This window comes from Talpa europaea (assembly GCF_964194135.1).
Source record: "Talpa europaea genome assembly, chromosome: 13".
NCBI lineage: Eukaryota > Metazoa > Chordata > Mammalia > Eulipotyphla > Talpidae > Talpa > Talpa europaea.
In genome coordinates this window covers 42,499,759-42,640,507 of record NC_140080.1, presented here as the reverse complement: position 1 = coordinate 42,640,507, position 140,749 = coordinate 42,499,759, and the positions used below count along the sequence as shown (strand labels likewise).

At 53.4% G+C, this 140,749-nt stretch overlaps 4 protein-coding genes across 4 annotated transcripts; 2 read left to right on the top strand and 2 right to left on the bottom strand.

Moving 5' to 3' along the window:
• Positions 1 to 11,086: 11,086 nt before the first annotated feature.
• On the top strand, positions 11,087 to 16,310 carry ARSI (arylsulfatase family member I; the record flags this gene model as incomplete). Its single annotated transcript, XM_084251796.1, has 2 exons — positions 11,087 to 11,403; positions 14,903 to 16,310. The coding sequence occupies 2 exons, from the start codon at positions 11,087 to 11,089 to the stop codon at positions 16,308 to 16,310; spliced, it is 1,725 nt and encodes a 574-aa protein (XP_084107922.1).
• A 7,446-nt stretch (positions 16,311 to 23,756) lies between these two features.
• Positions 23,757 to 82,621, top strand: CAMK2A (calcium/calmodulin dependent protein kinase II alpha; the record flags this gene model as incomplete). The annotated part of the gene is made up of 17 exons (XM_084252785.1): positions 23,757 to 23,818; positions 38,760 to 38,854; positions 45,669 to 45,728; positions 52,319 to 52,373; positions 53,212 to 53,277; positions 53,387 to 53,459; positions 56,586 to 56,688; positions 57,930 to 58,013; positions 58,133 to 58,227; positions 59,319 to 59,441; positions 59,818 to 59,901; positions 61,350 to 61,392; positions 63,727 to 63,767; positions 69,241 to 69,289; positions 76,237 to 76,312; positions 78,750 to 78,844; positions 82,389 to 82,621. 17 exons carry the CDS (start codon positions 23,757 to 23,759, stop codon positions 82,619 to 82,621), a joined length of 1,437 nt encoding a protein of 478 aa, XP_084108911.1.
• Positions 82,622 to 93,937: 11,316 nt separating this feature from the next.
• On the bottom strand, positions 93,938 to 110,779 carry SLC6A7 (solute carrier family 6 member 7; the record flags this gene model as incomplete). Its single annotated transcript, XM_084252571.1, has 14 exons — positions 110,630 to 110,779; positions 106,047 to 106,230; positions 104,254 to 104,385; positions 103,858 to 104,092; positions 102,250 to 102,388; positions 100,727 to 100,861; positions 99,923 to 100,026; positions 99,476 to 99,600; positions 98,710 to 98,822; positions 98,275 to 98,406; positions 97,765 to 97,864; positions 97,469 to 97,569; positions 96,744 to 96,911; positions 93,938 to 94,147 (listed from the first exon to the last, which is right to left on the bottom strand). The coding sequence occupies exons 1-14, from the start codon at positions 110,660 to 110,662 to the stop codon at positions 93,938 to 93,940; spliced, it is 1,911 nt and encodes a 636-aa protein (XP_084108697.1). The 5' UTR covers positions 110,663 to 110,779.
• Positions 110,780 to 116,620: 5,841 nt separating this feature from the next.
• On the bottom strand, positions 116,621 to 129,438 carry CDX1 (caudal type homeobox 1; the record flags this gene model as incomplete). Its single annotated transcript, XM_084252300.1, has 3 exons — positions 116,621 to 116,830; positions 117,347 to 117,492; positions 129,000 to 129,438. The coding sequence occupies 3 exons, from the start codon at positions 129,436 to 129,438 to the stop codon at positions 116,621 to 116,623; spliced, it is 795 nt and encodes a 264-aa protein (XP_084108426.1).
• Between the last annotated feature and the right edge of the window lie 11,311 nt (positions 129,439 to 140,749).

The following is a 140,749-nucleotide window of genomic DNA, read 5'->3' as shown; positions in this document are numbered from 1 at the left end:
TGTCCCAGACTTTCTTTGGGTCCCATTCACTTGTAGAATTGTTTTCCAACCCTTTACTTGAGTCTGTGTTTATCTTTGGAGCTTAGGTGTATCTCCCAAAGACAGGAGAATTTTGTATTGTTTAGTCAGTTAACATTTAGAGTGATTATTGATATATGTTGCTGACATTGTCTATAGTTTTGTGGTTGTATCAATTTCTTTGTTCAGTTCTTTCTGTATGTTTCTCTACTTGGTTTAAATACTAGAGCTCTTTTCAATATTTCTTGGGAGGATGGTTTAGTTTTTCTTTGCCTGAGAAGACATTTATTTTTTCCTTTTATTTAAAGGAGAGCCTTGTAGGATATCATATTATTGGATGGCAGTTTTTACCTTTGAGATTTTTGATCATATCTTTCCATTCTCTCCTTGCCCGCAGTGTTTCTTCTGAGAAGTCTGATGTTAGCCTAATCTGCAGGTTATCTGATTCTTTCCCTTCAATATTTTTTCTTTGTCTTGATCTCTTGGGAGTTTCACCACTATATGTCTTGGTGTTAGTTTCTTTTTGTTTGGGTACCCCCTCGGTTACTTTAACTTCCTGGATTTGCATTTTCAATTCCATATCCAGGTCTGAGAAATTTTCTTCTGTTATTTCTCTGTTCCTTTTTGTCTCTCTTGCCCTTCTTGGAAACCCACTATTCTTACTTTCCTCATGATGTCAGATAGTTCACGAAGTGCTTCTTCATTTTTTCTTTTTAAATTGCTTCTCATTTTCTTCTTCTGTCTTGCTTCTTTGTAAATTTGAAGCAAAGTCATTCAGGATGAGAAGGTGGGAGGCTACCAGGATGCACCAGAATTGGCAACCCACCTGCCCAGGCTGCAAGATAAGGGAGCTACAAAAAGGCCCCAAAAGGACAGTGGCCAAAAACAGAAACCAAGGGCTACAGCAATATAATACCCATGTATAGGGGCCTATGGGCTAAAGCCAAACAAAGGACAGAGACTTCAGGCACTAGGAACAACAATCATGGGGTTTATTTCACAAACAGGGGAAATAAAGAGCTTACTGTAGCCACAAGTGTCTAGCTACCTCACCTAGTTAGTGTCCACCAGAGTACTGGCCACCTGTCATTGGGAGTGCTAGGAAGCACTGGCCAGTAGTCACTGTGGTCCCCCTGAGACTGTGTCAGACACACCAAGTGTTAATAGCTCTTTCTGATAACAGGCCCGGAGACTTTGGTGCCCCTTTTAGGTGATGTCAGAGATAGGCCTGGAGGCCTAGTCTTTGACAGAGGTCTTTGGCTTCTCTTCCTTCCTCAGAGGTCTGATGCCAGGTTCTTCTTTTCTTCTTTCTTCTTTTTTCTTTCAGCTTCTGGTTCTTCTTCTACCTTCTTTCTTTGGAGGCTGAAACAGTCTTTTTTTTTTTTTTTTTTTAGCTCCCTCAGCTCTGGCTTACAGCCTCTTTCATGGTGTCACACCCACATGTCTGCTTGGACCATTTTTCACTCCTGTGCCTGATTAGACCATTAAACACCAATCAGCTCATAGCTTGCACCTGATTGGTCTACTCCACAATCCAGACAGTAAAAGGGTGGTTGCTAGGCTTTGAGGAGCAACTGCCACAACTGACATAAAGGGCCATTGCTGGGCTCTGAGGAGCATCTGCCCCAACTGACTTGTGGTGGAGCAGCAGGTTGAGAGAACATCACTGCTGCTGCCAGCTCCCGCCACTGACATGGCTCCCGTTGCTGGATTCTGGTAACAAAGTCATATCTTCAAGTTCACTGATTTGCTCTTCCATTTGGTTTAATCTCTTTCTATAGCTTTCTATAGTTTTTGTCATCTCCTCTTTTAATATTTTTTCATCCTGTAATTCCTTTATTTCCTTCTGTAGGGTATAATTTCTATCTTCCATTTGTTGCTTTTGTTTCTGGGGATATTCAGTTGCATTTCCTGAATTTTTTTGTATATACTTGATCTGCTTTTCTGTATCTACTCTGGTTTCTTCTTTGAAGTCTTCAAATTTCTTTATTATATTATGCTTGAATTCTATATCTGATAGGAGAAACAGATCTTTCATGTCTTTGTGGTTGTGTTCTGGAGATATGTTCTTCAAATGTGGTGTTATAATCCCTTCAGACTTCTATTGCTGTTCACTGTGTTATTCTGTTTCATCTTTTTTTTTTTTTTTTTTTACCCCAGAATCTCACTGTTTGGATTTTGCCTCTGCTAGGCATGACTCTACCCCTCCCACACTGGGCCAAGGTATTGAACAGAGAGCAGCTGGGGATTGCTACTGTTGGGTAAGTCCCTGTGTGGCCTGAACTGGGATGTGCATCAGTTTCCAAGGTGGCTGAACTAGAGAGTGCAAGAACTTCCTGAGGGTAGGTGGGAGCTTATAGTGAAGTGTAGGTCTCTGTGAATCCTGGAGTAGGCAGGCTTGTGTCTGTTCCAAGGTGCTGGCAACTTAATGTTTTTAATTTATATTGAACTTAAAGTGCCTTGTCAGTTTAATTTAGGCCAAAACACCCAACCCAGCAAGGAGAGCTGAGGGGAGTAGCAAAGCAGCAGAGTAGGGCAGCTCCTTAGATTAAACTGTATCTCCAACATGCAATCTGTTCCAGCCAAATACTGGATTCACATGGCCACACAAAGGGCAATAACTTTGTATCCTTCCAGTCCTTCCTGTCAGGGCTGACCAGACTCAGCTGGATCTCAATCTCTTTGGGGACCTGATCCTAGAGAGACTAAGGTGAGTCATTAGATGAAGGAAAAAACTGGCTTCAGTTTAGGCTGGAAAATGAGGCCTTTCCCTTTGAGAGATATGGTGAAAGCTCCCTTGGAGAAAAAGCCTCCTCCCGAGATGGTCTTGCTGCTGGAGAACCTTTAACAATCAAAGTTCCAGCCCAAAGGGAGAAGCAAGCCAGATGTGATTCAATAAGTTTGCCATTGACCCTTGAATCCAGCACAAAAATACTGTAAATGTATTTTCTCTTTCTTATGACTTTTAAAATAAATTTTTCTCTTTTCTAGCTGACTTTATTGTAATAATATAGTATGTAATACATATAGCATATAAAATATGTGTTTATTGACTGTTTACATATTGTTAAGGCTTCTGATCAATAGCAGGCTATTAGTAGTTAAGCTTGGAGAGAGTCAAAAGTTATACACAGACTTTCAACTGTGCAGGGGGTTGGCACCCCTGACCCCCACATTGTTCAAGGGTCAGCTACACTTGCAATAGTTGATACTTACCTAGTTGTAAGTGAAGACACCAACACAAACTGGCAGAAGAAAGACTGTATCATTTCATGACACTGGAGTCCAGGGTAGTTCAGGCATTAGGTTAGATGCTTGGCTGCTCTTATTACAAATCTATCTTTCTCACCTCTGCACTTGCTTTCCTCTCTGTTGATATTAGGCAGGTCCAGGCTGAGAGTCCAGCAGAAAAGAGGCTATTTTGTTCTCAAAGATTCAAACAAAAATCTCAGAGTGGAGTCTCATTGGACAGACTTGCATCACCTGCCTAAACTAATCTCCTAAAGTAATCTCTGTGGCCAGGGTCATCTGATGCTTGGACAGCCCAAGGCTACTCCCAAAGCTGCCCTACCAGTAAGTAGATGAGCTGTGCCAAGGAAAACTCAGCTGAAGGCAGAGCACAGGCCCAACCACTATTCTTCTAAAAATCTGAACACATTGCTGAGACTTTCCCTCTCTGGAGTCCAGTCTCTTCAAATGCCACTGATGACAATGACAACACTGATAGAAGTCTGATCCTTCTTCATCCCCTAGAGCTTTTGTGGCATTCAAATGAGTCCCTGAATTATAATACTAGCTGACCTTTGTGGAGGCATCACTAGGCCATCTGGGCCTGCACTGTGTAAACCCTTTACACGTTTATTTTTATATTTACAACAATTCATTTTACTGATGAGAAGCAGGTTGAGAGCGGTTACAGGGCTTGTACACTGTCGCACAGCTAGCAAGGGTGGAGCTGGCCCTAAGTAGTGCCCTCCAGCATGAAGCTATATATAAACTGTAAATAATTTTACAAGTGTAAGGGATTATTAGTAATGGTCTGTATGGTTAATAATAGTAATTTTTAAAAACCCTAAAAGGGAAATCCAAATAAATTCAAACAAATGTTTGTTTAGCACCTACTATGGACTGATCACCCACCAGGGGCTCAGAAGGAGACACATAAATAACTGTGAAACAGGCAGACTGTGATCTAATAGAGCCATAAACAGACCCCAGGGAAGTGTGGGGAGCAAGAGATTGACTTCACATTGGGAAAGGTGGGGAGAGGGGAACTGCGAAGGTCTCTTAGAAGAGGTGGCATTTGAGCTGGATTTTAAAGATGAAAAGCCTTTGACAAAGGGCACAAAGAGAAAACCAACTTTATAAGGGACCTGGATGGATCTAAAGACCCTGAGCAGAGTTCATGGAGAAGAGTTAAGCACTTCTATGCAAAATAACTTTCACAGCAGCAGGAGCTTCAAAAGTGATTGACTAAGTGGAGCGCAGCAGTTGCCATGGAAACAGAAGCAAGCCTCATCTCTGTCATTAGTGAGCATCCCTGGCTCTGAGCTGGCTAGCAGGGGCCAGGAGGTGCAGGGGGCTGGGCTGCGCTGTCCCTTAGAAGAAAAGCTCAGCTAGACTGCCACCCTGGGAGAGTGACTTCTGCTTCACAAGGAGGATGATCTGGCAGGTGACATCTGGTCTGAGAAAATAGATAGCCAGGGGAAGCCTGGATATCTAAGATAGCCTCTGTCTTGAAGGACTTAGGGGCATCCCAAGGGAATATCTGAGCTAGTAGGGTCTTGGGGAGAGGAATTTGAGGGCAGGGAGCACGTGCCCAAGGTGGTTCCATCCCCACTCGGAGACCAGGGGTGGAGCAATGTGGGAAGTGGCTCCATCCAGGTGCACTGGAACTGCTCCCCATGTGTATCTATGCCATCTTCAGGTCCACTCAGACCTGCCAGGCCCCTGGGGACTGCCAGTGTATTCCAGTTGACTCAGAGAGCTGGCATCTAATCATTCAAGTGTAGAGAGGAAATTGTAAGTGAAAACCCTATTGAGAGCTGAGTGTCTCTAAGAGAGGAATGAGCAGTGGGCTATTTCCATACAGCAGGCACTAGATTGGAGACCAAGTTTAAAGCTCTGCTTCTGATACTGGCTGCGTGACTTTGGGCAAATTGCTTATTCTTTCTTTGTTTCTTGATTTGTCCACCTGTCAGATGCACGTGATGCTCATAATTTCACCTGTGTCTTAGGACCATGCGAGAATTAAGTGACAAAAAGGATGAGTTGAACACAGTAGATGCTCAATAAATGCAAGCATTTGTATTTCAATTTGGTATTGATTCAGTGTTTTCTCCCTTATAGTTTGTGTCAAAAGTCTGCTCTCCAAATACAGTAGATGATAACAATGACAGCCATTACAGGGCTGTAGTTCATTTACCTTCTGTGTACCCAGTGACTACTATGAAGGAGGAAGTCGGCACTCTGCCCCTGAGCACCCAGCCAAGGAGCATGAGCTCTTTACTGCAGGCAGATGGTAGGAATTAGAAATTTTGGGAGAAAGAACTTGATCAAGAGAAAGCAGGTTTTTGTCCCTGAGGCTATACACTTATAGGCATTGGCTCTAAGTATAATGACAATAGACACTAAGTATAGTAACAATAATAACAAAAGCTATCATTTCACAGAGCTTATTATGCACCAGGCATTGTGCTAAGCACAGGCTTCACATGCCTGTCTGCTGTAATCCTCACAACAAACTCACAAGGTGGGTCCTATTATTATTCCATTTGAAGAGGAAGAAAACAGCGCTTGGGGAGGGGAACTCAGGTAGTGAAGTCACACAGCTAGGAAGGGCAGAGCTGGCTTGGAACACAGGATTTGGCTCCTAGGGTCTCAGATTTACCCAGGATACTCTTTTGCCTTCATTGAACCAGAAGGAACTTGGAGCACTGAGAGGGGGTGCTGGTGGGCAACCTGCCATCCTTACTTTTAGAAGGCTTTCCTGATTCTCTGAGTCCTAATCTGGGATGTGTGTGTGTGTGTGTGTGTGTGTGTGTGTGTTTGTCTAAGAGAGAGAAACTTCAGCTGACCAGTGAGGCAGTGAGGACGGAAGTTTCTGGACATCAAAGCTGGCGGAGTCCCGGATGGAGGGTTGGAGGCAGACCGGGGTCCTGTTAGGCTAATTCCTCCCAAGGCTGGTAGAGGCAGTGGTGGGAACTTCTGAGAAGGTGGAGAACAGTCCTTTCATATTGCCTCCCTTTGAGCTGGCCTCAAGGTGGGACCTGGGTCGGGTGGGTGGAGGGCGGGGAGTGTGCAGAGAGGCGAGGCCGAAGTTGGGCTGGGCAAACAGATTGGGCAGCAACTGTGAGCACAGAGCATCCATTGTGTACCCCAAGCTCTGCTTTCAATAATCCACTCGGAAGAATGTTTCATTGAGCGCCAGAGAAAGGGGCCATTGAAATGCCCAGGGTTGGGGCCCTGTGAAGGGTTAAGGGCAAGGAGGCCATGGTGCCCAGCTCTTGCTGCTCCTCCCTCAGATGTCTGATATGGGAACTCTGGTCACTAAGACAGAGGGCACTCAGTGAGACCACCAAGAGAGCCAGGAGCCAGAGTCAGGGCACATGTGTCTCCCCTAGAAATGTGAAAAGGCGGGGCCTCCCTGGTGGTGCAAGGGGTTAAGACTCAGCACTAAGAAGCTATCGCAACCACTGCAGCACGAGTTCAATCCCTGGCCAGGGAGCTGCCCACATGGCGCAGCAGACCTCTCCTGACTTGCCCACTGCTCTCCTCAGCAGTGCATCGTGGTACATCTGCCTGTTCTGTTCCCCACTCTGTCCCTGGTGAATCCTTTCACTCCCCGCATCTCTGGCCTGCACCCCAGCTCTTGTATGCATAAGTAAATAAATCTTAAAAAAAAAAGAAATGTGAAAAGGGGGCACCCCTGCATCAAGAAGGAAAATGCTTTTCCTCCCAGAACCATTTCACCCAAGTAATATCCAGCAAGAACTGGTCTCGGATCCCCTTCAGCCTGCCCACAGGAAGGGCAGTGCATGCAGGCAGGCACTTTTCTACCTGAATCGCTCACTTGGGCACATACCCGGGCCCTTGCAATGCCTTCTTTACCATGGCTCTCTTAAACACCTCTGACCTTTCCATTAGTCATTAATTAATTATAATGAATGATGCACTAGTTGGGAGTATGTGGGTGAAAATGAGATCCAGTGAGAACCAGAGAACCAGAAAATGAGTATTACATTAGGTGACAGGGAGCCTGTGGAATTTTCTCTTGCAGAGGTCTTTGCAAATAGAGAAGCTATTCATTAGGAGGAAACAGCTTAACTGTTGGAAAGGGCACCAGAAGTGGCATTCTGTCTCCCACACCGTGTGCTTCTTTCCTGAGTGCCACTTGTCCTTTCAAGCTGCAGAGGCTTCTGGGGTTTGAGCTGGAGGGAACATATGCTGGCATCAGTGGGCCGCAAGAGGAGGAAGGAGGCAGGTGCAGGGACCTGCCGCTGGGGAGCATGCTCTTGAACCTGACCTCCAGCAACATGACTCCCTCCTCAATCCCCAGCCCTCCTCCCTTTTGCTTTCTCATCGTGGACCCCACCCCATACCTACCCACTCCTGAGCATGCATATTCAGGGAGGATGCTCTGCACGAAAGGCTGAGCTTATGCTATGAACTTGTTCTAGTATTTTGCATGGAAATCTCACAAATGCTAACTCAACATTCATAAAAAGGGAATCCTGAATAGGATTTAATGACAGTGACCCATAGTGATGGGCTATGATGTGGCGATGCTCTTGGTCTGTTCAGGTGGATCAAGCTTTCTGCTCCTATAGCAAATGACCCCCAAATCCCAGGCTTTTGATATTCATCAATCTGATTTTTTTGTCTATTCTTTTGTTTCTCGCTAATGTTTTCACAGTGAAACTGTACTACCGTAAAAGAGGTAATTGCATCATGTCACCTTCGTATATATCCCCTCTGAGCGGTTTCCAATATTCTTGGGTTAGAAAACTAACTCATTTGCTTGTTAAGAATTGTGTATAAAGGAAGAATTTAGAGAATTGTTTATAAAGTAGGTTTAGCGTAAGGAAGTCCTGTGGAGCTCTCCTCTGGGTTTAGGACTTGAACTCCGACAGTTTTGATGGCTCAGAGGACTTATATATTCTCTTTCAGGTCTTTGAGTTGGTCCAGACTGTATAAGTCAAACTCCAGAGGGTGGACCACAGCCTGCATAATCTATGCATTACATCTGTGCCAGGGTCAATGTAGTCAGAGGAAATAATATCTGCACTTTGAGAATTTTAGTTCTAAGATGGTTAAATACACACTCCACAGCCACCCCAAGCTATGAAAGACAAAGCCACAAAATATACTTATCCAGTTTTTTACCTTTAAATCTCTACATCCTAAAAGGTCATTGGAAGCAACATTTTTAAGGACTTTGAAAGTCCTTTAGTTTTGCTCCCCAGTTTGGGTTAGGAATATCTCCTGTTATACTCTCTCTGCTTTTTGTTTAATGAGGAGCCCGGTGCTTCTCGGAGTCTGATTTCATCAATGGAAATCTACAGGAAGTAGCAAAACTACACCACTGCCACATCTGATCTGCATTTCATGTGCGGACAGGAGTGTTTTAATGAGGCTGTCATTTGGGGTTATGGAGTGAGCGTGGACCCATGTAGATTAGGGGACCCATCTTTCCAGCATAGGGGGGATATTTCTGCTGTCAATTATTTTGGGAACAGGTAGGTTCTGAGATAGAAACTGCAAAGGCTATATTAGCTGGAGAGCCTGACTTGTGGGGTTTGAACTCGAGTGGTGGTCGCTGATGGCCTTGCAGCCCCATGGAGATCTGCAGCCCTGAATGTGCATCTTGGGAGTTGTTTTCATCCAGGTGGAGTCCCCATCCTGACAACTTGCCACATCTCCCTGTGCTTGGAGCAGGCAGGAGACAGGTCTGCCCAGTTCCTCTGACCAAGGTCTGGGACAATGCAAAGAATGCAAAACCCAAGTTCCTCTGACATCCAGTGACTTGTCCCTCTTTGACCCCAGCACAACCTCAGGCTGAAGCCTCCGGAAGCACCATTTTAGCAGCATTCGCCTCAGGAGGCTGTATTTTTCCTGTCTGTCCTCAACACTTCTGCCAAACAACAGGCTCAGTTTTCCCTTCTGATAAATCTGGTCACCCTAAATATGGGACACAAACAGGAGTGGCTGGCCCCACGCAGCCCTCATTTTGAAATGCAGATTCACTTGGGCTGCTATTTTGGAGGTCTCCTTTCTTTCTCCATACACAGTGGTTTTTAGGAAGATGGAAGAGACCCGGGCAGATCCTGGCAGGGGAAAGATGCTAGGAGCCAACACACACCTGGGCAGTCTTGGTTTCCCAAATCTCTCCAAACACCCTCCCTTCCAGAAGTTCTGTGAAAAAGAGGGTCCTTGGGCCCATAAAATTGGGAATGCAGCTTCACCCTCCTTCCTCCTCGAGTGCCCCATATTAAACATTTGAAATCCTTTAGCAAAGAAGCCTTACTGGTTTTGTTTAACTCAGACCTCCCATTTGAAAGTGTAGCGGGGTGAAAATTTGGAAAACAATTATGCGGAGCCCAAGCCGGGAAGGGCACTACCTAAAATATTTCTCATTTACATCGGATTTGGCCTGCATGGTGCTAAATTTTGTTTTAAATTAGTTACTGGTACTTGACCCTTGAAACATTTCTCATAATGTGGATGGCAGATTGGAAACTCTGCTCTTCATTCTTGCACAATGGTCACTTGGGCAGTGTAGCTCCTGCTGCCCTACCTTCCTCGGCCCATCAGCCCAGTCCCCCAGCCTCCCTGTCCCAGGAGCCCCCCAAGCTTGCCTGTTCTGCTAGGATTTCCTTGTGTGGAGGTGGGCCTGGGGGACTCTGGGCTCATTCATCTGTTCATTCACGAAGCACGTTGGGTTTCTGTAGATACCAGGTGTACCACACAGGCCTGCCCTCTGGACTGCAGCCGTGGATGTCCTGTGATACTTAGCTGTGAATTGCAGAATGAGGAAGAAGAGGGGTGGAGAGGGAAAGAGGCAAGACCTCCACCTGGTTGCCTGGTCTCCAGTCCCTGGTACTAGCCAAAGCGTCCCCACTCTCCATTACTGTCTCTGCTGAATCTGCGACTCAAACCGCCCCTGTGAGGCCAGGAAAGAAGCCGCTAACTTGCTCTGTGGCTGCCCATCTCACGGCCTCGGTTTCTCCAACTGTGGCGTGACCCGGTTGGAACCGAAAATTGTGCGCGTCCCTTCCAGGGCTGGCGCTCGGAGATGCTAAGACTCCAAGTTCCAGGAATGTCTGACCGGGCCGTTTCGGAGCTGTTCTGTCGAATTCCAAGCAGCCTCCCTCCCTCCTTTCCAGGGCGGGGGCTGGAGCCGGAGGGCGAGAGGGTCTGGGCTGCCCGCCCGGGGGAGGAGCCGCCGCTGGGCGGCCCGCCCCTCCACCTGGGGCTCTGCTGCGGCAGATGTTACAACTTTTTCGCATTCTCTCCAGGGGGTCTCCGCGGACCCGCCCAACCCGCGCCTCCCGCCCCTTCCCCGCTGGGGTCCTGCCCGCCTCCCGGCTGGAGTCCGACAGTTCTCCGGACCGCGGGAGGGGCGAGAGGCCGGGCAGGGGGCTGGCGGGTCAGGGGAGGAGAAAGAGAAAGGAGAAGCGAGAGAAATTGGGAGGCGGGGGAAATCGAGGGCTGGAAGGAAGACGACAGTCAGAGGATGGTGCAGAGCACCTTTGGGGAGCCGCCGCGCCGCGTCTCAGGCTGGCCTGGCTGAGCTGCGGGAGCCGGAGCCAGGGCGGCGCAGGGCGGGCGCGCGGGCGGCGGGAAGCAGCTCCGCGCCGGCCCGACCTCTCCAGAGCGCCCCGCTGCGGCCGCACGCGACCGGCCTCGCCGTCCGGTCGTCGGTCTGGGACTGGCCGCTGGGTCACCCCCTGGGGCGCTCAGTACCCTCACAGCGTCCTGATCGGCCGGCCGGCTTGCGGCCGGTGCGCCCTGGGCGCGCGGGGCCGTGAGACCCGGGAACCCTGCGCGGCAGGACGCGCGGGCCGGTATGGCGATGCATGCCCTCACTGGCTTCTCGCTGGTCAGCCTGCTCAGCTTCGGCTACCTGTCCTGGGACTGGGCCAAGCCTAGCCTGGTAGCCGATGGGCCTGGAGAGGCTGGTGAGCAGCCCTCTGCCGCAACGCCCCAGCCGCCCCACATCATCTTCATCCTCACAGACGACCAGGGCTACCACGATGTGGGCTACCATGGCTCCGACATCGAGACCCCTACGCTGGACCGACTGGCGGCGGAGGGTGTCAAGTTGGAGAATTATTATATCCAACCCATCTGCACCCCTTCAAGGAGCCAACTTCTCACTGGCAGGTAGGCATGGCCCAGGCTGCCCTAGAAGCCCCTAAATAAACCCAGTCAGTAGATTTCCCCTACACTTACAAACTAGGTTTTAGGGCAATTTTGGTTTTGGTGGCCTGGGTGATGGTAAGTCCTTTGCTCTCTCTGGGTCTCAGTTTCCCTACTTGCACATTGAATGGGTTGGATCATCTTTGAGGTTTTCTCCCTCAGATGTTTTAGGACACTCACACTTCATACCATGTGAAGGAGACATCTGGTCATCCCTTTGTTAGAGGAACGTGGCAGCCTCTGACACTCAGGTTTGCAAGCTGCTTCTATTTACAGACCTGGAGGCCCTGAGCAAGTCACTTTCAAAGGCTCAGTTTGTTTGTTCTTAACATGGGGAGAAGAACAGTTTTGATCTTGCAAAGAAGCAGTGAGGAAGGCGTGTGTTGCACTTAACCTGTGGGGCTCTCAATAAATAGTAGTTTCTAAGTCACTGGAGGAATTAAGGCCCCCAAACTGTTAAATGACTATATTGGAAGGAAAGCAAGGATTGCTAGGTGAGGAGAAAGACACAGAATGCATACCCTACACGAAGTAGCCGCATCAGGCTAGTTACTTCATTTCTCTGAGCATCTGATTTCTTATCTGTGACTCCTGGGGAAGGGGCCCTTTGTTCGTAGGGAGCAGTGGCAGATGCTCATTCCCCTCCTCCTAGCCAGGAGCAGTACTGGTTTCTCCCATCAAGAGTTGTCCACAGGCAAGGAGGTAGGATTACAGGATTAGAAGAGCAGAGAAACAGGAGGTGGGGTGTGGTAGGCAAACTCCGGCCACTTAAAAGAAAATCCTTTGGCAAGGCTGAAGCTAATCCTCCTTGGACAGGGTCCAAGGCAGGCTTTCTCCCAAGTTCCACCCAAAAGTCTTAGTCTCCCTGTTTCCTGGACTGGAGAAACTGAGGTGTGCAGGTGGGGAGGGTCCAACTTAGCGACTGTGCCCACCTTCGGGGTCTGCAGGAGAGGGGCTGAGAGGCCCCTGGCTTGGGTGTGGGGGTTCCTGGAGGTCACAGTCAACAGTCACCTCTTCTTCCTTCTTCAAGTCAGCACTTAGTGCCTGGACCCAGGAACAGGGAGAGAGGGAGAAAGAGGAAGAGAGGCTGGTGGGAGCAGCAGTGATGGAGGTGAAGACCATGTAACCAGTAGCCTCCAGGAGAGAAGGAATCTGCGTTCCCGGGAGTGATATGCAAGTGGACATTTCTCTCCCAAGAGGTGACTTTTGGTTTAAGCAGGGGAATGAGCAGTCTGCAGGGAGGTGTTCCAGCTCCTAATCTGCGAAAGCAGCTGAGCATGGCTGGGCAACGCCTGTCCTCCGCCCCCTGTAGTGGCTCCCTCCGCTGATGTGCTGATGCGGCTACTCTCACTAGTGTTTGTTAATGCATCCAGTCGTGTTTGGTGAGCCTGGAGAGAGCCAAAGTTTCTCATGTCACTCACTTGCAGAGGGGCCTCTGTGACTCCTAGGGGGCTCACCCACTTTGCCAACCAGTGCCCAGGGCCCCAGTCCCTGCTGAGGGTGCTTTTTGTATCAAGTCCAGTGGCTCATTAGTTGACTGAATTCAACTAAGGGCCAAAGCTCAGCTCCACTGCTTGTCTGCTGTCTGAACTCAGGCCAGTTGTTGCACTTTGGGGGGCCTCAATTTCGTCATCTGTAACTTGGGCTGAAGTTGGCTGAGGATCACTGAGACTACAGAAAGGGAAACTGTGGAGAAGCAGGGCTAATGTGGTAAAAACATTAGCAGTTTTAAGATGAGGAAATCAAAAAGAAAACCTGACCTGGTGCCCATTTAAAGGTGTTAGGGATTCAGGTCTTGGCTTACCTTGGTTGGGAGATGAGAAAAATTGTGGGATTCTAATATACTCCAGGTGTCTCATTTATTCTAAGACTTTTAAGACTTGAGTCAAGACAAGAAAACACAGCAGACCATGTGGGGCCTTGGATGCTGAAGGGGGAGTGGGATACAAATGAATAAATGAGGAAGACAGGATTTTGCTAATCATGTGCTCCTGCCTCAGGCATTAGCCTGTGTAAGTGACCCAAATCCAGAGGCCAAATGAACTTGCAGTCAGGCACCGGAGAACTTGCCCCATAATATTTGGAAACAGGAAGATTTTTAGAGTACTCCCATCTAATCAACTCGTTCCTACAACTGAGGCCTCCAGAGGTGAGAGAAGTGTCATCCCCCTTTGAAGAAAAAGGTCTGGGCATCGACTCTGCTTGAATTTGTGTTCAAATTCCTGGCTTTGCCTCTGATCTTGGGTGACCTTGGGCAAGGTGCTTCCCCTCTTCTTAGTTTCTTTTTAAGATGAAGTAAATAAACTAGAAAATGACTTGGGTCCCTCTGGCTCTAAAATCCTGAGTGTCATTCATTCATTCATTTGTCCCATAAGTAATTGTCTTTTAAACATCACTTGAGTAGTATCAAAAAGAATACTTAGGAATAAATTTAACAAAAGAGATGAAGACATGTTGAACATTACAAAACATTGAGTAAGTGGTTGAGTGAGAGTCTTGTTATGTATCATTGGGCCCAGGAACATGTATAACTGAGTATAATCCCATGACCAAACAGGACAATGATGTGTGTTCTCAATGCTAGGGGAACTCCAGCTCTTCTCTCATTCTTTTCTTTTTTTAATTAATAAGTTTATTTATACAAGCACTGGGTATAGTCAGAAGCGCGGGAGGGGGAGAGCATTCACCAGAGCCAGAGTGGGGAGCAGAGCAGGCAGACTGACGAAGTACACTGCTAAGGGGAGCAGCAGGTGGCAGGAGTCTTCTCTCATTCTTTGATGGAGTTGTGAGAAACTTTACAGTGGAGGTAACTTTTAGGCGAGGCTTTGAAGATTGAATAGAAGTTTGCCTGGGAGAGCAGAACTTGCTCAGTACTCCCTGACCAGATAGTGGCTGAAGGCTCAGGGACTCTGAATTCTGGAACCAGACCCAGACTGCCAGGGACACAGATCCCACCTGCAATTATTGTATGCATAATGGGGCAAATTATTTAATTTATTGAGTTTCTGTTTCCTTATTTGGGAAATCGGATGATATGCAACCCGTAGCTTGTGGTGAGAATGTAGTGAGCTGATTTATATAAGGAGCTTAGCACAATGCTGAGCACACAGTGAGTGCTTGGTGTTAGCTATTGTTATAGTTGTTATGGGTTATGTATGGAGTTCAATTCTTAATTCCCCAACTTCTGAGCTGTGTGAGCCTCAGTGAGTGGCTCAACCATTCTGAGTATCAATCTCCTCATCTGTAAAATGGCAATAACATCTGCTTCATTTGATTTTGAGGATTCAGTGAGACAGTACATTTGAAGTGCTTGGCCCATTAGGTAATAATACCCTGGTCACTTATCACATGTGCTGGGAGGGCCGAGTCCAGAGTCCACCTTAGGGTGAGTTTTGGGGTTTGGGTGGTTAGAGGTCTGGTATCTAGCTCAGCTGTGCCTTCTGTGACCCCCTCTTCCTGCCAGGTACCAGATCCACACGGGACTGCAACACTCCATCATCCGTCCTCGGCAGCCCAACTGCCTGCCCCTGGACCAGGTGACACTGCCCCAGAAATTGCAGGAGGCAGGTTATTCTACACACATGGTGGGCAAGTGGCACCTGGGCTTCTACCGGAAGGAGTGTCTGCCCACCCGCCGGGGCTTCGACACCTTCCTGGGCTCGCTCACGGGCAACGTGGACTACTATACCTACGACAACTGTGATGGGCCTGGGGTGTGTGGCTTCGACCTACACGAGGGTGAGAATGTGGCCTGGGGGCTCAGCGGCCAGTACTCCACCATGCTCTATGCCCAGCGTGTCAGCCATATCCTGGCCAGCCACAGCCCCCGGCGGCCCCTCTTCCTCTACGTGGCCTTCCAGGCGGTGCACACACCGCTGCAGTCCCCTCGTGAGTACCTGTACCGCTATCGCACCATGGGCAATGTGGCCCGGCGCAAGTATGCGGCCATGGTGACCTGCATGGACGAGGCTGTGCGCAACATCACCTGGGCCCTCAAGCGCTATGGCTTCTACAATAACAGCGTCATCATCTTCTCCAGTGACAATGGTGGCCAGACCTTCTCAGGGGGCAGCAACTGGCCCCTGCGAGGACGCAAAGGCACCTACTGGGAAGGTGGTGTGCGTGGCCTGGGCTTCGTTCACAGCCCCCTGCTCAAGAGGAAGAGGCGGACAAGCCGGGCGCTGGTGCACATCACTGACTGGTATCCCACCCTGGTGGGACTGGCAGGTGGCAGTGCCTCGGTGGCTGAAGGGCTGGACGGCTATGATGTGTGGCCGGCCATCAGCGAGGGCCGGGCATCACCGCGCACAGAGATCCTGCACAACATTGACCCGCTCTACAACCACGCGCGGCACGGCTCACTGGAGGGCGGCTTTGGTATTTGGAACACAGCCGTGCAGGCGGCCATCCGGGTGGGTGAGTGGAAGCTGCTGACGGGAGACCCCGGCTATGGAGACTGGATCCCGCCGCAGACACTGGCTGCCTTCCCAGGCAGCTGGTGGAACCTGGAGCGGATGGCCAGCGCCCGCCAGGCCGTGTGGCTCTTCAACATCAGTGCTGACCCCTATGAGCGGGAGGACCTGGCTGACCAGAGGCCCGACGTGGTCCGAGCACTGCTGGCCCGCCTGGTGGACTATAACCGCACGGCCATCCCCGTGCGCTACCCAGCCGAGAATCCCCGGGCCCATCCTGACTTTAATGGGGGTGCTTGGGGGCCCTGGGCCAGTGATGAGGAGGAAGAGGAAGAGGAGGAGGAGGAAGGCAGGTCTCGAAGTTTCTCCCGGGGGCGTCGCAAGAAAAAATGCAAGATTTGCAAGCTGCGATCCTTCTTCCGTAAACTCAATACAAGGCTGATGTCCCACCGTATCTGATTGGGCTGTGGGGGAAGGGGAAGTGAGACTCTGTCCTCCTAGAGGGCTTCCCCACTCAAGCCTGGCCTGCTCCTATGCAGGCAGGAACCTAGCTCCTGCAGGGGAATGGAGGGCAGAGAGCACCTCAATTAAATGGTGGGGAACTTGGCTTGGGGGTTGGGAGAGAACAAACTGGAATGGGATGCCTGAATCCCAATTCTGTCTCATCATGTTCTTGTTCTGTGACCTTGGTGACCTACATAAACTCTCTGAGCCTCAGTTTCCTCACCTGCAAAATGAACTCTAGTGACTTTGTGACTGTGTTTTGGCCTTGGGGCCTGGGACCTGGGTCTTTGTGGAGATCCAGTTGACCTCACCACCTCACAGCTTCTCCAAGGCCTCACCCTTGAACCCTGGACCTCTGTGGTACTACTTAGGTGAGGGCCCACATGGAGGCATCTCCAGGCCTGGATCCCAGCCCAGGCAAGGCCTTCTTGCTCTCTGAAAGGATCCCTTGAGTGCTGAGAGTGGCGGTGAAGGCATGGGAAGGAGACCTTACCAGGATCTCATGTGGACCAGGCCTGGGCACCGGTGGTTGCTATTGTTGGTGGGGCTTTCCTTCCTGGCCCCAGTAGCTGAAGGACCTGGCCCACTGGTTAGCTGCTGCAGGACTAAAAAATGGGGGAGATAGTTGTGTTAAAGGATCCTTAAACCAACAATCAGGACCCTAAGTTCTCTTTTGACCTTGGGCTCTGTCCTTCCCCTCTGGGCCTCGATTTCCCCACTTGCCAATGGAGGTGCTATCCCTGGTTCTGCCAATGATACCCGAACTGTCCCCAATCTGGGGCTCCCAGGACTGTGGGAGACTGGCCAGAGTAATGGTTGTGGAGGAGTCATGAACTTGATTAAAATGCAGTAGCACAGAAGCCAGGGCTGCAGCGCTGTCTGTGAGCACGTTTGGACATGTGCATGTTGGTCCTGAGGCAGGTGTGCCCTCACCATTGGCTGAATGGATGGGAGGGGAGTTGGGCAGCCTGACCTGGTGGCCCAATGTACAGGTTTTGGTCCAGTCCTGCCACAGATCTGCTGTGTGACCTCTGGCAAACCCCAGACCCTCTCTGGGTCTCAGCCTCGCCCTATGTGCAATGGATGATCTAAGAGCCCCTTCTCCTTGGCCATTCTGGGTATCCCTGGGTGTGTGAAGGCAGGGAGGAGAGCTGTGGGGATTTCAGAGCCTGCTTTCTGCATAGCGTGCCTCCATCCGCACACTGCGTTCTGCATGTCTCCCTTCAGGTTCCAGTCAGCGCAGCGTGTGTAGGCGAAAGCCCTGCTGTGAATTTTGAAAATAGTTATTTTTGTCGCTGGCAAAGGAGGCCTGTTAGGACTCATCAGCTTGTGGATGAGCGGGACGGGTGGGGTGGGGTGGGTGCATTTCAGTGTGTGTGTGGGGTTCGGGTATCAGGGACAGAGCTGCATGCCCGCTGCAGAGGCTGAGCCCGGGAGCAGGGATGTGGCCGGGATCTGCAGGGTGTAGGTAACCGTCTGTGTCCTGGGTGCCTCCCTCTGGGCTATCTTTATCATTTCTCACTGCCGTAGTTGGACCTTTTCTTTGTCCTGAGGCTGTTGATACCAGGCTGTTGTGGGGCTCCCAGCATTTCTGCCAGCTCAGAAGGGACTCTGAAGAAGTTGCCCGTTGGTATGGTGTCCTAGGCTCAGCAGACCCGAGCCGTGGGTTGTCTATAGTTTGCCTGCTACCCAGGGTTTCCAGCTCTGCTAGTTCTTAACCCAACTGTGTGGGCTGGGCCCTTCCAGCATGGCTGGAGACAAACTCCCCTGCGATTCTAGATGTGCCCCAGTCGAATAGAGGCCTCTTCCTGCCTGTTCAGTGAGCCCTGCCCCAGGTGGCCAGCCTGGGCAGCTTGGCTACTATTCCTGGGCCCCTGCCTTCTGGAGCCACAAGTGCAGAACTGTGAAGTACCCTTTCTGTTTCCCCTGGTCACCAAGGCTCACCTCTTGTGGCCAACCTGACACCAAATTTGGTGGTCCAGCCACGGCTGTTCTGGTGTTTGAGAAGGCACGATCTCCTCCCAAGTCTAAACTAGAGCTCACCTAGCTCAGTCTTGGCTAACCCAGAACCCAGCGAACAGCCCTGGCCATTCCCCCAGGCTGCCTGACCTGGGTGCCGGCAGCTGGCTCGGGCCTACCCTTGGTGAAGAGTCTCAAGAAGAGGAGAGGCCAGGACTCCAGGCACTGCAGTGAGAGGCTCAGCCCACTGTGGTTTCTGTTCTGCCCGGCCATCAGTGTGCCTCCCACCCAGACCCTCTGCCCTCCCATGGTCTGTGACCCCCGCCCCCACCCCCAGCAGGGCACTCTGCCATTGGCCCTGCTAGACTGGAGATTGTGCCAGTGGGGTGGGAGGTGGTAGGAGGGAAAGCAGGCCAGATCTGGCATGGGTGGTGCCCAGAGATGCCTGGTAAGGCCCTGGCATCCCCCTTGGTGGACCAGAGAACAGCAGATCTGCCAGCCAGGTAGGTTGGAGCTGGGACAGTCCTGAGTAAGCTGGGCCCTTCCATGGCACCCTGGGCTCTGATAGCCAGTCCACCAGGAGAGAGCCAAACCTGGCTGGAGGGCAGGCTCTGAGCCCCACCCTGAGCCTGGACTCTGTTTCCTCCTCTCACTTGGTGCCTATCGGTCACCTTGGGACTCGGACAAAGAGCCCTACAATGCCAGAAAGAGGGAAAACAGAGCAGTTTAAGAGAAGGAACTCTGTTCTGGGAATCAAGGACTCCAGATGGTGACCGAGACTTGGCCTTGACTTATCACTGCAGGAGGATAGCTCAGGCTCTTGGCCTCTGTCCCCCATCTGTAAGGCGCATGGGCCCCCTCAGGGCCCTTCTGGCCCTAGTGGAGGCCAATGAATATGGGGCAGCGGTGCTGAAGTCACCCAGAGCTGCATGGGAGGCCTGGCTGCACACCCCGGCTTGGGGCTTGGGTAAGCCATGTCACATCTGCACAGTTGGCAGTGAAGAAACCTACCTCATGGACATTTGTGGGAGGAGTATAAATAGTGTAATGTGTCAAGTCCTTAGCACAAGGCTCTAAAGTGGAAATAACTGTTTTTCATGTCTTGGAGTCACGAAAGGAACACTTGCTCTCATCTCCCCAGGAGGAAGTGGAGGCCCCAGTGGGAGAAAGCTTTGCCATAATAAGGATTCCCAGACAACAGTAGGACTTGAACTTGGCTCTTCCAACTGCAGGACATGTGCAATCATCTGTCCCCTGACTCCCTCCTTCCCTGTCCCCTGCAAGGAGTGTTTCCTGCGTGGGATACCTCTGAAGACAGCCGGGTCCCCGACCCTGCTGCCTTCCTTTCTGAGCACAGGTCTGTTGTTGCTTGCTGCATGAACTAACCAATCACTCACCACCTAGACCCCCGGCTGAGTCATTTCTCTTAGCCCACTTTCTACCACTTCTACCCCCCACACTCTGACCATAGGGGACAGGCCTCGTGGGGACCCCTCCGATGGCATGTTTTCTGTGGTGCCTGCCCACGCCCTGTGGGATGTGAGACACTGAGGCCTATGAGCGTGAGCATGTGTGTGAGCTTATATTTGGGCTGTGGAAGGTGGGATTTGAGTCAGTTGTCACAAGGCCATTGGGGGTCCGATCCCCTGTGGTGGCCAAGGAACTCGACCCTGGTCCCTGTTTGTCCCTCCCCACACACAGTGGGTACAGCTTGTGTTCATGTTCAGGCCCCTAGCCTGGCCTGTCTGAGGCGGACTCAGTGACCTCCAGGATTCAAACTCCTGGTCGCCAGCCCATGGTGGCACATCAGTCTGCTCTTGAACCACACGTGTGTTGGAGATGGGGGCACACGTGCCAGCTCGCATGCCTGCCATGGCCCTGGGGAGTGGAGAGTCTGGCAGGAACAGTCCCCTGATGCAATCATCGGCTATTCTCTCAGCGCCACAGAGGCAGGGCTGGCTCCTCACAGCCTGCCACCACCAGGCACAGCTGCCAGCCTGGAGGGGACAGGAGAGGCAGCGCATTAGAGGTTGTGCTTCCTCAACAGCGGTCAGTCATGCTCTAGAGGGGGGTGCCCATTCCCTGCACTTGGGTCTGGAAGGTTTGGAGAAGTGTGTGTGTGTGTCTGTGTGTGTGTGTGTGTGTGTGTGTGTGTGTGTGTGTGTGAGAAAGAGAGTTGCCAAGGAGACTTCCTCTACCCCCCGCCCTCTTCCTCTCCCCTCCAGCCATTGCTCCATCAGTACTCTGCAGCTTGGGTCCTGCCCAGCCCCCAGTATCATGCGTACAAAGTCTCGGAGGGAGAAGAGTGATGGAGAATGAGAAGCAGAAAGGAAGGAAGATAGAGACAAAAAAGGAGGTGAAAAGGAATAGGAAAGAGAGGAAGGATGGAAAAGGAAGGGTACAAGCAGGGAAGGCAGAGAACAAGGAAAGGAGAAAGAAAGGAGAGCTGGAAAGAGGTGGAAGAGAGAACAATGGGCAGATGGGAGAGGAATGTAGCTGGGTTGGCCCTGCCCCCCTGAAGCCACATAGGCAACCTCCAGGGTCCCCCTCAGAGGCAGGGAGAGAGCTGGCTTTCTATGCTGCCTCTATTCTTTATGTCCTTCTCTGAGTAATCCTGGCTCTTTCAGTGACATGTTACCAAGTCCCTTCCTCATGTGCTCTGCTCTCTTTTGAATCTACTCCATTTCATCAGAGGGAGAAGGAGAGAAACAGGGACGTCAGGTCAGCTTCAAGCCAAATAGGCTTTATCACCTCCTTTCTTCAGAACATCAGACTTCCATTAATATGTCCTCAGGACACATTTACTTTTTCTTTGTTGTTAATTTTTAAAATTGCATCATGTTGGCAGTGGATGAGTTGGAGACTTTGTGCCCTGCTGTCTCTTGAGCCCCAGTTCTTTGTTCTAAAGGAATTGCCACAAACCAGCAATTGCCCTGAGCAGGGTGATGTTCAAACCAGGAGCTCAACTCTAGTGGGGACTAAGAGAATGGCACCCCAAAGATGATAGTGTGTGCTTCCATGATTCAGAGAACCCTGCAAAGGGGGAGAGACTTTTGAGTCACTCAATAATAATAATTAACACTATTCCCATCTATTCAGCAGTTACAGTGTGTTAGCCACTGTGCCCATCTCATTTAATCCACAGACTAGCCCTGTAAGTAGGGAACGTTGTTAACTATTTTACAGATGAAGAGACCGAGGTACAGAGAAATGAAGCTGCTCATTCCAAATCACACAGTCTGTAAGTCACGGTGTTGCTCTCAGCTTGGAAAGCAGTTGCCCGTCTTCTCCCTGGGCAATGACTGGGAGGCCTTAGTGGTCACCAAGAACTAGTTCTTGTGTGGGAACCACCCCTCCTGAGTGTGGGCAGGGGACCTGGCATGAAGGTGGCAGTATGGCCCTGCCCCCCCACGTCCACATCTCTGGCTGCCTCTCCTCCAGTGGTGCCCCTGCCCTGCCTGCTACCCACCGGCTGTGCAGCCCCCCAGCGAGGGCCTCTCTTCTCTGCCTCTGAATTGCAACGTTGGCGGCACAAGCGGGAAGCATATTGTGCGCAGAAACAAAACTGAGTGGTTTTTCCTTTTTCTGAAGGTGGTAATGGTGCAATTAGTGGCTAAGCCATTACCCCCTCCTCCCTGCTCGCCTCCCCGCCTTCCCCTCTGCCTCCCTCCTGCTTCTCTCCTGGGAAGAAGTGGCTGCATCAGAGAGCCAACCCATCATTCTCTCCCACCCTGACTCCTGGGAAGGGGACAGAATTGGGGGACACTCAGTGGACAGTGAGTCCGGATCCCAGCAGGTTTGGGGATTACCCACAAGCAGACAACATGTCCCACTAGTGAGGTGATCAACAAGGAAGGGGTGGGCTTAGAAATGCAGAGGGTTTGGATCCATCAAGTGCTTGTTTTGGGCAAATGCCTGTGGGCACCTCAGACTAGTGGGCTGTGAAATGAGCTGGAGCGGAGGGGTGGTGTGAAGGGTCAGAGGGTCTATGATGGGAACGGGTCCATGTGCTGCCTTGCATCCTCCTTTTTCTCTTCCAGACACTCTCACGCTTCGGTGTCCCCCAGACCTTCACAGCCCTTCACCTGCTTCATCTTCAGGCACCTCTGCAGTGGCAGTTTTGTCCTTTGTGTGGTAGAAAAGGAGTTGGAGGCTCAAAGAGGGCAGTGACTTTCCCAGGTTCACCCAGTGAACACACGTCAGAGCTCTAATTCAATGCAGATCCTTAAACTCTAGTCCTTTCCTCCTTAACCTCACTGGCTTGGAGGTGGGGTATCTTGGGGTTAGAGATGTGGCTTTGGCCCAGAAGAAGTGAAGTTGCTGGGGGAGTGCCCAGAATTTGGGAGAGGGGTTCAGGGCCATCCATGACCATCCCCCACAGGCCAGGAGGTGCCCCCTCCCCACTGCCACCTCCTCCTTTTTTCACCTTGACTTGAAGCATAAACAGAAACTAGGACATGAGCCTCAGGGGACCAGACTTCCTGGTCCCTCCTGGACGCAGGTTGCGGGAGAGGTTATAGAAGAAGCCTCCGGAGGAACAGCTGTCAGAGCTGTGAGGGGTGCAGGCGAGCAGGCAGCCGGGGCTGCCCTCAGCATCCTGGTGTCTCCCCGCTACTTCTCTCCCAAGCTGAGTGGTCGCGATAAGGTGGCAAAGAGCAGAGAGTGAGAGGAAAGGAGGAAGAGGTGCGCGCGCGTGCACACACACACACACAATGCAGAGGGAACCGACACAGAGACTACAGTGTTTCCCCCAAAGAGATCCCAATGAATTAGCCATGGCTTCCCAGTAAACCTTAGAACCGGCTGTTTCCAGGACAACGGGGCAATACCTGTCTCTCTAGAGGAGATGAAGTTGCCAGGGTAACTGCATCCTGTCTTTCCTGGGGACCATCTCGGAATGTGGCGCTCACTGGCCGTTGCCATAGCAACTGCCTTTTTGCCCCATTTAATCCCATCCTGTAGACTTCAAGGGCCCCACATTTGGAGGTGGGGGAGGTGGGAAGAGAGATCACTTGTAGACTAAGTTTTGTTCTCTTCCCCCTCTCCAAGCCTCGCTCTCGATCCCTCACCTTGGGGGTGCTGGGTGTCCGCCTGCCCCCGGCCCACACAGGCCTGCAGTGCTGTGTGTGGTAGGACCACGGCGTCCGGGAGCAGGTTTTGCAGTGGAAGGCAGGCAGGTGTTGGGGAGGCAGTTACCGGGGCAACGGGAACAGGGCGTTTCGGAGGTGGTTGCCATGGGGACCTGGATGCTGACGAAGGCTCGCGAGGCTGTGAGCAGCCACAGTGCCCTGCTCAGAAGCCCGGGGCTCATCAGTCAAGCCGGTTCTCGGTTTGCACTCGGCAGCTCGGGCAGGCGAGTGGCCCCTAATTCTGGGAGCAGAGCAGCAACACCCCAGTCCTGGTCCTCCAACCCCGAGACTCGTCTGCCCGCCCAGTGCCAGGATGGCTACCATCACCTGCACCCGCTTCACAGAAGAGTATCAGCTCTTCGAGGAACTGGGAAAGTGAGTTGCACCTCAGAGTCCTGGAGGGTGCAGGGATGTGCATCACGGGCGTGTGTTTCTGCGGTGCTCTGTGCACACCCAGGGAGGAAGGCTGCATGTGTTTGGGGGCACTTGCGTTGCAGAGTGCCCGGACGGAGCACAGGCGTGTATGCGGTGCGCAGATGTGCCAGGGCCAGCAGGGCGAGTGTGTGTGTAGGGGTGAAGGGTTGACAGTGGGTGCATGCATGCAAGCACACACACACACACACGCACACACACGACACCGGCGCACAGATTCTTAGAAACTCAGGCTTGAAATGGGATCTTCCCAGGCAGTTGCGTCCAAAGCTAGTCTCCCCTGTGGAGTTTCTTGAGGTGGCCATCTGCTCTCAACTTGTATACCTCTGGGAACGGAGAGTTCATCACCTTCTAGATAGTCTTTTCTGACTTTAGATACCTGCAGCAGCTGAGCAGAGCAGCCAGCTTCTCCCTGTGAGTGCATCCCCGCTCTACCACCCCCTCCTAACTCCTCCAGGAGTGAGGACATTGGTATAGCAGGGGTTAATAACCGAGTGGCTGGAGGCTTCCTGAATGTTGGGAGGAGGGGAGGGCCAATCAGGCTGTTAAAGGGGCTGATGAGGGCAACAGCACACCAGGTCTGCTCCCTATCAAACTTGTCCAGCCCCAGATCTCATTTTCTGCCCCTGACCCCTGGTGTGTTGAAGGAAGGGTGGGTGGGGGTGCTGGGAGAGAGGAGAAGACCTTGGGATAGTCCAGTGGCTGTGGAATGTCAGGGAAACATCCCCATATGCCCCCAGCCAGCTTTGTAGAGAATCCATGGATCAGCCCAGGGTAGGAGTACAGGCCTCTTGTCCCATGGGTAAAGCAGCTCAGTGCCCTTGGGGCTTCCTGCTATGGCAGCAGGGGCACAGGGGTACAAGGGAGGGGACTCTGGAAACAGGAAGGTGTTGCTGTGAGATCTGGATCCATGCACACAGGCATGTGCATTTCAAGCATGTTGTATAAGGACCAACTCTGGAGTACACTGTGCACTGAAAGGGTGTGCAAATGTTTGTGCATGTGCACCAGGAGGAGATGGTGTGGTGTGCTTCATGGGGAAGATCCAAAAAGGCAAATGTGTCCTGCAAGGGTGGATATATGCGGTGGCACAGGGGTGCTGTTGGCTGGTTGGCAAGGGACTAAAGGTGTGAACATGCGTCACCACGCACACGAATGGCTGGTCAGGCAAAGGCCTGGTGTGTGCAAATATGTCTGTGTAAGATGCACATATGAGGTCGGGCACAGTGAGGTCTGGACAAGTACATCTAGGGAAAGCCCGGGGGCATGCACATGAGTGGGTTTCTGTGTGTGCATGGTGAGCTCAAGCTGGTGTCTGCATGTGTGTGGGAGGTAGGTCTGCGACTGTGTGCAAGCAAGTTGGCTGTGCATGCACACACACTCACACTTACACTCACACAGCGAGGTAGCCTGATACCTACAGGCACACGCAGCTCCTCTGAACACACATTCGCCCATGTGCAGACGTGTGCTCATTCTCCTCTGCAGACTTCCTGCCTTTCTATGTTTTTGTACTGGGGAGCAGGGAGGGTGGCTGCAACCAAATGTTTAGGACTTCTCTGGAGGACCAAGGCTGTCTGCTAGACTTGCAAGGCTTCCTTCTCCAGATGGTTCCTGTGCCTGCTGAAACCCCAAGATTCACTGATTAGCTAGAGCTGCCTTCCAGGGTCTGACCAAGGCTCGGTCTGGGGACTGCGTCACAGAGTGCAGTGAAATGGTGTTGGGATGTGACTCAGGCACTCAAAGTGAAAATAAAAGTGATGTTTTGCCCCAAGAGGAGATGGATATCAGGAAGATTGGGTGCTATGGGGGCGACTTGGCAGAGCATGTCTTCATGTGCATTCTCAACTCCCCTCCTTGCCTGCCGCAGGGTGCTTGCAGGGAAGGGGCAGGGGTAGAATTTCGGGGGACAGGGAGACCTGGTGTGGCCACAGCAGGAAAAATCAGGGTGGCAGGTGTGGTGAGGCCTGGTGTAATCAATTTCAGACCTCTCCCTTCCAGAACCATCAGTGCTTTTAACCTTTTTTAGGTCACATATTCCTCCAGGAATCTGAGGAAAGTCTAAGTCTGTAATTCCCCAGAAAAAAAATGCACAAAGCTGTGTGATGTGGGTGAGATGTCAGGAGCTTGCAGGACATCAGGAAGGCTGGGGGTGGGCCTGCAGCTAAGGACTCCTGCGCTGAGGAGAGGGGTGAGGTTGCACACTTCTGATGTCTGGTTAGAAAGGCCATGGAAGAGGCCTTGTCTCCTGTCCTGCCTGATATAGCACCCTGGGGGTAGTTGGGGGCAGGGCCCTGCACAGGGCACAGGTTAGGGACCTAAACACCGCTCTTGGTGGCACTTGCCGGGAGTTGGTCCAGCTTGGGACAGGGGCGCTGACCAAGACCTGGGATATCAGAATGTAACAGCTCCTTTTCTGCTGGGGAAAAACCAAAAATGCCTGCAGGACCCTGCCTCAGTGGGTGACCCACTCTCCCTGCCACCTGAGCACTGCAGTCACCACCCAGAAGCCAGGTCCCCATTCCAGGAGCCCACTTCAGACCTAGCAGGGTGATTGCAAAGGCAGCTGGATCAGCCCTTGGGGGAGGATAGGGCCTTGGACCCCCTCTGCAGCACCCCAGCTGCCCAGCTGGAGAGGAGGGTACTGGCCTCTTGAGGGCCCCTGGCATCTTGCCTAGTAGGGCTGATCCGCATGCAGGCCTCTGAGGAGCCAGGGTAGGCTCCTGTATGTGAGAGAAGCTGCCCCTCTTCCATCTGGCGGGGGGCAGGCAGCTGGGGCAGGTCACAGGCTGGAGGCAGGGCTCTGGGCAGGGGTTTCTGGGGCATCCTGATGCTACTGGACAGATGAAGTTCCCACTGGAGCTTGTGAATTTGCACAAGCTGGGAATTTGGGGCCGGAGGAGCGTCTCCATCCAGTCCTAGAGGGTTGAGGACTCCTGCACTGTCTCGGAACCCAGGCACTAACTAGCTCACTCCATCCTCCCTTGACCCCAATCCTTCTTCCCAGGCCATGTGAGCAAGCCCAGACCCGGGAGCACAGAAGCCTGTTGGGAGGCAGGCTGCAGCGATGTCCGCTTCGGGGTCAGGGTGGGCCTCGGCAGCAGCCACAACCCCTGGCAGACCCAGGGATCTCTGAGGCAGGTGGGAACGCTGCTAGTGGGATCCTGGGGAAGGGGGCAGTATCCAGGAGCTGGAGAAGGAGGACACCTCCTCCTGCCTTTGGCATTTCGGGCTTTGGATCCCATTCCCAGGAGAGCTGGGGAGGCTGAGAATCGCCCTGCAGCCTGTGCAATCACTGGCTGTACAGAGTTTCCAGAGGAGATTTTACTTGAGAGAAGGAGGGAGGAACAGAAGGAGGGAGGGAAAGAGGCTGGAGAGCAAGCAACCCACTCTTTTATCTCTAGAAACAGGGATCTGAAATTGACTCAGGGCAGTACTGGGACTGGGGAAGGGGGGCAGGGGTGCAGCTGGCCGGCAAGGTTGGCAGACAGAGGGCCGAGGGTTGGCTTCCTGGCTCTGTGTCCCTCTTACCCCCATGGCATTGCACCATGCACTGGGCGTGGGCTGGATTGGGGGGCACTGGCCCAGCGGCTGCCCCTGCACTGGGGTTCCCAGGATCCCTACTGCTTGCTTTTCCTCTTGTGGCTCAAGTTCTAACGTCTGCAAAGTGGGTTCATCATTTCGGCCCTTCCAGGCAGAGCTGTTAGGAGAGGGAAGGTGTAATATTAGAGAAAACACCTGGGCATTGATGCACTTCCCCACCCCCACCCCCCAGACAGTGTGCTTTGATCTGCTTCTAATAACCTCTCCCATTTTCAGCACTTTGGGGCTGGAGGAGCTTCTCCATCTATTAGCTCATCTCTGTCTCCAAGGGAGGAGGAGGGCTTACTCATCCCTTTCACAGATGAGGAAACTGAGACTCGAGGAGGCGGAGGGACCTGCACGAGGTGGGGGGGATTGGTGGCACCTAGACCCGCATGAGCACCTCAGCCACCTGCGTGTGGGGGCCACTCCTGGTACTGCCTCTGGGGAAGTCCCCTCCCTTGCCCGCTAGCACAGGAAGAGGAGTGCGGGCCCCGTGGCTATATCCCAATGGTAATTCTGCCTCTAATTTAATTCTGGGCATCTGGGTGGATCCTTTATCCCTGTGGGACTCAACTTTGCCACCTGTAAAATGGCCACCATAATACCTCTGCAGATGCCTGAAACGGCCCAGTTGCAATCCCTTTCAGCCTGTGGTGGCTCATTCGGGACATTGCAGATTCCCAGAACACCCAAGCTGGGACCACGGACACTGTCTACTCAGTGCAAACGGTGGAGCCCACACCTAGAGGGAAGTGATTTGCCCACAGGGAGAGGTGATGGCAAAGTCAGGCAGGGCTAAAAGACCAGCCGATGTGTGGGGGCCAGAGGCCAGGGGATGGGAAGTTGGAGGGCAGGTCCTGAAGGAGGGGGTGGCAGGGATAGGGAAGGGGATAGCCTTTCTACCCTCCCCCTCTAAGCCATCAGAGCGGCAGCACGCACATGTTCTGGTGCATGCCACAGCCCTCCACCCCCATGCAGCCGCCCCCACGCAGGCTGAGCCGCACTGACACTGCCGAGCCTCCTCCTGCCCGCCCGCTCCCTGCACAGCACACGGTGACACGCTGCCAGCACCCCTGCAGGCAGGGGCCCCAGCTCTCCCTGTAGGGAGAGGGCAGAGCAATGTTGGCCTCCTTGGCTAGTGCCTGCATGCTTGCACACACGTGAACACACATGCATACTGCATACTGGCTCCGACTGGGCAGGGAGCACACATCCATAGCCCAGTGCAGGGGTGTGCATGGTGCTGGCTGGGTTGACTCTCTCTGCCCTTCCCTCTCCTCCTTGCTCTGTGTCTTTCCAGGCCTGTCTCTGTGCCTCTCCTTCCTCCTCCCTCTCTTCTACGCATGCCACCCATGGTACCTTCTCTTCTGACCTTCTCTGGGGTGCTATAGGAGGCCTTCAACCCCAGGCCCTCCTGGCACAGTTCCAGACCATGCCCCAACGTGCAGAGTCCCAGCTGGGCGTTGGATCGGCACGGGGCATAGCTCTTTGTCAAGGCGTTGTCGTGGCTGTAAGCCCAGTGGGACTTCCTGTGCTGGAGAAGGTTAGGATCTTGGTATCTTGGGATAAATAAAAGGAGAAACATGGCTGTAATTCCTGCCTCCGTTTGTCAAGGATTCCTGGAACGCATACTCTGTTCCCAGCCCGAGGCTGGACCTGACATATAACATGAGGAAGGCTTGTATGTTTGCCCTCTTGGGGCCTGAGGCCCAATGGGAAGCTGACATTAATTAAATAATTTTAGGAATTACTACTAGAATGCAAGTAGTTAAAGGCTAGGAGCACAAACTTGGAGTTGTGAGAACTAACTTGGAGTTAGTTAGCTCTTTGAAATGAGGAAGTTATCAAGGAAGGCTCCCCTGTGGCGGTGGCATGAGGAGTTGGTGGCTAAGCAAGAGCTGACCAGAGGAGAGAGGGTGGAAGAGTGTTGCTGAGAGTGGGAACAGTGCAGGCAAAATCTCAGTGAAGTGTGTCTTTGATGGGACCTCTCAGCCTTGTGGGGACTGGGCTCCCCCACACTTCTTCCTGCTCAACCTGCCCACACCGGTTGGGGTCTGGGGCCTGGAAGGAATAATTAAAAGCCTATTGATTATCTAGAAGAGGGGACCAGGCAGGGTGGTAAAAGTCTGGAAGCCAAATCAAGTGAGAGAGGGTTGGGAGCCAGGAACACTTAGCAGGAGGAAGACAGGGTGCACCCTCTCCCCCAACGCTTCAGGGATGTCCTGGGGCTCCGGAGCAGAGAAAAGATTGCTTTGCATGGCCCTGAGGGTGGAGCAGAACTGAATAACAGGGAAGTGCATTTCAGCTCCACATAAGGAAGAACTTTCTAATGTCAGAACTGCCCCCGACTCCCAGATGCACTGGCCTCAGGACATGCCAGCACTCAGGCAGGACTTGCACTTCCATAGGTCTGTCTCACCCTGTGCCTTCGTTTCCTTCTGCCGACATCCCTGCCTCCTCCAGTAAGATGCTTTGGCACCAGCATGAAGTAGGAGATGATTTAGGGATCAGAATATCCTCCGTTCACTCAGAATGTCAGCTTGAGAAGAGATCCCTTGTCTTAGGGTGGGGAATTAAGGCTCAGAGAGGGCCAGACCTTGCCTGAGGCCACAGAGCCAAGAATCCTGTGGTCTAGGCTCTTTCCAGTCCATTTCTTGGCTCTCCTAATGTTGGAGCCTCTTTGATTTGAGGTAGCTTAGGGTCTTTGGAGGGGGGTGTGTGCATGGAGGCTGGACAAGAACCCTCGGAGGCTGGGGAGAAAGTGCCCCTCAGCATCTCTCCTGCTTTGCCTGTTCTGGTTCTGCCTCCAAACTGTGAATATTTTTCCTTTTTGCTTTTTGTAACCCATTCAAGAAAACCCATGCACAGCCCAAACAAGGAATATGTTGGAACTTCTGTTGGTTCAATGTTCCCTGCGGCAAACAGAATCTTCCGGTTCCCAGGCCTTCTGTGTCCCCCATGAGGCTTCTGCTGGGTTGGCATGGGGCAGGCCTGTGCAGTGGGGGTGGGGTGGGGGTGGGGTTTGGGACAGCTGGGAGACACTGCGTCCCTGCAGCATCTTCTGGAGCTGGGAAGTGGGCGACTACAGCAGGGACAGGGACGGGGGAAGGGGAAGGCGCAGCTCTGGTAAGAGGTCCTAGGATTTTCTGGCTGCAAAATGCTGTGGTTTGTGGGGTTCTAGCAGAGCTGCGGTGGTGAGCTGGGGGAAGAGAGGGGGAATGGGCAAAGGGAATCCTGAGCCCCAGCCCCTGTTCCTGTCTCTGATCTACTTTCCATTTGGTGACCTGCGAGTTGTTTTGTTATTAAGAAAGGGCTCCAATGCTTTAAAACGAATTAAGTAAAAAGAGAAGAAGAGAGAAGGCTTAAAATGACTGATGAACACTTGATTTCACAGATGGATAAACTGAGGCCCAAAAGGTGAAGGGATTTGCTGAAAGAATGCAGAGGTGGCATTATGGAAACTTGATATTCCTTTTGTTTCTGAATGAAGCAAACCCCAGCTTTTTAACTGTTTGGGGAGCCCTCAGAGACTCTCACAGGAGCTGTAGTCACTCTCTCAACAGGAAGTGATGTGTTATCCCACAGATGTCCTATCTGTGGACCCCAAGCCAGGGCCCCACCAGAGGACTATGGGAAAAAGCAATGCACAGTGAATCAGAACTCCCGGGCTTGAGGTCTTGGCCTTGGTTTCTTCTTCTGTGGAATGCGGAGAGGAGGGACTTTGAGGGTGAAATATGACTGTATCCCGGGTTCTGGTGCCGCCACCTGTGCCCCTCAGGCGGAGCTGCTCCTGCGGCCACCCAGCTCTTCCCATCTCCGACCAGACACCTTAAGTCCCCTGCTCTGGTCCCGGGCCCCTTGCCTTGCTCTATGCCTAGGGACCCACTCAGCTCCCTGGGTCCTCTCACAGATAGCAGGTCTGTCTGCATTTGGCTAGGAACTTTCTGAAATGGCCGGGTCCATCTCAGAGAGGTGGCATGCTTAGGAACCTTGAGGGGGAGTGGGGAGACCGGGGGAAGGGACTGCACTTTGAGTATGAATGTCCTGTCAAGTAGTGTCTAGGCAAGATGGTGGTAGCTTAAAATAGGGGATTGGAAGTCAAGAGCGGAGGGATTATAGACATGGACTTCAATCTTGAGCGATGGCCAGTGGGGCTCACCTTTGGCGAGGGCCTCCCAGAACCCTTTGTGAAGGTAGTGAAAAAGATGCAGCTTCTGCCCAGAACCATGCAGAGAGGAAGAATTTTATTACAGTCTTAAGTGTGTCCACAAATGCCCAGGACCTCCCCAGAGGCCCCGCAAATGGCCCTGACTGGAAGGGATGGAGGGAGAGTGGTAAGTGAAGGAAGAGTGGAGCGAGAAGGGGGAGCAGGTGTGGGGGGGCTAAGAGGAAGTGAAGCTCTGCTAGGAGGGTGCAGCTGCCCTGGAACAAAAGGGTGGTGCACCTTAGAGCTGGGTGCTCGGTGGGGCCATCCCACCCAAGGGGCAAGCCAGGCAGACTGGGCCCGATGAGGGCCTTCGGACTGGGAGGGGCACGGCGTAGGTGGGCCTGGCACCAGCATTTCTTCCATGGAGCCCGGGGGTGGGAGCCAGATTGTGGTGGGTTCATGGAGCGTGGGAGGTGGGAGAGGAGGCAGCGGATGTCGGACACTTGTTCTGGAAGTTTGGCAGCAAGGAAGGGAGGAAGGAAGTGGCCCAAGCTGCTGGGTCGAAAGAAAGGTTGTTGGTGTTTAATTAAAAAATTTCTTTAGGTGATTGTTTATTTTTCCAAGATGAGGGAGAGCTGGACATGCTCGAGGGAGTGGGGATGATGGGAAGATCCTAAAGACTGTCAGGAACCCCAACAAGCAGACCTCCAAGAATGCAGTGTGGAAGGAGAATTGGGGGATTATATTGCCCCCAGAGAGGCCCCCCCAACCAGTTTCTTTCTGCTGAGAACCAAGGGCCCACCTGGGCTCTGGGCTCCGGGTAGCTGGGGGAAGGGGGAGTTTTCTTAAGGGAACATTAGCAGTAACCAGTCTGGGGTAGCAAGAACTTCTTCCTCTCCCTCCATAGCACAGATCCCTCTCAAATAGCCGTAGGAGTGTGTGGGGCTGGGGCTCTTTATAGCCATCATTCAAATGGGGATGTGGAGGCACAAAGGATGAGTGAGCTGGTACCCAAGCTGGGTGAGAAACCAGGTCTTTCAACAACCCGTCTAATGCTCCTGGTGCTCTACCTGCTCCCATGCCAGCCTTGGGGTATTTCAGGTGAGGGTGGGGCACCCCTGTGGGCTGCCAGCCAACAACTCCCAGGACACACGCCTGCCAGGCAGCCGGGAAGCAATTTCCCAGCATGAATCTTGCTTTTCACGGCCCATTAGCACGTTCCCACACTCCCTGCCACCACGGACCCACTAGGCTGCACACTCTCCATCTGTCTGCTGGTGCTCAGGGTGCTTGGGGTACAGCCTCCCAGCCCACTCACACTAGGCCTACCTGGGGCAGGCTGATACGCCCTAAGGAGCAGCTCCCCCTCTCCAGAGCCCCTCTACAGTTTGGGGCCTCTCCAGTTTGCTCCTTCCCAAGCTTGGCAAACAAGGTCCATTTTATGTCTGATGATGCCAGCTGTTCCCATCACTTTCAGATAATGATACCCCAAAAAGGCATTGTTTCTTGAGTATTTACTCTACTCTGGGGACCGTGCTAAGCCCATGCCATACCTTATGATCTCATCCATTCCTTGAAGTGGCTACACAGGCTGGTGCTCCTCTTCCCGACATTTCGCAGGGCAGTATTTAGGTTTACAGAGGTTAACTTGTTAGGAAATAGGTTTACGGAGGTTAACTTGTTAGTGAGCAGCTGGGCCATCAGTCGGAGTTTGGTCGGCCTGGTCGGAGTGTATGCTCTGCCCACACAGAACTCGCTCTCCAACATGGAGTCACCAGCCACCGCAGACACATTGTTTCTCAGAGCAGACCCTGTCCCCTATGGTGGTCTCCAGAGGCTGCACTGGGTGGCCTAGCTGTGTAACAGGCTGACCATCCAGCATCACGCAATCACATGCTAGACATTCTCAGTGAGATTACTAACGATGCATTTCTCAGAATCTCTCCCCATCGTTCAGCAACACACGACTCTACAGCTACTGCAATGAAATAAAATTAAAAATTCTGTTTTTCATTCCCACTAGCCACATTTCAACTGTTCTACAGCCGTAGGAGGCCCATGGCTGGCATAGAATATCTCCATCAGCCCGGAAGTTATTGTTGGCCAGCTCTGTGTGGGATATTAAAGGGGAAAGGCTTCAGTATTCTTTAGCCTCATCCCCACCCCCACACCGCAGAAGAAGGAGCATCCTGAGCAAGACTACCCAGCATGGCTGAGGTCTGAGACTCCATCCCTGCTGTGTCTGTCTGTCCCTCTCTCTCTCTCTTTCACACACACCACTCCCTGCCCACATTCTGTGGCCATCTTGCTAACATGGCAACATACTTCATCCCCTGGGGGATGCACACAGGCTTTGTCACACGCAAATCTTCACAGCACTGCACACACACGGACACTGACCAGGCTGCTAACACACTCCTTTGGGAAGGCTAGTTTCTGTCCCCATTATATCTGGGGACACTACACCCTCTTTGCTTTTGCTCCCAGGACACTTTCATAGGCACCCCCAGGACCTACCCATGGGTATGGCCTACTCCCACAGGGCCCTCACATACAGGCCTCCCCCATTCCCCTTGACCCCCACGCCACCCTCCTATCCTGCCCTCCCCAGTGGGGCCTCCTCCCCGATCCTGGCCTGTCCTCTTTCCAAGCCCCTGCCCACCCACCCGCTGGCCACCTGCTCTGCCAAGGGCGAGGGAGGAGTGGGCTGGCTCCTCTGCTTGCCAAGGCTGCTGGGCTGTGGCCGCTTGCTCATGTAGGACAAGAGAGCAGAAACATGCCTTTTCAAACAAAAGAGAGCAAAACGAGGAAGTTGGTGCCGCAGGCTGACTGTCCTCACTCTCAGTTTTCCTGCACTCTCCTCTGTCCCTGATCCAGCCCTGTGAGCCTTCCCTGTTATGTGTGGCTGCATAGGTTGGAAAAAGGATTTCCGAGGGTTTCCCATTCCTATTTCTTATTGCTGCCCCCATGTCACAGGAAGAAACAGGTGATGTGCCAAGTTCAACAGCACAAGTTACCTGGGGGTGAGTCACAACTGGACCACGGGGCTTTGTGAACACAGACCCCTGCCTTGGCCCTGGCACTCACCTGCCTCTGCAGTGAGAACAAGTGCAGGCGACCTGGATTCTCGTCACAGCCTCATCAGGAACCTCCTGTGCCCTCGAGGCCTCAGTTTCCAGATCTGTTCAATGGGGAGCATAGGTCAAATGTTACAAGGTTGCTGCCAGGGCCAAGGAGGAGCTTAGTAGTGAGCAGATTTTGAAGGGAAGACACTTCAGGGTGTTGGGAGGTTGGTGTCCTCCAGATCAGTAGCTCTGAACTGGTTTTGATAAATTCCTCCCTCTGAGCACCTGCGGAAAGTTACTCATACTAGCCACAGAAAAGAATGCACAGACCCACATTCACAGGCACAGGCGGTCCTTCGAAGACAGCCTTGCAATCACCCCATCCAGGCCCCTGGTTAGGAACCTGGATTTCCACAAAAGCATGCATATGTTCCAAGGAAGAAGTTCAGCCAGGTGCCTTCTCATTCTGCATATGTGCCTCATAGTCGTCGGCCCTGAGGGGCAGAGCAGGTTCATGCGGCCTGTGGAACCCCATGTGTGCAGGCCCGTGTGACCGTCTTATCAGTGTGATATCTGGGCGGCGGGGGAGGGGGGAACATCTAGCCCAGATGCCTAGGAAACAGTGCCCTGGAGAGCAGGTAAATGAAAATTGATTCCCCAACCTGTGGTTCTGATTTGGTAGTTCTGGCCAGGACCTTAGAATGTGTATTTTAAAAAGATCTCCAGGGGATTCTGAAGCAGCCAGTATGTAACCATTGATATAAGTCCTTATCTAGAATGGAGTTTTGTTCTCTAGTGGAGAAATTACATCCCTCGCTCCAACCTTCACTTCCTCCCTTGATTCTTTTTTTTTTTTTTTTTAAAGATTTATTTATTTATTTATACAAGCACTAGGGGACAATCAGAAGCGCGGGAGGATGAGAGAATTCCCCAGAGCCAGAGCAGGGAACAGAACAGGCAGACTGACGATGTACACTGCTGAGGGGAGCAGTGGCGGCAGGAGATGTCTGCGCACCATGTGGGACCCTCTCCCGGAGGCCGGGGATCGAACCGGCACTGCAGAGGCTGCGGACAGCTTCGCAACTCAGCGCTCAACCGCTGCACCACTGCACCACTGGGGAGGCCCCCTCCCTTGATTCTTCACCCCCATCTCCTCACCTCCTTCCCTTCACCCCATATGAACGGAACTCAGCTCAGGACCAAGAGTGGGCTAGATGCTGGCAAGCAAGACCTGCTCTTGGAGCTGATAACCCCCCTTCTTCTCTGCACCTCCTCCCTGGAGTTCCCAGATCCTTCCCTAGAAGTGGCCACTTAAAATGTTTTTTGCCCTGGGCTTTTGGGATTCATTGCCTCCAGTTGCACAATCCTGCGTGGGCAGGTGAATGGGCACCTTGGAGAGACACCTTCCTCAGATACCTGTTCCTGTCCTAAGAGCCCTAACTGCAAATCCTTTCCCCTGTCTCATTTCAGTCCTTTCCATGGTCATTTAACCACTTCCTATTCCTGTAATGAACATATATTGAGGCTCCATTGGTAGCACTGGGGGCTTAGAGAAAAAGTTAAATCTGGGCCCTCAACAATTTGCTGCAGTGGAAGAAGCCAACCCTGGGTGAGCAGGCATAGACCTGGGCTGGATGGGGAGGAGCTGGGTGCTCTGGGAGCACACACGAGGGCTCTAAAACACAGATCTGCTTGGGAAGGTGACCCAGTCTTTTTTTTTTTTTTTAAGATTTATTTATTTATTTATACGAGACTGGGGTACAGGTCAGAAGCATGAGAGAGTGAGAGAATTCACCAGAGACAGAGTGGGGAGCAGAACAGGCAGACGGACTGAAGACACTGCTGAGGGGAGCAGCGGGTGAAGCAGGAGAGGTCTGCTGTGCCGTGTGGGTTTCTCCCTGGCCAGCGGGGAATCGAACTGGTGCTGCAGAGCCTGCAGGCAGATTTGCAGCACTGTGCTCAACCACCGGAGGAGGCCCTAAGGTGACCCAGCCTTGCTGCCTTCCTGCAGGGGATGTAGAGGTGGGAGATTTCCTCCTCCCACCCCCAGGGTCTGTCGCTGAGCAACAAATTTCGATTGCCCACGAATTCTGGCCTCTCCCCCTGCATGCTTGGGATGGGGATCAAAGTTTGGAGGAGAGGTGGTTGTGGCCTCATCAGGAACGTGGACACACTTTGGCAGGCCAGGAAGCGGCAGGCTTACATGGTGGAGAGAACGAAGAACCCATTAGCTGTGTGGCCTGAGCACTCAAAATCTTTGGCCCAGCTCTAGGCCTAACAACCAGAACCTGCATTTTCACAAGCCAACCCCCCCCCCCCCCCCCGGGGATGAGCATGCACATTGAGCTTGGGGAAGCCTGCCCAGGAGGCTTGCTTCCCTTCTTGCCTCAGCCTGTGGTTGGGGCAGTGGTGTGCTGGCTCCCTGGGGGTATCCTCTGTGATTTGAAGCCCTTGGCCCACACAGCCTTTGCGTCAGGGGCACAACATGGTGTGGACAAGCCAGATCCAGCCTCCAACTAGTTTTGTTTGACTTGACACTGTATTTAAATTTTTTTAATAAGTTGCCAGTATTTAAAAATTGGAAAATTTCATGTAAATATCCAGATTTCTGGCTTTTCTTAAAAAATTGCACAATCTGGAAATGGACCACCTTCCATGTGGCACCTGTCAGTATCTCCTGCAAGCAGTGAAGCTCACCACCCTTGCTCCAAGTTCTTTTCCAACCACTCATATTGTGAGTTTAAAATCCCAGGAGCATCTTAAAACGTGTGAAAAGATGCTCAGCCTCTCTCTTAAAACGAGAATTGTAAATCAAATCTGCACCCAGCCTCTCCACGTTCCACCTGTCCCCTAGCAAAGATAAGAAAGTTTAATAACACATTGTGTTGATAAGAGTGGAAGAATGGGGGCCTCTCCTGGTGGCACAGTGGTTGAGCGCTGGTCTGCGAAGCTGCCCACAGCCTCTGCAGCACCGGTTCGATACCCGGCCGCCGGCGAGGGTTCCACATAGTGGGCAGACCTCTCCTGCCGCCCGCTGCTCCCCTCAGCAGTATGCTTCATCAGTCTGCCTGTTCTGTTCCCTGCTCTGGCTCTGGTGAATTCTCTCACCCTCCCATGCTGCTGACTGTACTCAGTGCTAAATAAATCTTTAAAAAAAAATAAGAGTGGAAGAACGTTGTCCACTCTCACACGTGGAAGTGGAAGGTGGTGCCACCTCTAAAACGAATAATCTCCTGTTGTCTAACAGAATTGCCAAGCAATGCCTACTTTTTGGCCAAATGACACCAGTTCTAGAAGTTTATCCACAGACACTTACACACCTGGGAGACATAATTCTAATGCACATGTGTAAGTTAATCATCGCAGCCCTGCTTGTAATAGTTACAGATTGAAACTAAGCTAAATTTTTAGGTAAATTATGCAAATAATTTTTGTATATGTGACATGCAAATATTATCTAATGAGGAGATCCTTATGTTGTAGCATGGAAGGAGATCTCCAGAATATTTTTTTTTATTTATTTTTTTTTTCAAAGGTGAAGAGAATGAATAGAATATTGACTGTAAAGGGAGGATAGGAGTGGGGACCACCTGGTGGGGGGATTCTTTGGGTAGGGAGATGCAGGTGTGAGGCTTTGTGGGAACATGTCTGAGGGGAGATGCTCTAGGATCTGGTAGCACTGTGTCTGAAGAGGGGGCCTCAGAGACAGAGAGTCAGGGGTACAGAGGTGGGAGGGAGTCTTCTCTACCTACATTTTTATATCTTTTGAACTTTGAAATGTGTCCATGTGTCACCTAGCCAAATAAGAAAGAACTGAAAACTTTCAGGGTTCTGGGATTTTAGCACAACATGATTTTATTGTTTTGTAACTGGTGAACCTAAATTATTACTAATTATGACAGTGCTGGAAGTCCATCTCTCATGAAGCCCAGTGCATGAAGTTCACCTCCATGCTTCACCCCCATGAACTCCAGCAGCCCAGATGGAGGGGACCCTCCCTGACACAGCAGCTGCATGGGCTCCGAATTCTCCTGGCCATACAGACCTTGGGGTCTCTCTCACCCTCATGCCTTCTCTGTCCTCCCAGGGGAGCCTTCTCAGTGGTACGCAGGTGTGTGAAGGTGCTGGCCGGCCAGGAGTATGCTGCCAAGATCATCAACACCAAGAAGCTCTCAGCCAGAGGTATGCGGGGATCCAGGCCTGGTGTACCCTGGGGGCTTCTTCCCTTTACCTCCCACCACCCTTTGGGTTAGAACCAGGACCTGCTTTTCTCCCTGGGTGATGCTGCTGGAAAGGTGGGGGTTCTTCTTCTGCAGGTAGTGTGGAAACAGACCCCACCATTTTCCTTCCTTTATGAATCTAGCCTGGAGGCCACAGCCACTCCCATGGGCAGTCACTCTTCTCCCCACCCAACTGGAACCTAAAAATTGCCAGTGGCCCTTTCTGTCCCTGCTCTTTTGCCATGACCCTTTGCCTCTGAATGCCCTCGCCTGGATCCTCACAAGCTTGGCTCTTTCTCCACCTCCAATTCCCCGGCCAATGCCACACCCCAAGTCTAAGGAGGTCATCCTCACTTTGCATCTCTCATAACTGTTTGCTTCCTTTGTGACTTTTCCCCAGTTGGGCTTAACCCATTTTCTGGTTTGGTTCCTTATTTGACATCTGATAAGTGTAAGCTTCAAGAGGGTGCAGAAAGATCTCATTTGTGACCCAGCACCTAGGACAGCGCCCGGAACCTCCAAGGAGCCAGCTGTGTCCTGGAGACTCCTGGCACATGGCATCGCCACAGGCGACTCTTTGGCCCCTAATGTGTCCCCAAGACAGTGGTTCCCAAACCGGTCCCCATACCGAGTTCCGTGGAGAGCTTCAAAATCCCTTGGTGCCTGGGCTCCTGCCCCAGGGGTTGTGGTTAGTTGGGACTGTGACCTGGGTTCTGGAAAGGATTCTCAAGTCTTGGAAGTGTTCCGAGACCTATAGAGAGCTCAGAAGAGCTCACCAGATTATTAGAAATGCAAATTCTTGAGCCATACTCTAGGCTTAAGGAATCAGAATCTGTGTTTTCACAAGATACGCAGGTGATTGGTAGAGACATTAAAACTTAGGAAGTCTTTGCAGGAGACTTGCTTCTTGCCCTTCACATGTGGTTAGGGTGATCTTGGGGGTGACCCGAGGCAGCCTGCAAGGATGGGCCATCATCAAACATCTATTCTCCACTCTGAACGCTGCTGCCTTGGGGATCACCTGGTGGGGGGCTTCTGTTGGGTGCGGTGAAGCAGGTGTAGGCGATGCAGCCCTTGGCTTGCGTGGTGGGAGATGCAGTGTGGGGGCTTTCTTGTCCAGGTGTCTGCTTGGCACAGGCCTCAGATGAGGCTGGGCTGGGGCCCAGCAGGTGTGGGGTTCATACAACTGCTACACGGTGTTCACGCAGTGCCCCACAGGCCTCCCAGCAGGATCCATGTTGGACGTATGTTGCTGCCTTTCATCTCTGGCTCTGTTGCCAGGAGCCTAGCATTTTCTCCTAGTTACCCAACTCCCCCATAGGCAGCCTAGCATCATGCTAGGAGTAGAGGCTCGGCAGAAGGGGAGAGAGCAGGGCTTCTGAGTGGCACACAGTCTGAACAAAAGCTGATGTGGAAGGCCCAGAGCCAGGGCCAGGCAGCCACGGATACCGGGGCAGGTGTGGAAGGAGGAGGATGAGGGATCTCTCCTCCAGATGCCACTCTGCTGGGACCAGTGGTCGTGTGGAGCCCTCTCTGAGCTTTGTGTCTTCAGGGACTAGGGGTGAGGTCCCAATCTCTGAGATTCAGTGGGGACAGGACTAGAGCCACAACTTGGGATGATGGGTTGAGGTTGTCCCAGGTTGAAGGACCTGAGGAGGGGTTCATGGAGCAGTTCACCACAGAAGGGACATTGCCTTTTTTTCTGGGAGGTGACTCAGCACTCCTGGGACAGCATAGAGTCAAGGAGTGACCCTCCTAGCCCCTCTCTGGAGACCTGTGGAGCTTTTGGCCTCCTGGGAGGCAGGTGGCTCAGGCTCAGGTGCGCTTAGAAGGTGGGGATGGGAGCCTCTCAGGGGAAACTTCCTGAAAATTTTCTCCCCAGTGGGAAGGGAGGAGCAGCACTTCTTTAGCAGGTTTCTTTGTCACCCTGGGTGCCCCGGGGAGGGGAGAGGTTTGATGATGGACATTGGGCAACACACTCTAAGCTTTTCCCTGGCACTCGAGGGTGACTTCAGCAGTTCAAGGCAAGAGCCCTGGGGCGTCTGACTGTCCCTCCCAGGAGCCACATTTCCCCTGCCCCATGCACCTGGCCTCTTTAGTGAGTGGTTCCCAAATGCAGGAGAGATTTTTTAATTTGTATTTTTAAACTTGTCTTTAAAATAAAAACTTCATAACATAAACAATTCAAAGAAACCAGAAAGATGAATTGAGAAGTAAAAATTGTGCCGCTCCCAATCCCAGCCAAATCTCCTTGGTTGTCTTTCAAAAACACAGCTACCAAGTTCCTAGGCAGGACTCGGGCACACACACACAGAGGACTCAGGGACACCGTGGGGTATTGGCGGGGTGCAGCCCAAAGTGACTGGCATGGAGGAAGCATCCTCGCAGACTGTCCTGCTCACCTCAAGGGCTGAGGGTCACTTCCAAGGCTCCCTGGAGAGCATTCAGGGGACACCAGGTGGAAAGGACGGTGTGACCTTAGTTAGTCTGCCCTTGAGTGTCAAGTCCATATGAGAGACCAAAGGTGTCTCTTTGGTGAAAAGGTCCCAGGTCAACTTCATTTCCCCCTTCTACCCCATCTTTCTCTCAATCTCTGCCAGTCACTCTGGGTCCTTTCTCCAGCACCCTAGCCCCGGGAACCCCTGTTGAGCCCTATGGAAGGCGAGGCCATTTCCTGTCCCCTGGCTCCTGGGCCTCCAATCAGAACCCACTCTCCCTGGCTTGTTGCAGTCACTTCCCTCCGCTGGCAGAGCCCCACAGGCCACCCCATTGCTCACCATACTGCCCTTCTCCACTTTGCCTCATTCTGCGCTCCCCCCCCCCCCCCACACTCCCAGCACTGTTTGGTTCCAGGAGATTTACCCCTGAGTTTCCACCCACCTCTGCCTGCTGAACTCTGGGCAAGGATGACCTCCTTACCCCCAACGCCCTGGAGGGTGGAGGTGTCCCTGCTCCCAGGGAGGGCAGAACAAGGCTTAAAGGTGTCATCATGCACATTGGGGGCAACCCTTCCACGGCCCAGGTAGGAGGCTGGATGGATTGATTTCTCATTTAATTATTAGAATTGGAGGTGTTATAATGTGGTAATTATGAACATGGATTGAAATCCTAGCTCTGCTGCTTCTTAGCAAAAGGACCTTTGACAAGCTGCTTTGTGACTCTGCCAAGCCTGGGAACATGGCAGCCACTGACAGACAGGGTCTTGCACCACTGCAGCTGTCGTCTAAGGTTTAGGAGACTGAAAAGAACTTTAAGTACCAATAAACTGAGTAGATTCAGAAAGCAAGAGGGTGATGGGGAAGGGATAGAGCAGGAGTGACACTCAGAAAAGTCAGGTGGGGAAGCTTTCTGAGGTGGTGACTTTTTGTTGAACCTCCCTGAGAAGGCAGCAGCTACTGGAAAACCCAGGAGGAGAAATGTTCAGGCCACAGGCATGGCAGATGCAAAGGCCCTGAGGTGGGAGGGGGCTTGTGTGCCTGAGGCCAGAAAGGAGTCCAATGTGGCTGAGTGTCAGGCTATAACAGGGTCTTGTTGACTGTGGTGAGGTGTTTGGATGGAATTACACATACAGTTGGCCTTCCATATCCATGGCTCTGCTTCTGTGTGTGCAACCAACTGCAGATTGAAAATTCACAGTGCTGCATAGCTGCCCTGCCAGCATTTGGGCTTGACTGAACATGGACAGATTTTTAAAATTGCCATTATTCCCTAAACCATGTAGTGTAACAACTATTTATTTAACATTTATATTGTATTAAGTGTCATAATATAGAGATGGTTTAGACCATAAGTGAGGTTGTAGGTCAGTTATATGAAAATATTGCCCCATTTTATATAAGGAACTGGAGTACCTGTGGGTTTTGGTATTCGTGGGGGGTCCTGAAACAATCCCCTATGGAACCTGAGGACTGAGTATACACTGGGAAGCTGTGGGAGCATCTAAAGCCAGAAATAACAGAATCTAATTTGCATTTTTTAAAGAAAGAGTTCTGTGGCTGCCAGAACCTATTGGGGAGTGCCCAGGAATGGGTCCTCAGGGCTCTGAGTTCTTGTAAACTCTGATTCTGATAAAGGAAGTGCTCCTTTATCACAGGGTCTTAGTTTCCCCCTCTTCACAGCAGAGCACGACCCCAGATGTTCCTCCATTTCTTGAGGTTTCCTGCATATTACAAAATGAAGCTTTTCAGACTTAACAAAAATTATTGTATATTGTGTATGTTTGCATGCAACAAATTCATGCTTTTAGCAGCAGCACAATCATCTTGTACTGTGCATAAGGTGATTGTAAGATGTATGAAAATCATAAGTCCTGGCATTTCCAGCAGTGAAACCTGGAGTCAGGTCCAAGTTTGAAGTTGTAAGACCCACATTTTCTTCTCTCAGTCCTCTCAGTGTGACTCGGTCCTGGATTGCTGTAAATGGAGAAGACATCAGAATTCTGGATTTGGGCCTCCGCCCCTGGAAGTCTGGGCCAGAGGGTCCCGGTCCCCTCTGATAGGCCCAGCTTTCATCAGCCTGCTCTCTGGTTCTGCTGGGGAGGAGACAGGGTGCAAATCCAGGGGAGGATCCAGTCTCCATCAGCCCATTTGAAGGGGATCCTCCTCCTCCTCCTCCACCCAGGAGTTTGCCTCCACACCCTGAAGAATGTAGAAGAAGACAGGCAGAGAGGGGAAGCCAGGGGATTGCCCCCCCCGCCCTGGACTTGCTGCCCCTCCCCTAGTCTGCAGCCCCTCTTCAGTTGGACAGTGGGGCTTACACTCTATAGAAACAGGATTGGACTTAATTGCTTTGCTAATGGAAAAGCCACATGTCAGCACTGATATTGGCTTCTGCAGCCCTTGGAGGATGACCAGCAATTGCTCCAAGGGAGGAGGTTGGAGGAGGGGAGCAGGCTGCCTGGGACGGGTGCTGAATCTTTCTCCATCGTCATCACCCTCCCTGGTCCTGCCTGCTCTGGAAGGGCCATTTGGAGACCGGGGTCCTAGTTCTGGCTGGGTCCTTAAGTGTCATGTGACCGCCTGTCTGTATGTCCTGGTCTTCCTGTTCAGGAGTTGTGGCAGGCGGAGGTGATGTCAGGCCGTGGGGAGCAGTGTAGTCCAGGCTTCACAATCCACCCCTGGAGTCTGACTGTCTGGGTGCAAAGTGTGGCTGCGCTGCTCCCCACAGGGGTGACTTGGGGCAAGGTTCATAACCTCTCTGAACCCCTCTCTTAACCTCTCTTTCCCTATAAAACCAGAATAGTGATAGCACCTCCTTCAAAGGGTTGCTGTAAGGATTTGAAATTCTTAGAAAGTTCCCTGCTCAGTGCCTGGCACATGGTTGACTTTTGACATTTGTTAATGGTTCTTTTTGAACTATTGTTTTTTTTTTAATTTTTTTGGTAAGATTTATTTATTTATGCAAGAACCGGGGTATAGGCCAGATGCACGGGAGGGTGAGAGGATTCACCAGAGTGTGGAACAGAACAGGCAGACTGATGAAATACACTGCTGAGGGGAGCAGCAGGCAAGGCAGGAGAGGTCTGCCGCACCACGTGGGACCCTCGCTGGCTGGCCAGGATTGAACCCGCGCTGCAGAGGCTGCTGACAGCTTCACAATGCTGCTCTCAACTGCCTGCACCACCAGGGGAGGCCCTGAACTATTTGGTTTTCAAAATTAAAGCATTAGCTACCCAATTGTGAGAAAAGCACCAAAAAGGGAATTGGAACATGCAATGTCAACTCTAACTCTGCCTCCTTTGAGGTCTCAACTTGCCCATCTTTTAAATGGGGGCAGCAACCTACAGCCTAGAGTTGCTGGGAGGACCGAATGTTGTCAGGGGTGACTGTGTTCCTGGCAGCTCGAGACAGGTAGTAGATCCTGAAGGAGACCTCTCTCCCAAGTGGGAGACCCAGACACTGGAAAAAAGTTTTGGAAAGGAGGTGTGAGAACTCCTGGTAAGCCCTGAGGCTGCCAAGTGTTAGTTCTACCCTTTTGAGGCTGTGTCCCACCCCAAGGAGGTGGCTTCTGAGAATTAATGCCGTTCTCTTCTCCTGCAGAGAATACCTCCCAAAGAAATGTCTGTTCATCCAATTGTCATTCTTTCATGCTGTTATTTCTAGAGAACTTAGTCTGTGCCAGGCATTTGGAGAGTGCCAGCAATGCAGCAGAGATCAAGACCTCATTATCCTGGAGGACAGAGATCTCCAGGAGATGGAGTAGGCCCGAGGCCTCTCCAAGCAGCCTGGAAGGGCAGCAGCTCAAGATGGGTGGGAGTGAGTGATGGGTGGGGCCCGATAACCAGTGGCTGTGAAGTTGAGAGGGAGTATTTCGGCCAAGATACTGGCATATGCCCTAAGCAAAGGGTTGAGCGGGGGATGCCAGGAGAAGTGAAATGGGCATTCAGTCTGCCTGCAGTGTAGTGTAAGGTCAGGGCTGGAGAAGGGGTGGCCGGAGTCTGACCCGGGGGCATTCCAGGCTGCTTGGAGCATGGTCCTTATACATGAAGGGGCTCAGAGATGCCCCTCATTTGAGAATCCTGAAAATCAATGCTCAGAGAAAGCAAGAAACTTCTGAGTCATCACAATCTAGGCCTCTCCCACTTCCCTGTTCCCCTCTGCTTTCCCGAGGAACCCAGAGGCCCCTGCTGCAAGTTGAGATTTTCCAGAGCCCAAGAGCTGCCGAGAGGTGGTCCTGAAAGGCTGTGCAGAGGCATAGATTGGGGGGTTTGGGGGGTAGTGATGGGGTGGGGAGAGTTCCTCTGTCATCTGGGACTCACCTGGGTGTCTGTGTTTCAGATCACCAGAAGCTGGAACGTGAAGCCCGCATCTGCCGCCTGCTGAAGCACCCCAATATTGGTGAGCCTGGGGGCGATGATTGGGAGTGCAGGGTGGAGCTAGACTGCCCCTCCTCAACATGGTGGGTGTTTGCGGGGGGTGGGGGGAGCTGCTCTCTTCTCTGGTGATGGCAGCAATAGAAGTGGGAAAGGGGGTGTCTTTAATGGTTTCCACATTCTTCAGAGACCAGCTTGGTTGGGGGGAAGGTGAAGAAGGGGCCCTTCCTCCCTGCCCACGCTGCCAACAGCCTCCTTCAGAAAAGCTGTTTCAGGAAAAGTCCCGAAGCTCTGAGAGAGATGAAAATAGGACAAGCTTGGCCTTGACTGGCGCAGCCCACTCCCCAAGCCCACCCCCATGCTGAGTCAGCCTGGCGCTGTGGCCCCGCCCACCTGCCTGGACCTGTGGCCCACCTGCTCGTCCAAAGCAAGCTCTGAGGTGGCCCTGCCCCAGGGGCAAAGGAGACACAAACAGCCTTTGAAGGCTGGGGCCAGAGCAGGCTGGGACAGGCCCTGAAATAGCATTCTGGGCCTGACCCTCTCTGTGCCCCCCACAACTGGGGGCCGTGTCCCTGCCATCAGAGTCTGATGTCATGGGGGGAGTGAGGTTCTAGTGTTCTGTCAGAGAATGGCTGTGTGACTTTGGGCAGTTGCACTTGAGCCGTACTCCCCCATCTTCACAAGGAGAGGGCTGTCTGGATCCCCTGCACATCTTGTCATGGAGGCCAACTCAGTGGTTCTGGGTGGGGCTGAGAGTTTGCTTGCCTTTCTAACTTGTTCTGAGGCCACACCCAGGCTGCTGGCTCACAGACCACACTTAGGGAGCAAGGTCTAGGTGCTCCCTAAGGAATATTCCAAGTCTGACAGTCATCCCGCCTTCTCCCCTGGGAGGGCTGCATCTTTTTGTGCCCAGAGCCCGGAGGGTTAACTCTCTTGCTGGAGAGAAGCTTCTTCATCTGCTATTTATACCCAGAAATCACCTCCCCTTCCCTGTGCCTGGGAAGAGAAGCAGAGCAGTACAAACAGCAGTGGAGGCTCCAGGACCAGAATCAGAGAAGGGTAGTCAGGCAGTTGGGCTGAGGGACCCTGGTCGGACCCCCGCTGTGTGGCCTTGGGCAGTTCCTTCCTCTTCTGGGCCTCCAACTTCACAATGGCATATAGAGGGGGTTGTGAGTGATTTGTGACTATAAAATCCCATGGGTCTTATAGAGGATGTTGACTGGGAAGAAGGAGACAGGGTTGTGTGTGCGCGTGTGTGGCGTGTGTGTGCATGTGTGCGCGTGCGCACACGCTGCACAGTTGAAGCTGTCTCAGGTCAACTCTGCCTCCTCCCCTTTCCACCTCCTTCTCCCTCTCATTCCCAGCTAAAATGGGCTCTGGGGCTCATAGGCCACAGCTCAAACCCTGGGTTTGCTGTTTATTGCTGTGTGAGCCTGGGCATGTTGCTTAGCCACTCTGAAAAGCAATGTTCTCATTGGGGAATTGGAAATGATACCTACCTCATATGATTGTGATGATTAAATAAAGTGGCAGTCTTAAAAGAAATACTTTATTGCCATTAAACTTTCCCTTTACTCCAAATCTACACCTTCCTGCAGAACATCTTACCTGAAGATTTATCCTCTTGCTCGAAATGATGATTAACATTCCTCTGAACCATCTAGATTTTGGGTCATTAGTTTTTAGCACTGTATATATAATAGCGTGGTTAAGAAAATGGACTTTACAGTCAGGATCTTCTGGGTTCAAATCCCTGCTCTGCCGTTTACTAGATGTTTAAGTATGATTACCTCTCTGAAATGGGAATTATCATGCTCCCATGAACTGTTGGGAGGGCTAAAAGAGATATAGTAAGTAAAACACACAGCACTAACCTGACACACGATAAAATCTCAAACATCTTCATCATCTTCATCATCATCTCCATTATGTTCATCATCATCTTCATCATCTCCATCATCTCCATCATCACTGCGTCATTTTCTCCTTCATTTATTCACCTCATGCTAGGGGCAACTGAAGCCCCACCACATGCTGTGTGTTCAATGTGTATGTACAAAATTAGGATGGGGGTGGGGCAGAGTTCACAGCCAGATCAGGGAAACCCTCAGAAGAAGCTGGAGCTGTGCTAGCTCTGGAAGGGCCCTTTGGGGGGGCCACCTCATGATCCCCCAAGCATCTCACTTCAACATAGGCTGTAATTTGCCCAAAGAAGTGCAGCAGCACAGAAAGAAGTACAGCATATGAGCAGAGGTGAGTCTGTGCCTGGAGGATCTAAACTGAGACCTCTTCAGGCCACCACCGGCCAATGCAGCCAAGGTGGTGGTTTGCTGCCTACCTGTGACTGCCCGCCTCACCCCAGGGGACTAAGTTGGGGGGGGGTTCCAGGCTCAGCACAGGTGGGGTCAATGGTGCTTACTAAGTGCTTCCTTCCTAGATCCTGCCTGGGAGAGGACAGCACTCTCCTGCTGCACCACTGTCACCTGCTGATGGGGCAGGCCCCCAAGGCCACATAATAACCTGAGCCTTTAGTGGATGATTTGGGACAGGCATGAAAAGGGAGATTGGTGAATGATAAAGATGACAATATCTTCATTTGTTAAGTTCTTCCTGGTGTCAGGCACTGCATCAAGTGCCTAATGAATAGCAATGACATGAATCCCACAGCAATCTAGTGGGACCAGCATGGCTGCTGCCAGCGAAGGCTCAGAAAGGTTACATAATTCACCTGGTGTTACACAGTGGGGAAGCGGTGGAGGCAGGAGGCACATGCTGCATGGGCTCCAGAGCCCGTGTTCTCAGTCAGTCTCTGTTGCTCCAAGTGGACATCAGATGTGTGCTGTCTCGGGGGTACATGAATAGGGGAACAAACACCAATTTTCAACTTACAAGAAAAAAACGATAACTGTTGGAAATATGACAGGATTGTCAGAAGTTACTGAATCCAGTTACATAAATGAAAACCAGGTTACAGATTAGTTTATTATATGACAATATATTAAAAAGGCAAAGAGTGGCCGTGTAACTCACCGGCACAGATGCTCCAGTCTTTCCACCAGGAGGCAGGGCCAGCACACAGCCCATGGCCTGGGAAGCCTCCTTTCCTCCAGGCCTCCAGGCTGAGCTTTTCCTCAGGGCAGCTCCACTGAAGGGAGGGGCGGCTTAGTGTGTAGAGAGCACAGAAAGAAGTCCTGTCTCCTGGTTCATGATCAGTCATCTTTTGGGGGTAGACACTGACTCCAGGCGGGTCCTGAAATCCAGCCCATGTCTCCTCGCCAGGCTGCTCAATGGGACAGCCTCTTGTAAGCAGCTCACAGCAACATCTGAGCTAGAGTTGGACTTGAAGAACTCCCACGCCAATTCTGTCCATTTCCCTATACCTCGAGTCCCTCTTTATTTATTTTTTATTTTTTTAAATATTTATTTATTTATTTATACAAGAACCCGGGTACAGGCCAGATGTGCAGGACGGTGAGAGGATTCACCAGAGACAGAGTGGGGAGCAGAACAGGCAGATTGACTGCAAAACACTGCTGAGGGGAGCAGCGGTGAGACGGGAAAGGTCTGTCGCGCCATGTGGGTTGCTCTGCGCCTGGTGGGGATCAAACTGGCACTGCCGAGGAGGCTGCGGACAGCTTCATAGCGCTGTGCTCAATTGCCTGCGCCACCAGAGAGGCCCTCCTGAGTCCCTCTTTAAAGCAGCAGAGTCTCCTGGTCAGAGGGTGAATCTGGACCTCAATGTTTTTGGAACTCCTCCCAAAATGCTGTTGACCTACTTCTAAATGCCCTTCCTGAGATGATTCTGACTATAGCCTGGCTTCTTAGAGCTTCTCACACCTGAGAAAGGGAAGTGAAAATCTCACATGCCTGCCTGGAGAGGGCAGATGGAAAGGAATCCTCTCCCCAGGAGTCTACTTGGAGAAAGGTAGGGAGAGGAAAGTTCTTAGAGCACTAATAATGCAAGATTATTATAAATAAAGGAGAACACAAATAATTTTTTAAAGATTTATTTATTTATTTATGCATACAAGAGCTGGGGTGCAGGACAGAGGTGCAAGGGGTGAGGGGATTCACCAGAAACAGAGGGGGGAACAGAACAGGCAGACTGACTGAAATACATTGCTGAGGGGAGCAGCGGGTGAGACAGGAGAGGTCTGCTGGGTCATGTGGGAAGCTCCCTGGCCGGGGATCAAATTCGTGCTGCAGTAGCTACAGATTGCTTCATAGTGCTGACGCTTATCCCCTTGAGCTACCAGGGGGGCCCAAGGCAAGTAATTTTAAAGGTATCTCTTGCGACAGTGTCTGGAGCTTCTGCACATATGATGTCTTTGCTCAGAATTTCTAGAAGCAGAGCCTGAGGTAGGGATTCAGTGCTGCTCATGATTACTGAGGGTGTGCTCTCAGCAGAGACAGTAGGGACAAGGTGATGCAATGTGGAGAAGGAGCAAGAGCCAGGGTTGTATGTGTGTGTGTGTTTGTGTGTGTCTGCACATCAAGTCTAACTTCGACCTGATCCCAGAATGGGAGGTGCAGTGGGGAGGCCTTTACTGCATAAATCCTGCCTCAGGGTTGTCCTTCCTTAAGGCAAAGAAACTTGCCCCTCACAACAACCCTGACCTCCCATGCTACGCAGGCATGGCTGACGGCTTCAAGTCACCTTGTGGGCAAGGCAGATCCACCAGTGACAGTTCCCCAGAGAAGGGGCCACTATGAGCCACTGTAAGCAGCCACAGCTGCGGGTGGCTGCAGGAACTTGCTAAGGGGGTCTGGGCAAGGCAGCAATATAGGGTGGGCAGATTCTGCACACAGAAAATACAGGACACCCCTGAGATGTTTAAAATTAAACTGGCATTTGCTTTGAAATGCATTAAAAATTAAAACAGACTAATGGATGGAGGAAAGATTAGAAATGCTGTGAAGCAAGAGTTAAAAACAAGACTGTTAGAAGGAAATGGGTACATGGGTGTTCACGTGACAGTGTGTTTGAAATTTTTTTTAAGATTCATTTTATCTATTTATGCGTACAAGACCTGGGTGTAGGCCAGAGGTGTGGGGGTAAAAGGGTTACAGAGTGGGGAACAGAACAGGCAGATCTACTAAAATACACCGCTGAGGGGAGCAGCAGGTAAGACAGGAGAGGTCTGCCATGCCATGTGGGTCAGCTCCCTGGCAGGGAATTGAACTCATGTTGCAGTGGCTTAGGGATGGCCTTGATAGTGCTGAGACTTAACCCCTGCACCACCAGGGAGGCCCTGGTGTGAAATTTTTTTATAAAAAGATGACAACCTTTTTATAAAAATTTGACAAAAATGAAAGTAGGATTGATTATACTATATGTACTCTTAGGAAACTAGTTTTGCTTTAAGATTTAATGTAGCATTTTCTCATTTATATAGACCATTCCTGGAGAATTAAAAAAATGAATGTAATCTGTGTCCTCTTCTTCCTCTGTCTCTGATTCCCATCTCTTCTCCCCAGAGGCACCCACTTTGGGGTATTTGATGCCTGCTTCTCCAAACTTCATGTGCAGAAGTGAGAGCATCAAGCAATTTGGGGAGCTCAATATTGAGTCAAAAATACCTCCCCATGACCATCATTCAGATGACACTAGGGCTTACAATGAAAAGGGAAGGAAGTCTCCTCCACAACCTCTACTCCCCCTTCCCAAGGGCACCCCAAGCGACATCTCTGTATCCTTCCAGACAGACTTTGCCATATACAAGTTTAAACATGGCCTTTAAAAACAGCACTAGAACACTGTTTTGCACTTTGTGTGTGTTTTTTTTTTTTTTTTTTTTTTTTGCCAAACATAATTTCGAGATGATTCCTAACCCGCGGATCTGTAGCTGCCGCATTATCTGAACAGCTGTGTCATTTTCCATTGTGCGATGCAGCACGATTCTCCCAGCCCACACCGGCTCTGGGGACATTTTTAGGTTGTGGCTGGAAGGATGTGACCCTGTGCTGGGAGAACTTGCCCGTGGCTTCCAGGGTTTGGGCCTCAGAGTTGGCCCCAGGCCTCAGGCCCTTTCTTTAATTTTGGGAAAGGGCCTGGGAGCTCCTGGGAGCTTTGCCTGTGTTTTTGGTAAATGAGGGATGAAGAGATGACAGCTTCTCAGCATGCCAGGACTCAGGGTCCACTGCCGCCTCTGTCCTCTCCTCAGAGCTAGAGGCTGAGCAGGGGTCTCGGCTCAGGGCCAGCGCTGAGTAAACACCAACTGTGGGCCTCAGGGACCTCTCCCAGCAGCATGCAAGCCCAGGATCCTCATATTTAGTCCAGCCAAGGAAAGTGACCCCAGCAAGGGAGGCCTCTTGCCCGAAGCAAGGGGCAAAGACTTCAGCCAAGGCTCTTTCCAAGATGCCGACTTGCCCAGCAAGGGGGTGGACAGTTGGAGAGGAAAGGGGCCCAACTGTCCAGAACAGGGTGTGTTCTCCTGGAGACAGGCCTCTTCAGGTGATGCCTGAGGTCTGTGAGCCCTAGTGCTGTCAAAGCACTGGTGCCTAGCTCATGCCCAGCGATTCTGTGGGAATTGGGCCTATGGGCTGCTACAGGGGTGAGGAGGGTGGAGGTGGGAGCAGTGTGCGTCATGTAACTGTTGCCTCACCCCCTCACAGTCCGGCTCCATGACAGCATCTCTGAGGAGGGGCACCACTACTTGATCTTCGACCTGTGAGTTTGGCCCCCTCTGGGGTGTGCAGTGGGGGCCAGGGGGTTTGTGCAGGAGTGAACTTGCTTGGTCTCTGGGCCTGAAGGGGCCCAAATGCTCCCTGGGAGGGCCTATTCCCTCTCATGAAACAGTTTCCCAAGTGAGTTAGTCCTGCCAACTGAGGGTTTTTTCCCGAAACACCCGCAAACACATTTAACTTCCATCTTCGTCTATTTAGCTTTGTTCCTATTTGTGGCCAGTGACGCTGGTTTTCCATTCCTAGTGGTGATGTAAAATTTCCTTTTGGAATAAATTTAAAGTTTGTAAAACCAGTTGACTGAATGAAAAGCAATAACAAAATGATTGGCCTCAGTGGTCCCTGGATTGGCAGGCAGCCTTGGCAACGACGCTGGCCTCGTCTGTAAAAAATAGCCCCTGAGATGTCATTGATGGGGGAGGTGAGGTGTGGGCGGGGAGGGGGGGCAAAAGGGACTAGATGGGAAATCTCTGTACCTGCTGTTCAATTTGCTTTGAAGTTAAAAAATAAAGTCTATTACAAAATGACAATAAGCCCTGCCCTCAGGCTGCCAGGAGCATCATGAACCATGGTGATGTTCATTGGTTTCCCACCTGCAGCTCAAACTCCAGACTGGGACCTTTTGGGGGAGAAGGGCCCAGAGGGAGGTAGAGGGTGGGGTGTAATCCAGGAAGGGGGTTGCAGCTGCAGGAGGGTGTGTCATCTTTGGGGCTGAGTTTCTGAGGTCCCTGGGCCCCATCCTTCACTTCCCGGGGACTCCTCCAGCAGAGGAGGCACCTGGGCCTGGGGGAGGGGGTGTGGTGACTCTGTGCCTGTCTCCTCAGGGTCACCGGCGGGGAGCTCTTTGAGGACATCGTGGCCCGGGAATATTACAGTGAGGCAGATGCCAGGTGAGAGCAGGTGCTGCCTGGCTGTGGAGCCCAGGGATAGGGGCCTCTCACCCGCTGGCTCCCCAGGGGAGGCCAACCTCATCCTGCAACTCTTCCTTTCTCTCCCCAGTCACTGCATCCAACAAATCCTGGAGGCCGTACTGCACTGCCACCAGATGGGGGTGGTTCACCGGGACCTGAAGGTGAGCGATGGCTGAGGGTGACTCACCAGGAACCTGTCCCGTTGAACCCCTGCTGGGGCTGTGACAGAATAAGGGTCCCTTTTGCTTCCTTGAGTTGGACTGGGCAAGAAATGTCTCCTGCTGTTGGGGATGGACCCAGGTGTCCTGATGCCAAGGCCCATGCACTTTGTGCCAGCCAAGTGCTATGAGGTTACGCTGCCAGACTGGCCATGGCAGTGTCCGGATTCACTGTCCTGCTGCACACAACCTCGGGGGCTGGCCTCGCAGTGGGGCTGGGGCTGTCCAAGGAGCTAGCACATGGGCCCGTCAGTGCTTATTCCCGGTCTCTGGCAGGCCAGGGAGAAGAAAATGCCTCTAGTTCTCAGAGTCTTCTCCTTTCCACCTGAAGAGGGAGATGCACAGGACTAGGCAGGTGTGGAATCAAGGGCTTGAAGTTAAAAAATAGGCTATTACAAATTGACAATGGGCCCCGCCCTCAGACTTCCAGAAGCCCATGTTTATTGGTGTCCTGCCTGCAGCTCAAACTCCAGACTGGGACCCTTTTCAGGAGAAGGGCCCAGAGGAAGGTGGAGGGTGAAGTGGAATCCAGGAAGGGGGTTGCGGCTGCAGGGGGTGTGGAGTCAAGGCTGGTGCCCTCAAAGGTCTGACGAGACCGTGCCTATTAGCCCACGCCTGTCGGTTCTCCTCTGTCGGGCCATCAGTAGGTGGTAGCTCTGAACATGCCCTCATCTTGCAGAGTAGAAGATGAAAACCTAGAGTCCAAGGCATTTGCCTGAGAATACACAGGTTTGCCTGTGTCCGTGCTGGGGCTGAAGCTGTGGCCTCTGGCCCCTGATCCTGTGCCTTCAGTGGTCTGGGGCCAAACAGCCGCTTAAGCAAACTCCTGTTCCTGCAGTTGCCCCTTCTAGGTGGCCTCCAAGTGTCCATGGAACCTCTGTTTTTCACCTTCAGTGACTACAAACTCACTCCTTATGGTCTAGCCCCTTGACCTTTGGAAAAGTCTCCTTCTTGTCTTCCTGTGTTGGGGTTTCCTTTGTGAACCCCAGTTCTACCTTTTTTTTTTTTTAAAGATTCATTTGTTTATGCATACAAGAGAGGATTCATCAGAGACAGAGTGGGGAGCAGAAAAGGTGGACTGACTGAAATACACTGCTGAGGGGAGCAGCGGTCGAGACATGAGAGGTCTGCTGCGCCATGTGGGTCACCTCCCTGGTGGGACATTGAGCTGTAGTAGCTGCTGATAGCTTCATAGTGCTGAGACCAGAGAGGCCCCCCAGTTCTACCTTTCAGGACCACACAGATCAAGCCTCAGCTGAGAACAGCCCTAGAAACACACAGACAGCTTTGCTGTGCCCCTGAATTCTTCCGCAGGCTGTTCCCGTCCCTACCGGGGGCGTAATTTCCACAGCTAGGCCTGCTCCAGCTGGCCCAGGTCCCTTTTTGGGGTTCAGTGTCTGAACAGAGCCCGCCCACTGCTGATGTCACCAACCGTCTGTGGCTCCTCACCTGAGCCCAGGGAGGCGAGGGTATTGCGGGCAGGGTCTCCGTCCAGACAGCGGGCGGCCCTCCCAAGGGGCCTGTTCCCGTTATAGCTACAGCCTCTGCACAGGAGGAGGGCGGAGCAGACGCAGCACAAATTTAGGCCACTCTGGGCAGATTAATTAGTGGCGCATTCATCAAACCAGGACAGGACAGCTACTGAGACCTGGGACACGCTGGGAACGCAGTCCCCAGAGGACAAAAGGGGCCTTAACTATGGGCAGACGGAGCTATATTGGTTTGGTCTCACCTAGCTTTGGAGAGTGAAAGGCCAGATATGAGGCCCTCTCAGAATTCCCGGTGGGGAAAGGGTCAGAGGAGGACAGGAAGGTAGCTGTCTCCAGAGACTCAGAGCCCCTCCTCAAGCAGAAGTCACAGCGTCACCCTGCACTTGCTGTGGGCCACTGCCAAGTGCTCTACATGGATTGTCACAATTAACCTGTGTGCACGCTTCTCACTTTTCCAGAGGATAGCTCAGAGAGTGAGTAATTTGCCCGAGTTCCAGATAGAATTGGCAGCACTGGGTCAGAGCCAGGGGTGTCTAACTGCAGAGCCCACACTTATCTCTCCTCAGGAGAGGTTCTCCTGTCCCCCAGGCCAGCAGAAGGCATCCGCCTCAATGCCCCAGTGACCCAGTGGTCCGTGAGAGACCCCTTCTCTCAGCCTCGAGCAGTTAAGAGTAGAGTTTCAGAGTCACGCTGCCTCCGGCCTGATCAATCATTTACTAGCTGTGTCATTTTGTTCAAGTCACTGAACCTCTCTGAGCCTAAATGTCCTCATCTTTATATGTATGAGAAATACTTATTAAGCACCTGCTCCATGCTGCCCACTGTCCTAGGTGCTGACAGTGGATAGGACACATTCCACGGGGGTGACAGATAATGAACAAGCACTCGGACAAATGGGGAAAAAACAATTGTGAGATCTGTGAAGGTAATGAAAAGAAATTAAAGCCAGACTGTCTGGGGATTCCTCCTTCAGATAGAGTATCATGGAGGGCTTCCTTGAGGAGGTGATGCGCAGGTGAGTGTGGATGAAGCTCACAGGGAAAGCAAATGCATCAGTGGGGACAGGAAGTGCAAAGGCCCTGAGGTAGGAACAAGCATGGCTGTTTCAGGAGATATAGGAAGGACCCTGTGGAGAATGGAGATGATCTACCCCAAAGGGCTATTGTGATGGTAAATGAAATGATAGATCCAAAACACTTAGCCCAGTGTCTAGCACACAGTTGGGGCACAATAAATGTTACTTCTTTCTTATTGTGGTGGTAACTGTCTCCCAGCCCTCTGTACATCTTCAGCCCAACCTCAGTCCCCGGAGAGAGGGGGCAGAGGGCCTAACTTGTGGAGCAAGAGTGTTCCAGCTGCAGACACGAAGGTTGTGACCTAGTTGCTCACTGTAGCTCTGTCTCTGGGATCAGAGGCTTGGGATCCTGTGGTTGGACCAGAGGTGGGGGCAGGACACCTCTAGATTGTCTGGCTACTCCTCTTATCTAGCCCAGGCTCCCCAAGGTGAGGCTCTGAATCCATTTAATGTCCTCTTGGTCCTTCCCCCCCCTTTCTCCCTCTCTGCTCTGCTTCTGGGAAGCCGGAGAATCTGTTGCTGGCCTCCAAGCTCAAGGGTGCTGCAGTGAAGCTGGCGGACTTCGGCCTGGCCATAGAGGTGGAGGGGGAGCAGCAGGCATGGTTTGGTGAGTGGTGGTGGGGCAGCAGGGTGACAGGACCAACCTTGCACTGACACCTGGGCCTCTGAGCCCTCAGACTAAGCCTGGGTGAATTGGATGTGACTGTGCCACTAGCCAGGGTGCAGGGAGGAGGTCCCAGCCCCCACTCTCTGGGTCAGTGGGTGATGCCCCTCTCCCTGGGGGCCATGATTATCTTATAACAGAACATGTCTGGGGGTCCTATGGGGTTTCCCTAACTGCTTGGGTGCCAGAGATTTTTATGCCAATTCTACATATGAGCAGAAGCAAAGAAACTTGGAAAAGATTAAGGAAACTTCAGAGAGAAAGAGCCAGGATGTGAGCTCAGGCAGTCCTCACACTGTGGATGTGGAGGAATCATGTTCTTTCAGCTATCTGGAGATTCTCTTCTGTGGACGATATTGACTAGTGATGAAGAGCCGGAGCTCTGGGTTCAAATCTCAACCCTGCTACTTATAAGCTATATGACTTTGGGCTTCACTTCATCTCTCTGAGCCTGTTTTGTCATCTGTAAAATGGGGTAAATAATTCCATTCCTAGGGCTGTGTAAAATTGAGATCAGGTGTGCAAAGGACCCAGCTCAAGGCTTAGCACACACTCTAATAATAGCAACTACTGTTATGATTACTTGTGAAATCAGCTCTTTCCATTCATCCTCCCAACAATGCCGGGAGGTATTTCAGACAGGAATCCTAATCCCTCACTTAACAGATGAGGAAACTGAAGACTTGAAGGGAAAACGATCTACCCAAGAGGCAGAGTTGGGGATAGGCCACAGGCCTCCCCAGAATCCACTCTAAGGGTACTGGGACAGTGGGGAGTGGATCGGGGTTCAGCTCAGCCTGGAACTGTCAGGCAGGGATAGTCATCTGATACGCCACCAGCAACTGAATTGTGGTGGCCATGAAGAGGCCGTGCGAGAAGTTTCTTAAGCTATCAAGGTCCCATGCGAAGTCTCTGGGAATCCATCAGTCACTTCTGCCACAGGCTCTGCCGTGGGGGTGGGGACTAGGTGCCATGTGCTTGTCCGCCCGGTCTGCAGGCTTTGTTGGCTTACCCGGCAGGGCTTTCTCCTGCCCGGGGCTGCCCTGGGGATGGTGGTGAGGGGGAGCAGCTGGTGATTACCCATCTCCAGGGCCACCCCCATCCCTCCTCTTGCAGGTTCTTGCAGGTTACTTATGTGCCAACCTCTGTGTGTGTGTCTGCCTGTGTGTGTGTCTGAGGAGCAGGGTTCGCAGGGACACCCGGATACCTCTCCCCAGAAGTGCTGAGGAAGGACCCTTATGGCAAGCCCGTGGACCTGTGGGCCTGTGGTGAGTCCCCCAGGGGCACCTTTCTGTCCAACTGCCTGCACCTCAGCACTGCTTCCTTTCCCATTGCTCCCCGCATGGTTCTTCTCAGGGGGCTGAGGCTCTCCTGATCCTCTCCCCAGGCGTCATCCTGTACATCCTGCTGGTTGGGTACCCCCCATTCTGGGATGAGGACCAGCACCGCCTGTACCAGCAGATCAAAGCCGGCGCCTATGATGTGAGTGTTGCTCCCTTCTCCAATGCTATCGCCCCTGGGCCCCCTTCCATGAAAGCCCACAACCTGTGAGCAGAGACCTGAGGACGCCTCTCTCTTGCCGTGCCCCCCAGCCCCCAGTTTCTGTTGTGGATAAAGGATGAAGGGCAGGTGGAGCCTGAAGAGAGACTGGGGCTAGGCACTATGTTAGTCTGGGGATTTAGGAGATGGGGTTTATCCCATGGACCCCACAGGTCCTAAAGTGGGTAAGGGGATAGACCCCAGGAACCAGATGAGCACTCACTCTCTCTGTCTTTATATATATAAAAAGCCATATACGCACACACACAAACACAAATAATATATTTAATAAAATATACCATATAAAATATATGAAGTATGTATATTATATATTTATATATGATTATTTCTATATATACACATAATAATATAAGCTAAAACAGCATTCTTTTAAATGCTTTGCATGTGTTATTACACATACATCCCAATCTATGACATAGCTACTGTTGTTTCCCTATTCCACAGATAGGGAAGCTGAGGCACAGCGAGTTTACAGAACTGCCCAGATCAAATAACTAAGAAATGGGTGGCTGGGATTTGAACCCAAGCAGTGTGCTCTGGAGTCCATGCTTCTAACAAGTTTCTCTGCATGGCAGATACCCATCTAGTCACATGCCATGTGTTTTCTATTGTATTTAGTCCTTGAAGCAATTCTAGAGGCAGCTGGAAAGGTCACATGATATGCTCAAGGTCACACAGCCCAGGAGGCAGAGTCAGGACTTGAACCCACGACTTCTGGCTTTGAGGTCTGGGTTATGACTATTGGCTTGCTGCTCAGCACATAAGCACAGTCCCAGAATAACAGAGGGGGGCCTCCTTTCCCTCTGATTGCTGTTCTGATTTGTCCTGGGGCCAGGGGTACCCCTGATCCCAGAGGAGCTCCTGTGGTGAGGAGCCTTAGCATCTCTTGCTTGTGGATACCTGAGTGGACAGGCAGTAGGACCCCTGCCTGCTCCCCTGCCAGTCAGGGGCTGGGGGATCGCAGGGGTGGCCTGGGTTAGGCTGGGCAAACCTGGCCCCTCTGCCCTTTCCAGTTTCCATCGCCAGAATGGGACACTGTCACCCCAGAAGCCAAGGACCTGATCAATAAGATGCTGACCATCAACCCGTCCAAACGCATCACAGCTGCCGAGGCCCTCAAGCACCCTTGGATCTCGGTGAGCTTCCTCTAAGGGCCCTTTCCAGGGGCATCTCTAGACCTCAGGGTGCAGGCCCTCATAGAGTCCTGGCCCTGCCACTGGGCCTGTAGGTCTAGCTTGGGACTGAGGGGCCTTGATCCAAGAAACGCTGACCCTCTGTGGGTCTCATGGGGAAGTGAAGATGAGGGATTGTTCTAGAGTGGCGTCATGGCTGGGGAGTGCTGCTGGCCTTGAGTGTCTGGTGCCAGGGATGCCAAGCTCTGCTCATTTTGCAGTATCCTTAAAAACTAGGAATTGTCCCCTCTGGATGCCAGCCACTCCCCCTAAGATGCTCTTCAGAGGGTCCTTGGGTAGACCTTCCTTCTGCTCATAGACCTCCTCCTTCTTCCCATAGCACCGATCCACTGTGGCCTCCTGCATGCACAGACAGGAGACCGTGGACTGCCTGAAGAAGTTCAATGCCAGGAGGAAACTGAAGGTAACATGTTCTCACCCTCCACAGCCCCAGACTCAGGAGTAGCTTGGCCTGGGTCTCCACAGAGACCAAGAGATTCACTTGCTAGTTCTTTCCCTGGTTGAGCCAACGAGCGTTGATTGAGCACCTACTGTCCGGGCTGGGGATGAGCGGTGGAGAGGACAGACAAACGACCAGGACATTGCAGGGCAGTGGTGAGTGCTGTGCAGTGGCATACCCTGAGGCTGGGGGATACACAGCAGGGCCAGGAACCAGGTCTGCCAGGACCAAGGAAGGATTTAAACCAATACCCTGAAGGATAAGCGGGAATCACAGGGAAATGTCAGAGTGGGCGCACATTCCCGACAGACAGAAAGTCTGGTGCAGAGTCTGGAAGCTTGAACTTGACTCCTGATAGGAACTTCAAGTGTTTCAGTATTGCTAAGGAGAGGTTTCAGGGATGACAAGTGGCTGGGCAGGAGACAATGGTGGGGTTTGAGAGGCCCCAGTTATGGCGCTCTCGAGAGGAATGACCCAGAGACTTGGACAAGGGTGATCGTGGCCCTGAGGAAGCCAGAGTGGGACCAAAGTGGTCCCTGAATGGTGCCCTCTCTGCAGGTCCTGTGTCTTCTCAGAACCCAGATTCTGCCACAGCCCTTGCCAGGGACCCCTGGAATAGATAGGATGAGGGTTGGGGGATCCCCAGTCAGAGCAAAACAGTGATGAGCACCCTGAGTGACAGGTGTTAAAACTTCAGCTAATTTGCTCCCAGGCTGACAGTTCCTTGGCCTGGCATCGTGGCTCAGGACAGAGACGTGGGTCGGGGGTAGTGGCCAGCATGAGGCCAGGAGAACTGAGCCCCACTCCTGCCCCTGGAGGGCGTTGTCACGGAGGATGTCTCCAAGTGCTGGAACCAGGGATTCTTAAGATCCTGAACTCAGAAGGTGTCCTGATTAGACAGCACCAGAAACTAAAGGACTACGGCCTCCCAGCTCTCTCATTGACAGAAGACAGTTTCTCCACCTAACTCTCTGGGTTCTGGGCCAGGGACCTTGGAGGGACGAGCCTACACTAGAGTGAGTTGCTGAGTGCCTCAGGTGGATGGGGTTGGGATGGAGGGACTCAGGGCCTCCCATTCTTGCCTAGGCGGGAAGTTTCCTTGGCCTTCAGTGGCCCCCACCAGCAGGTGTCCCCCTAGCTCATTCACCAGCTCGGGCCAGGCCGGTGGAACCTATTAATATCTTCTCCTGGATGGCTCTGCCCCAGAGCTGTGCCAGCTAAGGCCTAGCCCGTCCATCCCAGCTTCTCCAGGGAGCTGGTGGTGGGCTCTGGCTGTGGGTGGGGGACAGATGGCAGGGCAGGGGCACAGACTTTGGCCCTGTTTCTCTGAATGGAGCATCTGCTCTCCCTCCCCACGCCCCTCCCATTTTCTGCCTCCTCTCTCCCTCGCCCCCTCCTCTTATCTGTTGCAGGGGGCCATCCTCACCACCATGCTGGCCACCAGGAACTTTTCTGGTAGGTGGTGGGATCTCAAAGTCCCCAGTACATCTTGCAGGAGGTGGGGACATTGCCATGTCGGATATCTGGGTGCCCTCAGGCTTGGGTCCTGGGGAGAGAGGGAGCTGCAGAGGACCCAGCTCTGGAATACAGTGCACTGACACAAACTTGTACTCAGAAGTGGGGAGAGGTCAAGGTCAGCAAGCTCAGGGCCTACCAGGACGGTAGAGGTTCAGTTTGCCTCCCCCACCACCTGGCAGTGCCGGGCTTCTTAGACTGGGCTGGGCTAGCCGGAGGGGACAGCCTCCCTGATGTGGGGCTGCAGCTCCCCATCCTTCCTGGAGTCACCATGTGCTAAGCAGTCACCATGCTGCTCAGGTGGCCTTTGTGACCAAGCAATGGGGGCTATTCCATAGCTGTTTTAGGGAGTGACCTCAACTTGTACCAGGTCGCACTGACCAACCCCTAACCAGGCTGGGTCACCAGGGAGTCCAGGGTATGAGCCCTTGGCCTTGGCTAAAGCAGGGCTGGTTGAGGTGGGGAGTGCCCAGTGCCCTGTGGCATGTGGCCCTAAGAGAGAAAGGGAAGGATTAGTGTCAGGATTTAGCAAGAAGCTCCCCCTGGCACGTTGATGTGCTAGGGCCAGCGCCCGCCAGAGGCTTCTCTCTGGGGACCCCGCGGCAGCTGACTGGGCAGCTGAGCAGATATAGCAGAGCTCACCCGAGAGGCCCTCTGACTGGGGCTGGGCCAATGGGAGAAGCAGCTGAGGACGCGTGGCTGGCCCTGAAGCCAGCGTCACTCTAGGAAGCCCCAGGCAGAGGGTCCACCTGCCCAGGCAGCCAGCTGGGAGAGTGAGACCAGAGTGGGGAACCCTGGAACTTCAGCGTTGGGTTCTTCCCACTGCGCTGAGCTTCCTCCCCCTCTCCCCAGAGCAAGGACCCTGAAGTTCCTGCAGCTGAAAGATGAGCCACCCAGTCAGAGTCTTTTTTTAACAACCAACGGCCCCTAGAGAACTCTAGTGCTGACCTGACCAAGTGGTGCCCGGGGGTCATTTCCCATCTCTGCATGTTCTGGGGGGAACAGTAGTGTTTTAAAAAAATTCTTGGAAGTAGTTTTTAGCACTTCAAAATCAGAAGCTTTCCTAGAAAAAGCCCGATTTCTGTCTTCTCTCGAAAAATCAGAATAAGTAGCCTCTCCGGACTCTCAGGGCAGGAGCTGTGAAGGGCTGCCCTTTGAGGCTGAGGGGCGAGCTGTCCCCCCACTCACTGTGCACCCCAATCTGCCCACAAAGCCTGTGGTGAATGGACAGGCATTCTTCTCGGCTTTGGGATCCAGAGGTACCCACCCCCCAATCTTGCTTTGCAAGAGGAAAACTTTGGACGAGAGCCTGCAAGGGGTCATGGGTGGAAATGTGAGGATGGCTGGAAGCTGAACCTACCAGGAACTTCTGGGGAGTCACTGTTAGGTATGGTCCCCTGCCCTAGCTCATCCGTCCCAGGGCCCAGGAAGATTTTGAGTGGCTTCTAGCTCCCGGACACCTACCGCATGCGGGGCCAGGGTATGCCAAACACTTTCAGGATCCCGGTCTCACTTAGCTTACGGCATTTACTTGAGGTCTGAGCAGACAGGCAGGGCTGGCATTTGTGCCATTTACTGCTGATGCCTCTCCCAGGCTCTGGCCAGGAGGTGATGAGGGGTGGAGGGAGCCGCAGAGGTGAGCCTCCTCGCGAGCAGCTGTTCTGCTTTTCTTGGCCAGCCTGGGTACAGGCAGCCCAGGGTGGCCCCCGAGTTTGAGGGTAGGAGGCCTCTGCAAGGGATGGGTGTTCTGGCAGGGATGGGCCTGGGGTGGGGGCGGTGGGGGGCATCTGCTTTTTGTCACCGGCAAAATGTGGCTTGCAGCTGTCCAGAGTGAGTAGGCAGGGCTGACACATGACCTCTGCAGCAGCATGGGGCTAAAATTAGAGCCAGCCAGGGTGGGCAGGGAGCGTCCAACCCCGGCCGGGCAGCCAGGCCTCTGGGTTGGCCACTATTAACACGGGTGGTGACTGGGATCCAGAGGGAATCCCCAGGCTGAAAAAGCAACTCCGCCGTCCTGGACACCTCCCTCAACCCATGGGGCCAGCGGGTCATACTTGAGATTGCTGAGAACTGGGGAGCCCAGGCTCACCTACAGGGCCGGCAGCAATCCCAGGGCCACCGAGAAGGGAGGAGGAGCAGGACCAGGAGGTCTCCCCCCAGCTGGCCAAACCGGCTTCAGGCCCTTCGGCTGCCTGTGGATGCTGCTTTTCCTCGCTCTGTGGGCCCTGGTGCCCTGCCTGGTACTGCTAACCCTCTACTTTCTGTCCTCCGCAGGAGGGAAGAGTGGGGGAAACAAGAAGAATGATGGTGTGAAGGTAAGGCCCCGGAAGCCTGGCAGGGCCAGCCTCTGGCAGCCTTTTAGCCAACAGGCTGGGTTTCAGGCTGGGGTTAGACCCAGGCCTTGCTGATGGTGTTCTGGGAATATGGGTGACTCCTGCTGTCAGATGTCCCCAGAGCCAGAGGCCTGGGATTCAGTGCCCACCCTCCCACCAGGATTGGAGGGGGGTGATGGGGACCAGGATTGAGAGAGGGTGGGAGAGGCAGGTGGCCTGGGTTTAGGGTGGGTGCCAGGATATGGACAGGTCCTAGGCTATTGGTCCATGTTATTGTGGTTCTCTGAGACTGGAGGACTGAGGAGCAAAGAGGGGACCCAGATGATCATGAGGGATGACCTCCTTCTTCCCAAGTGTGGGCCTCAGTCCCACTGTACACCCGAGTCCAACCCACAAAGCCCAGGGCAGCTCTCCCTCTTGGCTTTGGGGTCTAGAGGCACTCTTCTCCATGAAAGTCTGGGGGTCCAGCACCAAGAATCCCACCCTCCTGCACCCAGGCCTGCCTCTGTCCCTTCCCCAATGCCCGAGCTACTTCCCCCCACATCTGCTGACATGCCCTTTTCTCTCTTCTCCCTCTGCTTTCTGGGCCTGGGCCCGAACTCTGATCCTTTCCTCCCCTGCCACTGGCTCGCCTTGTGGGTTCTCCTCTCTTGAGACCCTGCCTTTTTCTGGGCTCAGAGCCCTGCCTGGCCAGGGTCCCAGGGCTGGGCTGTGCCTGGGACACTGGAAAGTATGCGGTGCTATCCAAACATAGCCACCCAGGTGGGCTTCATGGCTTTGTTTGTGGTGACATGTACAGTATCATGAGCTGACTTTGGTCTGTTGGGGGTGGGGGAAGGGTGCATGGGAGGGGATCCAGACCTCCCTCTGGCTGGATGAGACCAGCATCCAGGCCTTTAGCCCTCTGTGGGCTGGGGTTGCCCTATTTGTGCATTGGGCAGGTGGAAGGGGAACCGCACTATGACGTCCAAGATAGCGGTTTGAAAAAATGACAAGCAAAAAAAAAAAAAAAAAAAAAAGAAGGAGAAAGCAACAAAACCTATCTAGTCCTTGGCCCTTTTCATCTTGGGTTCTGAGGACTACATAATTATTTTGTTATCAACCGAAGCTATTGGGTTCAAAATGAATTTCTTGTAGCCCAGAGGTTCTAGGGAGATACCTCTAACAGCACATAGGTGGGGTGGAATTTGAAAGAGGAGGTCAAGCAGAGAAATTTCTGGGCTTCTCATGTCCCTTCAACCAAAGCAGCTCCGCACAGCAGCCATGGCAGTGGGGAGGGAGCCTGGGCAGTGACAGTGGAGCCCTCTGCTGGTCATCTGAGTCTTCTGCACCCGTGTCACCTCGTTCTAGCCAAAGGGGTCCAAACAGGTCCACCTCCCAGGAGTGTTTATGGGGATTAACTGAGAAAATGTGCATTGACAAACAGAGGTGGTACTGGGGTGCCCTTCAAGCTTGGGCAACGCTGGCACTGTTATCATCTTATCTGCTTTATATATTGGACTTTCGGGTAAGATTGCTCCTGAAAACAAAGCTTGCTTAAGAAAATATTTGGTAACCACAGATCCTAAGTCAATCCAGTTTATAGAGTTAACATGCACCCATCCCAGATTCTGGATGGAATTCTGTGCTGAGTCCTGGTTTGCCTGATGTTGGGGTTTCCCAGGAGGCAAACTCCTTCTGCCCAATTTGAAAGGATGATGGAGGAAGGAGCAATGTGGGGACAGCTGGTTTGGAGTCAGGGTGCTCTCTGGTCCAGGGTTTTAGATGCTGAGTTGGGGGTGCTGGACTCTCTGGGGAAAATTGTACTTGGTGGACCTGGGGACAGAGACCACAGGCACTGGTGGGCTGTGGTCCAGGTCAGTGGAGGAGGGGACAGCAGGCCGGCCCCCCAGGACTGCTGGCCTCTTGGTGTGGCTCTGGCAATGGCTAATGCAGAGCCCATGAGCATGAGGTCAGGGTTTCCCTCTGTGAGTCCTTGGAAAAACTCCTCTCTCAGCAAGACCAGAGGTGGAGGCACGTGGGGTTCCACCTGGTCACCCCAGAGGCTTTCTAGTGGGTGCAGCTGAAGAAAGTGTCACTGCTCCCTCCAGCGGACAGGCCCTAAGTGACTTCTCAGGGTGGCCTGGGTGTGGATGGACAGATGCTTGAAGGCTCATCCTGCCCCACTGTGTCTTTGTAGCGCAGCCTCCATCCCTTCCTTGAGGTGCAAGAGGGGGCACATCCAGCTGGAAGATGAGAGTTATCAGGGTCCTTGCCTGGAATTTGGGGAGCCCAGCCTGCACTGTGTCACTTTGGGGGGGTCCACTTATGTTCTCACTACAACTGAAACCGTGTCTAAGGTCATGAAGCCGTGGGTGAGTCCCTGCCCCACTGTTCCCCACTCTGGGACCTGGGCCACCAGGTCTGGCCCCTGTGTTGGGGGCTGGTAGGAGGCTCGTACCAGAGTGGCCAGGTGGAGTCCTTAAGCCAACGCAGGCTCCCCCAAAGGGGGAAAGACATACTCTTCCCACAACTTGGTCCCTGGCAGCAAACCATTGTTTCATCTGGGCCTTAGCTGAAGAACCAGAGGTCAGTTCCAACGCTGGAGGAAAAATGGCTGCGGGCGTTTCGAGCGATGGCGTGATACGGTGCCTTCTGGGTCTGCGGGGCTCTGCGAGGCTAACTTCAACCATTCTCCATTTCCACCATCCTTGTAGCCTTAGAACCAAGCTTCTCCTTGTGGTTCTAAGAGACGTGACTCTTGTTTTGGTGAAAGCTAAGTGCTGGTCCGCGGGGCTGTGGCTGGTACCATCATCATCTGTGATCTGGGAACTAGTCTTTCTATCGCCAAGAAGCAAGGCCAGCCCCCAACCTCCCCAGGCCTCTGTGTTTGTGAGGAGGGGCCAGCTGCTCCCACCCCTCAACCCCACTCACTGCCCCTGTTGGTGTCCCATCCGTGCCGTCGTGACCCTCCCCCATGTCCCATCCTGTCACTGTGCGTCCGGATCTGATGCAGTCTCTGCTCTGTGTTCCTCCTCGTGTCCTGCCTGGAACTTCCTGGCCCCTGTGCCGTTCCTCAGGTTTCTGCTGACAGCCTGTGCGGCCTGTACCCTCCCATACACAGTGGGCCTGGCCCGGCTCCACCTGGGAGCAAGGCCGCACAAGAAGGAGAGGAGGGACAGCTGGCCATGGCTGTGATTGGATGTCCCACTGCCCGGCCCACTGGGACAGATGTGAGGCTGGGAATGTTGACACTGGAAGTACCCAGCAAGCCCCCCTGCCACGTCTGTGGGGGCCCTGGATGGACAGACAGTCTTCTAGGTTCCTAACACTCAGGGCTCCTGGATCTTAGTCAGAAAGCCCAAAATTAGACTCTAGGACGCTCAGGGAAACTTCAGTGCCTCCCCCTGGCACATGCCTCCCCTGAGAGCATCTCCAGTCTCCCTTCTGCTCCTCTCACATGCAGCAAGAGAGAGGCTTCCTGGCCTCTCTGACAGAAGTGTATCTAGGAAAGACATGCCTTTGAAGCGGGGTCAGTTGGTGGGTGCCCAGAGACTGGGGCAGAAGAGAGACCCTACATGCAGGGGGTCTAGCCTCCGCCTGCAGCCACCAGTTGGGCAAGCCTCCACCCTTCCCAGGGCCCTCGTTTCTTATCTGTCCAATGCAAGTGTTGGTCTGGACCTGCTACCTCTATGAATGAGAGTCTTTAAGACTCCTGGCTCAGAGCTGAGAGAGGGAGAAAATAATTTATATCGGTCCTCACTTTCTCTCCTTCCCTGGTTTCTCAGCCAATATAAGTGCCTCCAAAGCTAGAACAGGCCAAATGGCCAGGCCCAAAGAGTCAAGTTCTGGGCTCAGCTTTACTTCTGGCTTCGCCTCAGTTTCTTTCTCTAGGTCAGTCACTGACAAGTGTGAATGTGAGCAGGATTTCAAAGGTCACTTACAGGACTGGTGCCCACACCTGACCCTGCTTTGGAAATAGAGAGGCCTAGACCCTACTCCTGACCTAGTTACAAAACTCCTGCTTATGTGTACTTTTGACAAGTTTCCCTGGAGCACTCAGCCCAACCAAGAGTGGGATTCCCTCTACAGGGATGTCCAGGGAGTCTAGGAGACTGGGGCCACAGTTCCTGGTTGGTGTGGTCTTTGTCCAAAAGTTTTGGATCTTAGGCCTTAGGCAGCTTCTCCCACTGAGTACAGCGCAGAAGGCTGCCCTGTCCAAGAGGACTGACGTGGAGCTTGAACTGCTGTGTGTGAGACCCCAAGACTTCAGGCCGAGAGAGGACTGGCCCTGCCAAGTCAGTGGCAGCTGATGACCTTGACTCTTTTCACTAATGCCATCCTGGCAAGGGGCCACAGAGGATGACCCTGAGGCCCATCCTCCTCCCAAATCTCCCCTGTCATTTGTTCCTCTGCTCCCTGCCGTTTTCACGCTGTGTCTTTTCCTGTCCCATCTCTTCTCCTTGTTTTTCCAGAAAAGAAAGTCCAGTTCCAGCGTTCAGTTAATGGTGAGTGTCTGCCGTCTCCCAAACGCCGGTAAATGCTGGGCCTCGAACCCTCGCTCCTGCCTCCCTCCTGCAGGCTGCACTGGGAACCCGGGGCGGGGAGCGGGCACACAGGGCGTGCTTGGTATGTGTGCCTTGTGCAACAACATGTGTGTTGCGTGTGTGTTGTTTGCGTGTTTCTGTTGACACCTCCAACTCCATGGCCCAGACCAGCAGCCTGATGGTAGACTTGAGTACACCCTCCGGTCTGGAGGGTGATCTGAGCCCCATCCCATGTCCAGCTCTCGGCTTCTCGCTTCTCCCGCCCCTCTGCTCTGGCCCTCATCTCAGGGCTTGGTCGGTGCCAGTTGCAGCGAGGGTGGGGCTTGGTTTGGCCTAAGTAGTGGGTGCAGCGGAGGCCACTCTTGAGCTTCTGCAAGGCTACCCAGGGCCCGCCGGTGGCAGAGGGACCACCAGCCCCGGCCTCTGTCTAGGGGTTCCAGTGGAGGCATGGTGGCCCACGTCCCTCTTCTTCTGATTCCATTGCTGTCTCACTCAGTTGCGTGGTTTTTCTCCCCCTGAAAAGCTCTCACACTGGGCCTTCCTCTCTCTCTCTCTTCCTCTCCTGCCAGTGTGTGCATTCCTCTCCCATTCTGTGGCCGCCAGTGCCTCTCTGCTCCCCCATACCTGCTCTCTGCTCCTTGAGCAGACAGATCCCAGGAACCCCCTTCCAGCCCTTCCAGAAAGGCCAGGGTTCTTCTCGAAGCCCTCCCTCCATCCATGGCCCCCAGTGCCAGCCACCTGCTTAGCTGGGCCCATTCCCCTCAGGCTTGGAGGTCTGGCAGGTTTTCAGTGCAGCATCTGGATGGCAGAGCCTGTGAGGCTGACAGAAACTGGGCTACCGCATTAGGGCTGCAGGGCAGCCCCCCAACTGGCTGTATTTCATCCTGCTGCCCGTCAGGTCTCACCGTGCCCCGTGTTCTCTTTGGCAGGAATCTTCTGAGAGCACCAATACCACCATTGAGGATGAAGACACCAAAGGTAGGGGGGGCCTTGCCTTCGGTGTCTGGGCCCCCGGGCCTCCCAGCAGGCCCCTTCACAGACAACACCTGCCCTGAGAGGGTGCAGCGCTAACCTGTGTCTGGTTCATCTTTCACAAGCCCTGCTTTGACTCTTCAGACTGGGCATTCTGTGGGGTGCTCTTTCCTTGGGCGGGGCACTCAGTGCCCAAGGGGTACATAGATGAACTTCTCTTATCCTAGAGGTTATGCATTAGAAAAAATTAATTTAACCAACCCAAGTCACAAATGTATAGTAGTGATAGAAATTTTCTTTTTGAAGTGTTTTTGAATTTTTAAAAAGTGAGTTGATTTTTAAAACATGTAAAGTAAAGGAAGGGAAAGCAAAATTCAGAAAGTTCAGTTGACTAGAGTATGAGAAAGCCTATCTCAGACCAACCCCAAATGCAGGGCCACTGTAACTTGTATATTATGGTCCTTGAAAGCCCTCAGATGGATGAATGAAGGAGCAAAACCCCAGAGAACTGTGACCCTAGTAGCTGATCCCACCTCAGCCTTGGCATGCTGTGTGCCTTTGAGAGAGTATCTTAACCTCTCTGGAGTCTCAACTTTGCCTCAGCTTTGTAAGGGCTCATTCCTAGGTTGTCTGGGTGAATAACTGACAGATCAGAAATGCCAACGATTGCTACTAAACACCTGCTGGATAAAGCCCTCACATAGCAGTGGGATTGCTGAGAGCGTGGGAGGGGTCTTGAACCGATGGGAATTTCTCCAAATCTAAGAATCACCAGACCCCGAGATCTTCCACTGTTATCAAACTTGGTGTCCTGAGTAGATGTAGGCACAGCCAAGTTAGGCACTATCCCAGGTTGCATTAATAGAGATAGAGAATCCAGAGTTGGGGAGGGGATAGAGAGTCCTAGCCTAGACCTGCCATTCTGCAACATCAAGTCATACATGGGGTTATATGCTAATGCTCAGAGAGGCATCCAGACTGGTCGAGAACTGACTTGAGTCAGATCTTGCAGACCAGATTAACTGTGACCTGATATTAAGAGAGAGAATAGTTAGCAATAGTAATAAGAACAATGGCTTCTTTTATGGACCCTGGCTATGTGCTAGGCTTGTTGCAAATGCTTTCCATTTATTGAACTTCACAATAAACCTCTGAGGTTGGAATTGTGGTGAACCCCACTTTACAATCCAGGAAAGTGAAAAGTTGAGTCAAGTAGCTCAAGGTCCCTGGGCTCATATGGTGGAGTTAAGACTTGAACCCAGGGATCGTGACTTGTAACCACCACTCTGGAGGCCCAGCGTGTGAAGGTGCACTTGGTACTTAGGTGGGCACGGACTTCTGCTCAGGAAACACCTGATCCTTGGAATGAGTTAGTGATGTCTCTGCGCTGCTTGCACGTGGACCTTGTCTCCAGGACAGGCAGACCTCGGAGCCCAGAGGACTTTACACTCTGGGGTATGTGTCAGAGGCCCCTGAGGAGTTGCTGACATTGAGAAAAACATGGAGAGCATGCAATTGTACCAGCTTAGACCTTTCAGGAGTTTAGATATTTTGCTCTTAAAAAAATACAACAATGAGTTAAAGAGCATTTTTCTAAATAACAAATATTCTTTCACAGTTATAAGTCAGGCTTTAGGGCAGTTTTGATGCCCCAGATGCTATGACTAACCCTGGCTCTGCCAGGAGGCCCTGGAAGACGGGCCCCAGCCTGTGTGTGTCCCTCTCCGGCGCTCATTCCCAGCTGGGTGGGGTGTTACTCTAAGCCCATAACCTGGCACTAGCGCAAATCAGTCTTCCGTGAAGCACTCGGGACGATCTTTAAAAATATATCATCTTGATAAATTCTCTGTTAAGAATGTTAAGTCAGCATTGTAAGTTCTTAAGTATGATTTTATATCCACATGCCCAGCCTTGCTGCTACAGATTCTGATTCCATAGGTCTGAGATGTGCATTTCTAAGACATTCTTCAGAGTTAAGGCTCACTGCCCCAATGGTAAGAGTTAGGTTGGGAGTTTGCTGGAGACTCATTGTGCTCTTGTGACCCTGGTCTCAGAGCCAACAGGTACTGTGGAAGTGAGCTGGCTCTGTTTTCCTCACTAAAGTTCATTTGCTGAACGCCCTTAGACAACTCACGCAACCTCTCTGAGCCTCACTTTTCTTAAGAGTAAAGAGGCGATTATGATAGAGCCAACCTCAGAGGATTGCTGTGCAGTGTCTCAAGTGCTTCCACAGTATTTGGCGCTTGGTAATTGTTTAACAATTCACAATTTCTTTTTTCCAAAATGGAGTTCGTGGTTAAATGGCAAAGAAGCTGCATGACATTTTCTTGGAGCATCAATTTTATGCAAAGATCGTTTTAAGACAAATATTTATACGTTAAACAGACAGAGAAATATTTGGACAGGCAATGAAAAATTTGTATGCACTATTAATGTAAACTGTGAGCTGTCAAAGACATTTTCCACCTGGGGAGATGGGTCTGGTGCGTCCCGGAGGCCTGACGTCTGCAGTCTTTTTCCTGTGCTTTAGAAAGATCAGGAAGGAAACATCTGTGAAATCTCGACTTTAAGTTTACCTATGCCCCTTCTACAGAGGAGACCAGAGGCCCACACTGGAGAAAGGGCATCTTTTGGTGATTAATGACAGACCGGGAACCCTGTTCTCTGCCTCAGTGTCTCCACACGGAAAAGATCATGTCTCATGGCAGACTGGCTCAACCATCAGCTTCTCCTGTGGCTGGCAGGAGAGAGGAGCCTGTGTCTCCCCCTGCTTCTCTAGGTCTCAGAGAAAGTTTCCAGAGAACCATTTCCTGGTGTTAATTTGTTAAGTCTTCTTACTAAGTGAGAATAGCTGCTGGTGGGGTGGATTCTGACCTGACATTAAAGTTAATTAGAAATGTCATCCTCCAGGGAACATGTGCCCCTGAGCAAGGAAAGGGACATTAATATTTCAGAGCCCCTCAGGCTTAGTGCCCAGGCCTCTTGCTCTCTGAGCCACATGTGACTCTGCCAGCTTCCTTTCTGCTCCTCTACCTCCTCCTGGTCAGTTCCATGAAAAATTAATTTCCTCTTCAGCCCAAAGAGCTGCTTCAGCTCTGGGTAGAGACATGATGGGAAATATCCATCAAGAAGGCTGATTCCATTTCAGCCTCTGCATGCTGTGTGATATTGAGAGAAATCCTTAACCTCTCTGGACCCTCAGCTTTGTCTCGGTTTTGTACAGGGGCACTCCTGGGTTGTCTGGGTGAACAACCGGCAAATGAGAAATGCCAGAGGTTGTGTCTAATACCTGTGTGAGGGATAAACCCCTGACATAGCAATGGAACTTCTGAGGGCATGGGAAGAGCCTAGAACCAGAGAAATTTCTCTAGATCTAAAGTGAAACAGACCCCCAGGTTCTTCCATCCTAGACAATGAAGCTAGGGAGATTCCTGAACATTACTCTTCCACTGTTGGCAAACTCAGTGTCTGGAGTATGTGGAGGAAGAGCCAAATTAGATACCATCCCAGACTGCATTAATAGAAGTACAATATCCAGAATTAGGGAGGGGATAGAGTGCTAGCCTAGACCTGATATTTTGCAATATCAAGCCACACCAGGGATTACATGCTCACATTCAGAGAGACATCCAGACAGACTAAATACATTGTGGGCTTTCATCAGATCTTGCAAACCACATCCTGGACACCTTCAGCCCTGTGAAGAGAAGACTAAGGAGGGGTGTACAGTAAGCCTGGGGGAGCAGGCTCTCACTGCAGGGCCCCAGAAGGCAGAGAGGGGACTAGAACTATAACTCGACACTTTCAGGGGCACAGGTTTCTACTTGAAAGAAAGCGGTAGGTGCAGAGTGAGAACTGCTCAACTAAGAAGGCCCAACGGTCCAACTAAGAGCTAACTGTAGCCTGTCAGTCTGCTAGGAATTGTCCCCATACTAGCTCGGGCTAGAGGCTGTCATTAGGAGGAACTTCCAATTCAGAGACCTCCAGATGCCAAGAATCACAGCTCTTATTTGTGGAGTGCCAAGCACTGCTCTAAATACTTTACATAATGCATCATTATTTATATAAATGAGTTGATATAACAGCCTTGGAATAGCAGCTGGCTCATAGTGAGGACCACATATGTGTTAGTTATTCCTATTGATAGATTCTTAACTCAAATCTCAAAACTACTAAATGAGGTAAGTACTATTTGTAGCTCCAACATATATGGGTAAACTGAGGCACAGGGCAGTACCTTGCTCAAGGTCACACAGTTATTAGTAGCAGAACCAGGATACAAGCTCAGGGAATCTGGCTCCAAGAATCCATGCCTGTGACTGCTTTGCTAGCCTCTCTGAGATGGCAGGGAAAAGCAGCCCAGGGGAGCTGGGGTTTGAAAGAGGGGCTTGTGGCATGGCAAGCTGGAAGGATTCTGAAAATCCATGCAGAGGAGGTGGTGCGGACCTCAGAACCCACGAGGAACATGTGGACTCACTCTGGGTTGCCACCTCGATTCCATGTAAGAGCGACTGGATGAATTGTCTCCTGCCTGACTAGGTTTCTTCCCACCCAGGTGTCAGGTTCTAGGGAGGAGGGTGGAATTGACCTGGTGGGGGGCTTTTGGACTCCTGGTGACAGGCATCTAGGAGACCGGGACCATGCCAAGAAGCAGCCCCAGGCCCTGGGCTGGCCCAGCTTCCTTCTTTTCTCTTTATTGTATTATTGATTTTTTTTTTGTTTTGTTTTTCCCTTTCTCTTTTAAGTTTTGCTTTCTTTCTTTTCCCTTCTTTTTATTTTTCTGTTTCTTTTCAAAACTAAAAGATTTTTTTTTCTTTTCTTTTTTTTATCCACCCCTTCATTTGTCATGCTGCTTCTGCCCCACCCCAGATAGGTCCCCTAGGAGAAAAGAGTAACACCAAGTAACCAGCAAAACTCAGGTGTGGGGATTCTTAATGAAGCTGGGGAGAAAGAGCTTGTCACTTGAGGCAGTGACTAACACTGCAGAGGCTAACAGCTACATCTGTGGGGTGTGGGCCCCGCCTGGAGAGGCACGTGGTTGGGGGGAGAGTGTGCTGAGCTTGAGCACAAACTCAGGTTGGGCAGGTGCCAGCTGCAGCAGGCCCTTTCCCCCAGACCCTTACGTCTGCTCTTCTGACGTGGTGGCCGCATGAAGGTGAGCTGTGAGTCTTCCATCTTCCACACTCAGCACAATGCAAGGTGCTCGCTCATCGGGAGTGAGCGCCTGCGGGGCCCGACCTGTTCCAGGTTCCAGGGCTCCAACCACAGCTTGGCCTCATGGACTTATATTTTACTTTGGACTAGATAAATATACTGGCCACATACAGGGCTCCAACCACAGCTTGGCCTCATGGACTTATATTTTACTTTGGACTAGATAAATATACTGGCCACATACAGGGCTCCAACCACAGCTTGGCCTCATGGACTTATATTTTACTTTGGACTAGATAAATATACTGGCCACATATGGGCCCAAACATGGTAGGGCGTGCATTGTCACCAGGGTCTTATGGAGAAGGGCCCACTCTGGGAGCCAGATTCTGTACCTGATACATTCTGTGTCATTGGGTAAGTCACCACCTGTCACCAGGCCTCATTTTCCCCAACAGTTGGATCATGAGGTTGAGTCTCTGGGCTCCAAGCTTCTTCCAGCCTGAATGCTCTGTGAGTGGATGGGTAGGTGGGCATGGGTAGTGGTGAGGAAGGGACAGGTACAGGGCTGCAGCCAGGCATGGGACACTCCCCTGCTCCCCCTCACTGGGAAGTGGGCAACGTGTTCATCTGCATTTCCTGAGTTGCTTCCAGTAAGCCAATGAGCTGCCAGGTTGAAGTTAAGCTGGAGCTGGGGAAAGAGGGGACTCGGCCCTGCCCCCAAGAAACCCAGTGAGGCTTCTGTTAGGACTGTGCTGCTGGGGCAGGACACCGGCTTCAAGTCTCTTCATCATGGAGGCTGTCTCCTTACATGAGCAGTGCGGGTCAGCCTTGCCACTCATCTCCCAGGGCCTCTGTGAGGAGTATGTGCGGCAGCGTGTGGGAAGGTGGGAGAGCTGGCACAAAGTGCACCTGCTAGGTATTGGGCTAAGTGCTTGGTGCCATTGTCTCACCCGTGTTCATAACCCTGGAGGAGGGCACATCCTCTCCATCTGACAGGCCAGGGACCAACCTGGGGCTCATGGTGGCCCAGCTGTGAGGGCCTGGGCTGGAGTCTAGATAAAGTCTTTCTGGATCCAAAGTTGGGCTCTATCCATGACATGTTCAGCTCTGAATGCCTAAGTGTTGGTGCCAGGCCCACTCCACAGATGGCAACGCTGGACCAGCACATGTCTAATATGAAAACTGATGCCTAACCCACTACCAGAGACACCAGCTGCTGTGGTGTTTCCCTGGCGGACGGGGAAGCCAGGCTCAGCAACTGGCTTTCATTATGCTTAGAAAGTTCTGGACAGCTCAGTGTCTCATTCTCACAGGTGCCTGAATACAGGAGAAATCTCCCCCAGTCCTAAGGGATGAGTAAACCCTCACCTTCCTCAGTGGCCCTGGTTTTGATCACTGGGGAGTCCCTGGTTCATGAACCCGGGGTGACAACTACCATGGTTGACCTTGTTTTGGTTCAGGTGGCAACGCAAGGGAAGGAGAAGCATGTTTTGGAATCAAGGCTTGTGCTCACCCAAGCAGGCCTTGAGTAAGGATGTCCATCAGACCTGCTTCTTGGAGGCAAAGGCAGCCGATGGAGACACTGGCTCTGGCCCTTGCAGTTGAGGGGATTTTCACCTTTCTGTGAAGTGAGGGTAATGACACTCTCTCAGGGGAGATGTGAGGGTACATGAGACACTCCAGGTGAGGCCTTGGGCCCAGCGCAGGCCGGTGCCGTCAGATCTCAGGACAGTCGCCGTCTTCCTGGCCGCCTTCACTACTACCGTGACCTCTCTGTGTCCCCTCCTGCCTTGCAGTGCGGAAACAGGAAATTATAAAAGTGACAGAGCAGCTGATTGAAGCCATAAGCAATGGAGATTTTGAGTCTTACACGTGAGTCGGCTGGGCCCGTTCTGCATGTCCCACCCGGAGGGCCGCTCGGGGTGCTGAGTGGCCAGCTTGGGGGTCATTGACTCTGCCCGCGCTTCCCTTCTGCATGTGCTGTGAGCCAGACCGCAGTCACGTTTCCATTTTGCATTTGGACTTAACGCTTTCATGAAGCTTTCTGTTTACGGCACTTCTCTATACCTCTCCCGCCTCCACCTCACACCCTTTTGAAGGAATACCAACTGAACTCTTTTGCTCCCCCAAGGAGAGAGGAGGGGTCTCCACACAGCCTTCACCTCCTTGGGAGATGAGCTGGGGAAAGAGGGGAGGGAGGCGGGTCCTGCCCTCACCCGCGACCTCCTCACGTTCCTCAGGAGCCCACGGGGTGCGTGTGTGCCCCTGGTGAGCAGAAAGGCTCCTTATTCCCCAGAATGGAACCTTCAGTCCTTCAGAACACAAAATTAACTTAAAATGAAGCAGGTGTTATGAGCCCTCCCACCCTCCTGGGCCAGCCCTTGGAGAGGCAGCTGTGGGCAAAGGCTGGGCTGGAGCGCCCCCTGGTGTTTTCCCACAGCCCTCTTGGCCTGGCCCTTGGCTGCCCTGGGGAGCACAAGGATTCAGGGCTGAGGACATCCTGGTTTCCACCAGGGCTGACCAGGCCTGGGCCTGGGGACACCACCTACACATTTTGGTGGACAGAGCTTGCCAACGAAGGCAACTAACCCTTGCCTGTTGCGTTAAGCGAGGTGGGACTAACCTGACTGTGGTTTGCTCCTTGGGCAGCCTATTCCTGGATTCCACTGCACCCAAAAGCTGGTGGGCAGGTCTCAGCAGCGGGTGGCAAAGTTCCGAAATTTACTGATTATCTCTGGAAGAACAGGATCTTGGAAGGGGCGTGTGTGAGCCTGAGGCTGCATGTACACGTGTGCATGCACTTGTCCAGGCATGTGCACATGTGTGATTGTGCACAGGTATGTGTGTACATGTGTACCTGAGTGTTGTACAAAGGCACATGGACACACTGTTAAATGGGTCTTGCAACCAGTCCCGGAAAGAGTTAAATCAGCCCAGGAAGAACCCAAGAATGGCTCTGGAGGAACACAGCCAGGGAGAGGGAAAAAGAGGTAGTCTCTGTGGACCCCAAGGTGCCCAATGCCATTCTGGGGCCTCTAAGGACTCTCCCACCTCTATGATGTCACGTCCTCTGGCATCTGCAGCCAACTTTAGAGTCTCACCCCTTGCTATGAACTCTGAGGTCCACGGTAATGAGTCTAGCCCTGTGAGTCCTGGGCCAGCCCTTCATCTCACTGAGCCTCATTTCCCCCCGGGAGCAATGGAGTTGGTATCCAAGCCTTTTCACTCTAGGAGGCAGGGATCCCCAGATGCCTCTAGGAGAGGGTCTCTCCCAGTGGGGGTGCTCAGTCTCCCAGATCTCAGAGTAAGTCCCCTGCCTCTGCCTTTGAGGATTCTGGAGCCAGCAGAGACTTGAGCATCCCATATGATCTGAGCACAGCTCCCCCAGGCCCTGGAAGATCCTTCTGGAGAGCTTGAGGTCCTGAGTAGATAAGAGTCGTCTGCAGTCACATGAACAGGGCAGCAGGGCAGAGGGGGACAGAGTTCCCATACTGGCCATGGTGCCCCACTCAGACATGCCGGCTTGACATCTGCCCTGTGTCTCCAGTTCCTATCTGGGTTCCTTTCATTTGTCCTGGGACACTTCCTGTCCATGGCTTCATGGTCATTATCACAGGGGTCCAGGTTGTACCACAGAAGATCTCAGAGACCCTGGGTGTGGAGGCAACCATGTTCTTCCCTCCCCCACCTGGCTATGAGGTTCTCTCAGAAGACAGACCTTGAAGGGAGTCCTGAAGCAAAAATACAGAGCTGAGGTGCTCCTTGGCACACCCTATGCTCCTTCCCTCTGGGAATTACTTCAGAGAATGCTGATTTCAAAGGGGGAAACTGAGGCTCACTACTTACAATACGGCACCTTTGTTTAAATGAAGCCCTTCTCAGACTTGCTTGCTGGGCAGAAGTCCCTTTGATGTGAAGGAAAAGGGGCTCTTCACCACCAAAAGGAAAGGCCACCTCTGGACCCACTGTCCTGGGTGCATTTTGGAGAGTAGTCACAGAATGAACCCATCCCGCCAGCGCTCAGTGCCCATCCCCAGGCCACACGCTATGTGGGGGTGGGGGTGGGGGGGTGTCTCATAGCCAGTAAGAAGCAGAGCCGACACCAGACCCACACCTCCGGGTTCTGAATGGCACCAGCCAGTCTGCGATCCCCCACTTCTGCTACTTAACAGCTTGCCAACCCTTTCCCACCCGCTCACACGTGAGCACAGTCACTCCCACTGGCAGGCTCACCCTCCTGGGATCCCGGCCCCTGGAACTAGAGGGTGGCCTCTCTCAGTCCCTCTCTCCTCTGACTTTGTCCCCTCAGGAAGATGTGTGACCCTGGAATGACAGCCTTCGAGCCCGAGGCCCTGGGGAACTTGGTGGAGGGCCTGGACTTCCATCGATTCTATTTTGAAAACCGTGAGCAATCCCTTCTCTCTGGGTGCCTGTTGTCTGCTCTCGTTCTGTGACCTGCCAGATGGCACAGCAGGGTGACGGGCAGGGCCCCTGGGGCGGCTCAGGAGCCGGCGAAGAGGAAGAACCCAAGTGGACAGGGGTTGGTATCATCTTGGTCCTTCTAACCCTGGTCCGCGTGTGGCTGAGGATGGGGCCGGGGGGCGTGGGGTGGTCCTGGAAACAGGGGAAACCTGACAAGGCCTAGGGTTCTCCCTGCCTACCACTCTGGGAGGGGCCTGGGAAGCCTCAGTTCCTGTTTAACACATAGGGGGGCTTTCCCACTGGCTCACACACCTAAGCTGGATTCATGCTGACCACTGGGCCCCCTAGAGGCCCTGCTGGTCGTAAGCTGGTACATGGGTGGCTGTGCAGTGTCCTCTGTGGGTGGGTGTTATGGCAAGGGGAAGTCCAGGTCACACTGCTGTGCCCTGCCTGTGTGTCTAGGTCTCTGTCTCTGTCTGTCCTTCTGGGCCTCTCTGCAGGCGTCACCCTCAGCTTTGTCACCAGGAGCTGTTGGGGCTGGGGCCGGGCCTAACTGGGGTGCTTTCTGCCTGTTTCTGTGACTCACCTGGGTTGAGGCTCAGGCAGACATGAGCCAAAGCACGTGGAGGTTAGAGGTGTGATGAGCATTTAGGGAGGCCCCAAGAGGTGGCCCACCAGGGTTCCCCAAAGGGAAGAGCATGTGCCGCCGAGGGGACTGCTGGTATGTTGGTTCCCCGTGAGAGAAAAACTAGGTTGGGTGTTAGCAGAGGGGCAACACTTAATAACTTGCCTCTTTATCAAAGAGACAGCAAGTCTCAGATTTGGCTCAGATTCAGCTCAGATTTGGCAGGAACACGGAACTAGGACTGTAGAACTTTATTCCATTTTCCCGGAACTTACTATGAAACTTGTATTCTGTGATATTGTTTGTTTATTAAAGATTATACATCGATTCAAGGAAATATTTTCATGAAGTAAGTACAGGTGGCATTTGTAGGAGGTAAAATATAAAGATGGTACTTAAGTGACTAAGTGTGATCCAGTTGAATTCACATGGTACAGAAGGGGAAACTGAGACCCAGAGAGGGGAAGTGATCTGTCCAAGGGACCCAGACAGTTGGCGGCAGGACCCAGTCCTGATTCACCCCAGTGTTCCTTCCCTGCCCCACGAACCCCTTGTCTGCATGTAAGCAGCCAGAGCGGGTTACCCTTCTTGTCTTGGACCCCACCAGACTGAATCTTACAGAGCACAGAGGCTCAAGAGCACCACCCTCCCCACACACACCAAAAGCTGTGAAGAAGGAAGTTGCATCTACCCCTTAATAATTCACACTCTAGCTCTCCAGGGTTATCAATGTAGATTGAATTTTCATATAGAGAGAAGTGGGGGACTTTCCCAATCCCCAGAGTCACCTTAATGATGGCCAAGTTCACCTGTGTGCTGTTCTGTGCCCAGGGGATGCTGGTTCCTCAGAGTGAACTCCCAACCCTCACAGGGCAGAGCAGAGACCAGGCTAAGAGCTGGCTCGAAAGGCACAGGGATGGCCAAAGGGGCATCAATAGGGAAAGAAGGCAGCTAACCTTGACCTGACCACAGGGTCCCCTGGACTCTGGCCTTAAACATCTGGTTACATCAAAGGACCCACAAGAGCAAGACTCCGAGTAACTGCGATTCTGGGCCAAGTCCCATCCTCCTATCCCTTGACCCTGAGGAGGACCTGCCTTTTTCCATCCTAGTTCTTGACCTAATCATGAGGATGGGGGTTAGACAACTGAGATCTATTAAGAGACACCACATTTGTAAGGGACACTTACAAATTTCCCTTAGGACGCACCCCCCCCCTCCGCCCACACACACACAACAGCAAGGCCCAGTGCCCTCAACAGTGCTAGGTGCTGTTTGTCCTTCTAGATTGCCTTCCCAGAGTCCTGCCTGGAGACTGACCCCTGCTAGCTTCCACTGCATTTCTTTCAGGAACAGGCCCAGGTTGGTTCAAGTCAGATTGCTTCTCTGGACCTCAGTTTCCAGATCTGTCAAATGGGTACATTAAACTAGATGTTCTTCCAGAGGTGTCCTGGCACTCTGTAGGACAATTGCTGGGTGACCTCTGACGTCTGAGGTCAGTCCCAAGCCTAGGATGCAAACACCTGACATGCTCTCTGTTTATGAGCTTTGAACGTAAAAGTCTGTTTGTCTACATATGAGACACTTGGGAATTTTGAGTCATTTGTACAAAGCCTGAGTGTAGTGCATTTATAATATCAGGAAACAGTACTATTATTTGCTTTCTGCTATCCTGAACAAGAAAAAAAAAAGACAGTTCACGTTTTTTTTCAGGGAGTCAGTGACTCACAAACCTAGCTGGGCATCAGGGGGTGAGGAGAAGGATGTTTTGGTTTTTTTTCCCCCCTAATATTACAGGTTCTTGAAGAGGCATCTCTAAGGGTGGGGCTCTCCGTGGGATTTGAACCTACTTGGGCTACCCTAAGGGAAAATAGAAGCTCCCCCTGTTGCTCAAGGTCTTGGTGATCCCTGACCAGCCCCTCCCTGGGTCATTGTCTCTCTGTGCTTTTGTTTTCTATCTTGCTGAAAAAAAGGGAGAGTTCCCAGAACCAAGTAATAATAATTAATAAGAAGAAGAGTGACACGTTTCACCAGCGGGCGCTGGTTTCAGGTACTTTTGTCAGCTTTGTCATGACTACAAGAGCTATGTGTTTCCCTCTAACTGTGGAAAGCTCTATGGCTTCTCCCCAAGGCCACCAATACCATCACATCCTGTCAAGGTTCTAAGATCCTATGATTTTAATATTCCCCACATTTCCCTGATTCTGTGTATCTATGGTGAAAGTGGCAAATGAGGGGCCCATGGGCCATATCTGGACTCTAGATATGTTTTGTGTGGCATGCTTAAAGTTTAACATTTCAACTAGCTACCAATTATTAAAAATGGAGTTTTCACCTGAAAGTCTAGATTTCCAGATTCTCTTGAAAAATCAGAAGGTGCAGCCATAGGAGTGTGACTCACATAGCAACCACAAGGGAAGTTGTGTTACAGGGTGCTCTCAGTAGATGGATCATGGCGTATTCTTAACCATAATCTCCACCACTCCCTATTGCATCTCTGATCCAGAGACAAAGGGCCAGTTGTCAGTTGGCATCTTGTTCCCAGCTTAGCCCTCTTGTTTATGGAGTGATGTAGTCTAGGCTCATCTAATTCTACAAATGGCTTCTATCTATACTTCTATGTGCCTGAGATAATATGATTATAAAAATCCCATTCCCTTGCCTTTGAAGTATTTGGTGAGTCTGAAGTCCATTGTATCTAAGCTAGGATATGATCTAGTCACCTAGAAGTTCTGCCCTAAATCCTGGGTAGCTAAGTCCTGTCACAGAGACCCTCTCCCCTGGCCATGTGGCAGGCAGAGGTGCCTCCACTGAGAATCGCTGGGAGTTGGGGAAGAGGAGGAAGTGAGGCCCAAAGGCCCTCTGTTTCATCTCCTCTGCCCCTCCCATCCCCACCTCCAGTGTGGTCCCGGAACAGCAAACCGGTACATACCACCATCCTGAATCCCCACATCCACCTGATGGGCGACGAGTCGGCCTGTATTGCCTACATCCGCATCACACAGTACCTGGACGCAGGCGGCATCCCCCGCACGGCCCAATCGGAGGAGACCCGTGTCTGGCACCGCCGGGACGGCAAATGGCAGATCGTCCACTTTCACAGATCTGGGGCGCCCTCTGTTCTGCCCCAGTAAGAACTCCTCCTTTCTCCCTCCTGTCATTTAGGATCACCTAAAGGAATGGGGTGGTGTGGGCCTGTGTTGGGGGGATGTGTTGGGGAACCTGGCTGCTGAAATGCCTTGGGGCACAGGCAGCAGACCCACAGGAAGGAGACCAGGCCTGTGGGTCCAGGGAAGAGCTAGGAAGACCCATGAGAGGTAGCTGGACGTCACTTCAGGAGGTGGGGGGCGGGAAAGACACCCTCGAAGTACCATCTCCATTGTGTCTTGCAGTTGAAGGACCAGGCCGGGGGCGCTGCACCACAGAGATGCGCTTTTCGTCTGAAGAATGTGGCGGCTGGTTCTCCCCTTTGGATTGTGCTGGAATCCCCCATCCGTCACCTCATCACCACCACTGTCATCTCCATACTTGCGTCAAGAAGACCTGCCTGTTGGCAAAAGCCATCACCACTTCACAGCAAAGGGTCAGGTCTCCCTGCCCCTCACTGCTCACTCTCTATCTCTGCCTCCCCCCAGGAAGGGACTCCCTTAGATATGAGAGTCCTGGGCGCTGGCCCCTGGGGTCCCCACCCACCTGTCATTCTGGTTCCGCCTTGGGGGAGGCTAGAATGCCCCACTGTGTGGTCCAGGGCCAGGGAGGAGGAGCAGGATTGTGGAGAGGGATGTGGCATCTGCCCATCCCTCTCCCTAACTCCCCCTCTTCCATGGTCCCCCCAGATGAAGCCCCAACCCCCGAGCCTTTCCCCTATAGGAGAAGGCATGAGGGGAACAGACCCAGCAGTCTCCTGCCTCAAATTGCCTCCCTAATTCTTCTCTTCTCCGTCTGGTCCTGCCCTCCTTCGGGTCTCCCCTTGACCCTTCTCCCTCAGTGTGGGGGGGCGCGATCCTCTCAGGGTGCCCCCACTTCTCTCCTTCCTCCTTCTGCTGATGTTCACCTCCACACTAACTGCTCATTCCACCTGCTGTCAGGCCTGGAGAATTCCAGCTTCATCACATCTGAGGGAGAGAATTGGATTGTTTTGGGGGGCAAAAGAAAGCAACATTTAGGTATCACTTCTACTTGGACCGCATGCCTTTTTATAGCCAAACTTCTGTGTATTTCGTAAATGGATTTTGCGTTAATGGATATTTCTGTAATAACTAAACCTCTCGAATTATTGTGAGGAGGGGGGGCTGGGTTGGAAGGGGAGGTGGGGAGAGGGGTGAGGGGTAGGTTTTTTTCTGTTCTATCTAGGTCCTTTTTTTTAAATGTCATCTCTGAGATGGACGTTGTCACCTGTGGTTCTCGGGGCCTAGGCTCCGGACTCAGCTCCCAGGGAAGGGCCTCGCTGACCTTTTGGTCCTGAGCTTCCATTTGGAACTGCAGAAGCATCAGGTGTCAGGGCTGAGAGCAAATCGGGGCAGAGAGAGTGAGGGAGGCATTCGGGTGGGGGACATCTGGACTTTGCTCGCCTCCCAAACTACCACGCTTCCCAGGATTTCTTCCCATCACCTCTGTGTGTCCCCCCATGTCCCCACCTGTCTTTGGGGGTTCACGAGCACGTGTCTTCATTGCTGCTCCCCTGGGCGTCTGCTGGCCCAGGCGGGGCCCGGGGAGCTCTCTTCACTCGTCCTGCAGCCCAGGGGCCACATCTCTCTCTTTCCTCTCCCGCCTGGGACTGACTCTGATGTGGAATGTCTGGGCACGCCCACTAGGATCTACTATCTGCACTGTTTTCTTTGCATGACTTTATATGCAGTAAGTATGTTGAAAAAAAAGAAAAGAAAAAACACTCAACAAAACCAATCTACATGTTTTGGACAAAAAAATAGAGGTTGTATTCTCAGTGTCCGACTCGGAATTATGTTGCTGCCTCTCTGTGCTTTTGGCCTCTGTGTGGCCGTGTTTTGCCAGCATGAGATACTGTCCCCTCTGGAGGATTTTAGGGGAGCAAGAGCCACATCCCCAGGGATTTGGAGGAGGCGCTGGATCCCCCAACCTCTGGGGGGTCCTGGGTGTTGGTTGGAGCAGGACTGGTGGGGATATCTGAGCGGGAACTTTCTGAGATCCCCCATCACAGCTGTCAGCAAGGCCTCTTTTCAGCTGTTTTTGCCCGGGGACCGGAATAGGCAGGGCGGGAGCTGCCAGCCAGGAAAGAGATGCCAGTTTCCTGGTTTCTAAACTGGTTATCACTGGCCTTCAGCCTTGGCAGAACCTCAGCTTCCAAGCCCAGAGGCAGGCATTTGGCCTGCCTGAGGCCCAGCAGGCTCCCAATAAGGCCTGGGTACCCTGTGTCCCAGCAACAAAACTACCTGCCTCCCCATGAGATGCCAGCTCCCTACAGCCATCTGGGGCCCAAAGGTGAGGGTCTGGCCTTCAGCAGGGATAGGGCAACTACAGGTCTGGTCCTCTCTCCAGCCTCAGTTTCTCCCCTGAGGCCCACCTCCTGCCCCAATGTTCCTGTCTGGCCTATGCTGCCAGATGGCTGGGGCATCCAGCAGGATGGTGAGGGGAAGCCCGATTCACCTGTGAGGATGAACAGGTTTGTCCCTGGCTGGACTCCTGTCCTTCTCCCCACCTGCCCATCATTTCCCTCTTTGGTGCCTGTCAGCTGCTTATCAGCAGTGACCATGGGGAAAGAGCCAGGGCTTGGGGGTCAGCAGGATTCCATTCCCAGCTCCGACCAGACTAGCTGTGTGACCCCAGGCAAGTCCCTTCCCCTCTCTGGCCCTCAGTTTCCCCCCGGAGGAAACTGAGCTGAGGGACCCCAATGTCCTGCCTTTCATTGGCTGGCACAACTCCCGCCCACTGTGTCCCTCTCCAAGTGCCAGAGAAGTGGTGGCGGGTCTCCACCCCAGGCTGACATGGCCTCCTTGTGAAGGCTGCGCCTGTGGGTGGGCAGTTAGCCAGTGTGAGCTACAGGGCACCGGTGCCATCCCAAGGCAGCAGGCAGGGTTGATGCAGGAAGGGTGATCCAAAGCCCACCGCCTCCACGTCAAACTGCCCTCCTCCAAAACATCCTGTAGATGCAAAAAAAAAAAAAAAAAAGAAAGAAAAAATCCAGACCTAACATAAAACCTAGGCTCCAGAAGGCAAATACATTTACAGCAAAGTATTTCCCGGGGTTTGTACCCGGCCCAGCGCTGATCCTGACCCACAGCCTCCTGTCTCCTTCAAGGGGAGACCCTTTGGGGGATGTGTTTGCCAGACTCCCCGTGCTGGTTTCTTTGTCACTATTTGTTTGGGGTTTTGTTTCAGTTTTTTCTTTTCTTTTCTTTTTTTAATATGTGGCTGTGAACCTGAATGACCACTGCTCAAACTTTCTGCTATGGGGGGAGGGAGGGAAGGGACGTCTGTTTTATTCTTGGTGTTTTCAGTGCAATAAATAGCTACAAACTTCTGTGCACTGCCTGTCTCCTTGTCTTGGTTGAGCAGAGGTGCTGGGAGGTTATTGTTCCCGTTCTAGAGCTTACAAAATATAAGCCCCAATCATTCTGAATGGACCAACAAGGGTCTCATGTTCAGGGCTAAGCCAATCATTGTAGGATTATGCCTGCACCCCATCACCCCAGTCCCACTCATAGAGTCAGGGAAGAAGCTGGTTCCTGTCTGGTCCATGGCGTGCCCTTAAAAGGAGCACAGAGTGGTGTTAACAGCAGAGACTCCTCAGGGGCATGGGGCAAGGCTTGTTGCCAGGCCTCAGTTGTATAATGGGGAGGATGTTCCAGAAACCCCTGTCACCCCTTTTCTTCCCTCAGCCCAACCTCACCTGACAACCACAGGCCTCAGAGTCCTGGAGGATGGTTTTAGAAAAGGGTGAAATGGAAGAAAGGGTCTCTACCCACAAATCAGCCTGGACTAAGTGCCTGGGGCAGGGCCCTTGGGGCTGGAGAGAGGAATGGCAGGAGAGGTTCCACTGGCCAAACAGAAGCCACTACAGTTTAGAGCCAGTTGGGTTCCCTGAAGTGGTGGTGAAGTAGAAACTTTGGCCTTGCTCAGGCCATGACATACCTAGTTTGGTGACTTTCAGTGCTAAACCCGGGACAGTCCCAGGCAAAGCAGAAGTGGCTACCCAGGAGACTGGGATTCCATGGAGTCAAGGGGATATGACTCCAGAAGTTCACAGTCCCCTCTAGACCATGCTCTGGTCTTCAGACTCCAGAATACCTGCACCAGCCACTTGCAGGGTCTATCCTTGCTGCTAGGGGGTCAAGGAATGTGTCTTTGGGGAGTGTGCCCTTTGTGCACACGAGGACCCTCACATCGAGAGCAGAGGTCAGGGCTGCGAAGGGCGAGGGGCAGGTCTCAGAGGGACCTGGGTGCTCCCAGTTTCGTTCTAGCCCTGGAACCTACCAATGTCAGCCTCAGCACCAGGTCTGTTCCCAGTTGCCCCTCCAGCTCTGTATGCCTGACATGGGAGTCCCAAGGGCTTGAGGGCTTGGGTGCCATTTCAGATGAAGACCAGCAGGTGGCAGCACGAGCCCAGGTTACAGAAGGTCAGGGTCCCGCCTGCCTGGGCCTTCCAGGGCACCTCCAGGGGCCTTCTTTAGCAGTTAGAAAGTGCCAGCTACACTCAACACGTTATTATTATCTCCTCACAGGAGTGTGGCTCTTTATAGTTTACAAAGTGCCTTCACACCTCATGTGCCAGTTCAACAACTCATTCCCACAATGTGGATGATGAGACTCAGAGGCAGAGGCTTGGTGCCAGCATCCGGGACTCACCGCCTTCTGACCAGCGCACAGAGCTTCCTGTTTGGGCCTTCCAGATGCTGGCCTGAGTCTCCCTATCTCTGGATGGCCTGAGAAGAGTGGCTGGCATTCTGACGAAAGCATCTCTTCGGTCCTCTTTGCCTTCTAGCTGCTGACACCTTCTAGTTGCAGACATCAGTCTCCATCACCTTATTGCCCATTTACTCCAGACCCAGCCACAGGGAGCAGATTCCCCCTCATTCTTTTGCTCAGCATATGGCAGCCCCTCCTCACCTTTCTGGTATCTTCTCCAGAAAGTCTTCCAGACTCCCAACTTACAAGTCCCCTCTACTGTCATCCACACCCTCTACCGGCCTATGTGAAGTTGCCCAGGTGAGTGTCTATGAAGCTGTTTTCCTTGGAGGCAGGTAGCACCCTGTCCATACTTGGGGGTGTATATTTTGTCACTCTGCATGGAGCAGACCCTATATGTGTGTGCTGCTAGAATGCAGAGCTCAAGCAGGGCACCTACTACTGCACTGGCGACACCCCCTTAACCCAGGGACCAGGCACAGCAACCGAGTCATATGTGTTCTCACGGTCCTCATTCACCTGTACATTGGGCACCACTGTCTTTTTCATTCTAAGAACAAGGAGATTGGTGCGAGGTTGAGGGACCACCCCAGGTGGCCTAGACGGCAGGAGGGAGGCAGAATTCAGATGCCCCAAAGGGCTGCTGGGACTGCCTGCAGCCAGGCTGTGCTCCCAGGAGGCCCAGAGATGAGTGTGCCCTGTCTTTTGTCCCCAGGGATCTCTGATGCCACCCCAGGGAGTGATAGACCTACAGAGACCCCAACTCAGGACAGGCTGGACCTGGAGGTGCAAAGTGTGAGGGGGTCAAAAAGAGGAGGAGAACATGAGGAGGGGCTCAGGGTTCTGGGGAGCCTTTGTACAGGAACCTGGAGGGCTGAGATGAGGAGGGAAATGCATGGGGAGCAGGGGTGGGGAGGTGGGTCAGATAGGGCTGGGAGAAGAGGCTGGAAAGGCAGCAAGGAGCAGCAGAGGGCCAAGCGTGCTCTGAGTTGTCTATGCAGTTGGTGTGACTTTCTGGGGACAGGGGTCCACAGCCATGGAAGTAGCCTTCCCCAGTGGCTCTAGTAAAACTTTTAGGAAACATCCCCAGCAGGTGCTGGAGTGTTTGCCCAGGGCAGGACAGGGCCAGTTCAGTCCTCTGGGAACCAACCCTTTTCCTAGTCCTGGGGAAGCCCCCAGGGCCTCAGAGGTCACTTCCCCTTGGCAGCCTGGTCCAGCCATGCCTGGATCCTGCCAGAAGTGGGGGGACTAGCATCTTTCTTCCCCCAAGAAAAAGGGGGGACTAGCCTTATTGTCCTCTAGGTGACCTTGGGTGAGTCACTTCCCCTCTCTGAGCCTCAGTTTCCTCATTATTATAATGACAAGATTGAACCTATGGTCCCCAAGTATGGGAACGGGCTGAGCTGCAGCAGAATCACCAGGGAGTTTGCTAAAAGTCCAGATGTTTCAAGCCCCACCCTCAGAGAACAGGACACGTTAGGGCTGGGCAGGGCTCCAAGCAGCTGTAGTTTTAGGAAGTACCAGCACCCCTTCCCCAGTTCCCACAGCCTCACCGGGAGCTGGAAGGTCCCATTATCGGCCAGCCCCACCCAGCTTCCCTGCTGCTTCTCCATCGGCTTCCCTGACTCAGCTAGATCAATATTGACCATAGCCTCTCCCAGGCCCCCAATACCCACCATCCCCTGCCTTGCAATTCTCTGGGGCCCTGACCCCAGGTCAGCAGAGTCAAGGTCAAAGCAAGCTTGGGGCCTAGAGGGTTTTCCTGCGCCCCACCCTCACCTTGCATTCTGGTTTGGCAGCGCACCCTGGCTTCCTGGAGAAGCCATCAAAGTTGTGGGTCACTCATTCTGTCTTGCAAGAGGAAACTTCCCTTTCCACCAAGTGCAGTCAACCCCTGAACCTGGCTCCAAAGAAGCAGAGGCGACTCCCCTCTGCAGCTTTCCATGGCAGGGACCCTCTCAGTGGCTGAATTGAGTGAGGAGGGCAGAACTCCCCTCTGTCCCCTGAGGAGCCCGGCTCCCCGCAACCCTCTGCCCACCACCCTTCTTTCTGGGCTGGCTGGAAGCAGAAGCTGGGTCTTAATTTCTCAGTCTGTGCAAGGGACAGTGCCAATGAGAACAACCCCACCTAGGGTGGGGGGGCTTATCTCATTTAATCTCCTGAGAGAGGAAAATGATTCTCCCCATTTCTCATCTGAGGACCCTGGGGTTCAGGGAAGTGCAGCAGCATATTTGGCTGGGTTGCAGGGCCCACAGCAACGGGGCTAAGATTGGGGTCCGACTAGCAGATGGCCAAGCCCCGGGCTCCCCTCCACTGCCATTCCCAAAGGGATGCAGCTTGCAGACCTGTGGGCTTTAACAGGAAGAGGCTTTCTTTCACCCAAATAAAAAGTGATCTTGGATGGGGGTTCTGGGAGGAAGACTGTGTGGCTGGGGGTGGGGCTGGGGGCTGGTCTATCTGTCCTGGGGGAGAAGGTCAGGCAGCAGGAAGTCAGCTGGACGGAGCAGGCGGTGCTGGTCAAGGATCTGCTGAGGACAGGCGCCCTTCCAGGGCAAGACAGCATCAGTGAGGCCTCAGGCCCCCCAGGGAACAGTCCACAGAGCCAAACTTGCCATGAGCCACCAGCAAAAAATGAGTCTGGAGGAAAGTCCACCGCAAACAGAGGCCAAGCATTAACTCTTTGCTGACTGGACTCAGAGCCAAGTGCATCCAGTTCGGTGCCCTGCTGGGCAAGGCTATGGCTGGCATGGGGACCATGAGGCTGAGGGGAGGTTGGGGAGAGGTGGGAAGGAGCCTGGGTCTGGCTGGCGAGCATCCCAAGGCCCCCTGCAGCATCCACAAACTACTGCATCTTGCTGCCTTCCTTGGGGTTGCCACATAAGAGCCCTAACTGCTCAGACATGAAATGTGTTATCTCAAGAGGCCAGAATTGCCTGTGCTGACTGGACTGGGCTGTCAGGGCTCAGGGGGTGCAAGGCAAAGCCAGCCCCCTAGACTAGGGGCCCACACATTGTAGGGGAAGAGAAGACATATGGAGGGGAGACCTAAAAAGATGGACAGGACTTCAGTGGGGACATGAGGAACACTCTGGACCAGAGAGATTGCACCCGATCCCATGGACAAGATAAACTTGTCTGCGGTGGAGGAGGGGGTCAAGGGATGCAGGGCCTTCTGAAGATCAGTACCAAGGTAGCCAGTATGACCTCTGGTGTTGTTGACCTTCCCTTGACCTTGGGAATGGCTGACCCTAATGATGTGGTGCGGCGGCCCAGCCCTCATCTGCTCTCCCTGACCCTAGGCTGCAAGTGACTATGCTCCCCACCTCAGCAATTCTCTGCCAAGTCCCAGAATAGTCAGGTGGGTCCTGAGCACCATGCATCACACTCCCGCCAGGCACATCTGTCACCTTCTTGGGTCTTCCACTAACCTCCCAAGGTCAGGGGTCTATACCTGAGAAAGGAAGCAGAGTATAGGGGTAGGGATGGGGCCGGGCAGCAGGGGCTGGCCTCAGTTTCGGTGCATTCTCACAAGGGACCTGCCCCTCTTGTTGCTAATCCCCTAAATGTGCAAAGCAATGGACAAGAGGAAGGCCCTAACTGAACCATGCTATTTTACATCTTATGAGTCAGCTGTTCACATTTAAAAATGGAAACTTTCCCATAAAAATCCAGACTTTCAACTCCTCTTTAAAAGTGGGGATATCTGTTAACCTGGTTCACACTTCTAAGGGGTCATCTCCCCCTTAAGAGAGGGAGTTCTCTTCTATGGCTCACCACAATCCCCACCACTCCCTCTTGCCTCTCCAACTCTCTTTCAAGGTCAGTTGCCACTTATTCTCTGTCTCTGTTCAAAGATTTGCTCTCCCAGGTAGGCACTTGGGTTTGCCCTCTTAGGACATTCCAGGATTGCAGACAGGGCTAATGTTTCTTTTGAGGTGCTTACTGTGTAGTTCCGGCTCCTGCAGCTAGGGCTCCCTGGTACCCAATCAGCTCCAGGCAGTGGGGGCCTGGCTGGCATTTCTTCTGAGGAGGGGGATGGAGAGGGAGAGGGCACTTGGGAGATGGCACAGGCAGCAGAGGGAGAAGGGTGGTGTGGCAGGAAAGGCTGTCTGGGAGCAGGGGAAATGAGGGAAGCGGGCAGACTGGAGGGCTGGGTCAGTGCGGCCTGTCCTGGAACTGCAGGCCCCGTGGTAGGGAGTTGAGCAGGGGGAGGGGAGGCTGATGGGTTGCCAATCCTAGGATACTTCAATCCGGGCTCCCAGGAGGCCAGGCAGCAGCAGAGGCTGGGTGAGGAATGCACACAAGCTAGTGGCTGCTAGGGTCTGTCCTAGAGCCAGCAGGTAGAGTGCAGAGAGCGCCTCTTCCAGAGCAGAGGCACGTGGGCTGGGGTCCCTGAGAAGGCTCTGTTAGCCGGCTGGAGCATGCCCCAGGATATGGGGAAGCACCTTAAATTGCCAAGATCGTCCTTTCATCCTCCACAAGTTAGCAAACCCATCTCTCTTCCCTGAGCTCAAGGCCAAACAAAGGACAAGAGAGGGCCTGGCCCTTAGGGGAACTTTATTAATATCCAAAATATGCAGAGGTCCTGCCTTCTACCCTGAATCAAAGACTTTGCAAATACCCCGGCCTGGAATTTGAAAGGCCCTGCCCTCTTTGATAAGGCAAGGTCCTGCCAGGAGGGGGTGGGGGAACCAGAAATCTTTCCAGCCTGAGAACTCCCAGCCCTGATCTTCCAGCTCCAGCTTCTCGCAGCAGGTCGGTGGGGAAGGAAGAGAGGGCGTCCCTGTGCCTGGTTTGTCACTGGCTCCACCTGCCTCGGCCGGGTCACCCAGAGCAGGTCTCTTCCCGTGGTGGGCCTCAGTTGGTCCAGATGAACAAGAGGGGACGAAGCGGCCCAGTGCCATGGAGGAATGTCAGGGCAAAAAGAGTCAGAGACCAGAAAGGAGGCTCCATTCCCACATGTGCCCAACGAGAGCCAGCACGCCCTGTGCTACCCACCTTAGGGCACTCGGCGGCAGGAGACAGGCAAGGAGGGTGATCACACTGGTGTTTATTAACAGTAAACTAACAGGACACAGATGGGTTGGGGAGACACCAGGAGAGAGACGGAGACCTGGGGACGCATGTGCAAGAAATCGTTCAGCTGTTCACAACCCCTGCTCTCAGGAAAGCAGGGCCCCAGGGCGGGCCCTCTGGTATCCATGCCCAAGAACAGAAGGCGCCCAGGGCTCTGGCCACAGGCCAGGGTATCAGCTGACCCTGCACTCTGCCTCTGTCCCATGCCCACCTCCAAGGGCCCACATCCAGGAGCAGAGTGGCAGCATCAGGACCAGACAGTCACGCGGGTGGGCCACCTCCCAGTCACTCAGTGTCCTGATCACCCACTGCCAATTTCCCAGCAGTGGCTGGCGCTAGAGGGCATGGGGAGGGCCACCAGGATGGGAGAGAAGGGAAGAGAGGGGGGGCCCTGAGGCCTGACTGTTTCCCCTGGTTCCTATCTCTGCAGCTGGCGTGGGTCTGGCTTCCTCTCATGTCTGAATTGTGCCCCGGGCTCCCTGCACTAGGGAGTATGGGGTTCAGTGAGGGAAACTGTGGGCCTTTCTCAGAAGTGGGGAGTCCTCCTATCTTTCCCTACCCCGACCCTAGCTCAGGATTCCTCTTGCCCATTTCTGCAGGTCTCCCACCTCCACCCTGCACCCAGCACTGACCCAGAATATATTCTACCTACATCCTAACCAGATCATGCAAACCCGCTGCCCACCCCACCATCCCTGGACGCCTGTCCTGGCCAGTTTTCATCCCCATGTGACCCCATTGTCAACTGGTCACACCCATGTCTAGCACCACACTCCCTGCCCCTGCGCCTTAGTCTGTGCTCCAGGGGAGGAGCAGGGGCCAGCAGTCTGACCTCCACCTCTGGGCTGGGTCAACTCCTCACCAAGGCCGTCTCCCCCCTTCCTCTCTCTCTGAACTTCTAGGGCCCTCAGTCCCACCTCCTTCAGGAAGCCTGGAGGTCACCCTGGCATGTGACCCACAGGGATCCTTCTTCCACTCGACTTGCTAAAAGCTCGATGGCAGGGCTTTGTGATGCCCAGTCTCCCCGCTATCTCTAGTTATGTTGAAGTGAGTGGAGCAGGCTCCCCAGAGAAGGGGCTAGGCCCTAATCAAAGATGCAGGGTGGTACCTGTGGCCACATGAGAAAGGAAGCTAGCTGGTCAGGAGGCCTGGCCATGTGACCTTGGCCAAGTCCCTCCTCCCTGGCCTCAGTTTGTCCATCTGCAAAGTGGAGGCTGAGCTGGACCATCCTCAGCTTTGAATGGGAGTGTGTGTGGGTGCATGTGTGCATGTATGTGCATGTGCATGTGTGTGTGCGTGTCTGTGTGTGTGTGTGTGTGTGTGTGTGTGTGTAGGGACAGACAAGTTTCAGGAGAGGCAGAGGCCACGAGGAGGGATTTGCACTGGAGGACCAGCATCAGCTTGGCAACCTCCCACAGCCTCGGACCTCTCAGAACCCAGGGGCACAGCTGCCCTCTGTGGCCAGGGCCTCCTGCCCACCTGCCTCCTGCCTCACATCATAGATTCTTCCTCCTCGGCAATCTCTCGGTCCACCTCGATGGCAGTGTTCTCAAAGCTGGTGATGCCCCCATATTTGCGCATGTGCACCATCAGCGGTTTGGGTGACTGGCTTCCAGCCAGGGTGGCCACATACATGCCTGTCCGGTTCTCCTCCAGCGATGGGCCCCAGTCCATGGCCGGCCGGCTGGCCTGCTGGAGTCGCTGCAGCAGAGCAAGGATAGTGGTGAAAAGGGCCAGCTCTCAGGGACTGCTCCCCAGGGTCAGGCACCCGGCAAAGACCCCATCACACCACCTGATTAGTCCTGGAACACACTAGGGAGAGTCAATATCGTTCTAGTATTTCCCCAGGGAGTCACGCCATACCCAGGGGAAAACCCTGCTATGCCCCTTACAAGTGGGGTGACCTTTGGGCAAAGAACATAAGTTCTGCTTCCTTCTCTGTCACCTGGGAATCATGGCCTCCCCGCCAAAGGGTAGATGTGCAAGGCCTGGGGCTTGGTCAGGCTCCACATTCAAACATGGTGACACTACGGAAACGTACCTGGAGCATGCTGTCCACCTGCCATTGGCAGTGCTCTCGCGGAGGGGATCCCCACCACACCCACCACAGCCTCTGTGTCCCAGCCCTGCTTCTCTCAGTGATGGTGGCTCTGCCACTCTCCTGCCAGCCCCTCTTGTGTCGACTTCCTTGCTGTTCCCTAACATGACAGCCTCCCTTGCCTCAGGGCCTTTGCACAGATGCCCTTCTGCTTGGATGCAACTCATCAATTTGGTCAGGTCACCTCATCAATTTGGTCAGGTCTCTGTCACCTCCCCAGAGAGGTCTCCCCCTTACCACCCTGGCCAGAACACTTACCCTCCATGTCTCTCTATTCCTTTGTTTTGCTTTAAGTATAGTACTAACCACCACCTACACTGTCTCTCTGTTCATTGTTGCCCTCATTAAAACACAAGCTCCCAAGAGCAAGGACTTCCAGCTGAATGCCAATGCAGAGACCGAGGTTTCTAGCATGAGCATTGTTGACAGCTTTATCTGGGGGATTCTCTGAGTGGGGCTCACCGCTGGGTACGTGGGGAGGTTTGCCCACCATTGTACTCCCCCACACCTGTATCCTCTCGTGACCATCAGAACTATCTCCAGACGCTGAAGAATGTCCCCTGGGATAAAATCACCAGGGAGAAGCCCTAGCTGGGGACCAAAAGTGCTCACGGTGTCTCAGGCTGTGCCAGTGTGGGCTTCTCTAGTCGTTAGTCTCCCTACAAGACAGTATCTGAAAGCGATGTTCAGAGAGGCTCACTGAGCTGGCCAGGGTCACACAGGTGGAAAGTGGCGGCGCTGGGGCTTGAACCTGGGCCGTCTGACCCTATCTCAACTTTTGCAACCTCTGACTTTCTGGACTGACGACATTGAGAAGCTGCTTTCTTCTCCCCCTGTGTTATGCCCCTGCCCTCATGCTAATGACAGCACCCCAGGCTCAGAGGGGCACATTAACTTGCTGAGGTCATGCAGCTGCCAGATGGCCGACCTGGGGTTCCAACACCAGCGTCAGCGGTGGAAGCCCTGGTCTGTGAGGGAGCATCCCTGAGCTGGGGATGGTCCTCTGCAGTGCCCAACACCTCCAACAACATGCCCCTCTCCCTGCTGTGGGTGCAGTGGCAGGCAGGAGGGAGGCAGGGCAAGGCTGGAGAACCAGGAGATTCTGGGAAGCTAGCAGCGCCCCTCCTTCTGCCTTGGGCAGACACCCTGCTCTCCAGCACAGAGACAAATGGGGCTCCTGAAGGGCAGAGAAGGGAAGGGCTTGCCCCAGGTCACGCTGCAGTTGAAGGACGGGATTCCAGGACTCCCATGCGATCTGGGCTGTGTGGTCACAACCCACTTCTGCCAGGGAAGGGCTCTAGCCTCTCTCCAAGTGGAGACATGGACATGGGATGAAGGGTAACCAAGGGGAGGGGCGGCTACAGCATGCTAGATGAGGGGTGCCTGTGCCAAGGTCTGATTTGTACCCAGCTTCGGGGATGTGAACATCCCCAATGGTGTCAATTTCAAGCTGGCCACAAGGTTGTTGAATATTTAACAATAAGCTCTTGTGAAAAAGCCTTGCTGGCTCTGCACACTTCCTATGCACATGGGGGTGAGTGGTGGGGGTGGGTGGGGGTGGGTAACTCAGCCTCAGTCTCTCTCCTGACCTTAGCAGGCTCACTCAGCTCCATCTCAGCAGGGGAGGGCCCCGCTCAAGGTCACACAGCATCACTGCTCATCCAAGGTCCTGCAGTCAGTACTTCCCTCTTCTAAGGCCTGAGGTGAGTGCCTGCACCACACAGCGTGTACCCTTTGTGCCGCTGGAAAGGCTCACACCTTCACCCCATGCCCAAGTCACCTTGGTGGGCTGCACCAAGGCTTCTGGGCTCAGAAAGAGGGTGACAGCCCACTCTAAGGAAGCTGGGGGCCCATTTCAAGCCCCAACACTCACCTGACTCACCATGGGCAAGACCCTTGTCCTCTCAGGTTTCCCCAAGACATGTGGGCACTGGCCCCCATGATTGGTCTTTTGACTGTGCCACCTTCCCTCCACGGGCCATAGGGGCTTGGGGGCACGGGGCAGGACTCTAGCCCGATCTTGTCAAGCGGGTCTGAGCTGGATCATAGCTCAGGTGCTGGTTAGAAAAACTACAGACTGGGTGAAAAGATGCCTGCAGGGTCCCGGATGAGGCCTTGATGCAGATGGGCCCCAGCCAGGGGACTCAGGGTGGGGCCGTGGTCAGGAAGCTTGGGGTAGATGGGCTGGGGCAGACTCACCTCCCACAGCGAGCCCTCCTCTCGAAGCACAGCCACCAGCATGCCGGCCGGAATCATGAGGCAGGACAGCAGGCCCATGAGGATGCCCAGCAGCTCTGCCCAGGCTGGGAAGCGGTAGCTGCCATACTCAGAGGGCTGGTACTTGACGATGCTATACACCAGCAGGGCCTGCGGGTGGGGCTCCCAGGTCACAGAGGGCCTCGACTGGCCGGGCTTGGGAGACCCCAGGTCTGAGCGACTGTCAGACTGGGATAGACCAGCCCAATGCCATCCCCAGAGCTGAGAAAGACCACTGCCCAATTCTGGATGGCCCAATTCTAACTTACACCAGAACCTGAGAGGGTCACCTTTGCAACTTGGCCTTGCTCGAGCTAGTCCTGCTCTGAGTTGACCCGATGCTGACCCTATAGCCTAGCTTGGAAGCACCCTAATTCCTGAAATGGTCTATCCTTGAGAGGGGTCTCCCCAAGGTTGGGAAAGCACAGCCTCAAAGCCCCAGCCCTGAGGCCCAGAGACCTGAGTAAAGCCCCATTCATTTTGCCAACCAAATACTGGGCTTGGTCCAGCACAACCACAACATCTGGGGGCATCAGCAGAGGGGAGAACAGCATCCTGGTGCCCACCCCCGCTTCCACCCCCGACAGCGGTCCCTCTGGGCTAGGGCTGCCAGACCGAATGCCCAGAGGAGCCCTGCCCTCAGCAGCAGCCCTCCCCCCGCCACTGACCAGCAGCGTGGCCGGGGACAGGAACAGCCAGCAAGCCCTGAAGTAGAGGCCTGGCTTGAATCCCAGCATCATGTGGATATCTCTGCAGAACCTCTGGATGCCTGCGCGGGAAGGGGACGAGGTTGATCCACCAGTGGGCCCCACAAGCGCCAGCAGCCCCCAGCCCACCCGTTTGCCCAGACTGGAAACCCCAGCCCTTGGGATCAGGGACGCAGTGCAGGGGCCCCACTCTCCACTCTCCACTCCCACTCTCCACGGTGCGGAGCCTCGACTCTGCCCCCCACAGCCCTGCTCACCATACACCCGGGTGACGGCGAGGCAAGTGGTGATCACCACCACCATGAGCCCGAAGCTGGCGCTGTAGTCATCCAAAAGGACCAGCCAATACATGCCCCCCTGGAACACAAGTCACAACTCTGGGGTCCACTTGCCCAAGCCTCACTCCCTGCCACTGCTCCTTCTCCAGGTAGGAAGTGAGCAGGAAGCAGCCAGGCTGGGGGCGGGGGGCAAGATGAGGACATCCTTTCCTTTGAATGTCTGCTTCCATCTCAGGGAACCCTAGGGGCAGGCTCCCTACCAATGGCAGGAAAATAGGCTCAAGGAGTTGAGGTCTCTGTCCTGGCAAGGACGCACTCTGACTGCCAAGGGGGGCTCTGGGTTACAGACAAGGCTATTCCTTGGGGGAGAGGGTCTGGGTGACCAGTTTCTTCCCACAGAGAAAGAAGCAGGTGACTTTGGGGGTGCTCTGCCTGGTCATGGACACCGGGCTTCCCAGCCCCGCCCACCTGCCCCGCAGCGCCACTCACGTCTGTGGTGAGGACCAGCCCCATCAGGTACATGGCCACGCAGATGAGCCCCGAGAACACGGCCTTCTTGGGCCTCAGGTAGTATGGGAACTCGTCTGTCACAGCTGTCACAATGGTCTCCAGAAAGGCAAACTGAGGGGGATGGGGATGTGTTCTGTCCCTACCCCCCAACACACACACAGACACACAGACATATCACACGCAGGCATACAAGTACACAGAGCACATCGCATATTTGCACTTTGCATACACACCACACACACAGATACAGGCACACCTCTCACACATACAGCCACGCACCAAGACGTACAGACACACATCACACACACCATACACCTATCACACAGACACACAACACACAGAAACAGACACAGTCACACTTCTCACACACAGACACACACTGCACAAGGGGTCCGCTGGCAGAACAAGGCCCACCTGGCTGTCCAGGCCGAGAGTCAGCAGCATGAAGAAGAAGAGGAAGGACCAGAAGGGCGCCAGAGGCAGCATGGTCATGGCCTGCGGGTAGACAACAAAGGCCAGGCCAGGGCCTGGGCCACCGGCACTTGGTCAGCCTTGGGGGTGCAGCAGGCCCCCACACACCTACTCCAGTGCACACGGCCGCTTACTCCAGCTGGGGCACACTCGCTTAGCCAAACCCAGAGATATACACAAAGTACGTGCTGCAGACACGTTCTTAATTCCTGTGACACAGGCAAGCACGTTGTGGGTCCTCAATGGACATAAGTTGATAAAATAAATGAATAAATAATGAGTATATGAATAAACACCAGACCCAGATAGAAAACCTCATTTGAATACACATATGTTCACAATCACTGCACAAACAATCCCATTAACACACATACTTAGAAACATCATTGGCACAAGCCACAGATTCACAAGATCATTTGCACCTTGGATGCAAGTGCACAGAGGCTTCCTGACACTGGACGTGACTCGCTGGTCAAGAGAGGCAAATTACTAAGATGTGATGAAACATAAACGTCACAGACAGAATTTGCTTGTCTCCAGACCCAGGGTGGCACACGTTCATTTGCACACCCATCCCTTGGCACTTGGACTCCCTTGCACACACCTGATGTACCCATCTACAACACTGCTGGTCCACACCCATGCGCCCTCGCCAGCCCAGCGTGCCAGGCACACATCCTCGCCCGCCAGGACTGGGCGCCCTGCACACCTGCTTTGGCAACTTGATCCACAGGCACACCCAGCTCCTGAGACATGTAACCCAGGACAGAGAAGATGGCGAAGCCAGCCAGGATGCTGGTGATGGCGTTGCCCAGAGTGACGATGAAGGTGTCTCTGTGGGAGAAGGTTAGGCACAGGCCATGGTGAGCAGGTCCTCATCGCATGAGACCCTCCCCACCAGCCACTATCCTCCACCCCAGCCCCTCCCTTCCTCCCAGCCCCTTCCTCCCCCACTCACTCCCCTCCCCCCAGCCAATGCCCTCCCCCAGCCAATCCCCACCCCCAAGCCACTCCCCTCCCCCCCTGAAAGCCCCTTCCCTTCCCCCCTTGCTTCACCCCCAGCCCCTCTCCTCCCCCCTCCCTCAACCACTTCCAATCCCCCAGTCACTCCTCTCCCCAGCCATTCCCCTCCCAGGATCTGAGAGGTTGCACTCACCTGTAGATGTTCTGATGAAATGTGTTGTAGGAGGCAAAGGTAAGGAGACCCCCGAAGCCCACACCCAGGGAGTAAAAGATCTGCAGAGCAGCTTCGATCCACACCTGTGACAGGGAAGGACAGAGAATGGAGATGCTCCGGTGTGTCAGGTCCAGGGATGGTGTGGTGAAGAGCCTGGCTCACAAGTGCCAGCCTGCTCCCACACTGACCCTTCAGAACTTGGGCAAGTGTCTCCTTTCTTTGAGCCTCAGTTTCCCCAGCCAGGATCCAGTTGATCTCTAAGCTTGGTCCAGTTCTGAAGGAAGTGGTGCCTCATGTGAGTTTTCCATAGATTCATATAGACAGTAAGTCTGTGGAGCACCTTCCTTCCTGCCTGGACTGGCAGGGGCTACATTTGGATTCCAGCCCCACTACTTCCTTGCCATTCTGGGCACAAGGTCCCTCATCTGTAATGAGGGGATATGCATAGAGCTACCTAACTATATGCATGCAACATGCTAGGCAGGGGTGGGCATGGCCACCACCAACACAGAAACTACTGCTGCTGCCATCTCACTACCAACTCCCTCCCGGGCGCAGGAGCCAGATGGATATAGGCTGGCCACTCCCTGAGGCCACTCACTGATTCTTTCAGGCCTCAGTTTCTTTATCTATAAAGTGGAAGAATAACATCTACCTCATAGGATTGTCGAGAATAACAGGTGAAAACCACTGTACCAAGCACAGTGTCTGGAACTGGGGAGTCTCAGTGGAGGATTCCCTCAGGCCAGATCCCTCCCTCTGCACCCCAGCCCAAGGCCTCACCTTGGAAGACAACAGGTGGTGGAACTGGGGTGTGAGATAGAACTGGATGCCCTTCCAGGCCCCTGGGAGGGTGACTCCTCGGACCAGCAGCATGAGCAGGATGAGGTAGGGGAACGTGGCCGTGAAGTACACTACCTGGATGGCAAGAGGGGCAAAGACTCCTCTCCACCCTGCACCTCCTCCTGAAATCCCCATCTTACTAGCTCCCCCCAACTTTTGGGGAGTCCAGGACAGGAACAGCTTTTATCCATAACCTCACCCCCTCACCATCACTGCTTCTGAGGCCATCCCAACCGCAACCCCTCTCCAGCTCCACCATGGCTCCAGTCTGGGCTGCCAGGCCCTTGCCTCGACTGGGGCCCTCTCCTGTGTGTCCACTCCCTCCCAAGCCCCGACCTCTGCACCTCACCCCTACCCCTGATGGTCATCAGACATTTGACTCCCAAATTCCTTCAGCCCAGTCCCCATGTTCCCAAGCCTCCAGCACTTCCTAAGGGCCCCCAGCCCCCTCAGATCTCAGTGCCCCTCTGCCTTCCTTCTCACCAGACCTGATCTCCTTACTTTCTAGCTGCTTTCCACACTGTCTTTCTAGTCTTTCTCTGAATGGTTCTGCAGACACTTCTCAGTACTTTGTAGCAGGACAAATTCTAATGTATAAATGATTGCACAAATACATTCGGGAAGTTTCTGAGCCCTTCCAAAACAGCTTTATGGCCCTTCCTGCCCTTTACAACCTTCAATGGACATGTGTGATTTTGCCTTTCCAGCATCTCACTGGCTTTCTTCAGATAACAGCACCCCAGCTTTGCCTAGCTAGGATGGACTCCATTCCCAGCTCCAGAGTTGGGACCCACACCCAGCCAGGCAGCTCATGCCATCCTCCTGGCCTCTGCGTTTGGGAATGGTACACTACCCAGCCCACCCAGAGAGGCTCAATTCTAGGCTTTTTGCAAACCAGGGGAAGGGAGAGCCCTTCACTAGCAGGTACGATGTCAGCAGCAACTGCTAGGGGCAACCTCATGAAAAGTGAAGCCTGAGAAGGAGCCACTCTGGAGGAAAGCATTGCTGAGAAACTGACAGAACTACATGCTGATATCATTTGAGCCCCTAGGCCCAGCCGTGCCTGAAGTTCAACCTTCAGATTTTTCCAATTGAGTGTAACAACTGAGCACTGGTCCCTTGCATCTGGAAGAGCCCTGGCTTGTATGCCCACCCTCTAAGCACTCCACAAACACTCGCTGAGCCCCTTCAGAGTGGCTGGGCAAGAGGTGCTGGGCAAGAATTTAATTTTGAATAATAGGTCCTGCCTTGGCCACCTCTAGCCCTGTGAGACAGCCTAGCCATGCCATCCTTACCTCCACTTCCCTCTTCATTCAGTGCTCCCCACCAACCTCCATGCCCTCTCGCTCCCTTCTTTCCAAATGAAGTCTACCCATCCTCTCAGACTCGGTCCACACATTACCTCCTCCAGGAAGTCCTCTCCCGTCCCCCCACCTCAGGCCTCCAGGGCCTCCCAGCTTCACCTTGCCCGAGGACTTCACCCCCTTGAGGATACAGAGGAACACGATGACCCAGGCCAGCAGCAGGCAGAGGCAGAGGTTCCAGCGAATCTCCCCCGGACTGCCGATGCCCCGGCTGCCTTGGATGTGGAGGACGTAGCGGCTGTGGGAGACAAACGTCTGAGCGTCCCCTGGTCGCCCTGTCATACTCCATGGACATAGACCAAAGCCACGCCAGCCTGCGAGGATCTCCTGGTTTTTCTCCATTTAATACCGCCCCCCCCCCCCATCGCCTTCAGTCCTCCACTGGTCAGCTTGCACCCAGGTGGTGTCTCTACAGACCCCATCATCCAGACTGACTGTCTGCTCGCCTTTCACTTGGTTTTGGTTAAGGGGACCCAACAGTAGGAGACTGGGGGGTGGAAGAGTGGAGGGTCAGGATATTTGCACACACACATACACACCTTCCCCAAGCCACTCCTCCCCACCCCACCCCCACCCCGCCAAACACACACACATACCCCATCAGCATCTGGCCATGACAATTCTTGCTGGGCAGTCCTTCCTCTGAGGTTCCAAACATCTCCCCTGGTTCCAGGCCCTCCTTCACTTGGCTTAGGGGGGTGGCACATCTGTCCCTCTTGCTACTCCTTGGTGCCTCTCCCTCCCCTGGATTCCCTCACCTCTGTAAAGTCCCTGCATAGACTCCCATAGTGAATTTCCTAAACTGCTTCCTGCCTGCACCCCAAGGGACACAGTGGACCATGGTGTTTCCATGGGGACCCCTGAAAGTGGCCTGAAAGACCCCTGAAAGTGGCAGTGCAGGTAAAGGGCTTGAGATCCCTGGTCTGTGTCGTCTGGTTAGTCAAGTCCCAACCCAGGGGCCAGGCTATTCTGGAATGTTCCAGAAGACGATCAGGAATGTAGGAGTCTTGGTTCCAGGAATGCATCTGCCACCACCTACTGACAAGCTTCTCAGTCCTGTTCTCCCAGCTATGAAGTGGGGCTTTGAGACCTATTCTCTGACAGCCCCATTCATGGGACAATGTAGCTGCGCAGGGAGGATTTTACCTGCACTATCTGCGTAATTCCCACAGTGATCTTTTACGCTGCTAGAATCCTAGCTCTCTTCTTAGACTGACCAGAGACGGGCTTTACTACTTTACTAGGTTTGGGCCTGGCCTATGCTAAGTGTTTTGCCTCCTGATAGGTCATGCTCAATAAATATTTATTAAAAGAATGAAAAAATGGATAACATCCTATGAAGCAGGGACAATCAACACCCTCTTGGGCAGAGGAGGAAGGGGAGGCTCTCAGAGGCGACAGGAGGGCTATCGCACGGCAGCAGCGTGTCCTGAGCACTCCGTATCAGCTAGTGGACAGCACGGCTTACGTGCCTTCTTTCCTCCTCACCACCGGCGTGAGAGACACTACCGTCCTACCCACTTCATAGATGGAGCTTTAGAAGCTAAGTACAGTGTTCAAGGTCAAGTGAGGAGCTGGGCTTAAAACCCAGACTCCACCTGACACGGCACCTGAACTTGGCCTCGCAGCTGGAGAACCCCTGGGGGACAGAGTACATTCCTGCCCTTGCCCCCGGGCCCCCAGAGTGCCGCGGCCAGCGGGCCTGACCTCCAGTACTCCTCGCTGGGGCTGACGGTGCTGCTGAGGTTGAGGGCCAGGGCCCCGTTGCCATCCTTGGAGCCCCTGTGCTCCCGGCAGAGGTCGGTGTTCCACCAGTTGCCGCAGTGCTCCCAGGGCAGGTTGCTGGTGAGGGAGGCGCAGAGGTAGAAGAGGACATAGGCGATGATCATGTTGTAGTAGATGGCCACCAGGCCCACGATGAGCAGCATGGCTGCGCCGGCACCTGGCGGACAGAGGGGCTTCTTGCTGGCCGGGCTGCATGGCCACTGGGGAGCCCTCCCTTCCTGGGCTTCACGGCCCTCTCTGCCTGGAGGCTGAGGGGGTGGGGGACAACCTCCCTGTCTTTCGAGACCCAGGCCATCTTGGGGGCCACTGAGACCTCACCTTTGAAGAGCGGGCTGATCTTCCAGACAGCCAGAGGCCCCAGGCTGGAGAACTGGCCCAGAGAGAGCTCCAGGAAGAACAGGGGAATGCCGCAGATGGCCAGCATGAGGAAGTAGGGGACCAGGAAGGCACCTGCAGGGGGAGGGTGTGGGGGGAGGTTCTCGGGTGTGCTGCTCCCCTACTCAGGCCCAGCCACCCCCCAACATGGCAGACACCACCTGTGACATAAGGGAGCATTTCTGCATTGGTACTATCTTCTTTCAGGCCAGGGGAGGCCAGAGGATCAAGGGGGCAGGTGGGGATTGGGCCACTCTACAACCCCAGGGCCCAGATCAGGAGAGGAACTGGGTTCAGAGCAGGTATTGTGAATGAATAACTGAGCGAATGAATGAAAGAGCGAATTCCCTGCTAAAGAAAGTACAAGCTCCTCCATCCAGACGTCAACACCGGCAGAATCTGGCTCCAATCTACTCCCATTCCTCCCCCACCTCTCCTGCCACCTCTGATGCTGTGGCTGTCACCTGTGGTCTCATGTGCTCAGTGTCCCTTCTTTTTTTTTTTTTTTCATCTCAGCCACCAGCTCCCTTAGAGAACTGCCCACCACCATATGGCTCTGGAAGGGCCGCCGTCACACCAGCCAGCTCCCTGCCCACCTCTCCGAGGCACATGTCCCCAGCCAGGCCAGTTCGAAACCTGCCCTGCAATTCTCCAAAATCATCTAGAGAGAGTGGCGCTGAGGAGGAAGTCATTCCGGCATTATCTGTAGCCGCCCACCACCCCCAGTGCAAAGAGGAAGCCAGGCTCAGGAAAAAATGAGGTCATTGCACGGGAAGGGGGAAGAGTCAGGAGCGCGGGAGAGGGAGGACAGGGCAGCACAGGGAACTGTGGACATGATGGAGCTCCCGGCTGCTCAGACGCCAGCCTAACCTCACTCTGCAGACACACCGGTCTATCTTTCCCTCACTCCCTCCAGCTCTAGTCGGGGTTCTGTCACGCTGCCATATATATTTCCTTAATGAGTTGGGGAGCGATGAGAATGTCCAGTGCTGACAGACACAGGTGTGGAGAAGGTGGTCCCCAGTGGAATGCTGGATCTGTGACCTTTTGACCTTGAGCAAAGAACCTGGCCTCTCCATGCCCTTCCCCTTTTCAAGACAAAGGTGCCCACCAGGAGGGCTTCATCAGGGGTAAATAAGAGGGCAAGGGAAGCAGGGTTGAGTACCCTGGCCATGGGAAGCACTCAACCCTAGCCATTGTTGACGAGACTTGGAATAGCACCTTGACGGAGAAGCAGGGACATCGGCGGATTTGTTTAAGATGGAAGAGAATTGGTGTTTGCAGTCTGAGTGGAAGGAAGCAGGAGGTGGGGATAGAGTGGGAATGATTGATGGAGGAGGGTTCTGGAGGAGGGGTGTGTGTGTGTGTGTGTGTGTGTGTGTGGCAAAAGGGAGAAGTATTAAGAGCATATGTTCATGAAACTGAGGCTGCCCCACTGCCCCTCGCTCAAGGCTCGGGAAGTACCAGCCTTAGAGAGAGCGCCATGTGAGTTTTTAGGCTGGGGATGAAAGTGAGGGGCCTAGCTGCCCCTCCTCTCCATGGGGTGAATCCCAGGAGACTGATGAAAGTCACACGGCTGGGTGAGCACCCTGCCTCCGGCCCCAGGCCACTAGAAACTGCTCTCAACTGGCTCAAGGTTACAGAGGAGACAGGCCAAGGCCACTAAAATCTTCACTCCATTCCAAGCATGGGCCTGTGGCCCTGGACACCCCTCCGGCAGGACGGCAGGCCCATACCTCCTCCGTTGGTGTAGGCTCTGTAGGGGAAACGCCAGACGTTCCCCAGGCCCACACAGTAACCGATGCAGGAGAGCAGGAAGTCCAGCTTGCCCGTCCAATTCCCCCGGTCTGCAGCAAAGTCCACGTCCAGGTCGACATCACCCTGGTCACTCGGGGTCATCAGCAGGTCTGGGGTGACAGGCTACCAGTAAAAGAGAGCAAAGGGGTGAGGGAGGGAAGTTGAAGCTAGGTTGAAACCATGACTCCCCCAAATAAGAACATGGAATTGAACAGGGCGCGTGCGAAGATGCACTGTGGTTCAGGTCACACTCGCTGCTCTCACCTGGCCTACTATGGTCCGCTGCCAGAGCTCGGGGGCTTTAGGTGACTATGAACTTGAATGACGATGACTGGGTATTGAGCAGTACTGTGTGCTCACATTACCCAATTTCGCTTTCAAAATAACCCTGTCAACTAAGTGCTCTTCCAAGCTTCACTTCAATGGGGGAAACTGAGGCTCCAAGAGGTATCCTGATGTACGCAAGGCTTTACACCACCAGTTAGTGGGGAGCCTTTGTCTTGAACTGAGGGCCCTTCTTCTGAATCTGTGTCATCAACCACAACAGCTGGAACTTGGCTCCTCTGTCCTGAGCACCCCATTTTAAGAGCTCCACAGACAGTTGGAGCATATTCAAAGGGCAGGTGGCCAGACAGGAGGATGTTGAGGAAAAGAGGTTACAGGAGGACAAGAGGACGCAGATTGGCACAGAGAAGAGAGGACTAGAAGGAGCCACGGGCTCCCCAAAGGGAGGGCTTAGATGGACGCTCAGGGAGGCTTCAAGGATTGTGACAAATAGTTCATGAACAACAAGAAGCTTCTTAAGCAGTGACCTATCTCAGAAAGTCCTAATCCCCCCGTCACTGAGGAGGCCCAAAGGCAGCAGAGACGCACGTGTGCTATGGCACACAGGCCAGCTGTATTTAAAGCCCCCTTTGCCGTGACTAGAGGAGGGCGTGGGTCCACTGGGCACCCTCTGCTTGGGCTGGGCTAGAGATGGCGTGCTCCTCTGGCTACTGGATGCAAGCGAGTGTGTCCATGAGCTGCCAGGGCGCCAGCCTGCCAGGAAGCCCAGAGGCACCAGGACGAGTGTCTGAAATTCAGAGAGCTGTGCCCAGCAAGTGACACCAGGGTGGGTAGGGAGAAAGGGGCATACAGACATTTCCTGCTTGCCTCTGAAAATCAAACCCAAGTGGTCTCGTGTGACCCAGGGGCAGAGAAGGAAAGCCTGTTATCAAATGATGGCCATGGGTTTCAGAAGGAGAGAGGACCCCCTGTTTCCAGTGAGGAGTGATTGTGGGAAATAGGAATCCCACTGAACTGGGGATCAAGAGACCGGGGTATCTAGTGTCTAGGGTAGGCCAACTCATCATGTGACTTCACAAAGCGTCTTCGAGCCTCAGTTTCCCCACTTGGGCATTGAGGGGTTTGGAGAGATGAGTGTTTCCAAAAACTGGACTGTTCATGAGTGTCACTGGAAAAAAGTTTTGAGTCAAAGAAGTTTGAATAAAACTGAATGAACACAAAGTACAAGTTTTCTTTGCTGCAGGACTTGTCAGATCCTTTAATGGACTAGGCATCACAACTCTAAACAGGGACTAAAATAGATGTTATTTTCCAGTTCTATTTCTGAAAAGGGTTTCAAGGAGCTCGTATGCTGGGATTCCTTGTGGGAGGTTGGGAGGAATATATGTCTAGAAAATTCCTCTCTAATAGTCTTTTGGGTAAGACTCAACAAAAAGACTTCACTGGGGACCCTGACAGTGGTTGGGCACCAGAGCAGATCCCAGGGCAGGGACTCAGTAAATAGCCACTGACCAGATTTGCTTCTTCCTCTTAAATTGCCCTTTCTGGCCCCAACCCAAGTAGATGTCTACACTCAAGTCAGATGGTAACAGAGGAGGTTCAGCAAGGGTTGTCTAAGCAGCATTGTGGGCACGGAGAGGGTGAATATGACAGGCGAGGTGCAGCTGTAGGGGCAGTCAGCTTGGTGGCAGAACTAGGGTGACAGTGTTGGCTTAACTCTCAGTGACAGTGAGGATCTGGTGGGGATCCTGCCTGAGGCTGGCAACGGCCAGAAGGTGGTGGTGCTGGGGACAGGCTGGCATCACCATGGGTGACAACGACCGTGATAAAAAGCTGCTGTTACAGTGACCAGGCTCCAAGGGTTGAAAAAAGAATATGCCGGGAAGTCCCTCAGCTGCGACTTCAAACATGCCGGAATGGGGGTGCAGCAGCTCCCAGACCCCTTCTGTCTGATGCTCCTTTCTCCATGGCTTCCTTTCCAGTTCGGTGAGCATCAGCCCCCAGAGCCACTCCCAAGTGAGCCCCAGAGGATTGGGGTAGCAGCCAGTTGATACTGGCCCTTGGTACTGCGCAATGTGAATGGCCTGTCACCTTGTGATCCCCCAGCCCCATTCAGGCCAGCTGGCAGGAGGGTCCAGTAATGAGGTTCCTCTGATCCCTCCCGAGAAGCTGCTGCCCTTTCCCTGCTCACAGAGCTGTCCGCTCTCTGTTTCCATGGTGACAAGAGTTCCAAGAGCAGGATGCTGCCAGCTCTTCCGTCCCCCTCCTTCCCCAATCAGAGGGAGGCCTGTTCCTACTCTGGGGGCAGGGGATGGGGTCCTCCAAAGCTGAGCCAATCCCATGCCTGCCTGGAGCCCCTAATCCCATCATGAGGTGAATCCCAGGGAGCTGGTACAGAATCGGGAGAGGAAAGCAACACATCACTGGGATAGGGTTGGAAGCTTGAGGAGTCGCTGCACAATTCTGCCTGGGTGTGAGACTCCCACCTCTGATCTCCCCACTCCCCAGCCAGTCACATAGGAACACACAGCAGAGTTTGCCAGATCTGTACCCCCCTGGAGGAGCCAGCAGCAGCAGGGACTAGGGAACCACCGGCAGTAGTAGGACGGCCCCAGTCAAGGTTCTCAGCCCTTCTTCAGGATGAGAGCGATAAGAGGGATCTGGGGTGCAACTCCATCATTGTGCAGACGAAGAAACTGAGCTTCAGGGAGAGGACAGGAGGAGTTCAAGATCCAGCTGCAAATTAGGAGCAGACCCAGCTCTCAACCCAGGCTCCTCTTGGACAACACCACTCCTTTGCTGCTACCTGGCACTTCACTCCTTGGTCACTTCTTCATGAGACCAAGGGAGGGGATCTTGAGGTCTGGTGGCCTCACTCCAGGTCTTAGGTTGCTACACCTGTTGTGCCTCAGTTTCCTTGTCTTTAAAGTGGGAAAACAGGACTCTGGAAGTGGAGGACCACAAGAGACTTCACAGAACAGGGCATGTGCATACATGCAGGTCTGTGGCGGGGAGGGGCAGAGGCTTTTGCGGGGAGGGAGGGGAAAGGGGAGAGTGGGAGAATGGACAAGCATGAGGACGGCGCCCCAGAAGACCTAGAGATGCACAAGTGGTCCCAACAGTGCACTCAGGTAAGCACATAAAATAAAAGCCCATCGTTGCAGAGGGGCCATGCTTGGCCGCCCAAGGGCAGGGAACTTGAATGAGTGTGTTGTGGAGGTGGAGAGGCAAGGGAAGCTGAGTCTTCAACATAATCGGCTTCTGTGAACAACTGTCCTTGGTCCCAGTGAGTGCACCACCTCTCCCCTCCCCCACCCCAGGATACTGGGGCCCTGTTGGTGGCTGACACCCGACATGGCAGCCCAAAGTCACAGGGGAAGTGGCTGCAGAACCCAGTACCCAGGAGTTCTGGCTCCGTGACTAGGACTGACCAGAAAACTTCCCCGAATCCTCTCTCTCCCTAGCACACAACTTGGCTGGGGGGTCTGGCCCCACAGGACAATGTGGGGGGAGAGGCTGAGGCCAGGGCCCAAGGCCCCATGAACTTAGGCTGGACCACTTCTCCCATGCCAGCTGCCACCCCATGCCCACATTCCCTGGGTCGCCCATTTTCTCCATCCTTCTTTTGCCCCACTTTAGCTCTGTTGAGAGGCAGTGTGGTCTCAGCAGGGAAGCTAAAGCTGCCAGGAGAGAAGGGTGTGGGAGAAGAAGCCTGTGGAGGGGCCCAGCAGGGCAGAGGCACGGGCAAGAAAGCCTGGGGCCCCCTGCTGGCTCTCTGCTGTAGGGGGCACAGACCAGGGCCCGAGGATGTCCCCCACGCCCCAACCCCCTAATTTGTCCAGCTCAAGGCTGGTGTTCAGCTATTCCAACACCCCACCCTACAAGCAGTCCCTAGGGGAAATGTTCCTGGGGACTGGGGAGGGGTGGGAACCTGGTCCCAGTTACCCCAAATCTGTACTTCCTGGGGCCGCAGACACCTGTTCCCGGGCCCCGCTCGCCCACACCACATACACCGCGACCTCCAGACCTGAGCGGGGAAGCTGGGAGGTGAGGGGGCTAGAGCTCCCCCGCAGCCCGCGGTGACCCCGCCCCTCCGTGCAATCCGGCTCAGTCTGGTCTCCCCCAGAGCCCCGAGTCGGTCCAAGTGCCCCATCCTACCCCCCGGGGGCCTCGATGCGGGCGGGTCTCCGCGCCCCTCCCTGAGGTGCGCCCGCGTCGCCCGGCTTCCGCGCCCTACCTTTCGGAGGTGAGCTCCCTGGAGCTTCTTCATCTCGGAGGGCGGGTTGCTGGGCTTTCCCGGCGGGGCTTCCTTGGCGCGCAGAGAGCAAGAGAGGGAGCCCGCGGGTCGGATCGTGCCGCCGGCCTGCCTCCGCGCCTTGACCGGGGCGGCTCCCGCGCTCCGGCTGCGTGCGGGGTGGGGGCTCGTGAGGGGCCGGCGCTGCCTTCCGTAGGCTGCGGGCGTGGGGCGCGTGCGGGCGTGGGGCGCCGGCCCAGGCTGCCAATGCCCAGCCTCTCCCTGCGCAGCGCTGGAGGCTGGGGAGGGGTGCACCGCTACACCCGCGGAGACACCCAGACAGACTGGGCTGCCGGACTGATGGGGGGGGGGGTGCGTGCGCCCCCGCACGCAGAGCTGCGGATTGGAGGGGCTGAGCGCGCGAACAGGGGGTACGCGACGGAAACCTTCCGGAGGTCTGGAGGCCCAGGCCACCGTCTCCTGCGTGACCTTGGGCAAGTAACCTGCCCTCTCTGGGCCTCCCTAGTCCCAGCTGGGCAGTGAGGGAGACCGGCCGTGCCGGGGACTCCAACAGCCGCGTCTTGGGTCCCAGTGTCCCAGCGCTCCCCTGCCTCCCTGTGTGACCTTGCCTCCTCTTCATCTGCGAAATGGGGGTATGAATCTTATCTCTCTTAGGATGGGAGGAATTCAGGGGGATAGAGCATAGAAAACATTTAGCCCTGGCGCAGAAGAAGGGCTCAGTTAATATTTATTGACTGGGTCTGAGGACGCCCACTCCTGCCCACAAAATTCAGATATTCACCCAATCCACGAATTTTTTTGGAACATATAAAGAGTCCAGACTACTTGGATAGGTCTTGCTGTTTCAACACAGTGACATGGAGAGGCAGGTAGCATCATCTTTCTATTACAGATGAGGAAGCTGAAACAGAGAGGTTGTTATCATTCAAGGTCACAGAGCAAGGGAGTGACACCAGTGACAGAGTCGGGCCTCATGGACAGGTAAATGGTGGTCCTGGATACTCCTGTTTCCCTTGGGATGAAAATAAATCAGGCAAGCCTGGGCCAGCAGGAAGTCAGGGCAAGTACCACCGTGTCATCCTGACTGTTACTCAGATCATGAGCACCTGGGCTCTGGGACACCAGCACTGTGACCTTGGGAATGCTGTGATTTCACATCTGTAAAATGAGCCACCTGCCTGCAGAACCTGGCTGAACCATTCAGAGTGTGGCCAGGGTCTGGAGAGCCTGTGGCTGAGTGGGGGGGGGGGGGGGGTGGCCGAAATCATTATCTGGAGTGATCATGGGCACTGGTGTGTGGGACTGAAGTGGTACCTGCCGGCGGGCCTGGAATACACATTACACCGTACATTGCAAACCGTGTCCCTTTCACTCACAAAAGTGTCCCAGTAAAGAACTAGATTATAGGGTTACCCTACTATCAGCCAACATGTGGAGGCCTTTGGGGAGTGACAGCGAGTGGGAACAAGACAACAAGGGTCTAAGTGGAAATGCAGGTGTAGGGAAGAGGCTGGCCAGGTCTCAAGGCTCCCCCTCTCCCTGGGTCCCACCCAGCTGTTCCTTCCTCACAGGGCAGGCCAGGGCTTCTCCAGACCCAGGAGGAAGGAGCTCCTTGACTGTGAATGTGAAGCAAAGCTTTCATTGACCCAGTGTCTAGTTTCTAATTCTTGCCAACAGCCTGGTGAATCCCCACCTTGTACCAGAGGGGACTACTTCAGAGGGGTCAGGTGCCCAAGGACACACAGAGGCCATACTCTCCCCACCCACATAGCCTCTCACCACAGTTCTTATAAAAGAAGGTGCAGCTTAGCTGAAGCACACTACCATTTGGTGCATGAGTTTCACTAGACCCTATGGAAGACGCCAGAATCCCAGGAGCAGGGAGCCAGGCAAGGCTGGCCTCATGGTGGACTCTTCCCAGCAGCATCTGCTTCCTCCTGATGCAGTCGTGGTGGGAGAAGGGGAGCCAGTCCTGGGGGAGAGAAGGCAACAGGGCTGGGGCTTTGGCCTTCCTTGAGCAGAAGTATCACGGGGTGACTGCTGAGCATCCATGGAGTCCCAGGGCCTATGGGTACCCAGGAGTCAAGGGCAGGCCTTTCAGAGGGGGAAACTGAGGCCCAGAAGAGGCAGGATTTGCAAAATCACCAAATTTCAGCGACATAGAGGCAGGGTCAGGCCTAGAACCTATGCCCTGGCCTCGCCCAGGTTGTGCCTCCAATTCATATTGTTCTGCCATCTTTTCCTCCTACCATTGTCCGTGTTGTTAAAGTCTGCAAGGTTTTCTAGGTGCTGTCCATAGAAGTCAATCTGCCCACTGATGTCCCAGTTTTACGATCATAAAAGTGGCAGTGAACTCGCCTACCAAGTGTGTTTGAATTGCTTCTACCAGTGCCTTCTGTCCCCCATTCCAGGGGAGGGTTGAGTACTACCCAGGAAGTGCCTTCTCAGGAATCCCAACCAGAGCACTCACCCTGTTTCCCTTTCCTTCTTCCCACCTGTCTGTCCTTTCCTCTGTTTCTCCTGGTCTCACATCAAGCCATAAATGAATCAGTGGTGTGTGCTGATTTTAAGGAAAGCATTTGATCAAAGTGTGCTGCCTTTTATTATAGAGAGATATATTTTTAAATGCATATAAATAAACATTTTTAATTTGCTTAAGCATTCAGACTGTATAGCTGTAGAACATGTGTTTTGTTATCCAGGGAGTGGCTGTGGAAAACGGGGATCCAGACTGCTAGTCCATCTGGTGTGATTCAGAGAAAGTGGTTCCAGAGCAGCCAGGCTGGAGCAGGATTGCTGTGCAGAGCCGCCTTGCCCCAGGCCTACTGTGCTCCTGGGTTCTGTATCTCACTGGCTGGGCCTCTCAGCCACCGAGAGCCAGGCTGGTTTCCTTAGCCACCCACAGTCCTCCTGTGTCCCCATCATAATCTGTCATACACACACACACACACACACACACACCCCGCTCCTGGGACGCTGGAGACCTCCTCTGTGAACACACCCACCCCAGATCATGAGTTCCTCCCTGAAGTGGAGCCTGGCCTCTCTGCTTGGCCCACGCCAGTCTCTTAGCAATCAATCATGGAACTAGCTCCTCCACCAGCCTGGGGTGCTCAGTGTGGGGCTAGGGGTCTCTAGACCCTCTAAAGTTGCCAGTGTGCATGTTTCTGATTTGCTAAAGGCCACGCCCAGGCCATGGGCTTCAAGGGTCAGGCCGGATCTGAGTTTTGTCTGAATTCCTGGTCTCTGGTGCCAGAGCTGGGCTGATGGCTCTGCAGGGAAGGCTCTGCAGCATTAAACGTGAAGCAGAATCAGCACAGCTATTCCAGATAGGAAGCAGGGATATCTCTTAGTCATAGGGTACCTGCAGGGTGTGATGGGACATGTAGGATCCCTTTCCTGAGCCATTATAACACCCAGCCTCTGGTAGAACTTGCTGGATGGTGGGGAAATCACTACTTCGAAGGTAGCTAATAGCAGTGCTTGGAAACTGTCAGAGAGAAGCCTTTTTTCTCATAGAGTTCAAACACCAATTGGTACGTGTTTGCCAACCTTACCTGTGGGACCCACCCAACACTCCCCGACACCTGACTTCCCATGTGGGCAGCAGCTACTGCTCACCTGGCCTGCCGGACTTGGCCTCTGACTGCTGCAGAGTTGCCCTGTGGCTGGGACAAGCCTGGCCCACCTCAGATCTTCACAATCTGCCCACAATCTGTCCTTGGCACTGGGCGTGTGGGTTTAAATAGGAGGCAGCCCACGGGCCCCTCATACTAGGACAACAGTCCTAGGAACAGGTGGCTAACACGTGGCATCTACTGTGTGCTAGGTCTGGGCTAACCACAATTCTGAGGCTATAGTATTTTATTTCCATTTGAGGAACCAGGAGACTAAGGCTCAGGGAAGCTAAATAACTTGCCTGAAAGCTCGCAGCTTGGAAGGAGTACAGTCGGCACCCAGGCACCCGACAACCAAACCTGCTATTGAACAAAGTCTCAATGGAAAATGTGGGCATTGGTCCCATGGCAGCCCGTATCCCCGTATTCCAGGATGTGGAGTTTAGTGGGGTGCTGGGGGGTGGGGGTTGCTGGGTTGTGAATCAAGGGAAAGGCTGAATTAAAGACAATTCGAGGGTGTGCTTATGCTCCACTGTGGTCCTCCCAGAGCCATTTCTGCTTGGTAAACAAGGTCCCCAATTTTACAGATGTGCAAGCAAAGGTCCAGAAAGGGAAAGCTTTACCCCAGGGTCACACAGGAAATGTTTCTGAAGATCAGAAAACCATGTTCATTTGTTGCCAGCCTCGCTTCCACTACTTCCTGTTCCCCTGCTTCTCAATGCCTAATCCTCCCCTGCTACCCCCTGGCCCAGTACCTTCACCCATCAGTGGTGAAGTCCCCAGCCCAGACCCCTAGCAGGAAAAGAGAAATGTCCTTTGCTGCTCTCTGGGGCCGTGTCAGCTGGACCCACCTCACATAGTTGTCATGTGGCCCAGGAGCAAAGGGCAGACAGGAGGCTGCGCACATATTTTATGGTGAGGCCACCTCCTAGAACAGTAAATAAAGAGGCGGGCAGCTGGCACCAGAGCCCTCAAGGGAGAGGCGCTCCCAGGTGGCAGACAGCTGCCCACCTCCAGAAGGGAAGAGTTTGAAAAAATATTTTAAAATTGTACTGTACTTTAAGTTCATTTTGCTTATATTCTTTCTTACCCTTCTTGCTTCTTGGCCTAACAAGCATCCACTTGCCCCTTAGGGCTCAGTTCAAATGCCACCTTCTCCAGGAAGCCTTCCTGACTTCCCAAGATCCTTGGATGCTTTGTTTCCCTGATGACCAGGGCAGATGGAGGAATAGGAGTTTCCTGGGCCCACTCATGCCCGGCACATAGGGGTGTTCAATGAATGTCAACTATTGAAAGAAAAACCTAGCCTAGAAATTCTTGAAAAATTCAAAAGACTGATTATTCACTGACAAAATGGGCTTAAAAGTTTATATAGCCTTGGACCTCCCTGGTGGCGCAAGGGGTTAAACACCATACTATGAAGCAATCCGCAGCCTCTGCAGCACAACTTCGGTCCCCAGCCAGGGAGCTGACCCACATGGCGCAGCAGACCTCTCCTGTCTCACCGGCTCTCCCCTCAGCAGTGTATTTCAGTGAATCCACCAGTTCTGCTCCCCACTCTGTCTCTGGTGAATCCTCTCACCCTCCTGCACCTCTGGCCTACACCCCAGCTTTTGTATGCATAAATAAATAAATCTTAAAAAAAAAAAAGTTTACATGGTCTCATAGACTTACTCCAACAAGGTTCTGTTTTGATCTTGTAAAGGCATTTTAAAGATGACTGGTTTGGGACCTACAGAGACTGGGAAGGATGATGTCATTGTTAGGGAAGGTTGGGGATGATAATGTCTTTAAAATGTTCCTTCAATGTCCTGTATAGTGATCTTCGTACATTTTTAAAAAGAGAAAAACATTTATTCTTGAAGCTGCATCCAAGAGAGTCCACTCTGCGGAAAATGTTTGTTCATCGTGAGCTCTGCTTGGTCCAGAGAAAGTCCTCAGGGGGTTTCCTGGGGCCTGGGCGCCGATGGTCAGTCTGGTGGGGCTGGTAGCATGTGGAGCCTGCTCACCTCCCAACTGAGGATTCTGGTGAAGGGGGACAGTTCTCAGAGCCGCCCTCCAGTCAGTCCCATGGGCTTTGTGCTCTGGATCCGGCAAGACATGAAGAGAGGCCAAGAAGGAGTGAGGCTGAGGAGACAGGTGCCAGCTGACCATGTCCTCTCCAAGCTTGCTGTCTTCTCCAAAAAGAAGAGGGGGGCCTGGGGCCTTATCTTGGCTCCCTCACCTGGGAGGGGTGGCAATCTCTCGCCATGGGCCTTATCTACCTGAGGTCTAGCACACAAGAGCTGGGAAAAGTTCTCATCCGGCAGGATCCCTGCACCTGAGTGCCCAGGCCCAGCCAGCAGGTCCTGTGGGGCTACGGCAGGTATTCTTCTTTGACTGGCAGTGGGGAGGAGGTACCCAGGAGGCTGGTGGAACTGGAGCACAGGCCCCCCAGGGGTGGTCCAGCTGGAGCCGGCGTGACTTCATGACTTGCGGGCAGAGGCTGTGGGGGTTGCTGCTGCTGCTGCTTCTTCTTGTTCACTTTACGCTCTTTTGCCCGCCGATTTTGGAACCAAATCTTCACCTGTGGGATAAGAGAATAGAGAGAAAATAAGTGGTAGGGGAACCAGATGACAGGCAAAGAGGGAGAGGGGAGAGCAGAGCTGGGATTTCACAATATGACATTGTGGCCTCCCTCTGGCTTTAGCCACCCATCCTATGTTCTCCCTCTAGAATTTACTCTCCTACCTTCAAAACAATGTTTTTGTAAATTTCTCCCCTACCATCTTCCAAGGCCAGGCCTTAACACCCCTCCTCCAGGAAGCCCTCCCTGTGACTTCTCCCTCCTGGATTTAATCAGCCCTGATCATAGCCTGCTGTAGCCTAGATCTAATCCCCTTTCCCTCTATTGGGGTTTGGGATATTGGGTTTTGTGGAGGGTGTGGGGCATTTAGGCACCGCTCAATTTTTGCTTTGCTGTGTGACATGGCCAGGAGACTCAAAGCCTTTGGTCTCTTCCCTGAGCTCCATAGTCTGCGCTAGAGCCTGGAGGCCACACTCCTAGTATCACTCTCATGGCTGAATCTGGGGACCCGCACACCTGTCGCTCAGTGAGCCCGAGGCTGGCGGCCAACTCGGACTTGCGCCGGATGGTGATGTAGCGGCTGTAGTGGAACTCCTTCTCCAGCTCCAGGCGCTGGTGGTCGGTGTAGACAACACGGTACTTGTCCTTGGTCCGGGTCTTACCTGAGAGGCAGAGGGGACGGGAGGGAAGATGTGTGGGGAAGGGGAGCCTGCGAAAGGTCCAGGCTGGGCCCCAGGAAGGAAGAGCAATCCAGGCCCCAAAGGAGGGCCCTGAGGTGGGGAGGGACAAACATCCCAGTCTGCAGGGATCATCTCCCTGGGCTCAGACTTCGAGACCCAAACCTGGGAGCCACTGTTTGTAGGTTCATTTGGGACAGCACCTGGCACAGAGAGAGCAACTGCTCAGAGTGGCACCACCAGCTGCTGTGAAGCTGGGGGTTCAGTCCAGGTGGCCAGCTCCCCTGATTTGGCCCAGCAGCTCCTCCATTCAGTCAACAACAGGCACTCCTGGGAAACTTGTGAAAAACAGCTTGCAGGGCTTCCCTGACCAAGGGAAGCAGAAAGCCATCCAGGCTTGGGGGAAGAACCTGCGTTCCTTTATGTTTTTAACTTTTTTTTAAACTTTTTTTGGTATTACTTTTATTGAGGTGACTTGGTTTACCATACTACATGTGATCTGGGGTCTAGGAAGAACCTGCATTTTTAACAAGCTCCCCAGGTGGTTCTGACACAGGGGTCCTCAGCCCACAGGGCTGAACACTGGAGACGTGGAGGGACATGGCAGGCAGCGGGCACTGAGACTACAAGGATGTCAACTGCTCTTTTCTCCTGTGTAGGAGATGAGAGCGGGGAAGAGCCTCCACAGGCAAAGGCAGAGGCAGAGAGTTTTCTGGAAAGATCTTGGGGTGTAAGTATCTCCATTCCTGCCAAATGCCTAGCAGCTGCTGGTCCCAAAAACCAAGCAGAAAGAACTGAGGACCTGTCATGTTCCTCAAAGGCCCTTGACCTGGACACCAAGCCCTGAGCTGGAGCTGCCCCTGGGGAGGGGCTGTTCTGCTGGAGCCACCCATAGGCACAGAGCAGAGCGTCCCACTCCGTCCACAGCCAGGCGCTGGGGTACTACAGTGAGCACATTTACAGGTCCCTGCCCTCAGAAGTTCTGGTTCTAGTGGAGAGAGAGGGACAAAAATAAAATAAATATGGAAAATATTTGATACCTTCATTGATGATTTCAGAGAGAAAGAAGATAGGGAAGGAGGTCAGGGGATTTAGGAACAAGAGTTTGTGATTTTAAAAGTGGTGGTCCATGAAGGACTTAGTGAGAGGGGATTTAAGCAAAGATCTACAGGAGATGATGGAAAGAGCTAACAGCTATCCAGGGTGGAGGGCTAGTGCAAAGGCCCTGGGGTGGAAGCAGACCTGTCTGAAGAGTAAGGAAGCTGTAAGGCTGGGGTGCAGGAGGGGTAGGGGGTGTAAGGGCCTATGGGAAGGACTCAATTTTACTCAGTCTGGGATGGAAGCCACTGTGGGGTTCTGAGCCGACCCAGGGTCTGACGAAGATTTTCCTCTTACTCTGGCTGCTGTGTGGAGAGAAGATGGGGAGAGAAAGAGGAAGCGCAGGCAGACCTACAGTAATCCAGGAGAGAGAGGAGGCAGCCTGCCCTCCATGGAGATCAGCCGGGGCCAGAACTGGATGTGAAGACCATCTGGGGTTAATGTCAGAGCTCACTGTGGGGCTGGGATTAAGGTCTGTCTGGAGAGTATATTAAGAGTCAGACTTGGCCTGGGCTGGTGCAGGGCTGACTAAACATCAGTTTCCTTTGTAAGAAGTTGGGAACGTTGGCTATAAATAGGAGGCACAGGCAAGCACTTCCAGACACATGTGTGCCCTGCCTGGCGTGGAGGGTCTCTGTACCACCATCGGCCCCCTCCCACTTCACCGAGTGCCCACGACAGCTTGGCTCTCGCCTTCTCGGTCATGGCTCTGACCCTGTCTGTCCCTCAGCACCCTGTGCTAACTACCCCCACCCCCATTTTAGCCTCCACCCCTCCATCAAGCCCACACTGCTCGGCAGGACAGCCACAGGTCTCTCTAGACCAAGCGGTTGTGTGGCGAGCAGGAGACCGCAGATGTTCCTAAGCTCTTTTCCTTAGATTCCCTGCCATAGCAGCGGAACCACAGTGGACACTTCCACATCCACTGACCTCGGCCCACCGCCCGATGCAGCATGGGACAGCCTCGACCTGCAGCCAAGCCTGGCCCAGCCAGGGGATGAGGGAGTGGCTGCCGAGGACTTGGCTCCAGATGGGCCCTTCCTTGGCCTAGAAAATTCAACACTGGCTCAAACACAGCTCTGCCTAATGCCAGCACCGCCAGGGCCCAGTGGAGCTCTGAATCCATAGCTCTGCTGAGTTCACTGAGCTAGATGAAGAAACTGGGTTTCAGGGTGGTTCTACAACTGCCAGAGCTCCAAGTAAGAGAAGTCCTGAGTCCTCCTAGCCCAACCTCCCTGTCTAGGAGGGCCTGGATTTGCCAAAGCCATGCCATCTGGTCTAAAGTGCTTGTAACTCAAGCCACCAAGTTTAGGGTCTACAGAGCTGGCCATGGAGTCCTCCTAAGCACCCCTGGTAACAGACACTCCCACAGCAGCCCACCCCATACCTGCACTTCTGGGAAGGGAGGGGCCAAACCATGGGGAGTACAGACCCCTGGAGCCCTGGTGGGGCTGGATGGCTGACAGGCCAAGGCCTTGAAAATGTCCAGAAAGCTTACACCACCCCCAGGACAGCCTGAGGTTAGGGGGCGAGGCTCCCTGGCTACCCAAACTGCAACCTGAGAGTATAGGCAGTGATTATAAGACATCCCTTCCTCAGCTACCCAGCGCCTATCCTTTCTGATGAACAAGCAGGGACCCATTACACCCATTTCATAGATGGGGGAAACTGAGGTTCAGAAAGTGGCCTTGCTGAAGGCCAAAATGGGGGCCATGGAGGGAGGTGGTTAATCAGGAAAACTAGTTCTACCTACACAATTACTCATCTTCAGTCTAACAAGGCTACCGGTTACCCCCCTTTTGAATCCAGGAAAGGGGCTGGCCAGTCCAGAAGCCCATTGATCTTCTAGCTGGTAGAGCTTCTATCTGGCATAGCTGCTCAAAATGCAATTTTATTGCTAAGAGAATGGCTCTGTGAAAGGACAGATGTTTGATGTCACGCTGTGTGGCCCAGGGAACCCCATAAGCTATCAGGCCCTGAGAACTGGAACATCCTCCTTGGAGCCCGACTTGGTGACATCTGGCCTTGGTCAACATGCACATGACCTTTGACTCATTAGTCCCACTTCCAGAAATTGACCCCACAGATAAATGCCCAAAGCTATAGCTGCTTTGAATAGCACCAGACTACAGCAATGAATGTGTCTGCAAGTAGGGAACTTCTGTAAGGGATGGTTCATCCATGGACATGTCATGCAGCTTTTAAAAAGAAAAGCCACAGCTCTGCAAGTTCCAATATGGAGCCATTTCTAGGACACAGTGCTAAGGGTGGGGGAGCAAGATATAGAGTGTGGTAAATGGTATGTTGCCTTTTTTTTGTATAAAAATGGGCGAGGTACATACATTTGTGCACCCATAGAGTTCTTTCTGACAGTACACACCAATAACAGAAGCCAGTAATCGGCTTACGCCTTGAGACTTAAGCCCCTGCTGGCAGCCTCAGAAACAGCCCTGGAGCCTACGATGCAATGAATGCCTAGTACAGTGCCTGGCACATAGTAAGTGGGTGGCAAAGGAGGGAGTTGATCCACTTCTGATCGTGACAGGATGATCTTACGGCAGGCGTGCTGGGAAGCTGATCTGGGTTATGTGTTGGACGAGACTGTTTATTTATCAGCTCCCTTCCAATTTGGAAACATGAGGCTCCCAATGTTTGTTGATTCTCTGATTGTGTTTGTTATTGTTACTGAAAGAATTCTAAGGACAATTTCCCTGTCTGAGAGTCGTAGCAGTCTTGCTCAGCTGGAGGAGAGGGGCCAGCCTGGGCCAGGCCAGGACAGAGTTCAGTCTCTGCCCTGGGGCAAAGTGGGTGGTTCCAGGAAAATCTTGTTCCTCTAGCTCAGCACTTCCTTTGCCCTCTTCTGCTGGGTTTGTGGCCCTGCAGGGTGACACTGCCAGTCCTGGTCCTCAGGGCCTGGAATAGAAATCCAGTCCTGAACTCCCTGTGGAGTCCAGCCTCCAATGGCTGTGCATCAAAATTCCCCCAACACACACATACTCTCTCTCTCTCTCTCTCTCTCTCTCTCTCTCTCTCTCTCTCTCTCACACACACACACACACACACACACTCATATGCACACGCACACACATTTGTTAAAAATATCTGTGCCTAAGCTCCACCCCAGATCTGCTTTGCCTGAATCTTCCTACCATCTTCAACAAGCCCACTGCGGGATCCTAAACCAGGCAGAGTCAGTAGGTCCTGGCACAGCTCTGAGCCATCTACGTGGCTTTCACTAAGCCCCTTCTCTCTGGGCTCACTCTCTCCTGTGAGGGGTGGGGGCCAGCTCCCAGGGCCTGTAGATACTTGAAGTTCTGTACAGCAGTTAAAGCCTCTGTAAGGATCCAGACCTGTGTTTGACCATCTGCAACTGAAGGACTTGACAAATGACTGAACCTCTTTGCTCCAGGGATGTGACAGCAGCTTGTGAAGGGCAACTGTGGAGTGACATGACATGAGCTATTTGCAGAAGCAGATGTTGGAGGGATCCCTTGGGAGAGGGAAGAATGTTGCTTGGTGGGGGAGTCACAGGGTAAAGGACACACTGGCCTGGAGTGGGACAATCAGGCCTGGTCATCAGCTGGGCATGTGATGCTCAGTGTGGGCCTGTTTCCCCATCTGTACACCAGGCCTAGGGCTCAGCAGTCCGACCTGGCCAGATGGACGCCAGACAGATGTCCTTCCTGAGCCAGAAGCTCACTATTGGGCCCCTAGTTGGGTCCTTGTTGTGGCTGACCGCCTGTCACAGGCTACTATCACAGCCCCTCACTTTGGTTCTGCAGCCAAGGTAAGGCTGGCATGAGAGTGGGTTAAAGAAGGATGGCTTGGCCAGCCCCTCGCAGGATCCTGCAACCTTAGCAGATCTCTCCCCACCGGCACTGGCACCCTCTTTCTGATCACAGCCCCCCCATCGTCACTATACCTTCCTCCTCCCAGGCCACCTCTGCGACATCCCTGCCCGCTCCTTCTTTTGACACTCCCCAACCTGGCCTAGCTCTGAGAGGTAGCATAGAGGACAGATGCTTTAGTCAGACAGACAGATGGGTGCCTGGCCCCATGCCCTCAGTGGGGACTGAGGCAAGTCACAGAACCCCTCTGAACCCCACTTAATGTGTAAAATGAGGACATGAATACCTCCCTTATAAACAGAGTTGCAGAGATTAAATGTGATCATCTATTTCACAGGTCATTATTAGTAAAAGCTGGCTGTGATGATGATGATGATGAGGAAGAAGGTAAGATGACTGCAGAGACAAGAGGCAGGAGAAGGGGGCCCCCATCCAGATTGGATGAACATACTAGGAGCTCTTGAGAAGGCTTTTCCAGGGCCATCCCCTAGGACAGCTATTAGCCACATGTGGCTATTTAAATTGAAATTAAATAAAATTAAAAATTCAGTTCAGCAGCTCTCCTGCCTGCCTGTGACTCTGCCTGTGCCTCTCTTTTTCTTTCTCCTTTTCCTAATAAACCTGTTCTCTTAAAAAACAAAATGAAAATTCAGTTCACCAGTCACTCTGGCCATATTTCAAGTGACTGCTAGACACAGGCAGTACTGGTACAGAGCATGCCATCATCACAGAAAGTTCTAGACAAAACCCCCAACGAGGCCAGATCCCATACCTGCAGAGAAGCCCTGAGCAGACTGTGCTGGCACTATCTGCAGAGCGCCTCTAACTGCACCTACCACCTGTTGATATTCTTCCCAGCTTTTTTCACCAAAAATAATGGGTGCCCTTGACCCAGAACAGCCCCTCTAAGACTTGCAAACAGCCACTGCATTCCTTTGAGTCTTCTCCCAGGGTTCATGACTTGAGGTCTTGAAGCTGTTTCCTGGTGGAGTTTCTGGGTCCCTGGTAAAGCTCCTCTAGTCTGGACAAGAGGTCCCAGCCTAATAATCCACAAGCACGGGTCCTGACATCTCACTTTGGGGTGAAGTAACAGCGAGGGAGTTTGTACTCCATCCCTTTTCCAGTGGGACCATGCCAGCTTGCTCACCTGGCCACATAGGGCCTGACCCACACAGGCTTACTACCCCTTGATCTTCCGCATCCCGTGAGCAGCCACTCCATCTTCCAGCCACTCGGGCCAGAAGTCCACATGGCACCGACCAGTCCTGTCTCCCTTGCTTCCCACATCCAGTCCGTCAGCCCGCGAAGGACATCTGTCCAGCCCCACTGCTTCCTCAGCCTCCTTCAAAGCCACTAATCTAGTGGAAAACTGCTGCTTTGGAGTCAGAAATTTGTATATTTGAGAAAAAAGTGCTGAGCACATGCTGAGCGTTCAATAGTGCTAGTGCATGTTGTCATTTCTCTGGTATTAATATTTGATTAATAGCCTTTATTTGTCGACTAGTTCATTCCCTCTTTCATGGTTGGGGGGGGGTTTGAAAAGGAACAAACAACTGAGATCATTACAAACTGGTTAATATGAAGGGAGGCAAGTGTGCAGCTGAGGGCAGGGCTAAGGTAGGGGAGGTGGAATCCTTCTTCAGATTAGGGGCCATCTCCCGGAAGAGGGGAAAGTTACACCAAGACCTGAGGTTGAAAATGAGGCTTCTACGTCACAAATGGGGGGAAATATTCTAGAAAGAGAAAAAAAGCATGAGCAAAGGTCCCAAGGCAGAGAGTAGAGTCGTGACAGACAGCACCGACTCGCCAGGGGCCCCATCTGCCTTGTTCTGACTGGAATTCTCAGCACCTAGAAGAATGTTCACACAGAAGAGACACTCAGAGAGTGTTGTTGCCTGCCTGTCTGCCTGTCTGCCTGTCTGAATGAATGAATGAGATAGAGAGAGAGAGGTAAGACTAGAGAAGCCAGCAGAGCTCCAAGCTTGGGATGAGGGGTTTGGACTTGATTTCAAGCCATGGGAAATCCCTGGAGGGGGTGATCTAGGCATGTCAGTCTCGGCTAACACAAGTGCTTCAGTGTGGATGTAGAGGAATCTATATTTGGGGTGCCCCAGCAAGCTGGAGGGTTTACCATGATGGCATTGACTCCAGAGTAAGTGTTGTTGCCAAATCTCAGGAGTTTCAGGATAGAAATTTGAGAGGCCAGCCTATTAAGACAGCTTCCCACTGACAGGCAGACCCTGCTGCTAACAAAGCCATTTTGGACCTCAGAATCATCCCCCAAGCCTTCAGCAGCAATAACTGCAAAAGCAGGGGGGAGAGAACACCCAACCAAAAAAAGCCTTCCGCCACCTTCTAACTGGGTCATTCCCCTTCCCAGCTACATCTGAGAAAGGAGGTGTCAAATGTAGCTTCTGCCTTGACAACCAATATTAAGCAGCTCAGCCCCTGCTGGGCCCACCTCCCACCCCCCCCCGCTCCCCCCCCACCTCGCCCAACCTCCCAGCAATGGCCTCCTTTTCCTCCACCTGGGCTGGAACTCAGGCTCAGGTCCAAGCACATTGCTTTATTTGTTAGGCTTGCCGTCTGGGTATGAACCCTGTGCTGTCATGTCCCAGCTGTGTGAGGCTAGGTAAATCCCTTACCCTCTCTGAACCTCATTAACTTGATTAGCAAAAGAAGGCAAACAATAGAGCCTCATACCTCTTAGTATCATGAGGCTTAGTGAGATCACCCATACAAAGTTCTGAGTGCCTGGCACCTGGCCAGTGCCATGGTTATCAGTTTCTGCGTGAGCACCTGCAATGAACAAGTCATGGTAGAAAGGATGGCACTGGTTAGCACTGGTCCTTTAGGGAAGATAACAGATGGCAGATAGCAGTCCATTGTAACTATTATTTAAACAAGGGTCTCATACAGTGTCTAGAAGGGAGGAGATCAAGGAGGCCTTCCTAGAGGAGGTGGTCTTAAAGAAAGTAATTTAATGCATTTAAACTGAGGAAAATAAAGGGGGTGGGGAGACAGCTCAGGTTGAGGGAGCCAGATGGAAAGGCAGGGAGTATGAGGTGTGCCCCAGTGCATGCTGGGGACTGGCAGAGTTGGTCAGAGGCATGAGGGTCATAGGCACAAAGTACCTACTGTGTGCCTGGCTCAGGGCTGTGCTTTCCAGGCACGGTTGCTTCAATGTGCAATCCTATTAGCCTGAAGTTATACTAGAAGCAATTGAGGCTCAGAGAAAAGATCCAAGTTAATCTACTGAGGCTATGTAGCTTCTAACAGAAATGCAATCCCGAGCCTGGCTCTGAACTGTTCCCAGTAAGCATCTCTGTATCTAGGCAAACTGATGGAGGATGGTTCCAGTCATGGGTTGGAACCCATTCTCAAGAGGGTTCTGAATACCACAGAAATGGTATGCTGGTTGGGGAACAGACAACACACAACACACAAGTAAGTATGCGAGTAGATTGAGATGGAGGATAACTCTCTGAAAGAAAGATGGCAGAAATTGGTGGGTATGTGGGGAACCTACTTTGAGAAATCATGGAGAACTTCTCTGAAGAGGTGACCATTAAATTAAGATTAAAAAGGTGAGAAGGAGGCCTACAAAAGTCAGGGAAGGCGTATTCTGGGAAGAAGGAACAGCATATGCATAAGACCTACCAGGGGTGGCAGTTCTGAGGAACTGGCAGGGAAGGAGCGAGGAGCAGAGAGAGGTGAGGGCTGGCAGGGGCTGATTGGCAGTCTTGTCCAGCTCAGAAAGGAGAGTAGATGTTGCCCTAAATGTGATAGGAAACCACTGGAAAATTTTAAACTGACTTATTCAGCATTTATCCCAGCCCCACCTCTGCTTGTATGAAACTGCAACATTCCTTATGGGGTCTGGACTTCAATCCCCATCTGAATGTCTGTTCTCTAACTACCCAATGTAGATAGTCCAGACTGCTGGAGGATCAGAAGGGGGAAAGAAGGGACTGGCCACAAAGGGTAGCTGGGCCTACGGCCAGTGACATTTGGGGGTGTACTGATCATTCTTCTTCTGTCTCAGAAAACAGCAGTGCACAGGAAATGCCCCGGAAGACCCTGTATCTTTTTATTTTTTTTTTTTTAGATTTATTCATTCATGCATGCATAGAAGAACTAGGGTACAAGCCAGATGTGCGGGAAGGTAAGAGGATTCACCAGAGACAGAGTGGGAAACAGAACAGGCAGATTGACTGAAATACACTGCTCAGGGGAGCAGCAGGTGAGACAGGAGAGGTCTGCCACGCCATGTGGGTATCTCCCTGGCCGGCCGGGATCGAACCTGCACTGCAGAGGCTGTGGACAGCTTCATAGCGCTGCACTCAACAGCCTGTGCCACCCGGGAGGACCAAGACCCTGTATCTTCATTGCTCAGAGAAGAAACTGAGGCCAAGTAGGGGAGGGCCAGGCTGTGGCTTTCAAGGCCAAGGTTCCGGCTTCCAAGGCCAAGGCTTCTGTGTCCTGGGGCAGCCACATTCCTGGAGCCTGGGGAACTCCCCAAACTCCCTTACCCTTTCCTCCTATTTCCTGGGAGAAAAAGGGGAAAGGTTTTTGTTTTGGAGAAGAGTTACTCCTAGGCCCCCTATCTGCCTGGGGACAACAGTCTCCAAAAGCCCTTCAAGCCCAGAGCTGAGCCGGTTTGGCAGCTCCGGTGCCCACAGAGGTGACCTACCTGAAAACACATAGCCGGGGGCTCCCCAGGGCCACCTGCTACTCCTTGGACCCTGATGGGCCCACTCTCTCCAACAAGGAGATGGCCTCTCTCCAAGGCCCTCCCCAGGGAACCCCCCCCCCCCGCCACCCCCCAGCCATCTCCTAGTAGCCTGCTCAGCAGGAAGCAAGGATTGAAGTAGAGAAGAAAGCAGCTTCCCTCCCCAGGACCTCCCAGACAGAACTCCAGGGACTGTGGCCCCAGACAGCCCCTCTCTTAGAATCTAATGCAGGCTTCTCAACCAGGACTTACGGATAAAGTGGGGACCCTTAGAACCCCCAAAATTGTCTGCCCAATTAGGTAACACTTTAGGGAGACTTGTACTTTCCACCAGTTTTTTTAAAGGGGGCCTTTTGTAACTCAAAGGCACCAGACTCTTCTCTCGCGTTTCACGGACAGTAAAACCAAGACCCAGGGAAGGATCAGTTTAAGAAAAGCAGTTGTTCAAAAGGTTAGCATAGGCTTGAGGCCAACCAGCCTTGGTTCAAATCAACAACCCTCCCCCCTCCCCCAGTCCCCTGTCAGTGCTTCTGTGGCTTTGTACTAGTGTTGAACCCCTCTAAGCCATAGTTTCTTCCTCTTAAATCAGGAGGTGATAATAGTACCTACGACAATGTTGTCAGAATTAAATGAGTTAATACAGGCAGGGCCTTAGGTCAGTGCCTGGTCTATTAGTAAGTTCCATAAATGTTTGCTGTTAATATTTTTAGCCAAGGTTTCAGAAACGAGTGGCAGACCTGGAGTGTAAGCCCGGTCCTCTGAGGCACCCAGAAGGGTTGTCTCTGGGACTCCCCAGAAAATGGTACATTACAGCTACATCTGTAGCTACTGATCACCCCTCCCCAGCATCTGCCCTGGGTGAGCGCAGATAGAGAGGAGGTGGGGGAAGTCCCAGGCTGCTCTCAGCTGGAGGAAGAGGAGGAGGAGCTGGACATCAAAGGATGGGCAGGTCAACTTCCCGCCCCCCAAGGCCAGGTGGCCTTTGTCAGAACAAGCTGGACACAGCCAGGACAATGGGTCATGGTATTCACTTCCCGGCCAACAGGAGTCACTACAGAGCCAAGGCGCAGCCAATGTTACATGACAAAGGTGGGGGGGTGCTATGAAGGAGGTCAGGCCGCCCCTCATTAAAGCGGGGCCTTTGTCCTGCCCCCTCCCCTGCCTTTGAAGAGGGTGGATCAGAGAGGCCTGCCTGGGGCAGGAGATTCACAGGCTCAGGAGCCAAACAGTAGCCACCTTCCCAACTGCTCTTGCTTCCCCTCCCCCGGGGTCAAGAGTTCAGGAAAGGCCCTGGAATGGTTAGTGGGGACCCCTCCCAATTTAACCAAAGGGGGCTCTTTTTTAGTTCAAAGGCTATGATCCACGACTAATCGGTCCACTGCACAGCTAGAAACTGAGACTGGAGAGGAAAGTGACCTGTCCATGTTCACACAATCCGCTCGTGGGTCCTTGGGGTGGGGTGGGGGCAGTCTGCAGCTTCTGCTTGGGGTTGGGATAGGGTGAAAGGAATAGATGATCACTAGGGATAAAAGTCTGCGGACCCTGACCCACAACCCAAAGCTTGTTTCTTCACTTCTAGAGGCCTCAGTTTCCCTGTCTGTATCAAGACAGGTTTACTAAGGGTATGGAAGGCTGGGGTTCAGCATGGAGAGGCTGAGCATAGTCCCCAGGTGAGAGGGTGGGAGGACCACCTTCCTGGAAACCAGACCAGGCCAGGGCAGAAACGTGACAGGGGGCTGCCAGTCTCTCCCCAGCACCTGCTGGTGCCCAGGGGCGCAACCGTTGGAGGCACAGGGCGAGGGAGGGGTCCTTACCGCTGCCACCGCCACCTCCCGCCGCCACGCTGCGCCGCATCCACTCGTAAGGCGTCCGCCTTTGCGCTCCGGGCGAGGCCGGTGCACCCGGGCTGCCAAGAGGCTGTACTAGGAGGCCCGGGCCAGGCCCTGGGGGCGCGGGCATCGGGCTGAAGTCCGGAGGTGGCCCGAACGCCAGCGGTGCTGGGCTGGCGGCGGGGGCCGCGGGGCCCGGGCCATAGGAAACTGCCCAGTCGTCCTTGGGCGCCGGGAAGGGTGCGCTCCAGGCCGCGGGGGGCGCGGGGGCCGGTTCCACGTGCGAGTAGCCGGTGAAGTCGGGGTACTGCGGGGCCGCGGGGGGCGGGGGACCGTAGGCTTGCGGACCCAGCCCGAGACTCGAGGGCCTGGCGGGACTGGGGTACACGGGTGAATCCTTGTCCAGCACATAGCCCACGTACATGGTGGCCCCGGGGCCCCCCGCGCATGCTGGGCCCTGGAGCCGCCTCCGCCGGCCGCCCCGACGAGCCGCAGCTCACCTGAACTCGCTGGCCGGCCGCCGCCCGCCCCACCCAGGCCTTTTATAGCTACGGGCCCGGCGGCCCCAGCCCAGGCGGCTTTGCATTTCAAAGCTGGGGGAGCCTCCCGGCTGCGAATCAAAGGGGGAATCCCGTCCGGGGCGGGGGGTTCAAAAGGAGACAAATTGCCGCCCCAAGCGGGAGGTGGACGGACGGGGGCCGGGAGGAGGTGGGGGCGCTCGGGGCGTGTCCCGGCGATCTTCGAACAGACCGCGGCCTAGAGGCCCAGCCGCCCAAACACCTTGTCCTCGCGCGGCTGCCTGGGCCGCCAGCACATTGCACAGGTAGAGAAAAGGTGAGCCAGGGCCGGCGCACAGGCCTGTAACACTCGCCCTTGTGGTCAGCTGGAGGGAAGGGGAGCAACCCGCCGACTTCAAACAGGTTTCCCCTCGGTAAGGTAGCAGGCCCTAAATCTTTTACCAGGAAAGAGGGGGGTGGCCGGGTGTGGGTCACGACCCCTCAGAGTCTTGGATGGAAGCTGTGGGTGTTTTTTTCCTGGAAAATGCACATATGCAACACAGCAGTCCACAGACAATCCAGGAGTTAGCTCTGAAGAGGTGGGTGAGTAGGGACAATGTTTAGGACATCCTAGAAAAATTTTCACAATGCTCTTGACAGCCCTTGGCTTCCCTTTATGTTAAAGAGAAATTTCAAACATACTTAAAAGTAGAATTGTCAGTGAACCGCTATGTATTGCTATATCCATCCCCCAATTTCAACCATTGTGAAGATTTTGTCACACTTATTTCCTTATTTTGCTAAAGTAGCCTAAAACAAATTTCAAACATCGTGTCATTTTACGCCACTTACCTCACCATGCATCTCTAAAGCACCTATTTTCTTACATAATGTACCATTTATCACATCTAACAAAATGAACACAAATTCCTGGATATTATCTAACGTGCAGTTCATACTCAAAGTATTCTAGTGGATCAAAAAATGTCTTTTTAGTAGTTCCTTTGGGTGAATCAGGACCCAAAACCTCTGGTCTCTTTATTATAGCTGGAGCCCCTTGGAATTTTTAATGCATCTCCCCCGCAAAGACTGGCAGACTCGTTATAGCTATCTAAGTCACAGGAGTTAGAGGGAGGGAGCAGACAGTTTGAGGGTTTAGCAGTGAACTGGGAGAGGGAAAAAAAGTTGAGGGGTTTGGGAAGAATTCATGAAGGACAGGACTCTGGGTCAGTAGCCCATTCGGCTCCCATCCCACAGGGCGTTGGTTCAGTGCCAAGGAGCTGCAAAGAAGCCCCTATCAGAGAATAGGGGTTTGATCCTCTGATATTTCTTGGCAGTCCTATAAGCATGCAGGGGCATGTGGCCTCCAGAAGCTAGGCTGAATCAGGGTCTTTTCTATCAAACCTCGCTAGAGTTACCCATTATCTGGGGCAGATCTTCCCACAGCTACCCCTCTGCTTCATCCATTTACCTGTTGCCTAATGATTTAGTGCTTCCTGTATCCCACCCCTGAGCTGGGTACAAGTCAGATTTGCAGGCCCCAGAAGGGCTTGATCCCTGCCCTCCCAGAGCTCAGTGTCTCAAGGAGAGCACTACCATCACACCCGGGTGGTCTGTGCCATGGGGCACCCCAGCAGCTGTGTGAACTCAGCAGGTGCACTTGCCTGGGCTTTGGCATCAGGAAGGTATCTCAGCATTAGACAGATGTGCTGGGATCTAGATATAATGTGCAGGACCCAGTGCTAAACGACAATGTGAGATGCCTTGTTCAAAAACATTAAGGATTTTGAGATGGTGACAGCAGAACACCCATCCAAGCATGCAGCTCTTCTAAACACTGGCCTGGTGTGTGCACAGGTGAAGCTGGTCCCACTTGGAATCTGATGGGTGATTTAACAGTAGGCATTTTAAGATCTCCCCTTGGTCCCCCAAGGGGAGCGCTTTCCATTTTACACATGGAAGCACTGAGGCCCAGAAAGGAAAGGGACTGTGCTTGGGACTAGGCAGCGGAAGGAGGTGGGAGAGGGGACGGCTGCCGCCTGGGTGGTCTCCAGACATGGATATGCACATGGCTGCCTTGGCAGGGAAGGCCCCCTTCCCCTGTCAGGAAGCCGACTGTGGGAGATATTTTGCACAGAAGTTGTCTGATGCCTTGGGCTCAGAACCAGTCTTTCAAGGGGTGGGTGGAAAATGAAGTATCCTGAGAGGGGAGAGGACGCCCCTGGGGGGACTGGGCTCTTCTCTCCCAGAGCTGCTCAGGAAGAAGAGGTGCCCTGGAGTGGGCTTGCAGGTCTGGTTTGGGAGGGTCAGGGACTGGGACCTGAGAGAGAAAGCTGCAGGCACAGATAGAGAAGCCAACCCACCTGCAACACAGCTCTCTCTCTCTCTCAAGGCCCTCCATCGTGAGATGGGCCGTCATGAAGGAGGCGAGGAGCTCACCACCACAGGAAGCATGCAAGTGGCCGCTAGAAATCCCGTGAGGGGAGCTTGGAGAGGACACCTATCTTGGGGGTGGGAAGCCTGGCGCTCTCTAATGCCTAGAATATGAGAAGTCAGACCCAATGGAGGCCTTCAGGTTGGACTGTCTAGGCATCTGTTTGCTCCTCTGCTCAATCACTTGACAAATGTGTCTTAACTTTCCTCCTTTGGGCTGATCCTGTGAGCTACTGGTGGGACCCTGCCCTTGGAGTTCTAATAACCTAGGGTGTGGGGGGGGAGGTAGGGGGAGCATTTACAAATCAAATAATCACACACAAGAAGGTAAAAAGGACATCTGTGTGAGACCTGGGAATCGGGAGATTTGAACCAGAGGGAGGAGACATGGAAGCGTTGCCAGAGGAAGTGACAAAGGAGCCCTGGGGAGCAGGGAAGGCTCTGTGGGCAGAGGGGGTCAGTGCACAGGCTGGAGCGCTGTGGTCCTCTGGGACTGGGAAACCCCCGCGGTGGGGGAGCAGTGTGGACGGGGCAGGCCCATAAACTGTGGGAGTAACTGTTATTAGGGGTTTGGAACAGTGGGGAGGGTGTGAGGAGATGTCATGACAGGTGTGTGGATGAGCCAGAGGGGCGGCTTGGCTGAGAGAAGTAGAGAGCTTGGCCAGGGCATAGGAGTGAGGAAACAGTGTCCGGGACTTGGGTGGTGGCTGAGAGATGGAGGACTTCCCAGGCGAGCAGAGACCATTTCCCTCATTAGGGAGAGAGCAGAGGCCCGGGAAGCCATTTCAGCTCTTCACTTGGTCCCCTCGATATTGTCCTTGCCAGGGTAGAGGGCTGGACAGGCTAATTCTCCCATTTATGTGGACTTCACACCCCTCTGGACCCACTTTCTGAATCCTGGTTATTGGAAAGGGTGGGGGCAGCTGACCTCATTTGCTGGATGAGGAAAGGGAGCATAGGAAGGGCCAGGTGCCTTACCAAGGTCACACAGGCACCAGGCTGGGCACAGAAGCTGGGTTTCCACTGGCTCTTCTCACTGAGCAGCCAGAATGCTCAAGAGGTCCTCAGTCCAGCCCTGCTGATCCTCCAAATGTCCCCAGGTCCACCAGGGTAGGCGAGCAGGGACATCATAGCTGACCACAAATACCTATGAAGCACCAACTCACCTGTTTTACAGATAGGGAAAGAGAGGCCCAGAAATCTATGGAAAGTTCCCTCAGCCACTTGGTGCTGTACTGGCCTTAGACCTAGGTCTTCCGACTTGTAGCCAGTGCCCTGAAGGTGCCTCTCTCTGAGATTGCAGGGTTGACCCTACACTTGCATTGGGGTAATAACAACAGCAGTCATGCCATTTATTTACTAAGTGCAGGCCGCATGCCAGGTTGTTTGCATGTATTACTCCACTTCAGCCACAGTGAGGATGAGCCCATTTCGCAGATGAAGCAGGTGGAACTCAGAGAATTGAAGTCACTTGCCTGAGGCCACAGCACCAAGTTCACTGGAAGTTCTTTCCTCTCCTGCAGGACGACCTGGGTATCTCTTCCCCCACCCCTTCCCCTATCTGGGGGTTTTGTTTAAACAAACACCTGGTTCCTCTTTCTCCTTTGGCCTCTCCATGCAAAAGAGACCAGTCTCTCCCCGGCCCTCACCCTTATGTGGACCCCTAAACAGAGACCTAACCACCCAGATGTGACACCCCAGTTGTCCACTCCTGAGGATACTGGAGCCTTGGTTAAAAGTCCCAGGCTGGCTGAAATCATAAAGACCATCCCCACATGGTCTTTACTCCCATGTGACCTTGACCCCTTGCCTCTCTGGGCCTCAGTGTCCTCAAGTGCCCACTGGGAATTGGTTGCCTCAGACAGTGACGGGCATGTGAAAGGGGGAGAAGGCCCCAGCCACTTGGCAGTAGTCTTCCTCTGACAGCCCTTATCTCTGGGAGCGGCTGTTTATTGGACCTCTCCTTCCCTCTGGCTCCCTGGGCGGGTCACTCTTGCCTCTGGAAGCCCTCCCTTTGGGCTGCTCTCACACACCTCACCAGGGCCTCCGTGGGTGGGGTGCAAAAGCAATGGCCTCATAAAGATCGTGGTGATAACTTAGTTTTTAAGTCAGGTTTATGGTGCTGGATGGGAACAGTTTCAGGGAACAGCTTTCTGTGGGACTCGGTTGACTTTGAGAGGAGAAACTGGGTCCACAGGATCCCCCTCTAGCCTCATGCCTCTCCCTAGATGCACCCTAAGCCTCAATCTCCTTCAGTGACCTTGGAAGGGAAGCTTGTCTTGTCTTCAGAGGCCCGGCTTCCACCTTTGAAACAGGGATGGTAATTCCTATCCTGCCCACCTCCAAGGGGTAGATGGGAGCCCCCTGAGTGGGTGCTGGTGCCCCTGTGGGCGTCTTTGCTTCCAATTCCCTCCCCCTCTGAGCCCCTTGTCGCCTCCTGCTTCCTCCAGAAGCTAGGGGCGCCACCTGCTGGCCCTATGGGGTACTACTGCAAGTCTCCCTGACTTCCTAGTCTGCCCCACACCATGAACCCCATTCCCTGTGGGGAAACAGAGGCCCCAGGGACAGAATGTCCTCCTGCGAAAGAGCACTGTGCCTGACCCTTTGAGCACAGGAGATCCAGAGGCCAAGAGAAGCAAACATGGTGGCACCGTGAGTCAGATGTCAAGCATGGACTGGCCGAGAAGCCCCACCTCCCTCTTGGGTGCATTCCCTCGGCCTCTCGGATGGACAGAGTCAGGGCAGGGCAGGCAGCCTTTGGGGATCACAACAACCTTCACATGAACCAGTGCCCCACCTCTTGTCCCTGTTAGTCCATTCCTCCAGAGCGCACTGCAGTGACCAAACTGCAGCAGCTTCCTGCTTAAAATCCTGCAGTTGTCCCTCCTGACTCTCAGGATAGAAGCAAGATCCCCCTAGGACCCGCAAAGCCCTTACACCCTCTCCAGCCTACACCCCACCAAACTCCCTCTGTGCCTTAACCATTCTTTTCTTCCTGTTCAAATACACCAAGCTCTTTTGGGCTCTTTCCCTGCCTTTGTACATGCTGTTCCTTCTGTCTAGAACACTGTTCCTGCCCCTGCACTGTGTGTGGCCTCTTAACTTCAGGTCTCAGTTGAAATGTTTCTTCCCCCAAGAAAGCTCAATCTCCCTAAACAAGTAGTTCTACCCTCCCAGCCCAATATGCTCTCTATCTCCATCAACCTTATCACAGCATGATATCATGAATTCGTGGTTTCCATGTTAATTTTATGAGGGCAGGACACACAGTAAGTGCTCAATTAACATCTGCTGCGTGGATAAATGGCAGTACGGACAAGACAGTCTGGGAGTCAGAGTGAGCAGCCCCATTCTGGACCTGCTGTGTGCTTTCAAACAGGTCCTGGTCCTCTCTGGGCCTTGGGACCCAGTGTATCCAGTGAGGCCTCTCGGGGTCCTGCTGTTCTGATGACCTTTAATCCATCTGTGTGGATCACACATCCTTGTCCCCTGTGACCCTGAGGCACTGAGACTAGTCCAGCTCTGGGCCGGGAGAGGCCAAGGTGGGCAGGGCCTTGAAGCCCTAATCTCCAGGGGACCCTGTCAGGCCTTGGTGGCTGACACAGCAAGCACAGTCCTAGGGACTTAGGGTGGGAATGTGGCCACACCTGAGAAGGAACCACCTTTTGTGGCTTTTTCACTTTGCCCCAGTCCTTACTCCAGTCCTGCTGGCCTCTCTGCCCACCCACTCGGCTGTTTCCAGGTGGGGCGGGGTGGTGGGGGCAGGCTGGGATATGTCCCACCATGCTCTTCTTCTAGTTCCCCAGTGTCTGGTCCAAGAATCTACCTGCTGAGGTGTACAAGGAAGAAGGACATGAGCTGGGGGGTCTCCTTTCTCTATCTGCCAATTGTGGGAAGTCCCCCTTGCTCTCTGAGCCTTAATTTGCATGCCTTTCCACTGGACACTCTCTTAGAATTCTTCAGGTTCTGACATCCCAGAGGACTGAGCTGGATGCTTGGGACACGTGTGCTACTTCCTCGCCCCAGGCTTGGAAGGCCTGGGAAGGGGGGCAGCCCTGGGAGCGTGGGAGAGCCAGATGTGGTGGCCGCTGGCTCTGTGAGTGAGTGTTGAGCCGGCCTACTGGGATTTCTCCCACTCAGTCACCCTTTCCGGGCTCCCCTCCCCCAGCCCCACAGAGAGCTGTGGCTTCCGGCCTGATGAGTGCGTGGGTGGGGGGTCGGGGGCTGGTCAGTCAGCCTGGCTCCCTCCTTCAGGGAAGAGCTTGGGCCTGAGAGTCCAGAGAGCAGCCTGGCTCCAGCCAGGCCTTATGCAGGACAAACTTTTGGAGAGTGGCTTTCCACACTGGGGCTCAGCTGGAAGAGCTCCCCTCCGGCCCTGGTGGGGGTGGGAACTTCCGTGTCACTTCTGTGCCAGCAGCAGGCACCACACCTGAGAAGGAGCCACCTTTTGTGGCTTTTTCACTCTCCTCCAGTCCTTGCACAAAATGCCTTCTGTGCACTTAGGCCTCTCAACAACTGTGAGGCGGGACATATATGTCCATTTTATAGCTGAAAACTCAGAGACTCAATTCAGAAAGTGGGTCCCACTGGCAGGAAGTGGCAGAGCTGAGTTGGGACTGCCCATGTCTTGGCTCAGGGGTTTAATCCCTGAACATACCTCCCTGCAAAGGTACTGCACCCCATCTCTTCCTCTGCACCCCACCCCATTCAGCCTGACTTTCCACACTCCCTGCTCTGTCCATCCCTTCAGAGTGCACAAGGGAAACTGAGGCTCAGAGAAGGGGGCTGCAAATGGAAGGAACTCCCATTTCAACAGTAACATTTCTAGACACTGTTCTAAGCCCTGTAAATACACCACAAATCCAACAGTCTGAAGACTCATTCCTCTGATTGGCTCCATTTTCTAGAGAGGGAAACAGACTCAGGAGTTTAAGTGACTTGCCCAAGGTCATGCAGCTTGGAACTGCAGAAGCTCGGAATTGAACTCTGTCTTGCCTCTGGCTCCAAATCTGCTCCACTCAGTCATGACCTTCCTGTCTCCGCTGTCCAGCCCTGGGTGAGGGCTGGCACTCCCTGTGTCCCCACCGCATCTCAGCTGAGAGAAGGCCTAACAGCCCTGATGCCAGACAAGGGTTAATGGTGGTAGGGGCTAAGTGATTCCAGATGGGCCAGGCGGATGGCGGGGCTGGCCGGAAACCAGCGCCTGCCAGCTTCCCTGAGGGAACCACCACTCGCCGCCCCCTCCCCTTGGTGCTGCCTTTCTGGCCCCCAGCTGTCCCCTTGCCCTGGGGCCCACCAGCCTCCACTCCCCCATTAAAGCCCTGCTCGAAGGAACTTGGAGACAGGCCATTATGTATAGATGGGGAAACCGAGGCTCAGAGAAGACAAGATACATATTCAAGCCCACACTAGGTCTCCTGGGAGCTAGGGGTGGCATTTCTGGGCGCTAGGGGTGGCATTGCCTCTGTGCAGCCCTGAACTCATCCTGGTCCCTGCAGTTGGGCCAAGTCTTTGAAGGTGAACTGCTAGGACAGAGGCTAGGAGGGGCATTGTAAAGTTGGGCTAGGAGGTACAAGCAGTCTGTGTGGTCCTGGTTCTGTGGTCTTTGGAGTCCCCTGTGACCCCACTGTCACTAAGCTCTGGACTAGGATCTCCCTCTCATGGCCTCTACCCCATGGCCTGCGGTCAGTCTGAGAACCCTTCTCCCTCCAACCCAGATGCTCTGCAGAGCAATCCCTATTGGGGCAAGATGAAGAACTGACCACAAATAGGTGACTGTGGTTGGTGTGGAACCCCAGCTCAGGTTACCCATACTGTCCCATGACGGGGCCCATGGGGTGGCCCTTGAGAAGATGGTCCAGAGGTACAGAAGGCAAGATGAAAGGGGCCCTTGGAAGAGGCAGATGCTCTCTGTGTGACCCTGGACACCTTTCTGCCCCCCTCTGGGACTCAGTTTCCCCGTGTACACATGGGGCGGGGGCAACTCAAAACTACTCTGTAAACCCTTTTAAAATGATGCCTCCTGGCATCTAAGGGAGCCTGTGACTAGAGACTTCGGATCTGAGCAAATGGGGTCGTAGCAGAGTGGGGGAAACAGAAGCCCAGAAGGGAGTCTTGGAGGAGACTGGGCAGGCCCCCACCCCCAGCCCCTGTGGAAGAGAGGGTGGGGGGGCAGAAACGGAGCACATGTCTGTTGAGTGACTGAATGAGAGACAGTGAAAGGAGAACCCAGCAAGGAGCCAGGACACTGCAACGTGGGTCTCCCTTTGGGGTCAGATAACTTGTGTTTGTCCCCTCATGTAACACAGAGACCTGGCTCTGTTCCAGTCCAGCCGTCGCTTGGGAAGCTCACAGCATACCCCTAGGCCTCGGTCTCCTCATCAATAAAACAAGGAGAGAATCCTTTCCTGGTTCTCCAGGAATTTTTTTTAAGATTTATTTTATTTATATAATAAGAGCAGAGGTGTAGGTCAGAGGTGAGGTCACCTCTTACCCCAGGGTGAGAGGATCTACCAGAGACAGAGTGGGGAACAGAACAGACAAGCTGACTAAATACACTGCTGCGGGGAGCAACTGGTGAGACGGGAGAGGTCTGCTGGGCCATGTGGGTCAGTTCCCTGCCTGGGACTCGAATTAGTGCTGCAGTGGCTGCCGATAGTTTCATAGTGCTGAGATTAAGGCCTTGAGCCACCAAGGAGGCCCCTCTCCAGGGATTTTGAAGTGATAGAAACATGTCTAGAAATGGGAAGTATGCTGGGTGACCTCGGGCAAGTCTCTTTCCCTCCCTGTGCCAATTCACCCTAGGCCTTGATTTCTCATTCTGAAAAGTGACCGATAATCTTGGAAGGTCTTTGCATCTCTTCCAGAAGCCCTCTCTGATTCCCTTCTCTTGGTTAGGGGTTCCTCAGGCCCCAGCCCTCCCTAGGGGCATCTACCAAGCATCGTCTGCCTCACCCTGTAGCCTGGACACCCTTGAGGTCAGGAAATGCGCCTGACCTGACACCCAGTGCAGTCTATAGCAACTAGTAGGTGCCCAGCATGCTTGTACAATGAATGAATGCTGGCCAAATCAATCATATAGTCATCAGATCTCCCTTTACAGATGGGGAAACTGAGGCACAGAGAAGGGACCCACCCCCAGGTACCATGGCGAGGGGAGGCTGTCACCCGCAGCAGCCCGGGCCACTTTTTAATAAAAGTGACTCAACGGCTGGCTGGCGTGGGCTGCGGAATTTCTAAACAACCCCTCACATCCTGAGAGAGCGGGCTACAGGAGGGAAAAGAAGAAAAACAAGAAACTTGGGGGAAAAAAGGGAAAAGAGAGGAAAAAAATTGAAATTGAAAACAGACTCACACATCCATCCTCTCCGCCCCCCACCCCCCCTTCTACTGGCTGGGCCAATCAGAGGCCACCCTGCAGCCTTTCCCCCAAAGTGGGGGGTGGGGGCGGAGGCAGGGAAGCCCACAGTGGTGTGAGCAGTCCCTGCCCGCCCCGTCTGGGACCAGGATCCCTCTGTGAGCAACTTGAGGAGAGGAGGAGGAAGAGGAGAGAGCCCTCTCCTCTGACCAGCACTGCAGGGCAGCAGTCTGTGTGCGGACAGACAGCCAGATCCAGGGCGGCCCCTCCTGGCAGCTCTGCCCCTCCTGAAGGATGCTTTGGGAGTGAGGCCACTCCTCACCCTGCAGCCCCTCACTCCCTCCAGTCTCCCTGGGCTCCTGGAGCCTGCAACAGTCCTTCCTGCCCTCCTCTCCAGACGCTCTGCTTTGGATCCAGTGAGGTCTTGCTGATAACGGGAGAGGGCAGCGAGGAGGAAGACCTGCAAGCGTGACAGCCCAGAGCCGGGACTATGCCCGCACCAGAGGGCATCGGCAGCAAGGTAAGTGTGCAAGAGGTGGGGCCCCAGCCCCTCTCCTGTCCCCTTACCCAGCACGCGTCTTCAGAAAATGGAAAATATTTTTAACAAAACCAGATGGGAGGAGGCCGGGAGGCTGTGGATGGCGGGGCCAGAGGAGCCAGCTCTCTCCTGCTCAGGCTGCTGGGTGGATGGTAGGGCCTCTTCAACCCTGTTGCCTCTGCCCTCATCAAAAAGACCCTCATCAGAAGTTTCTGGGTACTGCCACCAAGTGGGCATCTCCAAAACACAGCACCGCCTTGGAGGGCCTTGGGCAGGACAGGGAGAGGAGTGAGTGAGGGATTGGAGATAGAAGGCAAGGGACACTGAAAGGGGACCTGGGGGGGGGGGGGCAGAGGACCTTAGAGCCACAGGCTCTGTATGGGGCCCAAGCCTTGTCCCTAAGAATCTGCCTGGCTCTAGGCCAGTCGGCCGCCAGGCAACCTCTGGGGATTTAAATGGATTTGCAAATTTTCCAGATTCCTAAGATGTCCTTCCAAACCCCCAGCGACTGGGAAAGTGCGAAGGCGACGGGGCCCAGGGCCCCAGCAGCCCTAATCTAGTGCTTCTGCGCTTGGGGTTGGGAGTCTGGGACCTGTCAGATCTGAGGTCCCCTCTTTGAAGAACCTGGGGGTTGGCTGCTGGACCCTTCCCTGCAGGTCTCCTTGCTGTCTCTTCCTTCTGGACGCTGCCCCTCTCTGCTCAATTCCTAGAACAGAAATCTGATCGTGATTCCTTCTGTGGTTCTCCTGCAGAAAGCCCCAGCTCCTAACAGTGGCTGCCACTGATTGACACAGCATGCCAGGATGTGCTGAGTGCTTTATAAGCATGATCTCATGTAACACTCATGTAACCAGCAGCTCTAGAGGCAGGGGCTGATCTTACACCCACTTGACTCGTGAAGAAACCGAGG